This window comes from Excalfactoria chinensis, chromosome Z (genome assembly GCF_039878825.1).
Source record: "Excalfactoria chinensis isolate bCotChi1 chromosome Z, bCotChi1.hap2, whole genome shotgun sequence".
Lineage (NCBI taxonomy): Eukaryota > Metazoa > Chordata > Aves > Galliformes > Phasianidae > Excalfactoria > Excalfactoria chinensis.
The window spans coordinates 65,016,235-65,160,413 of record NC_092857.1 but is presented as its reverse complement, the minus strand read 5'-3'; positions in this window follow the sequence as shown (position 1 = coordinate 65,160,413).

The following is a 144,179-nucleotide window of genomic DNA, read 5'->3' as shown; positions in this document are numbered from 1 at the left end:
TTCTGGTATCCTGGCACAGACACAAAGAGCATCTTATAACAACACAAGCAAAACACACGAAGAGTAGTAAGGTGATGCAGGCTAAGAAAAGCTGTTTTAGTCATCCGAAGTTTGGCAACTAGTAAGTTTATCCCATAGTCCAGAGAAAACTGTTCCCCAATCAGTGTTATCCCTGCCTACCCCATGTTGCAATTCAACTTTGGGTAAACAGGATGCCTCCTCTTGGATTGTCCATCAGGCATCTGCAGCAGCATCCTGAACTGTTTCTAAGGTGACAGAAATTTTCATACAGTGATACCCCCCTTTTCTTGGGAGTTCTGTGAAATCAATTTGCCATTGTTGCCCTGGAAGGCCCCTTTGACCCTGTTCTTGGTACTGGGATTGTACTTTTTAGTGTTGATTTGCCCAATCTATTCTCTTATCTTCCCTTATAACCAATTTCCATAAAACTGGAACGTAACATTGTGTCCATCTGGGTTTGCACCCATCTGTCAGCTTGCTCTCTTCCCTTCTAAATCATTAATTAGACTCCTGTCCTCTTTAGAATATCTTACAGGTTTTGACTTGGGTTCAGAGATTTTAAGTTTACCGTCTGGAATTGAAGCCTTCTTCAACTGCCTGTTCTGCCATCTGATCTATCATCTTATTCTCTGTTTCCTGTGCTGTGTTACATTTCTGATGTCCTTTACAACCTATAGTAGCCATTGGTAGATTTACATCATGCTGTTTTCCTTGTGTGTGAGCAATCCTTGCTCTTTTCAGATGGTACTATGAGCATGTGGCACCCCAAACACATATTTAGCATCTGTCTATATAATTAAGACTCTCGTCAAGGCAGTTATTTCAGCCTTCTGAGGGGAAGTCCCCACAGCTGGTGACTGTGCTTCGATTACCTGGTCAGTAGCAGTTACTGCATGTCCTGCCTTACAGTCTCCTTGTCTCATCAAACTGCAGCTGTTGGTTAACCAGGTGTATTCTGCATCTTCTAAGGGTTCATCCTTCAGGTCCAACCGACCAGCTGGAATGTGCAGCTTCAGTTGTTTCAAAGCGGTCATGCAATCTGGGAGTTCTGCTAAGGAAAGATACTGGGTTGACAATATTAGTTACAATTATCTCTACATCACCCTGCATACCAGGATGGGCCTGGTATTTCAGGGATCTTTGGGGTGAGAGCCAATGTCCCCTTTTGCCTCCAATACAGTAAACACTGTATGAGATATTAAAATTAGTATCCTTTGGCCCAGTGTAGATTTATGGGCTTCCTGAATATTGAGCACCAGTGCACCCTGGCTATCCCTTACTCACTTCATGCTGTTTGAAGTTCACCATCAGTCAGTAGCTGTGTGTCCATGGTTGGCATCCTCCTGTTGTTACTGGGAACGTATGGAGCTCCTTGGCAGTTTGCAGCTCAGGGGTTTAGTAGATGGCTTCTTTCCTGGCAGTCCTTAAGGTTCAAAGCCCAGCTGTAATCTCATATTCCAAGTATGTCACTTGCTGTGGAGTAAGTTGTGCTTTCTGTAAACCAAGAAACTCAGCAAACTCTCAGTCTATTGTACACAGTTCTTTTGTTGCTGTGGCATCCATGTGCTGCAGTAAAGTTCCACCCTAGGATGGAGGATCCCAGGTCTCAAGTTCACGAATTGACCAGTTCTCAAAAACCATTAAGCTGTTCTCACAATCCTGGGTAACACTGTCCAGGTTAACTGACCTGGAAAGCCCTCTGTTAGGGCTTTCTTATTCAAAGGCAAATAACCTTAGGCTTCCTTTGGCCAAACCAGGCAGAGGAGACATCCCTCAAATCCAGAAGGTAAACTCCACCTATTCATTCCTTAATTTGGTTGATAAAGTGCATGGATTTTCCATGACTGAGTGTACCAATTCGATGATTCCCTTACTTGCCCTCATGTCTTCTACCAAACTAAAGCACTTGCTATTCAAAACTTTAGCAAATTGGCAAAATTGGAGTTTTGTACTTGAATTCCCATTCAATTAGTAATTAAAACTCAAAAAAAATATCTATTATTTCTTTTATCCTTCTACAGTCACATAACCTCAAAGGGCATCACTTTATCCTGACTGGGTGAGCCCTTGCTTTTACTTCTATTTAGGGTTTCAACTTTGGCCCCAATGCCCACACCCCTAAGTGTCTTATTTGAGATTGCTGTAACTCCTGGGAGTACAACATTGTTGGTTTTTTTTTGTTGTTTTTTTTTTTGTTTGTTTGTTTGTTTGTTTTTTTCCAGTTTGTGTTAAAACCAGACTTACAATTTTAATTAGCTAATATTGTTTGACCCTTAGCCCCAGTTTTATTAAATTTCTTGCCAGGGTAACCTGACAGGTACAAGAATTCCTGTATTCCTACTTGGTTTATTTTGTTTGTTTTTTGTTTTTTTGTTTTTGTTTTTTGTTTGTTTGTTTGTTTGTTCTAGCTTATATTTAATTAATTCCAAAAGTAAGCCTTTTCTTGTTGGGCAGTAGCTTCTACTACTGTTACAAAACCATCGATGGGTAGTAAGAAGTTCCCATATCCATCAGAAAATGAACTACTTTATCCTGCTTCCCTAGTTGCAGTTTCATCAGTGTATCTGCTAGGGTAAACTTCCCAAGTTCTCATCATTCAGCTTTGCAATCAGAGGCAATTCCTTCTCACTCAGCTTGGTAGGATTTCTCTACCAGTGTCCCATTGCAGTTTGCACACTGCTTTCATTTCAGCCTCCCTGGGCTCTTCCAGCCCCCCTCCCCCTCCTTCCTCGTGGGGGATCTCTGGGTCCTACGGCCCTACTCTAGCACCACAACAGTAACGGCTGTTATTATTCTCAATTCTCTGAACATCTCTTTTTCTCAATCAGGTGGTTTTTTTTGTTTTTGTTTTGTTTTGTTTTTCCCATATTGTGCACTTCTCTTCAGTCCTGACATCCCGGCTACATCTTGCTTATCTTTGCCAGCCTCAACCTGTGTCCTTCCCAAACTTTCGCACTTTCCAAACTGTCATTATTACATTTCACCTCCTCTCCAGAGCCATCCAGTGCTAACACTGGGATTTCACGTTTCCTAGATCTCTGCACATTCTCACTTCCAGTGCCCTGTCCTCTCCACCTCCCCCTTCGCTGTTTACAGCAGCAGTCTCTGATCCTGGCTCTCCCTCTCACTCAGAGTTCTGCTTGCAGGGGAATGGTGCGGGGGGGTTGCTCTCATGCCAGCACAGATAAACTCACTTTCTCTTTAACCCTTTTTCCTCTGTACACTATTCCACTATTTGTACCCTCAGTTACACTTCCACATACCCTCAGTTACACTTCCATATACCCTGTTACACTTCTGTAAGCCATTAACAACTACACTTTCTTATACCAGTTTGTCCCATTCCCTTCAAAACCCACAGATTAAACAACACAGTTCTTCAGTTTCCGTAACCACCCTTAATACCATGTAACTTTCCCTTAGCAATCCGTATCGTTCAGTTATAAACATCTCGCCACAGAATCAGCACTGACTGATCCACCTCCCTTACACCTCTTCGCAGGCAGAACACAATATCACATAAATGGGTTGACACTCATTCCACACAGACATCCCTCTATATGTTCATTGTTCCCATCCTCCAGCTTATACATCAACCACCACTGATTACAATATTTAATCAGGGTTTTCCAGCTCAGGGTTCCTCCTTGTTCCCCAGCAGTATCTCACCAATGTGCCAGAATACACCCTATACACCCCAGGGGTGTACACTTGGGGACCTCCTTTCCCTGTGATCCCCCATCATAACTTAATCTAAACCACTGTACTATTTTACAAGTAGAAACACCTCCTCCCAGCTAGCCCCATATGCGTTTTACGACAGTGTATTTTACAATAACCAGTAATTTATAACACAAAAATAAACACATATTAGAACAAGGACAAACAAGTATTGGGGGGACAACTTTCGCTTCGTCCGTCCCCGGCCGTTTCCCTCGCGGGAGGACGGAACCGCGGGTCGGGACTCCGCACTCGCCCCGCAGCTGTGCTGCGTCTCACTCACACCACACTCACACGACAACAATCATTTGTTAAGCTTAACCAAAGATGTTAAGAACACCGGTGCTAGTTGTTGACTTACGTCACCTATATAGACAGCGCTGTATGATACCAATTATCCCAGGATTACCCAAATCACCCTGTAGGAGAGAGCAGACAAGCTCTGCCCTGTTAGCAATCACCTGAGAGCAATAGCTCTTTTACCATGCGTACGACTTACTGGCCCCTTTGTAGGCACTCCCTAGGGAGTCCTCCTAACCCAGCCGGCAACCTAACCTGTGAGCTCACATCCCTAGGGGGGGAGCACGCCGACTCCTCTATGCCCTGCGTAGGACGTCTCCTCATGACTTACGGGTCCCCCATTTCACATACCTGGTCCGCCGATAGAGGGTCCTTGTCTGCTCCTGCAGTGATCAGATGAGGGAGGGGAGTTCTTCCGAGAAATCTCGGGGCGCGCCAAAGGTGTCCCCTTTCTCAGCTGGTCCTGCAGCTGAACAGAGAGGTCCCATCTGGGGTGCCAAATTGACTTGCGGAATCAAACTCTATAATCCAGAGACTGGTTATAAAGCAGGTATGTTTATTCCAGCGTTGCGCAGCGCCGGGTGCAAGGGGGATAGCTCCTCCAAACTTGCACACCGTAAGGAGAAAAGTGTGTTACAGATATAGGTCAAGCTAATACATAATCAATAGTCCCCTCCCCAGTTTGATTACATATTCATTACATTCCCTATGGCCCCATTCCCTTGCAACCCCATTCCCCCATTCCCCCTGACCCCATTCCCTGCGACCCTTGTTGTTGTTGTGGGATGACATTCTTCTTCTGTTTTCTTCTTGGTGTTATCTGCTGTTATAGTTCTCCCATGTCAGCGTCGTCTTTCCCGGGGTATCTAATCCTTCTTCTTGTCAGAGGTCTCCGGACAATTCCTTCTTATCTTTATTTCCCTCTTCTCCGGTTTTCTTTTGACTAAGTGTCTGTAATTCCTCCTTTCTCTGTCCTCCCTTAACATAAACTACCTATCTGTAACTACCCTTTGCCTTGGTGAGGCCACTTTTCCCTTTCTGTAGCAAAATGTTCCCCATTCAGCTACTATGGAGCCCTTTTTCACTATTCAATACCCGATATGTTTTTTGCTACATTTAAAGTAATTAGATCTACAAGAAAAGCTGAAGGATAGTGAAAATAGATGAAGCTATACACACTGGCAGAATATTGAATTTACCAGTGAAAAAATAAGGACAAGAGATAGATGCTGTGGGGAAAACTGCTACTATTTACAATTGTATGCTCAGTAAAATCAAAAGAAAATGGGGATTCTTAGTTTTCTCCTCCACAAAATATGCTGCGTGATCATTGAAACAAATAACAATAAGGATCATGAGTGATATTGTTTATATAGATATATTTGGAATGCTAAATTCACTGTTCATAATCATGGTATGTTCCCAGCCTTCATCCACAGCGGACTTGTAGATAAATGTGGAAGTAGGAGATGTCGATGCAATAGTCACAATCTGATATACTTCTGTCTAGCTAGATCAGCATTGCCTCCAGATGTTGACCTTCGACACTTGTCATCTCACCTCACAAGGCAGTTGCTGAGGAGACAGAGGTGGCCAGTTTTAGGGTTCTTCTGTGTTTGTAACCCATCAGTGGCAGGTCTGAGTGATACAGCTATTTGATATTTATATTTAAACTTGTGTCTGAGCATACCTAGGTGCTTTTGATAAATCTGTCTAGATATGAATAAATATGACAGTTTCTCTGTTAATTAGGTTCCAGACTCACACTTTTAATGACTGTTTTTTAATGATCTGAATGACTTCCATAAAGAAACTGCATCAAGAAGACTTCACTATTTCAGTAGCAAGATAGATAGAATTGTTTTCTTTAAACATTTTTTACTTTTTTGTGAGATTTTGTTTTTCTTCTTGAAGAACTGAGAAGTAAACTAAAACACAATTGGTCCAACAGTATTGTTCTGCAGGAAAAAAAGGGGTGGTGGAAAGTACACCACCAGCATTCCTGTGAAATGGAAGTCATTTTATCACAGGGAAATATCTGGTGAGAAAATTCCTATCATTTCTAACTCAAATACAAGACCAGCTTCATGCTAGCAGGCGATTAGCAAAGAAAAAAGAAAAAGAAAAAAAGAAAAAAAGGAAGCACAATCCAAGCTCTAAATGTTGCTTTAATGATATATGCTAAATAGATGTAAATTTAAACTTTGTCTGCAGTTACTGTTGGAGACAAAATCTTAATCCTTAAAGAAAATAACCCCATGGGTCAGATGATCTACCTACATGTGGTGATGGAGGAATAATAGACATGAAAAGATTCAAAACTTAAGGAAATGTAGTTTGATCAGCATAGTAACTAGAATCATCCCCTCCCAGGCAGAGATCTGATTTTCTTGTCTTACTATGGGGTAATTAAGGCTGCTTCTCTTGATCTGCTTTGGACAGTTCTCAAGGTTAATACTTTACAATGCACATCATTAAAATCTATACTATCACACTAAAATGAACAAAAACACTGCACTTGGCAAGAGATTAACATACACTATATAGCAGGGAGTGGGACCTCAGAAATGCCTTGCATAGCATTGGATGATAAGCTTGCCAAAAGAAAGTAAGGTGACTCCCCTAGGAGTGCATGGCCAAGATTAAGAGCAACTATTCAATGAGTATTATGCTTTCCTCTTTCTGGGGGAGTACTCCTTCACCTGATACAATCATGGCCTGTTGCAGAGCAGTAGCTTATTTTTACTGCTGGAGATTATTTCTTTGAATCTCAGAGACCTGAGGAGTCCCAGGTTTACAAAAGGGAGTGAGTCACAGCAGAAGCCACAACAGAGACCATAACATGAGAAAGAGCAAAAGAGGAGGAAAAGTAATGTGAAGAGGAAGAAAAAAGGGGAGAGATGGTGAGCTGACACCAAAGACAGATGAAATTAATACTTCTCATGGTTTCTTGGGGGATATGGTTTTATACATTTTGCATCCTATTAATTTTGATGGAGAAATATTAAAACTGCAAGAGTGCTGAAGACAAATTAACTCATCAATTGCATGTATGCAACAGTGGAGACTGAGTTTATCTCACCATTTCCAATGACAATAAAACTAATTACTAATTCATGGAACCTTCATGGAAATCTGCACTCATTGCCACTTAATCAATGTGTAACTCTAACAGTGTGAACAGTTAGATATTCAATTAGAAAATACAGCTATAGAATGACAAAAACAGGAAAACACAAAACAGTTTAGTTTGTGTTTGTTTTAGTTTAAGTATACTCACTCGTGAACTTTCCACCTAAGACTTTCGAGCCGTTTCTCAACCGTGGGATGTGACTGCAATACAATTTTTTCTTTTCATAATTAGGTTCTAGCACCCATCAGGGGAGCTGGACATGTAGCTTTCAGGCATAATGAACTTCAGGAATGCAGAAAATAGGATGTACCTTTACATTATGTTTGAGATATTCAGAACTAAAATGCTAGGAGCTGGAGAATGGTGTTCTCCACCCTACTCAGGCAGAAAAGGAAATTAAGAAGGGATTTTCTCCTTACTTGGAGACTTCATAGAATGCTTTCTCCAGGAGTCCTCTCCTACATTTTCATCAATTCAAGGATTCCTATCATCACATAGGCTAACAATGTTAAACTACCCTTAAAGATCAGAAGTTTTCAGTAATGCTACAATTTTTGGAAATTCTTTTTTATGAAACATTTATCTTATGACCTATATATAGCCATTTATTTTGTAGATAAATGTGATAGAAAGATGCATGTAGGAGTAACAGTTAGGAAATAGTCAGCTGCTGCCTTTGAGCAGAAAGCCAACATGAATTCATGCACACGTGTAGCACATATTCTTTCTCAATTTGTATAGTTCTGGATGGCATATTTCTCTTTAGTATATAAAACACACTTATGAAAACATTTCAAATTGAATAGGGAAATCAAAACACCTTTACCTATAAAGGAAATTGAGTACTACATCCAGCATTTGAATACACATGTAAAATGCCTGATGGAACTGAAAACGATTTGGAATTAAGGCCATAGTGAAGCTTATGGACAGAGAAGATTGTCCACTGGATCTACTTGTGTCTCCAGTAAGCATTCTCTTTTGGACTTGGAGGGCTCACAGAACATAAGGTGCATACTGAACTTAAATGAATGCTTCTCTGCTCAGGACTTTTAGGATTTTCATTTGCTCTTTTGTTTCTGCAAGCATGGCAGCCTTTATAAATTCCCATAAATGCAAGATTAGAAATGTATTTTCAGACTCCTGTAGAAATCTTCTTCCAAAGCCAGAATGTTTTGGCTCTTTGGAAGAGAGATAACAAAGCTTACCTTACAGCTGCAGAATCACATACTCATGCAATTATAGGAGCTGGAAGGGTTTCTGGAGATCATCAAGTCCAATCCCCCTGTTAAAGCAGGTTTCCTACAGTAGGTTGCCCAGGAAAGCGTCCAGTGGGTTATTAATATCTCCAGAGTAGATTCCACAACCTTTCTGGGCAGCCTGTGACAGTGATCTGTCATCCTCAAAATAGAGACACTTTTTTGTCATGTCTGTGTGAAATTTCATGTGTTACGGTTTTTGTCTTTGTCCCTCATCCTATCAGTGCACTCCACTGACAAGAGCCTGGCCCCATACTCTTGACATTTGCCCTTCATATATTTGTGAGCACTGATAAAATTCTCACTCGGTCTTCTCCAGGCTAAACAGTACCAGATGCCTCAGCCTTATCTCCAGAGAAAGATGCTCCTCTAGGCCTCTTATCAATGAAGGCTTTCACTGGACTCTATTCTTCTTTCTTGAACTGTGTTTAGCAGAATATGGTGGCAGTGAAAAAAAGTGGACTGAAATGCAACTGCTATTCTTTGAAATGATTAATTCCCAACTTCAAATGCAGCAAACTTTAGGACTGTTGCCTACACAAATGTCAAAGCCATACAGCAAATCAAAGTAGTTCTGGAGTACGTTGTTAAAAATTCATAAAATGCTTGTAAGGGAAAATGTTTTCGCTGGAAAGGAAAATGTGTCCAAAGTTATTACCTATTACTATTTCTGCCTTTGCTCTATGTTTAGAGATTTTTAAATTAAAATAGGATATAATTGCAATATATCAATTTTCACAAAGTAATAACTGTGTGGGCAAATGTTGCCCTTCTGACAAATAGTTCAATATGTTTACTTTTAGTTTGCAGTCCTTGGTGTCCTTCCACTGTTTTGAAATGCAAATCCCCCAAATAAATAAATGGATGTTTGGCTCTAGCACAGACTCAGAAGTTTTTAATGAAAAAAAAAAAAAAAAAAATTAGAGAAATGGAAACTGTGTTTTCTCAGATGAAATTCTGAGGAAAGAACAGAAAGTGAATGAAAAACAAACTAATTTTAACTAATTTCTAAGCAAATTTCTGTTTTTATTATTTCACTGTCATTATATTCAGGGTAGTTTTTACCTGTGTTCTGGATGGGAAATGAAGTTTTCCTCTGTGGAGGTAGTTGCATAGCGCTAGTAATTCAACCTCAAATAGGAAAATAATCAATATTTTTGAACAACTCTGTTCCACCACCTCTGAGGAGTGATTTTATATATTGTGAAAGAAATGTAGATTTCTCTTTGGATTTGATTTACTTCCTGCAGGATGTCCTGGCTTTGGTTGGGAGAGAATTAATTTTCTTCATAGTAACTGGAATGGCAGCGTGTAATGGATTTAGGGAGAAAGTGATGCTGGTAACAAACCAGTATTTTAGTTAATGCTGAGAAGTGCTTAAACTAATTCAGGAGAATTACAGCTTCATATGCTGCCCCACCAGCAAGGAGACTGGAGTGTAGCAGGAATGAGAGGGGATGGAATTGGAACAGCTGACCCAGTCTGATCAAAATGCTGTCCCACAGCATATAATCCCATACTGAACAATCATTAGTTGTTTGTTCATATTTTGTTTATTCCTTTTTCTCTCTTTATTGTTTTGTTTTGTTTTCCCTCTTGCTTATTAAACTGTCCTTATCTCAGCCAGTGAGTTCTCAGACTTTTACCTTTTGGGAGTCTCTCCTCATCCCATTGCACTGGGGAGAGAGCAAATGTCTACATGCTGTTCGTTGGGTTAAACCAGAGAGATAAAGAACATGAGACATAACGGATGCCATCTAGAAACATTGATATAATCACTGGCTATACATTTAGAAAGGTAAGCTTTCCATCTAGAAGTACAGCCATCTTTCATTAAAGTGGGCTCCAGGGGAGGACAATTTCTGCTATCTAAATGAGAGGTTTTCCTCTTTCCAAGCAAGTGTACAACATTCTGTTGACAGTGAGCATGAGGAAGCCAGTGCTGAGTTAGTCACAGAAAAGCTTCAGCTCTTGTTTTATTGAGGCAAAGCTCTGAGGCTGCTTCAATGCGTTTCTCTCCTATACTTCAGTTCCAGAAGTTCATTTCCCAGCTGGAGACTTGGTTTCTTGGTGAGACTGTTTTCTGGAACTTGGTGATCTTGGTGCTAAGTGCCATTATTACAAAAGGGGAAATTCAATCAGGAAGGCAAAAACTGTAAGGCAAGGCACCATGTAGAGCCTGATCATTGGTTCATAACTAAGAATAAAAATTAAACAGGAGGTTGGTTTATACTGTGCCTTTCCCAGCAGCCTGCCTCTTAGATAGCTGCTGTGGTGCCTTGTGGGATGAATCAAAGCAGGGAGGAGATGTAGCAATAAAGATAATAAAAACAAGCATGGCTCATTCATCTTTTAAGAAAATGACACTTCCTTGTCTCAGGCTGCATCCATTTTTCAATTGCATCCGTTAAAACTATCCAAGTGTTCTACATCTGAGTAGACACATATCCCAGATTTAGTGTTTTAAATCTGAATTCAGACAAAAAAGGAATAAGGGAAAACTATTTGTCTTATGTATAGGCTTAATACAAGCCATTTATTCCTACTTCTTTTTATTCACCAAACACCAATGCTTTGATCTTCAAACTTATATTTAAATATCAGACATGATTCTGAATGCGTATAGGCCTGAAATTAAGGTGTTTTTTCTGTGCATAGTGGAAAGCTACATCTGAATAAAACCTGAGGGAGAAGTGTTCATACATGTTAAATAAATGTATGCATATACATGAACATCTATACCATATCAAGGTGTTCACACCAATCAGTGTACAATGTAAGGAACTGAACTTTCATTTTCTTTTTCTTTTTTTTTTCTGTCTTCTCTTTCTTTTTCTTTTTTTCCTTTCTTTTCTTTTTTTCCTATTTTTTTTTCTTCCCTTTTCTTACTTTTTTCAAGACACATCTAAGATGGACACAAGTGCAGCAATGACATCCCAAGATGTTTATATGTTTACTGATTGAAGGAAGGTTGATTGATTTCCCTCTTCTTTCTCCCCTTTTTATACTGTGCCACAGAAATCAAATCAGAGGAGTATCACCTGTGTACTTGTTGAAGGCTCCAGAGATTGCATTTAAGCTCAAGATAAAACTTATTTCTTTATTATATAATGCAACAGATTCTTTTTGTATGTATGATCTTTATGAGATCTCTAGAGATCTTGATGATCTCTAAGGCCCCTTCCAACTCACACGATACTATGATACTATCTATGATACTATGATATTTCCATTTCAGTGGAGCAGAAAGAGAAGTGAGCCTCTTGAGATAGGCAAGGGCTAATTTTGAAATGAAAAAAAGAAAATAGGTAAAAAGATAAAGAACTACTTTTGGAAATTCCAGACCAAGTCCTTTAGAACAAAGCCTGCTGCATGACCTCTTCTGCTCACTGCTAGGTTTTTAACCTTCAACTCCACTCTAGCCCTTCAAAACAGCCGCACGCTGAGTTATATTTTGCAGTATCTTTCAATATATGAGAATGAGTTTTATATTTCTGTTCCTGGTTTACCATGACTATTTTGTTTGCATTTGAACAGAAACCAACTGTGTTTTGTTGTGTATTTGGTTTTCTCCATTACAGTTTTCTATTTATTTTTTTATTTTTATTTTTTTTTCCCAGAGAAGGATCAGTCAGTTCTCAGTTCTCTCTTCTAGTTTATTCATTTATTTATTAATATTTCAAGGTTAAATGAACTTAATGAACTTTTACACTTTTCCCAGATGTTTTTATATGCTGTTTGTCTCCATAGTTCTTTTGAATTACACTTTTTTTTTTCTTTTTTTCTTTTTTTTTTTTTTTTTTTTTCTTTTTAAAGAAAAACAAACCATAATTGATCTTTTTGGAATGTCAGTTGATTTTTAAAACCTGTCAACCATGCAACACAGAAATGAATTTATCTACCTGTATCTGTTCTTCTCTAGGGACACAAATTCAGCTGATGTCTTATGAGAACACCAAATTATTTAACTTCATCTTTGAATCTTGATCTCCCAGTTTATCGCTTTTCCGACTGAACTAAAGAGAAATAAATCTGTTACTCTTCCTAAGTCTTTGTACTGCAGCTTGTCTTCATCTTCCGTTTCCAGACTTTCTTTCTTGCCTGACTGCATTCTCATCCTTCCCTATATATCCAGTGTTTCCCAGATGTATAATTTGTCTTTTATGTGGCCTTGCATTTTGTATGAAAATAAGTAATTAAACCATTATTAATGCAAGTAAAATTGCTTGTGCAGCAAACAACCTAGGAACTTTATTAGTAACTTGTCTTCAGCCTAGTTGATCCATTTACAGTCAAAATAATTTTAAAGAGGTTTAAAGAGTTATTTTCTCACTGAGTTCAAAACAAAGATTTTTCTTTTATAATCTCCTCTCCTCTCCTCTCCTCTCCTCTCCTCTCCTCTCCTCTCCTCTCCTCTCCTCTCCTCTCCTCTCCTCTCCTCTCCTCTCCTCTCCTCTCCTCTCCTCTCCTCTCCTCTCCTCTCCTCTCCTCTCCTCTCCTCTCCTCTCCTCTCCTCTCCTCTCCTCTCCTCTCCTCTCCTCTCCTCTCCTTTCCTCTCCTCTCCTCTCCTCTCCTCTCCCCTTTTCTCCATTGCTGTAGGAATTGTTTTTTGGGGTCTCAAAGCAGCAGCAGAGTAATTCCAGAGAAGGGAATGAGAAAGCACAGCAAAAGATTTACAAAATCCTGCTTTTTCTAACACTTTGAATGTCACTAAATGAGTCAAGTTGTACATGGTGCTGCTTTTATTTTTAAAGCTTGTGGATTTTTTTTTTTAAATTATTTTTTTTATTTTTTTACACTGTCCATGGTGCATCCACAGTAGAGTTATATATTCACACACTGCAATTCAATGTAAATGTCAATTTGCAGTGTACAGAATGTTTCAGACCTTTGCTTATTTGCTGGCCTTTGGAAAACAGGGAATAAGCCAATAATGACAGGAAGCCAGCAACGTGTCATATGATTGCGCACCTATAGTTGGCTTCATCCCTTTTAATTTGCTCTACAGTTTTGCTATACCTTTTGAGAATTGGCTCGTCAAAGGGAAACATAATTTCTGTTAGTATAAGCAGGGTAATACTTTTACATGTGGGAATTACTAGCTGCTTTGAATCAAATCTACTTAAAGTGCTGCCAGCATATGTGTTATTACTCTGCAGACATCATCTGGTCCCCTCAAAGCTTACCTTGTCTTCTTACAGGAAAGCCATCTCTTATGTATTTCACTGATTCCTCCTTATCACGTGTGTTGATAGCTTTCTGCAAATCTTTAAGGCATTTTTCAGGACACTCTGCTATTTCTTCCTATTAGCTGTTTTGGGCAGATTGTAAAACAACTGTCAGAATTTGCTCACTCTCTCTCACAAGAGTGAGAAAGATCTGAACACTTCTCATTCATTCATTCATTCAATGAGTTTCTGTAAAGAACTTTAACAAATCAATCTTTTACATTTACAAACAAAAATTTTTGGTTTGCCAGTTTTCAGTTTTATTTACCAGCCAAAGGAAAGTATGCAGCATCTAAACTAACTGACTTTCTTAATGCTGCATATGAAAGTTCTTAAACGATTTATCTTTTGGGCTCTTTTGTTTGTTTTTTGAATTACTATTTTTATTATTGTTGTAACCGCCCTTGTATACATTACATTAGGGAGATTCTGTGCCCTTAAATTTAACTAAAGCCCATCTTGCATATTTATGTCCTTTCACACAGATTATTTTTCCCTGAAAGTACTTTAAATGGTAGAAAATCTACTTAATTTCAGCATTTTTGAACATATTACCACACTCATTTTTCACTGCTGAAATTACAAGCCAATTTCTATCAAACAGGATTTTTCATGTTACTCGAAGAATTTGGCCTTAGGATTCTTAGATGTACTTTGCTGTTTGCATTGAACAGCAAAAGGTGTCCCACCCTAAAGGCTGAATTTAGAGCATGCTGTGAGGTTGCAGCACTTTGTTTCTACCACTGCACGGTGCTGCACCAGGTCATGAATGCACAGCAGGCAGACGTACGGTGCTTGGAAAATGTGTTTATAGAAGAAATCTGTTCTCTCTAACCCACAGCACAGGCAGAAGAAGAGGGAGCTGCTTCTCTGAGGTAAAGGATTGCATTTCAGATCTACTTTCTTAGTGCTGGGACAGCAGAGAGAACATCTGCCATATGTGCTGAAGTGCTCCTCTTCTGTCGTGAGAAGTCAGGGCCACTTATCATTATATCACTTATCATTATAAATCATCTCAGTAGGGTTTCATGACCGCATGAAAAAGACACCACTGACCAGATGGGACAATAGGTCCTGTCACAGCAGACTCTAAAACAATACATATCTCCAGACAGGCATTCGGGAGGATGCTTAAAGATGAAACTCCTCCTAAGCAAACTTCACCTTCCCTTTCCCCAGAAGGTCTATCTGTCTTTGAGTGGAGAATTCCAGCACCACTGGGTGAAATCCTGAAAATCCTGAAAAAACAAAGTGTGAGAAGGACGACAGAGCTACATTCTATCAGTGCTAGCAGGTTTTGAGCAGTGAAGACAGGGTGCAGTTAGAGCTGGTTATTTCTCTTGCAGAAATAATGATATTAATTTAGTGTATCTCTTTGTATAATCCATGTTACAATACAAAATCATAGGTTTGCTGCAAACGTGAAGCACTACGTAAGTGCAAACACACCTGACAGCATAATAATAATACATAAAACTGTACCAAGAAAGCCAAGGTTACCAAGAAATCCTGGCATGTTTTCCTATATTTAATGATAAACAACATTGTTTTCATTATTTTCATTTTTTACTCATAAATGTGAACACTTACTGTTGTAATATTTTGCCTGCTTTCTAATCAAATTAAATCTATTTATTTTGTGTAGCTGCAGCGGTTGTTAAAGCTTATAACTTACATTGTCACATTATTTTAATGAGGAAGAAAGTGATATTCTTACAGGTTATTAGGAATCCATACAGCAATTCCAAAATCATTCTATAAGTACTTTATTTCATTCAGCAAAAGTGCTTTTGCAACACAACAAACATCAGTGCCTGTATTCCTAGAGCACATTACAAAATAAAAGTCTCAGCTCCAGCTTGTACTCCATTTTACAGATGGATGACAGGAAATTAGGAGATTTCCAGGTATTCTCAGGTGTAGGTGATGTAAAAATGACAGAAATATTATTGAGGTACTCTATTCAAAATGATCACAGGCAAAAATTACAAAACCACAGCATGCTGTTTCCCAGCAAAATACTGCAATACTGAAAATGTCCTTTCTTTTATATTTTAATGCCAATGAAAATGTGTTAACCTTTTTTGTAAGGGGAGAAATATTTTTGTGTGTGTTCAACAATACATAATCAATCATTAATCATCAGTCATTAATCATACAGGATGAGCACAGCGTGACAACTGCAGAAATAAACAGCATCTAACTAAAATTTTGATATTATCAGGCTACACATTTAAACATCCCTATGAAGTGAGTCTAACAGAATGGAAATTTAGTTAGGGAAAGTAACTGTTTGTTTTTAAAGACTGCATTCTGAGAGTGAGGAGGAGAACTACATTATTAACTAAAGCATTATTTAAGAATCTAAACATGTTCCTGCATTTTCAATATTAAAAGAAGTTATCACTATTTAATATGCTATGTTCTTTTTTCTACTTTCTTTCGACCCAACCCAGTTTTCCAACATAGTTAGCTCTCCAACTGAGAAAGAAGAAATTCTTCAAAGATTAAATGCTGTCTTTATGCACTTCCTGTATTCCTACCTAAGCATGAACACAGAACTCTAAGAAAATCATCCAGGAAAGAAGTGAGTGTCATACTGCAGGAGAATGTAAAACAATTGGAGCCATGCTGAAGAAATTGCAGATTACAGAAGGAAAAGCTTTCCTGTTTCTGTTGTACAACAAAGTGGAACAAGAAAAACTAGATTTATTCTACAGTGTGTGTCTATTTCAGACATGATCTAAATTGATTTTGGCAGTTACAGACTAGATTCTAAAAAAATGATATCCAAATATATAACATACGTCTACGTTACATACTGGGAGTAACTAGGGAATGAGTTACATTTCAACTGAAGTGTACAAGTACCAATATTTAGCTCTGTTGATACTTGTTAGTGGTGTAGGACTAAAGAACTTTGATCAAGGAACTAATGGCTAAGAAAAAGTAAAATTTAGACCCTAGCTTGAAGTCTAAATCATTTAATTCTCTGGAATTTTAAAGGCGTACAGTGGAGTTGACGTGCAGCAGTGCTAAATGCCAAATTGTTAGTTGAAGGCAATGTGGAAGCTGATGATGAGCATATGAAGGGGTTTGACAATTACAGAAGTCTTCTAATTAAGTCTTCTAAGCTCCTTCTTCTAAGGAGCAGAAACTGATCTTGTTCTTGGCCTCGGTGAAGAACTGATTGCCCTCCTCTTGGACTTCTTTAAAGATCAACACTGGGAGATACGGTTACCAGCTTTAGTGGATGGAGAGCAATTAATCCTTTTTGCTGCTGTTTAGTGGCGAGCTTTTTATTTGTTTGTTTGCTTTGCACAGGTATCATGTAGTGTTTTGGAGGTTTTGGAAGCTTTGGAGAACACATAAAATATATTTTTAAAAAATCATTTTTCACTAATCAGTCTATAATTTCTAAGATCTAAAATCTACTGAAACGAGAGTCCCACACATTACCACAGTGAACCACGGGACCGATTGTTGTGTGGTCATAAAAGTCTCATATTTTCTTAAACTTGACATTCTTTCAGCTGCAGTATAATAGTTACTAAAATAAATAAATGAATAAAGTGTTTGAACTACAGTTCTAGGAGAAGCAGGGTAGGATATAACTTTTTGGGACCATCTTCCCTAATGTTCCATAGGTGTGTTGCTTTTTTTCCCCACACAAAATGACAAGCACAAGTAAATGAAATCCATGGGAATATTTCTTGCCAAACAGTTTGTTAGGGCTTTCTTATCCTTTCTCTTTCACCTTTCTTCTGTTTCACTTCTCATTCTTCACATGATGTTTAGGTTTTCAACCATTCGTTGTATTTTTTTTTTTCTTTCCTCAATTCCTAGAGCTTTCCTTCTCTGTCTCAGTTGCTTTCACTGTTTCTCACAGTCATCCCTGCTGTATGTTTTTTCTGCATTTCAGGGGCAGATCCTATTGCTGATTTATTTTTTATAATCTTATTTAATAGTTCAGACAGCCTGACTACCTGTGAGTTTCCTGTTAACTCATAACGCACCTTTCTCTTCATAGTGAGAGCCATATCAGTCCTCAAAAGAACAAGAAGAGCATGTCATGCGGTAAAGCTAGTGTGATCTTGCTTAATATCAGATAGTTCCTTCTTTGTAAAGGTCCCTAAATCTGGCTGACTCATGTAGTCTGGAGGAGGTTCCTACCCTGATTTGTGAACAATCACTGCCATTCCTTCTAGATAGGAATCCACAATTTGTTTTTGAGAATTAATTCCAAAGCCACAGACAATAACAATGAAATCAGACTGACTGCTTAGGGTCCTACCACAATAAGCAAGCAGAAGGATTTTAACACAAATCAATAAAAATGTGAAGACCATATGTGAGAAATTATATTTCTAAACATAGATGCAGATGCATATATTTACATAATCACATTGAAAGCCATGAACTATATACTATACATATTCATTATGAACCTACTTTTCTTTAGTTGATTTCCTCCCCTCCCTCCTGCCTTAGTTCTAGAGAGGCTATTATCTAGATTCCTTATAAGATGATGTTCAGCATAATTATTATTTTTGATCCCTAAACAAAAATCCCTCTGTTCCAAATTTCGTAACAGATGGGGCATCAACCACATCTCTGGGCAACATCTTCCAGTGCCTCACCACCCTCACTGTAAAAGACTTCTTCCCTATATCTAACTTAAATCTACTTTCATTAAGTTTGAATTCATTTCCCCTTGTTCTGTTACAACAGACCCTGCTCAAGAGTCTGTTGTTTCCTTCCTTCCAGTAGTTCCCTTTTAGATACTGATTGTATACCAAGCTGCATATCAACATCAAAAAAATGTTGGACTATTCCTTAGTATTACACTAGGATTTGATGATCATTAACGTCAGTTAGTACCTGTATCTTGTGCCCTGTTTCATGGCTTCATGTGATAAATGCATTAGTTATATATATTAGTTATATATATTAGTTATATAGTTATATATTAGTTATATATCATTTTTGTATTTGTACTGGTGACAGTAGAGGACACTGAATGGCTAACAAACCCCACCTAGTTCAGATCAGTCTGAACCATTTCCAGACATCTGAGAAAGGATTAAATGAAACTCCCTAAGGGCTAATAGCACAATGAAGAGATCCTTATTTTTAAGCACTCAAAACTAGACTTGAATTGAACACAAATGAAAATCAGATATAATTACTATATTTGGTACAAATGCGTTCCTTTTACTGATGTATCATTTCAGTGATACACACGACTTTTGTCTCAATTTTTTTTTTTCTTTATTTAGAGGTCTTATTCTTGTCACTAGAATAAAGGAGACAAGAACAAAACTGGTTTTGCTACAGAGCTTGATTTGATTCTGTCTGGCAGACATATTTCTCATTTCTGAAAACAGGGAATGGCAGCATTAAAGATGAAGGTCTGGTTAATCTGTATTTTGCAGGCTTGTTGAAAATCATGAATTAACTTATTGTAAGAAATGTATTCTCAGAGATGGCCCTTAAAAACTGGAGTGAAATGAAGAAGTAAATAGAACAAAAAAAACAAAGTTTCAATCCAAAAGGAAGTTTGGTCTCTTTATGCTATTCGTACATTTTGTTTTCAGTAGCAGCAGTGATTCAGGCAATTTTTATTCGAAACATTAGCCTGGCCCAGTAGGTGTCAGATTAGATATACATTACTCCATTATCTCCGTATACTACTCTGCATCAAAGGAACTGTTGAGATGGGGCTCATGAGGGAGGAAGAATAAATAAAAGATATCTCCTTTTTTTTTTTTTTTTTTTTTTTTGCTGTTTTGAAGGAACGCTTTTATCATTTAGAAAAATCAATAACTGGATTGACTGCATTCAGTAGGGAGTATTATTGTTTCCCATAATGTATCTAATGCATATCATTACCAAAGTAATCACATTATTATCTGCCTCTGCCTTCCTACTTGTTTCGCTAGACATAAAATCAGTGCTGTTTGTAATGGTGGTGTGTTTTTTTCCCTTTCTTTAAAACTGCTGCAAATTGTATTTCTTCCCAGTTTCTTTATTAACTGTATGAACTGCTCAGTAATTCTGAATTCAAATTCAATGCTTTCCCCATTCTCCACTTCTGTTTTATTTAAATTTGCCTAAAACAAAGCTATCATTACCTTGAAATCTGGCTTTTCTTTTTTGATATTCTGTCATAATGCCATCTTACCTTAAACACATTTTTACATACAACACCATGTAATAGTTGAGAGAGAAAAGCAGAGTATGTCCTCCATTCTAACTGATTAGGATTAAAGGGACAGAGATAGAGAAAGAGAGAGCAGGGAGTGCAGGTAACAAATAGAGCTTTTGAAACCATTGGTGGTAAAATCAAAATCAGGAACATTCACATCAAACGAGAAATGAGGATGCGCTGTTGGTATTAATTCACAGACTTAGCGCATTCTCTCCATCCATCTGAGAAGCCATTTTTTCTAAAACATGGGAAGTACCATTCTTATTTCTTTGCTGAATAAGTTATTATCAGTATGCTTCTTATTGCTGAATAAGGTATTATAGTAGCAAACAAAAAGAATGTTAACAGAAATAGGAATTGTTGCTAATAACACCCTATGGATTATGAACAGCTTAATTTGTAAAGGATGCTACAGTGCAGTTTAAGAGAGACTGAAACTTTGGCAAACAAATCAGCCGGCTCAAAAAGCATTGCTGTTGCAGTTCCTATCATTTGTCAATTAAACCCTGGGAGGAAATTTAAGCTCAAAAGCTACAAATAATTTTCTGCATTTGATTCAGCTGTTTTAAGGGTGATTTGCAAAAGAAAAGTTAAATTCAGTTAAACTCAGAAACATCTTTCTCAGCCTCTTTGCGTGACTTACTGGGTTGTTCAGCACATAGATGGGCATTATTTTTCTTCCAGTGACAAGGTAATTGCAAGCACTCCAAAGATAATCTAAGACATATAAATTTCTGAAAACATAGACATGAATGTAAACTTGCATGAGGTTGAAGTATGGTGATCTGGCATCTCTCAGTTAATACAGAGTATCTTGAATTCAGTGACACCGCTGAGCTAGAGTAATACAAAGCTTCTGATAATCAGAACTGAAATTGTTTCAGCATTCTCAGAAGCAGTCCTGAGAATACTCTTAGTGTTATCTGTTATACCAACTGTAGATATAATAACACAAGCTTATGTAAAGATAGATTTCTTTTACTTACAAAAAACCTTCATTTGTTCAGCAAAGGATGTACTTCCTCGTTATTATTATTTCATTATATTTGATGTGTTAAAATATATTTATGGGTAAGTAATAAAATAAGGCTTTCACAAACAATTTTGTTTGAAAACCATAGAAAGGTAAATAAGTCCCAAACACAGGAACTGGCAAGAATAAATGCTTAGGTAAAGCGGTGTATTATATATAGATATACTGAAGAAAAACCCATTTAACTTCACAATATGAAGAAGAATGAAGGATATTTTATAGAGACACAGGAAACTCAGAGTGAAACTTCAGTGTGACTATAGTTAGAGGGAGTTTCCTTTTAATGAGCAAATGAATAAACACTGAGTCTATACTCAATGCAGCAGTTTTTGGAAATTTGTTTTCCTTTGAATTTAAGGTCACCTAGTTCCAATTTCTCAGCTGTGAGCGGGGTAGAACCTACTGTGCCAATTTTCCCAGGGCACCATACAATGAATACCTCCAGGGATGGGGCATCCATAACTTTCCTACCACTAAGTTTGCCCGACTTGTATTTGTTTGTATGCTATTTACACACACATACAGAAAAACAAAACAAAACAAAACAAAAACAAAAAAACCCACAAAACAAGTTACCCAAATTGATTGTGTGGTCTATTGAAATGGATTAGAAATATAATATTCAGGAAGGCATGTAGGATATAGCTAAATTCCTGGTTGTTTGTATTCTCCGTGTTAATTTAAAGAGTTGTTCTTTGGCTCCATGACACAAAAACATTATATATTAAAAGAAGAATAAAATGTTTGAGAAATAGATATTAACTCTTTGGCTGCCTAGTAAACACCAAATATGTTAAAAAATATAAACTGATTTACATGTTGAAATCTGAAAATATGGTAACTAACAAAGATCTAAAGATTATGACATCTCACTTATTAGTGAAACTGGGCATCATGCTTGAAAATATTTTCCATCTTCCATTCACCTAGACTTCATTGTAGTTCACAGGTTAGAGTATGTTAAGGTTTTGAAATATATGGGAAAATATTTGAAACGTTTACAATGGAATATGTTTAACAAAGACAATGGAAGAAGCTAAACAGCAAACATAATGAGTACATTTCAGCAGAAAAGAGCTGGTGAAAAATTCAGGCTTGTTTAAAATATGATACATAAATTACATAAATCACACAGTCCACTAAATAATAAATTATCATTGTTAGCCTGAAATATTGCTCTCCTTCAATCACCTGGAGAAATGCTGTTTCTTTGCCCTTATGTCCCTCAAAAGTAATAAGAAAAGGATGTGGGAAGAAGTACCTACATACGCTTGAATAAAAGAGATGACTGTAGAAAAATTAACATTTTTTTCACTTTGAAACTGTTTCACGGCTATACTTAATTCAATTTTAAAAGGCAGCTTGGAAGATGTAAGATAAAAAATACTTTTAAAAGACAAATCAATGCCACATTTCACTGACAGGTAATTACGTGAAAGCTATATGATTTCAAGGACTGGGTTAAAATGTGATCAAGGATATTCAGCTGCTGGTTTAGAGCTAGTGCTTCTGCCCTTGCAAGTTTGCTGACTACACAAATGAAAAGATCTAAAGACATCAAAATGATCGTTGATATATACACCATTTGAGCAGTTTGACCAGATTGTTCTGAAGACAGTTCATTTACAGCTAGAAGAGATGCAGCACTCTGCTGCATGTACATCAAAAGTGTAGATTTTTGTATTTATTTCCTTTTATTTTTTTTTTAATCTAACATTATTCTAAATTCATAGAAAGTAGCCTGTATGAAACTTCAAGTACGACACACTCCGTTTGCATACTGATGCCTTATATCAAATGAAAACAAATGCAACATTTTATAGACCATTCCCTATTTATGAGAAACAGTAAATCAGAATGAAAGCTACATGGAAGAAGTTCAAGTTTGACTCGGTGATATTAGAGCAACAAAGCAACATCTTTATTAGCAATACTTCTTGCTATATTCACATTTCCTTTCCCTTTTCTTTCCTTTTCCTTCCTTTTTCTCATTCTCATTCTTTTACTTATTCTTTTTCCTCTTCTTTTACATGTGGGCTGTAAAAAACTAAAACAGAAGACCCAGGTAATATTCTCCCCTACATTAACAAAGAAAGATTATACTGCAAAAGCTTTAAGTCAAAACAACAATTATTACTACCAGTTCATTACAATAAAGGAATCACTGTAGTTCATGAAGAATCATGTCAAAACCCTGGAATATTTGCAATATACCTAATATTATTTATAGGCCTTTTGAAGAAAATCTCTAATTGACATACTGTGCTGTGTTTTATTTTTTCATTTTGAACATTTGAAGTGTTTATATCAACACTCATGCTGTCATTTTTAAATAAAACTTTTGTTACAGTAGAAATTATGAATTTGTTGTTTGTTTTTAGAAAATAAGCTTTTTTTTTTATTTTATTTTTATTATTTTTTCCCCAAGAAGGAATTAATTAACTTGCTATAAGAAAAAAAGTGTGTAGGGAAGAGCAATGTGCCGTTAATTAAGCAGGCACATAAACCAGTGTAGTCAAGATGAAAATAAACATGTCTGGTAAACTCTTCCCACTTTGTACTTCTTGTGTTAACTCACAATTCTGAAAAACATTTAAACTGAACTGCTCAGGACACTGGCTAAACAAGATTAGAAGTTATTAATCATAAATATTAACACACAGCCTGCTTCAGGTTATACAGTCTAAGACAGTACTACAGTGCTTGGTTTAGGCCTAACAAGAGATAAATACTCTGCTTTTTCAGAAGTCTGTTAGTGACATTTGTTTTATGTGTGGTATGAAGGGAGTGGGGATGCACAGCAGTCTTACAAGGGACATCAATTTGGTTCCATTGATGTGGAAAATGTTTTCAAGAACCCTGATTTAAATAATAAGGATGGGAATTGAGTCTGCAGGTGTAATGAGAACCTTTCTGCTACATCCAATAAGCAGGTTAAGTTCGGTCATCTTATGATGGCAAATCTCATTCAGTGTTAGGCATAAATAACAATTAGCTTAAGATAGCTTGGTGATCCTGATTTTTATCCTGTTCTACCATTAAACACACGGATAAGTTTTTGTCCTTGATAACCTCATTGAAAATAAAACCTTTTTGCATAGAACTTGCATTTTTTACTTTGCACAATCAGCACTGCTCCATCAATTGTCCAAATGTGGTGGGATACATATAGGTTTTAGCAGATAAATTCCCAAAACGGAAATTATTATTTTTTGCTTTAGGTGAGCTGATGGCTGCACTCATTTCTACTGAATAAATATGGTTCATAAAGGAATTCTCTTCAGAATCCTTTGAAACTATCTACTCTCTACAATACTGAAATCTAAACTTGACTAGTGACAGTACCAAGGAACCCCTTGGTATTACTCTAACATTTTAAAAATAAATAAATGAATAATAAAGACAAAAGAAAACTTGTGTAGGTATTATTTTTCATAAAATAATGAACACATGTACTTAATTCAGAATGCAGTTCTATAAATTGTGTACATCTATGGACTTGTGTATTGGTCTTTTATTTTTCTGGCTGATTACTTTAAGCTTTGCAATGAGTTCAAATATCTTGAAATTGTTTAAACTTCTGATATGTTCAAAGACAAACAAAGTTGTGATTTCTGCTTTTTTGTCTGGCCAAAAATAAAATAAAATAAAGCAAGTGAGATTTTGTTCTTTCATGGGATAGAAAGGAAGACTCTATACAGCTGTGAATTATGCTCCGTCTACATATAATTCTTCTGAACTTGATCGGAGAACTGTTAGTAAACAACCATGCAAAATTTACTGCTTTGTTCTTCAGTTCCTTGTTATTATAATTAAAATGGGTGATTTCAGAAGAGACCTGCATTTGAAGCGTTCTCTATTATTACTGCCTACTGTATAAACCTATCCACAATCTTAAAGGGATGCACAGTTTTCCTCATCGTATGTTTCAGAAAAATAACCTGTACAAAAAATTAATGCATTTATCTGTTTCCTATTTTTCCCTCTATATTTGTCTGTAATTATAACATATAATTTATTTGTAATCGTAATTATTATTATCTTCATATCATAAAAGTTTAATATTTGATTATGAAAACATTTTCTTAAAATGGGGCATGAAGTAGATAAATCAACATGCTGAAAATCTCAAGCAATCTTTGGAACATAGTTAATACAGGACAATTTTCTGATGCTCTAAATTAATTTGTCAAGTAGATTTTCAAGGCTTTGCTTTAACTTTCCATGTTGGCTTAAGTTTAAATTGGGCAATGAAATAGTAATTACATATAATGTCCACAATTTTAAAATATCAAATTTCCATATGACCTTGCAGATCCCTCCATAGTTTAATAGGATCAAAACTTATCTCTTACAGATTTCGTGTCAAAAGATTTGCAAAAAAAAAATAAATAAAAAAAATAAAATAAAAAAAAATCATGCTTTTTGTTTTACAACAGTTGCAATGTTCTCTTTGATTTGCCATCATAAAATAAACTTTATATAATTGCTGTTTTCAGTTATGTACAGTGATAACAGATTATGGAATGAAATTGAATAGTTCAGTTTGAGCTATTAATGGTCATCTACAAAGGCCATCAAGGTCAACTGCCTGATCTCTTCAGGGCTAATGAGATTACTAAAAGGAATATCCAAATGAATCCTCTTGAATGCTGTCAGTCATGGAGCACTGACCAACTCTCCAGGAAGCCTGCCCAGTCTTTGACCACCCTCACAGTAAATAGCTTATTCCGGTCTGAATCTCCTCTGCACAACTTTGTATTGTTCCGCTTTGTCCATCCAGCATTTTCCTTTTATGGAATCACAGAATCATTAAGATTGAAAAGTTATTGAAGATATGTTAGAAATTTAAAAAAATAATAATTTAACTGTGTTAAAGTAACATACGTAGTTAAGGGAAATCAGAGTGCACACTACCAAAACAATTCTACGTATTAATTTCTGCTAAATCTAATTAATAAATGACACCCTTTCATGCACAAAGAATCTTGCCAATTCATTTCCACAAACCTGCCATCTATTAATCTTCAAAAAGTGTTTATTAACCTTGCTATTACATTCCATCAGGACCAGTTGAACATTTTTAGTGAAAGGAAGTCTCACTCAGTGTCATTATGTTTGGAAAGTATACACAATACTGTATTTCAAAAGAATATTGGAACATAACTGAATATGAATTTTAACTTACAAACTAAGCAGAAAATTACAACACACAATTAATCAAAATGCAAACTCAGTTGACAAAATAAAAACAAAATGGCAAGGACTGCCTTGAAAATGCCAGCAATTTTATATTTTTACTCCATATAATTTTAAAAATTTATTTCTGTCTGAATAAAACACCCCCTGTCCTAAAGCAAAGCAAAAATTTCATGTTAATAAAGCCTGTATTATTAATACAAGCAGAAAATCATGAGTTAAATCTTACTTGTTCCTTGAGCTGTTCTTGAATTAGCCCTGTATTTTTTCAAATCTGAATTTTAAGTGTGTAATAATATTAATGATAACTTCATTCTATGTACATATGTAAAATATGGAAAACTGACAAACTTAGAACCTTTGAAACAATTTAGGAGATTACTGACTAAGGTTTCAAGATAATAAACATTGATTTCAACAGAACGGTACTTGATAAAAAAAATAATGTGTTTGATTTGATAATAGAGTTACTGAAATTGTGTATCAAAAGTATTAGTTTTCCTCCAGGATAACACCATTGCTCCTCACTTCCTAGGTCTACAGGGTTGAATATCTTAAGTTTTAACATCAGTAGCAGAGACTAGCATTCATTTTGACCTTCTTTAATTAGTTATCTCATGTAAATTTGTGATAAGCATAAGTATTATAATATTACTGTTATTACTGAAGCTGAGGTCAGAGTGTTTTGTTTGCTTTAAGTTAAAATTTGAAGCACTTAAAAGTCCTAAAACACTGCACATACTTTCCTTCAAACATAACTTCGGGGAAGTAACTTTCCAAAGGGAACTGCTTTGCTATTTAATTCTTAATTCTCGTGGTTTTATTTTTTTATTATTATTATTATTTTTAATGTTAATTTCTAAATAGCTAATTTAAAATTTAGTGACACTTGTCTAAAACTTTAATAACTTTTTGAGATAATGAAAATACATTTGAATAATTATCCTGCCCAGCATTTCAGTTAAACTGAACAGTTGCAGAATTATTGCTTTTAGATAAAATAGATAAATTAGTAAACATCAGGACACAGACTATGCAAATGATAAAAGTAAGTTTTATGGCAAAATACATTAAATTTCAGCATCACCACCCTGAGTTCCTTTTATGTCAGAATTTCCAGAATAAACTTTGAGAAATAGCCTATGTAGAGGAGGGAGGAAGATTTATTTTTACAGTAGAGATGTAAAACTCCTTAACTGCATTGCCTGAGTACAGAATTGATAGCAGAGATTAATGCAAAAGCAAACTAAAATGGACATTTTGTTTATTTACCTATAAATTTATTGATTTATAAAGAAATGAAGAAAAGAAATGGGAAGTAGGTGGACTAAATTTTAAAATTACACACATAGCATACAGCTCCTGTTTTTATCACCCAAGTATATCAAACACACTGAGTTTTGCAGAAGTGGGATCTTGAGAGGATTGTCATACCTGATTCAAACACTATCTTCTCTTTAAGTATTCTTAGGAGAAATGTCTCTTGGAGGAAGATTGCTCTCAACAGGAGAACTCTTTATAAACACATATGTATGTTGCAAAGAAAGTATCAGGTGCTTTGTCCTCATAAATGCTTTTGGTCTCAGTCTGTGTAAGTCTTAGTATTAAGTTTGACTAATAAATCTGGCCAAAGAGATTCATGCCCCATCCTAGACTAACAGCGTGCAACAATAAAAACGATATTATGATCAAACTTTGCATTTTCCTACCCTCTCTGAACAGGCATGTAGAGAAAGTTTTACTTGTATCAAGGTAAAAAGATAGGAATTAAACGTTTGCAAAGGTGAGAACACTGAATGTTCAACTAGTAAATTTCGAATCTTATTTGCCTTTAATACCATAAGTCTGTTTTCCATATTTACCAGAGTAATAAACACTCAAATTCTTGTAAAAGTTACTTTATACATGTAAAGATCCTCTGTATGCAGTCCTACATGAGATCCTCTATATATCCTTTTCATGTGATTATGTACACCCTAAAGCATAATAAAACTAAGTTAATGAATAAATGTAATAAATGGTATTCACACCGCCTTATTTTTGAGATAGGAATTTCATTGCTTTATGTTACCTACCGTGTAAAATATTTGCCCTACCTAAACCATGTAATAAATATGTACCTGCAAATAATAGTAAATACCATAACATAGAAAATGAACAAAAAAGCTATTTGTTCCATTTTACTTAGTAGTTTTTTAAGGAATGGTTAGAGTACATTATTTTTCCTATGGCATTCATTAAAATATTTTATGTATTTTGTTATTAGAATTATATAGGCAAGTTAATCCATTGCCATCTGGATCCACTTTTCCAAGGCTTGTCTAAGTTCTAGTTATGTGCAAGACTGAAAGCTTTAAATGGATAATATACTTACGTTGTAAGAAATACCACATACTTTACACTCCATTAAGTTGAGATACTGACTTTATATCCAACATACCAATCATTTCTTGCCATGAATGGCGGCACATCTTTTCCATAGAGGAAAGAACATTATTGCAATGTGCTATTACCCCAACATGTTCCATAAAGACATAGGTCACCATAGATCTCAGAGGTGACTGAGTGTTTTTAATAGTGGTATATGATCTGTAACAGTGGGATAAATGGGATCTTTGTCTTCTCACTGCAAAACCTGTGAGGGTTTGCGCAAATGATTCCATGAAGACTTGTTCTGGGTTGTAAATGACAAAAAATGTCATGGAAAATAATTGCAAAATTGATGGGTGCTTTCTATGCGTGGACCACAACTGCACACTAGTAGGCAGGTTTTGTTCCAATCGTGATCTTGCAGACAGGGAAAATTTGCAATGAGGTTAGACTTTGGCTGAGTTGTGATTGCAGCAAATAGCTTTCTAAATGTACAATTACTACTGAAATCAATAGCATAAGGACTAAAGCAGATTAACATCATAAGAATCTAAGTATCTAAATTCACAACATTAAATGCAGAATAGTATCTAGATGATCATAATTTTACCCTTAAATGTACGTGTCAGTAAAGGAGAAAGCCAGCCAAAGTATTAAAATAATACTTCCTTCTAAACATCACTACTACTGCTGCTGCTATTAATAATATATATATATTTTTTTCTTGCAAGGGATGTCATTTTTTTATTTCATCATGATAATTCAATGAATTTGTTACCCAGAATACTTTGAAGATGAGAGCTTGTTCTATTTTAGTGACCAGATTTATAGAAAGAATCAATTTTTAAACACTCATTCAGACATTATTTTTTTTTTAAATTTGTTTGAAGTGCTAATGAGTACAATACATTCTAATAAATTTAAATTCATTGTGAATTTAATTTTAATATTTAAATTGATAATGTCATTTACTAAGTAATTTTTATGGAAAATAGTCAGAAAACATAAGCAGAGGTCTGTAATTGTCATCTAAAATATTAATCAATTCAGAATCTTAGAAACATAGAACCTCCATAGAGGCTGGAAAGGACCACTAAAGATCATCCAGTGCCAATCCTCCCTGAGGACACCTTCCACTAGAAGATGATACCCAGGCCACATACACAGCTTCTCTGGACAACTCTGTCCTTTCTTTACAATCCCTAGTAAAGGAAGTAAAGGATGTGGAAATGGAATGGCAGAATTCAGTTATTTTTGTGGTAGAATAGAAATCTGCCTCATATATTTTGCTTTACTTTTTTTTATTATTTTATTTATTTATTTTTATTTTTTTTATGGACAGTATGCTTATAAATGATATTCAAAATTAGTATTATTTTCTCTACAATTACTTTTCATGAAGTTGCAGAAAAGATGGGAGGTTCAGAATTCAGAAAAAGATTCTTCTTTCTATAAGAAAAGATCTTTTCAAAGATTTATAGAATTGACTGAGTTGGAAGGGTCCTTTAAAAGCCATCTATTCTAACATCGCTGTAATGAACAGGGACATCTACAAGGAAATGAGGTTGCTCAGGGCCCAGTCCAGCCTGATCTTGAATGTTTCCAAGGATGAGATATCTGTTAACACTCTGGACAAACTGCTCCCAGGCCTCACTATCCTCACTGTAAAAAGCACCTTCCTTATATTCAACCTAAATCTGCCATCTTTTAAGTCTGAGGCCATTTTCCTTTGTCCTACCGCAACATACTCAGCTCAACAGTCTGAACCTTTCTTTCTTCCTGACCTGCTTTATATAAAGATTTCCTTAAGTTTTTATATTCTTGTGAACTAGCAAAAATGTAAAGCTCAGGACTGTCAATAAAATTAATTTAAGACCTGTTTGGATGTGGTGCTCAGAGATATGATTTAGCAGAGGGTTGTTAGAGTTAGGGTACTATGGTTAGGCTGTAGTTGGACTTGATGATCTTCGGGGTCTTTTCCAACCTGGGTAATTCTATGATTCTATGATTCTGCACTTCACAGGACTGTGTTCAGCCAATGTATCAAGATCCATAAACAGATTTGCCATACCTTGAGCTGTCCCTGCACTGCACCCTCATGGTTTCAACCCATGCAGTGTTAATAGCGGACCGACACTGGGTCGGTATTGAGGGGCCGGGTAGATACTGAGGGGCCAGGCCAGGCTGGGCTGCACCACCAGGCAGAGAGGAGCCTCTGCCATGATGGCTTGTCGGCTTAACAGCCTGCTCTGCTCTGACAGCTTAACAGCATCTGAGGCAGCAACGTGCAGTACTTTGTGTAAGCAAGTTGTGTCATTCCCATGGAAAAGAGAAACTGCGGCAGAATTCTTATTTAGCTTGAGGAAATCTATCTTGAAGTGACTCTGGGTTACTCGTGGGCTCGTTCAGCTTTTGCTCATGACTTTTCCTGATGTTGTGTCGAAATCTACAGGGTGGGCCTGCTGAAATTCCCAAAGCACAGTTATAATGTGTAGTTACTCTGCAATCTCAGGAAAACCCTGACAGCTCTGGGAATGGTGATCATTAGCCTCCAGGAACTACGAATTTCTTTCAATGGAAGCCCTGCAAGCTGTCACACAGGCCAAGTCTTTGCTTTCCTTCTCAAGCATCAGGAGAAGTACTTAGAACAGAGATTGAAGAGAGAAGAGTGTAGCAGAAAGCAATCCAAATGCCCAGGGGGCTGAGAAGAGATCCTTGTAATCGTGGCAGCTACCAAATAAGAATCAATCAATCAATGAATAACATCTTAAAATGTCCTCCACACAGTGAAGTCTTTCAATTTCCTATGCACAGCAGTCCCAGACTGTCCTCATCTTTCACACAGAAAGCAGATACTGAGATGAGAGGAGGATTTGCTGGTCGCTGGTGGCAAAGATGAGAGTACCTTGAGGCTGCACTGTTGATGCTGATGGGTCAGCTGGTTTCACTGCTGCGCACTTCGACTCCAACCGCAGATTTTCACTCTCTTATTTGTCAGAATGACAAAACAGCCTCATTTCAAAATGTTCTTCCTCTTTTTCTCTCATTATATTCAAACATCTTGGTATGAGCACAGTCTTGTGTGAAGAGGTAAATAATAACAGACTATATTTAGGGTTCCTTTTAGTAGTAAGAAGATACTAGTGTCAGATGGTTCTCTAGTAAAATAATGGAATCGGTGCAGCTGGCACGACAATATGGAGAAAACAGAAGTGCAGTTTTTTGTGGGGCTTTTTTTGCCTTCTGGTCATGCACATAAACAATGTTAATTCACTGTAAAAAACAACAACAACAACAACAACAAAAGACAAAAAATAAAGCCTTGAAAATTGACTGTGATTTAGAAAGCAAACAGGCTGAACATTAATGTTGTGTCAGTGGTAAACTGATCTTTCAGGTCTTTTCCAACCTGAGTAATTCTATGATTCTATGATTTACCTCACTTTTTTTTTTTTTTTTTTTTTTTTTTTTTTTTTTTTTAATTTATATTTTTTCCAAATGATTGCAGTGAAGAGAGTTTTACCTTTCTAGTAATTTTCTCATTTTTCAGGATGGAAGATATTTATATACCGGCACTGCTCTTAAAAAGCATGCTCAGACAAAAGGTACTCATGATCTGAGGCAATTAACTGAGTTGCCCAGTTTTAGGTAGGATTATACTGAAATAGATTGAGAACAGTGTGTTTGGTTCTCCTAACTTTCTATCTAGGAATAAAATGGATACATATCCAGTTTCTTGAAAAGGAATTTCTTTTCCAGCTTACCAATAGTGACTATATAAATTGTGGAACATGGTAATTTTAGAAGTACTACAACAAAAAAGCAAAGACAAAGGAATTATCAGCCTCATTTAGTGAATTAAGAAAAAACTAAGGATGGAAAGAAAGATAATTATTATTTAAACATTAAGTAAGAAAACAGTGGGAAATAGTTCTTTGCTGTCTTATTGCAGAGGAGAACAGACTAATTAAAATTTCATTAGAGATGGTGCTATTAGCTTCCTGCCAACTTGTGTCTACAGAACACTAGAAAAACAGGGTTTCAACCTCTTGAATCACAGTCCAGTGGGATCAGTGCTGTTTCAACCATAGTTCTATCATCTTTATCAATGCTCATAAAAAAGCAGAGTCTGGTTTTCTGTCTGGATGAGAGATACATACGCAAATTAACTATGTCACCCTAAAAGCAATAGCCCTCAGGCTTGCATGAGTGCTTTTTAATCCAGTTCATATTAGACTCTTTGATAATTCTAATATTGACCTTACTGGACTTTTGTGCTGGAACTATGCCAAGGGCTTTCTTCCACATACGAATACAAAATTCCTCTTTTAAGACTGACCTGGTCTGCCATAAACTAGCAAAAGATTTGTGCAGACTGTGAGATAAATGAATGTCCCTTGTAAGAGGTACCTTGTACTGTCCACTGGCAAAGTAGATTTCAATACATGCAAATAAATCTTTGTTGAGACAAGGTACGGGAAAAATAATTCTGCAAACAGTAAAATTACAACTGCCTCCTGTTTTGCAGAATTTTATATATATATATATACACACATATATATTTATATATATATATAAATAAAAAATGCACACAGAGAAAATATTTATTAAGAATGATAATCTGTTATTGGAATTGTCTCAGGAGAAACATGAATGACCAGAATTTTTGTATTTAAAATTAGTAACAACAGATACAGTGGTATAAGACTGTACATTTCTTGGAAGTGAGGATGTTGATTTGAGCCCTAGCAGGTGAATCTGGCATTTGCTTTGTGTTAATTTTGATTGTATTTTCCTTACCTGCGTTGTTTGTGTTCTCTGACAGAGCAAAGTGGAACCCATTTGGTCAGGTTTCTGTTGCAGATATTTTTAATTATAACTTAAGCCATATGTTTTTGTAAATAGTTCTTCAGTGAAATTGCTAAGTTTTGTTCTTTTTCCTGAAGATCTGATATAAAATAAAAAGTACTCAGGTTACTCAAAAAATTGTTTCCTATTTATTTCCATGGAAACTGCGCCATACACAAAGACCACTTTGTTTGTACCACAAACACTACTTTGTAGAGCAAATTCTCAGCTACAAATCACAATTTTCAATTTCTATTTGCTGTGTGTTTTCATCAGCAATGAACAAGAGCCTGTAATGCTATGCTAATATGATAAAAACCTGCACCAGCGGAGGTGACTCACCTTCATGGTCACCACTGCTGAAAGCACCACCCAGAGCCTTACTATGCTCACATCCACTGTTTGGTCTCCATAAATGTTCAGGAAGCACTGATGAGTGTTACCATATGTCATTTTTTCTGCATGGAGGAATTCAATGCCACACTTTTGCTTCATCCACTCTTCCATGTCAGACAACACTTTGTCAGAAGAACAGAAAATATCTGAAAAGCAAAGTAATCCACAATGGTTCTATTTTTCTCTCTGAGCTAATTCTCGTTAATAAATGGTTTAACTGTCCGGTGTTTAGCAGAAAATAATAGAATGTGCTAAACAGGCTTGAGAAGTGCACTTAAGTAGCAGCTTACAAAGGAGAAACTGTTCATGAACTTGGTGCTAGGAAAGGTTACGGAACAGATTACCAGGAGTGAGATCACATGGCATGTGTGGGACAACCAGGGGATCAAACAGGTCCAGCCAGCATGGTTTTATAAAAGTCAGGTCCTACTTGACCAAACTCATCTGTTTACTATCTAGTGACCTACCTGGCGGAAGAGAGCAAAGGCTGTTGACATAGTCTACCTAGGACTTCAGCAAAGCCTTTGACACTTTCTCCCATGGTATTCTTGTGGGGAAGCTGGCAGCCCATGCCTTGGATAAGTACACTCTTTGCTAGGTAAAGAACTAGCTGGAGGGCTGGGCCCAGAGTGGTGGTGAATGAAGATAAATCCAGATGGAGTCCAGTCATGAGTGGTGATCTGCAGGGGTCACTACTGGGGTCTGTCCTGTTTAATATATTTACTGATTACGTGGATGAGTACATCCTGAGTTTAGTTTGCAGATGACACTAAGCTGGGAAGAAGTGTCAATCTGCCTGAGGGTAGGAAGTCCCTTCAGAGGGATCTGGATGCTGGCCTGGATCACTGAGCTGAGGCCAGTGGGATGAAATGATCCGTCCTGCACTTTGACTACAACAACCCCAGGCAATGCCACAGGATAGAAGACTGTGGAAGAAATGGACCTGGCGATATCGATCAACACTCCACTGAGCATGAGCCAGCAGTGTGCACAGATAGTCAAGAAGGCCAATGGTAGCCAACAGTGCAAATGCTGTCCTTGCAACCAGATTTTGCCCTGGTGAGCCACGCATCTCATCGCTCTAACATAAAGCAGAGAGAGAAACATGATGATGCTTGGTGATAGCAAAACTGCATTGCAACATTTCTCTTAGCAGTTACAGGATTCCTCTAACAGCACTGTACTGTGAAAGCCAGTTGGGCAAAGGGTTTCTACCAACATCCCAGATGTAGTACTCAGATAAGATCATTAATTACACTTTGCACAAAGGCAGCGAGGATGGTCAGGACCCTGATTTTCAAGAAAGTGTCAAGAAGAAGGTAACAACAGTTCAGCTTTGTCTGTATATTCCAGAACCGCTCTTGCTGAGATTTTTCTCTTCTAAGGAGCAGACTACATTTAGTGATCTCCTGTGTTGCTTGACTCAAATTATGAGGCAGACATGCGAATGTAAAGTAAAGAGAAGTAAAAACTTCAAAATTTGATCATGCACTGAAATTCTGAGTACTGTGCTCATAAAAGCCATGTTAAAAGAGGTAAGTGGGACAGGATATATGCAAGACCAATCTTGCAATAACCACTTTTATGTTAACAAGAGAAATGCCAGAGAAGGTAGTATAGGTAGTATATACATAGCTTTCATGCTATCAGAATAAAGGTCACTTGTGATTTCTACGGCTACTCATTGGCTGTAATCTGTCTGGCACATATTTCTTTTGTTCCTTAAAGTAAAAGAAAGCATAAAAATTTGCCTAGTATTTCCATTCTGTTTTTAGAGCAACATGGCATGCTTTAATATAAATGCTCTGCATGGATTTAAATGCTCTTTTCATATAGTCATATATATATGTATATATATATATATATATATATATATATATATATATATATATATATAATATTATTATGCAATTAACTATACAGGATTTTATGGTGGTAATTATTGTAATTTAAACAAAGACAAATTGCTTTTCTAACAATAGAATTTTGCTATTGGTTTCCCCATTGCTTTTCAATGAATTATAACATTCTGGTAAGGAGCAAGAGAACTGTGCTGATGATAATAATCCTCACTTAGATATAATTAAAAAAAATAAAATTGCCTTGTTAACTTAAAAAAATGTAGAATTACTACTCTTCATTAAAGAGCAGTATTCTAGGAAAATGACTATTTAATATGTAACCAATTAGTAAAAAAATTAAGTCAATTACTAAACACAAATTCTGTATAAAATGTTAATTAAATTCAGAGGTATTTTTAATAAGATTAATCTGAAGAAAACAAATTAAGAAAAGAAGTCAATTTAGTTTCACTTTATTAATAAAAAACAGTATTTGGTTTTTATAGACATATGTATTGCCATAGTTATCATAATGGTTAATTTAACATTTATAAATTCAATTCATAACCAGCGGGCCTGAAAATTATGTTAAGTCTGCTGTTTATGTAGTTCAGCATAAGCTGAAGATACATTTTAATGCAAACATTAAGAATAAAATATGAGCAATATCCCTTTGATCTCAACAAAAGTGCTGATTAAGCCTGACCCTGTATTGACTTATACTTTATGGAGTTTTTTGAGCATGTATACATCTTTAAACATGTAAGAGATTGTGAATTCATTTTTTATTATACTGAAAACAGGAGAGGCAAAAATGAGCCAGTAGGGAACTTGGACAATTGTTTTCTTTTCCTGCTTATCAGTTATTGTGGGCTCCAGAAGATAAAACTCAAAAGTGAATTTTATTTGAGTCTGTGTCAAATTTCTCACTCAGTCTTCCTACATATTATAGGTACTACTGGTACAGTACAGTGGTACAAGACATTAATTCACACCTGGAAGAGTTTCTAGTTGAGGAAAAAAAAAAAAAAAGTGTGCATTTGGAGTAAGTTGGCTGTTTGGCAAAAGAATTCAAAATCACAACTGTCAACATTTAGTTACCTTGTAAGTTGTCTCTTGCTTTTCCTGAGAAAATTCCTGGCAATTTTTAAAATCATCTTTCAAAGGTATTACTTTGCTTCTTCTAATATTGCCTTGTCCCATTGCTTGCAGGGAGTGCCAGTTTCCACTCAATCCAGAAAAGGCCACACTGTGCAGCACCAGGTAAGTAGATAGGGTTCAGTGAAAGGTGGCAAAACATCTCTCTACCGCTTGTAGTTGCAAGGTTCCTTATGACAGCCAAGGGTTTCCATCTCCTTCAACTGTAACATTCTCACTGAAATTCTTAAAGACCTCATTGAAGAGGTATGACAGTGGGAAAACAGAAGGTCTAATGGTTACAAAGTCCTGTTTTTGTAAATAAGTAGTAAAAACTTGTTCAAACATTAGCATTCATTTGTGGAAAGCAATAGAAATTCATCCAGGATCACTTCAGTAGTCATTTCCAAGGATGACTTTGACAACTTCTCTTGAGCTACAGCCTTGCTACACTGATTGCTTCAGTGTTCCTATGCTAGGTTTTCACTTAAAACACAGAAAACTGAGCAGTGGACAGTACTCAGTTTCAAGAAGAAGTAATCAACCTCTGTTTTTTAAATGAGATTATGTTATTTTTGTGGATAAATTTGCAACGTTGAGTATGACACGCCAGATGTCTTAAAAAAAAAAAAACAGTCACATTAAGTATTATTTGCATAATAAATATTTCATTCCAGTTTGGTAATATTTTCAGCTTATTAATATATTATTTCAGCTCATTTCTTCCAGTACCTGAAGGGGCCCTACAGAAAAGCTGGGGAGGGACTATGATAAGATAGGAGGTACAGGACAAGTAGAAATAGCTTACAGAAGTAGGGTCAGTTTAGACTAGATATTAGAAAGAAATTATTTACTGTGAGGGTGGTGAGACACTGGTACAGGTTGCCCACAGAAGCTGTGGATGCCACCTCCCTGGAAGCACTCAAGGCCAGGCTGGATGGAGCTCTGAGCAACCTGGTCTAGTGGGAGGTGTCCCTGTTCAGAGAATCACAAAAAAATGCATATGGGCTATCCCTCTGTTGTGACTAAATAAGAAACATCACTCTCTAGAGCTGTTGTTCCAGTACATTTGAGAAACATTAAATGCGACGACAGACATGTTGTAATACAGCTTTCTCAGCTGTCTGTGTTTCTGATTCTCTATCACACTGGGGGAGCTCTTACATTAAACATGCTTCCTATTGTTCTCTTTGGTAGTTTATCCATGTCAGAAGTAGTACATGTGATGCATTCAGAAAAGATGACAGCACTCCCCAAAGAATTCTTGCATGTGTATTTCAACAATGCAGACACAACCAGGGATGCTTCACTTGTGAGTACTGAAAAAAAATGGCTACATGTTTCTGGGTGAAATGTAAGACAAGGACAGGTCTGTTTCTTTAAAAATTCATCTGCCAAGTTATAAAACTACACTAGAGTTAAGAGTTTCACTGATAGGTTATAACTTACTGGATATAGACAGATATTTATCTTTGGACATGCTTTCAAAATCAGTTTTTTTTTTTGTTTGCTTTTTGTTTTGTTTTGTTTTTGTTGTTGTTCTTGTTGTTTTGTGAAAGAGAATTTTGTCTGTAGAAGTGTTGGCTTTCCAGGCAAACATGTGCAGTTACACTGGAAAGTAATAAATGAAGAATGGCCTTGGTTTGTCTTGACAATAGAGGATATAGCTAGATATACTTGGTTTTATTTTCCCCTCCATTTTGTTGTATAAAAATGTAGGAAAAGGTCTAAAAACTGTCTTTTAAGTATCATTGGAGATCAGAATTATGGGATGAGATGTAACAATCTGGAACTTAATAGCACAGTCTTAAACAACACCAGTGAGTTTGTAAGGTCCTTCCATTTGAGAAAGCTTGTCAACCACTTACAGTTTCATTCATCTCACTGATATAATTCAACAGAAATGTGCTTACTTTGTTAAGAAAAAAAGATTAAGTATAAATTAAGATTTCTAAAAGAAAGAAAATATGGCTCAGTTTGCAGCTGCCCTCTGCAGCTGTTCGTCACAGCTTGCTCTTTTCCTTTCACCATTACCAGTTCACAGGTCTTTTTGAACTGTCAACATACATAAGAGAGAAGAGGTAAGTTTTGATAAAACTGGAAAACCAGAAAAGCATCTGTAGCAATAGCTGGAGTAAAAGTTTTGTCACCATTTGTGCACTCTTCAATTGTGCACCTCATTTTTTTACTTTTTAAATGCAGACTTACATGGTCTTTATAGAGTCACAATTTATAGTCAGTTGACGAAATTTAATTCCTAGCAGGAATCAAGATTCACAGGTTCTTGTGTGCATCTCCAGTACAGAACTTGCTTCCTTTAACAATTTCAGAAAGGTTAATTTAGAATGTAATGGCATTTATATGGATGCAAAGGGCAGCTGGCTCTGCTTGGTCAGATAAATAAGTAACAAAAACGGAAATCTATTTAGATTCAAAAGGCTTCCTGCTGAATGTGGAGAAACACTCTGAGTCTAGGAGCAGCTATAAAGTGGAAGAGATTGTACTCCTGAGAGGGACTGACAGCTATTTCTGTTGGGTTTGAAGGAGGATAAAGTTGTTTTCTTTTGTTGCTTTTTAAAAAGATACAATAAAAGTATAGCAGCATTCCTTTCTTTAAAGGCAAACACTAAAATGACATGAAATTTAATTCACATCTTTCTGTGGCATTTCGAGTCCTCACTTAGAAACAGCAACCAGTTCACACAGAAAGCAGGCAATGTACAGATATGACAGACTTGTCTGATTGCAGATGCAAACTCAATTACATTTGTCAAAACTGAAGACGTGTGCAGATGTGCAATACAATTAATTTAAGCACTACTGTATTCAGTATAAAAATTACTTGATTAGTCTTTTAAAACATTACTTGAAAAGCATACAGTATAAACATTTACTGAAGAAAAAGGTTAACTGTGCTAACATTTACATTCAGGGATTAAAGTGAGTCAGAATCATTGAGGTGAATGAGTAGACACCATGGACTGAGTGAAAGTTTAGGGCATTTACACCCATAGAACAGAATACAAACTTTCTTCCACAGCTTTAGGAAGCTGGACATCCTAATACTGCTTTGTATTTGGTGTATGATGTGCTTCAGCATCAGAACCAAGACCAGTGTCACATTTGTTTTGTATTCTGGCTGTATTATACTCTTTGGCTTCTCATACTTTCATTTTTTTCTGTCCTCAGGCTCACAAGATAGAGACTATATAATTTAGCACTTTGACCACCATCTTTAATAATCATATCTTCTTTCATACTGTCTTTCACACATGAAAACCTGTATTTTTTCTGGTAGGTAAATCAGCTTCAGCCAGCTCCCTCAAATTATTCTTCACATTGCATGACTTTTGATCCACAGTTCAATTCAAATCTCTGTTTTATACTTGTTTGTTATATGCTAAAAAATAACTAAGAATATGCAGACACCTACAATTTGTATAGGTCTCAGCTCTCTCCTTTTCTCCTGTTTCTATTCCTTTCTTTATTCCTGACTGTGGTGATCTGCTCTGTGCTCATAATTCTGGTGAAGAGCCACATCCCCTGTTTCCATTGAAACTAATGACTTTTAGAATGATTCAGCACTTAGAAGAAAATAATCAAAACCATGAAACTTTTTGCTGCCTTATCTAAAGCTTGCTGATTTCTTTTGCAATGTTTTTATATTTAGTGCCATACAGATTACAATGAAATCATATACTGAAATGGAAAGGTCCAAATCTTACATTCCACTGCATGACAGTATTTCCGAGGAAAGAATTTTATTGCAATTGTATTTTAATATCCACAACACAGATGCAGCAGTGATTAGATTAGAGTAGTATGGTCAGGTTACTGTTGGACCTGCCAATCTTTAAGGTCTTTTCCAACCTGAGATATTCTATGATTTGAAGAATGTGAGCTACGTTTCCACTAAAAAGGCCCAGTATCAAGCTTTTGTTTTAGTTTCCTGTGGAACGTGCCATGCGGCCTGCTGCGACTAAGATGTCATCATGTGCATTCTGATTTCCCTTGCTTTTTCACCTTCACTAATTCTTGAGGCCTCTGTTTGATGGACTATAATTCTGCATGATGCAGTCATGTACCTGTGCTGTACAGACAAAGCTTTTGTGGACTGTTTTGGGGATATCAGAATGGTATGGTAAGGTTTCCTTCTGTCTCATTGAAACACCTAAGGAAATAATAGTAGCAGCTTGCTTTGCCTCTTTTAGTCTATTTGTGTACCCAGGCCAAAAAAAGCAATGAAAACTTTCCAAGGTGATTCATAGTCAGAACTAAGTGGTACGATGGGCAAATAAACACATGTTCAGAATGTTCCTATTTAACAGATCTTTACTGTGATAAGTGATAGGATATACGTATATTTTTCCATTAGAGAGTTAAGTATGCATTTCTTCTTAAGCTGCCTTATCACTTCATACTATGCACATCACAGTAACCAAAACAATACAAAACGCATACTCTTGGCAGAATTCCACAGTGTATTTTCACCAGCCTAATAGAAGTGATGTTTTTTGGATAGAGTCCCATTTACTTTTGTCCTTTATTTCCTCCCTTTCTCTCCCTTAAAAATAAATAAATAAATAAAATAAAATTCAATCTTAATTATCTCTGGGTCCTGATTTTATGAGTGGCATCAGGGAAATGCAAATGAAAATGCATTTAAACATCCACCTCTTCAACAAACCATATACACTACAACTGTATTTCCAGTGGCAAGCTTTAAGTGCTCTTGTTTTGTTCCTACAATATATTTTTTTACAGGACAGATGTCAAGGTGGTTGAAAATTAGAAAGAAATCAATACAACTTGAAGCTACATTACAATGGGGTCTTATATCTGTTTTCCTTAGATTTCTGAGAAGCAGCTTTTTGGTGATCTATACCCATCTGCTTTCTCTGGTTAGGTATTTTTAAATTCCAGTCATTATACGGTTAGAATTTGCAGGTGGTTCTCAGAGAACTTTTTCCCCTCTAGCTATCTGTGGAAAGGACAATGCAATTAATAACAGATGGTACGGAATGACCACGTCCTTGAGAGAATGCCTTATTGGCACCTCCTGCTAATTGTATCACATATAACGCAAGTAAAAGCATAATAAATCTGAACTGAGGGACATTTTATGCAAGAGCTCTTCTCCCTTTCCAGACGGTAAATTGCTCAGCTCTTGAAATATCTATAACCTTGTGACACCCAACTTGCATTAGCTTAATTGCCTTTTTTTCCTTTTCTTCCTTCCTCCCCTTCCTTTCTCTGTCTCTTTTTGTTTCCTGGCTCTATAATAGCAATTCAGTTTTGTTAGTCTACCTGTCTTAGTACTTAGGAAGTAAAAGATCTGTATTTGCTGTCAACATTTTATTGGGTCTGATTTGCAGACTTAATGGTAAACCGCCCTTTATGAAAAGCCTTAAAGCATATGATATAAGAACATAAGGGAAAATACTAAGTGCTGAAGTAGCCTAATAGAAATCTGCAATAATATACTCATTAACTGCGAGATGGCTATATCTGAGATGGATCAAAGGATACGCTCCATTCTATTTTTTAATGAGTGCCATGATAAAACAACAGTGCTGAAACACAAAGAATTTTTCTTTCCCATAGTAATAAACGAATAACCAACAAGCTCTGTGGGAGAAGATGAAGCGCCAAACAGCCCCGTGCCTTGGTCACCACATGGGGATGAAAAAGAGCTGCTGCGGTAGACTTTGCATCTGTTGGCAGTAGTGGCAAGGGAGACTGCATGTATTTTCCTCAAGAAAGTTCTGGTGGATTTCCTTTTTTTGGTTCAGGGAGGATTAACGGAAAAGGTGAACATAGTGTAAGTACAAGAACAATTGCTTAAAGGAGACATAGCTTAAGGAACAGAAAGATTCATTCTACTGCTGCCCACAGTGAACATTATCTACAGTCACTAGAGTGCTATCAACATGTATTTATATTTTGGGCCTGAGACTTCTCCCTAGAAGAACACTGGGAGGGATTGACACTTGGTCAGTGCTTGTCAAAATGTGCCAAGTCATTGTAATCCATTCTCAAAGAACTCTATAGGTACCTCCTGTCTCATGTAAAATGCTGTTTTCTTTGGGCAAAGAAGGTTTTTACTGGGCAAAAGAAGGCATAGCATGTCAGAATAATCTCCAGAGCAAGGTGAGCATTGGACTGGGAGCTAGGATTTCCAGACCTACCTACTTTACTTTCTTGGTACTGAGCTTCTGAATGATTACAATTTACTTCAATTGCCTGTGTTTTTGTTCCTGTTTCTTATTTTTGTCTCACTTATACAACAAGCTCTTGATTAGTGCCTATCTTAAGGGCTCCTGAGTATTAATGGAATACACAGTTGTAATAACAACATGATAAATAATTTTGCATGCACAATTCAAAATTTAACAATAAAAATTATGTGTTAATTCCAACACCACTTTAGGAAAAACATAGAAATGCAAAAGATATTACTGAAAGACCGCTGAAATCTGAGCTAAAATCAATATGGTTTTGATTGTTCATGTACTGTACCCTAAAGAACATCCTGAAATATCTACAAGCTTAGTTTTTGACATACTCACCTGACTCTTGTTTTGCATCCTCTTAAGAGTGCGTAACTGAGTTCTCTCAAATATGCCTGTGATGAAACGGTAGCCCAACTCTATACCTAGCTAACTCTATAAGATCCTATTGGTTAACTGAGAGGAAGAAAGAAGTTTCAGGCTGCATTAATTTTAGAGACTGTTTGCAAATAAAATTAAATAGGAAAGTAGGTAAATAAATACATGAATAAAAAAAAAGAGAAGCAAAAACAGTGTGAGTAAAGTATATTGTCTCACCACTGCTGAAATGAGAAGCATATGCTCTAGCAGAGGTCTTAGCTCCATACTCCAGTATGTCCTTGGTCTGGCCATGGCAGACCCTGGTTTCAAACAGTTTAGTTAACCTGCAGAAAATAAAATCACTGTGAACAGGGCTTTTTAAGACCTTCTTGGAATATGAATTTAGTAATCTGAGAGAAGACTGAATGAAAAAGACAAAGAATAAAGTAACAAAGACAGCATGGGTTAGGAGGGAGCACGTAATACCTCCTCCAGAGTAGAAGGTTCAGTAATAAGCATTTATGGAACGTGTTATGTTGATTGAGTGTGATATGTTTGTTGGACATCTGTATTTATATTTCCATTAATTATTGAATGTAGTCAAGTTCCAGTTAAGTTTAATACACACTCAGAATCACCACTAACTGACCATTTCTATCTGTTCTTCAAATGTTATTTCTACAGCTGAATGTCAATTTGACCTGTGTGAGAAAGTGAAGAATAAGCATCCTTTTAAACTGATGTATAAATTTAGTCACGGGGGAAAGGCAATCAAACCAGTATTTAGACATTAAAGCAGGTGTTCTTATAAATCAAAGACACTGGTTAGCTTGTACTTCAGTATCACTTTAGATATGACATTACCTTCTACAATTCTGTCATTTCTTGTCCCTTATGCTTTTATTTTTTTGACTTGTACTCTTGAATTAAAATTCTAAGGTGCTTTCCTTAAAGGTCACATCACTTCGCTTTGGTAAGAGTGTAGTTTGAGTGGGTGGATCTGACTGAGATATAAGTAGCGTATGTTCAGATTATGATGGAAGAAAGCTGTCATTTTATTTCTTCTAAGAATTTTCGGAGTGGCTTTTTATTTTCTCAACTGTCACAACTTACATTTGGATACAGAGCAGGAAGAACAAAGGCTTACAAGAGACATTCAATGCTCTTCTTCCTAAAGTTTGTTGTATGTCATTACTCATCAACACAGCAGAGCTTGACACTCTCTTTCTGTTGTCTCAATTTTTAACTTTTACTTTCACAACTGTACTCAGAACTTGTGATAAATATCCATCAAAGTTTTGATTTATCTCAGCAGACAGGACTTGTCATCTCTTATTTTTCAAATATTCTGAACCTTCCTTCAGACCTTTTAATTAACTTGTCTTTCAAGGTGAAATCTCTTTATTTTCTAAAAGAGAACAAAGAGAAAATATCACTTAGATTACATTTACTGTGCCTGACATCTTTGGTCCATTGTGGGCAAGATCTAGTTCTTCAGATTCTTTAAAGTGAAATGTAGCAGAAGAGAAATGTAAAAGACAAATGAGGTTAACATGGTGTCCAAACATTAACACCAAAATATACACCAAAATGTACTGCTTTCTCATTCTTTGATATTTTACACCATAGAAGCACATAAGAATGATGTTGCTCTTCTTTTGGATGAAATCTGATGTTGAACATTAAAGACCAAGGCAGGGAGGAGTTTAACACATTGAAAATTATACATCTAGATCTAAAACTGATAACATCAAATGAGTGAAAGTCTGCACATAGGGTAGACCTGAAAAAGTGTCTAGTAGGACTGCAGCTGAAAATAAGTGTATAATAGGTTTCTTGAGAATTATTCCTGGAATGCTTATTCATTTGTGTTCTGCCTTTTGAAATGCTCATCTAGCAAATCAGTAACAGTGCTGCAGCTCTGAGCTATGAAATACCACACGTCTGGCAATCATACTTCTCATTAAGACAACTATGATCACTGTTAACTCTGACAGAAACTGCCTTCATGCTCCTTCAGGCTTGTATTCTTTCACAAAATCACATAGTTCTGCTGTGTTGAAGACCTTGATCAGGTTTAATAGAATATATGTACAGTATTAAACTCTATGTCTTGTACCTTTTTCTAAGAGATTCCTACGCACAGAAAACCTTCTGAAGTCATGAACAGGCTCAATGAAAAGGTGAAATTGAACAGTAGTGTACTGTCTTGTAATTCTTATTTATTTATTTATTTATTTATTTATGGCAACGTACCTCAGTAAAGATATTTGACAGAAGGGGAAGCACTGCTGGTAATGCTGATAAGCAAGAACATACACTTTTAGATATTGTTCTTGGCTGCAGCTCCAAAAGGGCAACTGAAGACACCTTACTTTCAGATCTTGTTGTCAAGTGTAGGAAATAAGCAATGACATTTTGTTTGCAGTGGTGAAAAAGGAAGCATACTGGCATTCCAGAATTCCAGGTTTGTAATATGGTGAATGCAGTACATCTGTGCTGTAGACTGCTAGGACTCTAATCTCTACATCCGGTCCTTTGTATTCAGATCTTCTCTATTCAGGTCCAGTAAAAGCTGGGACTGACTATAAACTGCCAGCTTTATTAAACACATTTTCTTCTCTTTCCTTCTCTCCATTCTTGAAATATTCTTTTAGATTATTTTTACATTGCCTTTTTTTTTTTTTTTTTTTTTTTTTTTTCCTGTCTACACTTGCATTCCTTTATTCTCAGTGGTTTTATGTATTTATGTATGTATGCATTTATTTACTGTTTATTTAGGCAGATTTTTATCACGAGGTTGAATAATACAATATGGAACAACAGTCCTGTGGGACTGAAAACAGAAGGGTACAGCAGCGACAAACACCACGTCACTGTGTTTCAGTGCTTCACTAACCTTACCACTGAAGAGTATTCCTAATGTCATTGAGACTTTCTGAGAGGTATCCTGACTTCACTTTGTCATCATTTCAGTAAGTTTTAGTCTGAAGAGGCTAAAGGATGTTTTCAGTTAGCAGAATCTTTCCTCGGTCTTAATTTCTCTAATCACACTATTTTGAACAAGTACTCTGTGTTATAGCATATAGCTGGAAACACAGTGTTTTATATTAAACAAAAATATTATCATTTATGTGTCATATATTTGCCTGCTTATGATTTAATATCTAAACATAAATTCTCTTTCTCTTTTGAGAAAGCAAGATTTACTTACTTTTTTTCACATATTTAGCTGAATAATTTTGCATACAACATATGAACTCAGTCTTCCACATGGATTTCTTCTAACTCACCTGGAAGAGATACCACCTCCCTTGTGTGTTACACAGAGAATTCATTGCTGCACCTACACTCCAGTACGGTCACAAGCATGCATCAATCCGTTTCCAGTGCTCCATTCATATCCATCTATTGGAGTTCATAAATTATAGAATGGTAGACTGGTTTGAGACGGAAGGGACCTTTATGATTGTATAGTTACAAACCCCCTGCTAGAGGCAGGGACACCTCCCTCTAAAACAGGTTTCTCACATCCCCGTCTAGCCTGGCCTTGAAGGCTTCTATTCAACACAGGCTGAGAAGTGAGAAAAGCTGTCCATGACTCTTCAATTCATTTTTCATTAACTTGCCATTCCTAAGATTTACACCTGCATTTTTATTGTCCTGGTTTTGTCAGTACTTCATATCATGACATGGTGCAGCAAGCTGTTTCATGCCAGAACACCTTGCCAGAGAGCTTCCTTTCTTGGATCTAATTCTTCTAGCAGCATCATCTATTCTCACTATGATTCAAGCTCTCCAAGAGGAAGATACATGGAGAAGAGACAGAATATAGTCCTCAGTATTCCCCACATCATTTCTAATTTCAGGTGACAAGGGAGAGCTCTCTGTCCTTCAGGGAGGCACACATGACCATGTGTGTCTACCAGTAAGGCCTCGGAATCTTTCTCCTGTTTTTTGTTTGTTATATTATTCCTAAGTATTCTGTATTATCTCACATTCCTTTTTAAAACTAAGTTTTCTTACCTCAATCAAGTTATTATGTTTTTCAAGGCTTGCTCTTCTTCTGTAGAAGAACTCTTCAAACCGTGGCATACACTAATGATTTTCTACATGATTCAGGGAGTTGCATGAAATTCTATCTTATTTTCTAACACTAAGAACAGTCATTCTGTGGAACAAATGATAGCTTAGGCTAAAGAATTGAGAACTTGTTTAACAAAAGCCACAGTTTTTATAGTTATGGCTTACAATCTTTAAATTTAATTGACCAACCATATTCAGTTTTATTTCTATTGATAATTAGGGACATGGGAAGGAGATGAAAGAAATAGAAGGAAATATTTTATCTATAAAATAGCATGTGAATTATGTACAGTGACATTTTAAGACTTCTTTATTTTAGGTACTTTAGTATTTGCAACTGAATTTACTTATCAGATTAAGTATCACGAGCTTTCATTTCAACTCATTTGCTTTCATTTTCATTTAGTTAACCTTTATCTGCTAAAAGAAACTGAACTGTATCACAAAGGCTCTGCTAAAGAGATTTATTTTATGTCACTTGAATGATAGAGCTTCCTTACCTTATACATACACAGTTTCCATCAAACAAACAAACAAACAACAACAAAAAACCTATTGTTCTAGCTCAGAAGACACAGAAACTGTAGGCTTTACAGTTTATCTGAATGTTTTCAAATGCCAAGAGAGATGTCTCTTTCCAGATTTACTACTTAATTCAGAAAACATTTTTCAGAAAGGAAGGTGAAAACAAGCAAATTCCTGTTTAACATTACTGGTAGGCAAATCTTGCTATATCCTCAAAGCTCTGTAAACTTTGCCAATATGCCACATGTGGAGCATATCAGATATTGTGCATCAACAGTAGGCCAAAATACACAAAATGATTAAGTTATTTTGTTGGAAAAGTAAAAACAAGCAAACATACGCCTTCCTTCCTTCCTTCCTTCCTTCCTTCCTTCCTTCCTTCCTTCCTTCCTTCCTTCCTTCCTTCCTTCCTTCCTTCCTTCCTTCCTTCCTTCCTTCCTTCCTTCCTTCCTTCCTTCCTTCCTTCCTTCCTTCCTTCCTTCCTTCCTTCCTTCCTTCCTTCCTTCCTTCCTTCCTTCCTTCCTTCCTTCCTTCCTTCCTTCCTTCCTTCCTTCCTTCCTTCCTTCCTTCCTTCCTTCCTTCCTTCCTTCCTTTCCTTCCTTTCCTTCCTTTCCTTCCTTTCCTTCCTTTCCTTCCTTTCCTTATTTTCTTCTCTGAAGAAAGGGAAAGGAAAGAAAGGGAAGGGAAAGGGAAGGAAGAAATCTCATTTCTCTTCATTTATGTGGTCTTTCATTAGTTTGATCACTAAACAGTAGACTGGAAGATGCAATAATTACCACTACTTGAGTATGAGCAAAAATGTATTCCCTTCTTTCCTGTTGCTCCCCTTTAGACAGGCTATTATCAGATCACCTTTGGAGCTTAATCTTCTGCAGGCTGAATAGCCCCAGCTCTCTCAGACTGTTCTCATAGAAGAGGTGTTCCATCCCTTGCATAATTTCTGTGTCCCTCCCCTGTATACACTCCAACAGGTCCACATCTCTCCTGTACTGACGACTCCACATCCGGATGCAGTACTCTGAGGTTTCACCAGTGCAGATTTGCATTTGATGAAGTCATGTTGGCTCTGTATCAGCTCCCTGTCTTCCATGTGCCTTAGCAAATCTTCCAGGAGGATCTGCTTCATGACCCTTCCCAGCACAGAGGTGAGACTGACTTTTCAGTGGTTCCCAGGGTCATTCCTTTTTACCCTTCTTAAAAATGAGTATGTTACCTTTTTTCCAGTTACCAGGGACCTCACCTGATTTCCAAGGCTTTTCAAATATTGTAGAGTGGCTTGGTGGCTACACCCTCAAGACTCAAGCATGTATCTCATCAGGACCTATAGATTTGTGGATGTTCAGGTTCCTCAGGTGGTCATGAACCTGCTTACAGCAGGAGGGACCTTACTTCCCCAACCTCCTCCTTCCAAACCAAACGTTTGAGGGCTGTTTGATGAGAAGTTATCAGAGAAAATCAAGTCAGAATGCTGCTAAATACCTCAACCTTCTCCTTTTCTGTTGTTACCAGCTTGCCTGGGTCAGTCACTGGCTGGGGGTGGGGCAGGGAAAGGAGTGCACCCTCCTAGACTTTTCCTTTCTGGTTCAGGTACCTGTAGAAGCCTTTCTTCTTCATACCCCTTGCCAAGGTAATTCAATCTGGGTCTTGGCTTTCCTGACCCCATCCCTACACAGTCTAACGGCATCACTATACTCCTGCCAAAATACCTGCCCCTGCCTTCCCTGTGCATTTTCTTCTTGCCCTTCAGTTTGACCAGCAGGTCCTGGTTCAGGCATGCCTGTCTTTTTCCTTCCTTTCCTGACTTGCTCCACCTGGGGAAGAAGAGTTCTTGTCTCCTGAGGAAAGCTTCCTTAAAGATCTGCCTGCTCTGCTCTGCACCCTTGCCCATGAGGACAGTTTCCCAGGGTGTTTTGTTGACAAACTCCCTGAAAAGTTGGAAGTTAGTTTTACTAAAATTTACATTCCTAATTTTACTCTTTGCCTGCCTCATATCCCTCAGGAGCATGAACTCAACAACAGCACAGTCACTGCAGCCCTAGGGTAAACATGAAACACAATCCTGAGCACTTTAATCAGAGCAACCTCCAAGGCGTGCATTGTTATTCATTTCCTAGTTCAATCCTTTAATAACCTTTTTCCTTTCTCTGCATGCCTTTTTGAGAACAGACAAAGGGAAAGAGACTGCAGAACTGGTGTAGTTTATAGCCCTGAGCTCTTGGGTGACTGTTCCAGAATTCCAGTTTCTCACAATCTTCTCTCCCTTTGGTAAACATTCTTAGGATTCAGACAAAGCCCCATCTTTCCTTAAATGCAATTTAATACACTGAGAGCTCTCAGACTTAGGACACAATTCACTACATGTAATTCCTAATGAGCTTGATACTTAATATCCATGGACCTAAGTCATTCTATCATTCACTTAACAGCAGAACAAATTAGTTGTAAACTCTAAATTTGGTGCGCATTATGCTGAGACATGCCTATGCTAATATACTTTCTGGTAAAGTAAATGCTTACGCTGTCAGAGTACAAATCTTATTTTGTATTTAGTAATGTCTGGGGAGAGAGAGCTGAGTCTGCAGTAGGATTGCTTACTTGAGGAAAAATTTATATTTATTAGCAGATTTCACTGAATATAGGTAGGAGCCCCAGCATTCAACACTGGAATATGAGTACTCAATAGAGGAGAAACAAAGCAAATCAGGAGATACAAGTAACACAGGGCTACCACACAGACCCCTAAGTGTGAAAAATAAAAATCTGTGTTTTTTTCTAAGGATGCAGTTTTTCTAGAATCCCAACTTCATCCATTTCTCTGCTGTGGTTTCCAGTCTCCCAAAGGCACAAGCAGTTTGACAGTCCAACTGGCAACACAACTGGTAAGTGACAGAATACTCGTGTTGAACTGGATGCGACACAAAGCACTTCCTTTGATTACAACCTGTAACTGCTTATATGAAAGAAATGATAACACTTCACTTTCACTTTTGTACCATCAACTGTCATTTTAAATCTAGCATAGGAGAAATATACAGCTTTCCTTGTCTCAGTTTTTAATCAGACATTGGAGCAGCTGGAATTATTAAATGACCAAAAGGTGGAAAATACCTTTATATATATATGTTTATTTATTTATTTATTTATTTACTAATAGAGTGGAAGCTGTAAAGGCTCTCTGCTTTCTAGATGTTTGCTAAATATTTACTGAATATTTTAATTTAAAAAATCTTCCAATTCTAGATTCATTCTAACAATTATTCTCATGTCCTCAGAAATATTACTTTATTCACTGCTCCTGATCCACATGTTAAAGATACTGGAATGTCAAACAGTTTAAAATTCTGCATCATTATATTCGCTTAATATGTACAGGAAACATTGTGAATGGGTGAGCTTTCAGTTCATGAGATACTACTACTCTTAGTTTACAATAGCAGACAGTGTGTAAACTATGATTAAAGATACTGCTGAACTTTAAGCCACTACAAACAACAGCCAGTAAGTACAGTTGCTGAAGCAATAGTGTTTGTCTTCAGTAAGCCCAGGAAAACAAATAATAAGTTAAGAAATATCACTTAACATAGAAAAATTTACAAAAAAACAAACAAAAAACAAACAAACAAAATTATTGGGTGGACAACTAGATGGATAAGCAATTGGTTGAAAGGCCGCAGACAGAGGGTGGTGGTCAATGGCTCTATGTCCAGGTGGAGGCCGGTAACGAGCGGCGTCCCTCAAGGGTCTGTCTTGGGACTGGTGCTCTTTAACATCTTTATTAATGACATCGATGAGGGAATGGAGTGCACCCTCAGCAAGTTTGCTGATGACACCAAGCTGAGTGGTGCAGTCGATACGGTGGAGGGAACGGATGCCATTCAGAGGGACCTTGACAGGCTGGAAAGCTGGGCTCGGGTGAACCTAATGAGGTTCAACACGGCAAAGTGCAAGGTTTTGCACTTGGGCCGGAAGAACCCCAGGCACTTGTACAGGCTGGGAGGAGTTGTCCTTGAGAGCAGCTCGGCAGAGAAAGACCTAGGGGTCCTAATAGATGAGAAGCTTAACATGAGCCAGCAGTGCGCTCTGGCAGCCCGGAAGGCAAATGGGATCCTGGGCTCCATCAGGAGAGGGGTGGTCAGCAGGGATAGGGAGGTGATTGTCCCTCTCTACTCTGCTCTTGTGAGGCCCCATCTGGAGTACTGTGTCCAGGTGTGGAGCCCTCAGTACAAAAAAGATATGGAGATTTTGGAAAGGGTCCAGAGGAGGGCCACGAAGATGATCAGGGGGCTGGAGCACCTCCCCTATGAGGACAGGCTGAGGGAGTTGGGTTTGTTCAGCCTGGAGAAGAGAAGGTTGCGGGGTGACCTCATTGCAGCCTTTCAATACCTGAAGGGAACTTACTCCCAGGAGGGGAGCAAACTCTTCGAAAGGACTGATAATAGCAGGACTAGGGGAAATGGTTTTAAGTTAAAAGAGGGAAGATTTAGGTTGGATGTTAGGGGGAAGTTCTTTACTAGGAGAGTGGTTAGGTCCTGGAACAGGCTGCCCAGGGAGGTTGTGGATGCCCCGTCCTTGGAGGTGTTCAAGACCAGGTTGGACGGGGCTCTGGGCAACCTGATCTAGTAAAGACGTATGTTTGGTGGCCCTGCTAGGCAGGGGGGTTGGAACTACATGATCCTTGAGGTCCCTTCCAACCCGGGTCATTCTGTGATTCTGTGATTCTGTGATTCTGTGACAGTCACATTTCACAAACTACAAGATTATTTTATCTTAAATCCTAGTGTAAGTTTCTCTGAAGTACAGTAATAATAAATATTTTAGATTCTGTACCACAATAGTAAAATTCAGTGTCTCTTCTTAACATAAGAAACATCAAATAATAAATGACAGGTTGGAGGAACAGCATTCTAGAATCAGTCTCCCCAGCTTTACAGTATATAAGCTCCCATGTGGCTCACAAACAGAACTGGAGAGCACAGGAAACCTGTTTTGGATATTTCATTCTTTCACCTAACAATACTTCAGAAAGCAATCCGGCCTGAATGCATCCTTTCCAGGAAAGGGGTGCACAATTAACCCTGGTTATGACAACTCTTACACTAAACTCCCCCACAAGATGACAAAGCTTACTCTAAGATCATCTGATGAAATTTAAGCCCATTACCATTTGTTCCACACTTCCCAGTCATTAGGCAACAGATGATTCTTCTTGTTTTTGAGGCACACCGTCTGAGTAGAGGAATACAATCACACCTTCCCTTACTCTTCTTATGTCTGAAGTTAAACAGTGATGATTTTTCAGTCTTTTGCCATAAATCTTTCTCGCACTGTATTCTTTGTTCTCATAGAATCATAAAGTAGGTTGTGTTGGAAGGGGCCTTGAAATCCATCTACATGCACCTGCACATATTTTTTCATAGATATGCTGTTATACATACATTCCAAATATAGACATTCCTCAATGAGAACAACAGAACTCCATCAGTCTAGAAATTGCAATGCACTCTGAAAATAATGGACAAAGTAAAAAGATGTATGGACCATTCTAATCACAATGGATTTTATTCAAACCAGCTAATTCCACATTTTATACTAACTCTCTGGTAAACCTGTATATCATATCATACAAAGCTCATTTCCCTGAGGGGGGAAAAATGCCCAAAATCTAAAAGAACAGCAAAGATTCCTAGGATCACCTTTGTCTTGGTCTTTAAGTTTCCCATTCCACCTCTCGGGAAGAGGGACAGAAGTACTGTGCTTATTGCTGGGTGTTTGACAACTTGACAAATGAAAAATAAGAGATCCCACTTACCAGCTCTGAGAGAGGACAATAGTATATTGCTCAGTCATTTGACAGATGACCTGACCATTGCCATAGGAACCAGCAAGAAGCAAAATAGCACATGATAGAAAGCTGCTGCAGAGTAGGAAAGGCTAACAACCTGAAACAAACAATCAAAAGAGATGAAAAGGTTAGAGAAAGTCTGGTAGCTTTCTCACACAGCTTGATTATGAAAATATTTAATTCTTCAACAAACTGTGGTAAAATGAGCATGGAGATTAAGAAACAAAAAATAATAGTATTTAGAACTCTCCACCCTTAAAACTTCTTAGGTTTATCCTTCACGCATTTGCTTAGCATTTAACTGTAGAATGGAGACTTTAGAATTGACATGAAATGCTTTAAAAATGCAATAGAAAAAGCAGACTAAAATCAATAGTGGAGTGAGGAATGTCTTGAAAAGCTTTTGTTTTCACAGTGGTAACCAAAAAGTAATTTTATATCCAATAATTTGTATTGATCATTTGTGAAACTGTAATGTGTTATACCATACACCTAGTTGTCTGGTTATAAATACATGTACCATTCTCTCGGTGCTTTTCTTCTCTTATTGAGTTTCATTTTCCTCAAGACAATTTTTATTCTCTGTCATTAACACATTGGAGCAAAACAGTAAGCCAGGAATATTATTTGAGCTAACAGCTTGCAGCTTGCTCTCTGCTCTCAGCTCATTTCTGCAAGAGAACAAAGAGGTGCATGGCAAAATAGAGCTCTCGAAGTAGCACCTTTTGTGAGTGATTCACCTGGCAGCTATCAGGCATTTTGCTTTTCTCAGCTGTCCATCAGTGCTCAAATAATTGATTTATACAGGATTGCATTTGTTTTGGAATGAAAAAGGAAAAATGCAGGGAATGAATAAATTCTGTTAAATACATAGAACATAGACATCGTAAAGACACCTCTCTTCATCTTAAGTCAGTTTATCTGTCCAAAGAAACCATAATCTGCACGAAGAAACCCTATCCTAAGTGGGTGGGTGTTGGTTATTTATAAAAATAATACAAAAACGTGAATGCTTCAGATAGAAATCCCTTTTTATTTCTCTAAGTATTATTGGAAATTAGTTCCAATATCATTAATTACTCCATCATATTTATTGGTTTTATTTAAAATGCAATTTATTTATTTATTTATTTATTTATTTATTGGGGGGGGGGAGGGCTGAAATATCTAAGAATTTCACTGGATTTTAACAGTATATTTTGTAATTTCTTTAATTTCATTTGCTTCCCCTTGCACGTAAAACACATCTGCTATGAGACAATAAAGTAATGAAGCTGTGTTCTGCTCCAGACTGTTTGTGTGAATGTTTGTCCCCACAGAGATGTCTTTCCATAGAGCCCTCATCACAAAGGACTGAGATGTCACACCACAAGTCTCATTAGGCTCATTAGCAGTTCACCAAAATAGTATATATTATATGTGTAGAGATTTTATTACTATATTTTCACATTTTGAAACTACAAACTGATACTTTTTATTTATGTCTCATTCAGAAATGAATAATCTGGAATTTGGCACTGCAGGGTAAAGCATACAATTCGTGTTGCTATGTACCTAGTCATCTATATGTTTATTGACAATCAGCAATCAACTCAAGGAGTTCTTTATAACTACGTTGTACTCATACATTCTTTGTAGATAATACTTATAAAAATACTTTTAGATGGTTCTTTGTAAATAATCAGAAATATTCACACTTTTTGCTGACAGAAGAAAGACAGAAGGAAGGAGTCTGATGCTCCTAGCTTCCAATCAGGTATAAAACCATGGGAAGATACCAGACATTCTGTTGTTATTTCCTTCCAGCAAATTTCAGCTTTGCTTTGCTTCCTTTTGTCACCAGAAGATTCAGATGAATGCTGAAAATTATTCTGTATGTTCACAGATTTTCTGAATTCTCCAGATTATAACTGGTTCTGCCTTTGTTTTCTGTCAGTGCTTGGTTAATGCTTCTTCTCTACTGGTTCATCTCTAGTATAAAACAGAAAAATAACAAAAATATTAGCAGCTCATCCTGATCATTAAAAGGGAAATGAGTGAGAATGATGAGGTGAGTTATTGGTTCAGTTTCTGGGAGAGCACTTATCCCTCCTGCAAGGAAAGTCAAGTATCCACTTCAGAAACTCTAGTCTTCAAACTGGGGGTTCCAAATTAAGAAATACATTTTTCTCACTTTCCAAATTAACTTTATACAGAAATTTAACACCTTTGAATCTTCACAGCAGGATTAGCCTATGCCTTTGTGATGGTGGTACAGAATGAGTTTCACTTTTACATCACATCCACATTCCTAAATGTATGATATGCACTTTAATATCATCCAAAAGTTTTCAGGTCAGAAGAATCTGTAATGACTGATTTGTTTGAATTCATGCTTAACATAGGTCAAAAGCAACAACAACAGAAACCAAACACCCAACCAGGCAATAAACAAACAAAAAAGCACTAAAAAAGAGGAAAACAACACCACTAAACAATAGATTCCTGGAAAAGTCCCTGAAAAATGCTAGATCTGTTACTTTTCACTTCTTACACAGATGTATTTACCGCTACCCTAATCAGTAATAAGCAGCACCTGAATTAACAGTCTTCCCTCATGCTACTGCAGGATGATTTGCAGAGTACAGAAGGACTGCATGAGCAGAAATAACAGTTCGAGAACCCCTGCCCAAGTTTTACTTCTGCTCAAGAGATAAGGCTGCTGTAAATGCACCTAGATTTCCATTTAGTCCATACCATGTCTTAAGGTCAGACAATGTTTTCTGTTCTAAAAAGTTACATGCCTACAAGGTTGCCCACTGCTGTCAAACAAAATAACTGTTTTGGTTTGATACTGTTTAGTTATTTTGTTATTTTGATTATTTTATTGGAATAAAAATGTATGGAGAGTTTAAGGACTCAGAGCAATGTATAAAAGGGATCTTTGTCAACAAAGAGCATCTGGTATTCTCAGACATGTCAAAGATTGCTTTTAATTGACATTAGTGATGTTTAGCACCAGTAATTTCTCTTTGCAAACATATACTTACTTGACACAATACATTCTCCTATAAGCAGTGCTATCACAAAGACGCACCTCCACAGGATGATATCGGACAATATCAGATATGAGTTTTCTTTCTGTTATTCCTGTAGAAGTCATCTTTACTGACAGAGAACAAGGCTCACCTTATGAGATTATGATTGCCTGAGTTCCTCTCTGATAAAATCTATTCAGGAATTAGGAGTATACATGAATGCAGTGAGATTTCTGCTGTTTTTCTGGAAGATGGATACAGCGCTTTGCTGGTTTTCATGCTGAAACGTGGCACCAGGCATAAAGAGGAACTGAAAGTGAAACCAAATGAGATGCTCAGATTTTTTCTTTGTGTCTTGTTTGCCTTTGTGCTGATATTTTGAACTCATGCATGCCAAAATTCCATACAAGAATGAGATGAGATTTTCTTATAATGTGAAGATTGTCTCACAGAGAGTTGTTTATTATATCCCAGTAATAAAAACAAGCAGAGATATTTTCATGGAGCGGGGGAAGTTTGGCAGCTTGTAATATTGACTCACTCAATGCTATTTTGAGTGGTTCACATTTTTGTGAGTTTAGCTTTCATAAATTCTGGGGCAGAAATGGGCATCCCTGTGTTGCTCTTCACTCTTTTTCTAGCCCTGATTCAGACTGCAAAATTATATTCCAAAAGATAAAACACTAAATAACATTCCCTCCAGAAAACTATGCATGCTCAAATATAATATTTCAGGAAGATGAGTGGTTTCACTTACCAAGTAAAATGCATGGAAAGATTGTCCTTTTCCTGACATTGGCGTATTCAGGCTTCACATTACTTTCATGGCATTCTGAGTCTCCCGTTTCAATAAAAATTTACACAGCTTTCTTAAAAAAACTTCCTTCAAGCAATAACATAAAAATCTGTATTTCCAACATTCTGATATAAAATTAAACATCAGTAAAGCTGAAGACTGAGAAAACAATGCAAACTTCATTTTTTGTTACCCATGAGTGTTCTTTAAAACTTACACCACAAGATGTGTATCCAGATGAGCTATGTGTAAGGTTTGACTCAATCACGTATTTGTAATGCTCTTGACTATACTGAAGAGCTTGGTCTTATTTCAAAGGGGGTCTTTACCAATAAGGTTTCATAAAGCCTTTTGGGAAGGCTAAATTAGTTAAAGGAAAATGTAACGGAAGTATACATCTAAGCCTTGACTACTAGAAATCTTCAGATTTGAAGTTGTGTCTTGATATTTCACTTACCTCTAGAAACAATTGCTACCAGCAACTTACAATGTCTCCTAAGTAGTCAGTACTAATTCACCTATTTATCACCTCATGATTATATCCTGGTTCTAATGTGGTCAATGGGAATTTTGTCATTGATTTCAATAGAGGTAAGATTTCACAAATATCCCCAAATATATGTGATTAATCACATTATATAATCGATATTTTTAATTAAATTTGCTTTATTACTCCTGATTGTTGGAGACTATAGGGAAATCTATTCCACTGCTTCACTCACTGGATTTTTTTTTCCTTCTTCCTTATTTCTAGCCCTTTATCTACAACTTTCAATCGCTGAAGCACTTCTTAAGTATGAGCAACCAAAAATTACAGTCAAGTATTGAAAGCATAGCATAGTTCTAAATTTCTTTATACTGTCTTATATTACAGTAAAGGCTGTGAAATACCTTCATAGATATTGCCTTGATATTATGAACTGAAAGAAACAAAACTTTTTCAGAACTCTTGCTTTATGCTCTTTCACACAGGGACATGGAGTATAAGTGGAAATCTTAACACTGTCTCAGTTGTGTTTTCAAATATCTTGGTGGTGATGGATATGACTGGAAATTGAATTGTAAAACTGGAATTTGTAAGTTCTCATTGACAGTCTGAGATCTATATTGATATGGTACTTCTACCAGGATTTTTACATTCCATTTTTTACAATAGCACTGAAATCTTAGAAGTCTCTCTAAATCAGAGAACTCCTTTCCCTCCTTTTCCTATTCACTTTGTTTATTTAGAGGATCATTTAATAATGTAAGTTGGTTTCTCTGCTCCTTTTAGTTAAAAAAGCTGAAGCAGTACATGTGACTGCAAAATCCAAAACCACAGTTGAACAGACATCCATGTATTCTTTAACAACTGAACAAGAAGTTTATTCTTCATGAGATTTAGGATCTTGTATCATTTTTTTAAAACAACAATAAACAAACTGGCAAAATGAACTCAGAGAACCTCTGAGTATTTGGGGAGATAAAGAAGATATAATAATAATGTATTACCTAGAATGGCAGTGATATCTTCAAAAGGCCTTCTCTAGAAGAAAGAAAGCACACTGCCCCGATCAATACACTGATAGTCTGTAATGTAAAGATTAAAATCAGAATATTTAAAAATTTAATACTTTGCCTCTTCATATAGTACTTTGGAAGTCAATACCTATAGAAACTTGGTCCATTTCCCCACTTCAAAAACATTATATACTTAAGATTTTTAAATAATTCATCCTGTCCATGTGATTAAAAATGTAATAAGTACGTCCATCCATTATCTCCCGCAAATGCTGCCTGCATATTAGGTTGTAGGGTTTTTGTTATAGGTCTGTTGCTGTTGGGGTTTTTTAACTGCTTGATATTCTTCTTGCTGAACTGAGGGTTCAATGTCTACATTAAAGGAAAGGAGTATTAGCCCCACCCAGCTGCTAGAATGTTGTCCACTCTTTCTCAAATAGCGAATGTACAAATGCATGGGTGTTTATGGGTACAAACATCCCTCTCTAGTATTGTCTTTTAATATGTTCCATAACATAAGACTAGTTCAGAATCAGTGAAATTGGTTTGATAAGAAGAGTGGAAGAAAGCATCAAGGTGTACTACATAATCCATCATTGCCACCTTAGGAGCAATGGAGGGACTGCCACATGGGTAAGGATAGGAGCAGGGAGGGGAGAGCAAGGGTGGAATATTTCACTCTAAGAGAGGAATTATGAAAGTCCATCAGAGAGACATGATCAGATTTTTGAGATGAATCTCTGATTCCAGCTCTGAAAATAGTCACAGATATGCAAAATTAAAAAAAAATAATATATTTTTTTTTTTTTCAGTCTTGAAACTTGTTTTCAAATTCCATTATCACAACAGAAAGCAAGGCTGCATTATTTATTTATTTATTTATTTTTTCCAGTTCACAGGACTATGTTTATCCAGTGTACCAAAACAGCTAAATTTTTTTCCCATCACTTGAGCTGCCACTTCTCTGTGCCTTCCCCATGACCCAGTTGCAGCCCACTCAGTGATAATAGTGCACCAATGTTTGGTCACTGCTGAGCAATGGGTATGTGCCATCCCCTGCTGTGGTGGCATGGGGTAGGGGACAGCTGCACTGCAAGCCATGCCATGCTGGGTCTGACATGCCTGCTCTAATTCTGAGTGGGGAGGACTGAAAAGTGCACTTCTTTGTTATTGCATCAGGAAAAAAATTAAAATGGTTGCTTGAATGATCTCTCTTGTAACCTTTAAGAATGATTTCATTTTTACATGGAAAGTATTTTATTGTATTTTTGTTTGGTTGGTTGGTCAGTTTTGTTTTTCTCACATATGGTATTGTGTGTTCCAGAGTAGAGTGAACTACCTTTAAACAAGCCACAAAAGTGTGGAAACACTGAACTGCTTAGGACAGGTTTGTTAAAAAACAAACAAAAATCCCCAAAACAACCAGAATTCGTAATTTAAATCAACAAATTGTGTCAAGGAACTGTTTGGAATGTTTGGTTGAGTAATTCCAGAGTTATAAAATCTATTGAGCAGAGACCATTTGCTGTGAGTGATCTACTGCATTCTAATAAATAATGCAGTAACCACACTTTGGTCTATCTGTAATTCATCTGTTGTTTTCATAGACTTCTATGTTCTCTAAAAGGTGATCTAAAGAGTCTGATTTGCTGCCTTCTGGGAGTTGACTGAGGGCTGCAAAAGCTTAAATGCTTTCCTAAACAGCTTCAAAACTTTACTCTTCCCATCGCTGCTATTACCACCTATCTCTTTTATGCTTTGTGCTAACTAAGTATATTTAAAATTAACATTGAAGTTAATGAGATGAAAATGTGATTTCTAGTGGCAGAAAGAATATTATAAGGAGACATCTGATACGTCCTTCAAAATCAAGATCAAATAGAACCTGACTCATTTTGAAACTACAGCATGTACATATTCTAAATCAATTACTCTGTAAAATGACATCAAAACTCTGAATTATCTCAAGGAAGTTTTACCTTAATGTTCCTGGAGCTGACACATGTAGTCCCTGAATTAAGTCTAACAGCACACGTTCCTTCACATTTTCAGTACTGCCTGGTTGGTGTTTGATATGGAAAAAAAATCAAAAGTCCTTTCAATCTACTGATTGAACACAGTCAACAGCAGTGAACTACCTTACCAAAATCTGCCTTAGCACTCTATAATTTTCCACTAAAAGGTATCAGTCACAATTCTGTTCCACTATGGCATCTTTTATTTTCTGTGCGCACTTGAATGCACAAAGAGCTTTGAAGAGTTTGATTTATAATCCATGCTTCAGATTCCCTGCTTATACATTGATATACCTTGTAGCCAAACAGCTGTTAAGTCGTTCAGTCTGTTCCATTGTATCTTCATGCAACTATTTAATCCCATAACAAAGCCAATAATAAGTTTACCCACATAAGAAGCACATTGCTGCATAGCCTTTTCACTGAATTTTAGGTTATGAGTTGCACAACATTGATATTTTTAGAACATTTTGAATTACAACAAAAATTTAATCCAATAATGGCAATTAAAACAAACAAACAAACAAAACAGCCCAGCAGTTTGTGATTTGGAATAGCATCCAGTGTTAAAATCACACTGAATTATCATTACCTGTCTGTTTTAAAAATTAGCAACATAAAATATTAATTGGCTTTGATTAGATGCAGGAAATGTACTTTTAAAATGTGCATTATCAGAACAGTTAAAGGTACTACTATGTAATGGAATACTACTAGGGAAGGTTCAACCTCTACTGCTGTATCACCAGCACCCACCTCTGAAGATGCTGGATAGTGTAACAAAATAATTTCCAGTGCTACTCTCGTATAGCCCTCTTATGTACTCATACTGTATGAATTATCCAGATTAACCTGGTCTTTAGACATTGTTCAACCTGTGTTTATGGATTCTTCACTCTTTAATATCCTCAGACTTTCAGTAGTAATGGTTATTTTCCAGTGAGGTGGCTCTGCTTAAATTGAAGGGAAAATACATTCAATTCCAAAATTCTTTCCAAACAAGCAGATTTTTTAATCTTCTGAGACATACTGCACTTTCACAAAAACGTGATTCTTCAGAAGTCTGCATCTTGTACTTCAAGTCACATCTTGTACTTCACATTTAACCCGAAAGAAATGCAGTTCATGCCTCTAAAGCAAAGTAATCAGAGCTGAGAACAAAAACCCTTGTTCACAGTTGGGAAATTCACTTGAACGGAACATGAATGAAAGCACTAGCACTGAGAAACCAATGGGCTCATCCCATTATATGATTGTTTATTTTGGTTGGACACAGTAAGAACAGCCATTGAACTATTCCTGTTCTGTGGAAGGAAGAAGAGAGATGTTTAAAGACAGATTTCAAAACAGATAAGAAACATGAGTGAGCAAGTAGGGACTAGAATAAGGAAAAAGAGGACTTCACTTAATGATGGTACTGTTTAAAATAATAATATTAACAATAAAAATATGTAAAGAATTAATTAACTATTCTCTTCCCATTCACTTTTAGGACTTTTTTGGTGAAAAACACCATCTAAAGATTGTGTTCTCTGAGGCCAGGGGAGCGAGCCCAGGGCTGGAGATGGCAGAGCTCCTTCCTCTCATCGTGACTGCCTTTGGCTCCTCTACAGCACTGCTCTCTGTCTTCCTTGGTTAGATGCAAACTGGCTGCACGTGTATGAAAATGAACAGAATTTCTCAGACTTCATCAAGCCATGAGCAGAGAAAGGGCAAGAGTAGCCATCTCCTCACCTGAGAGTCAGGAGTTGGGGTGATGGGGCCTGGGGGCTTCCTGAGGAGATTTCCAGAAGCTTTCCAGATGAGTTACCTGGAGGTCTGTTGGAAAAAGGGGTGGCTGAGCAGGGGACACTTGCTCTCCTGCCCTCCTTCTCCTGTCTACACATCCCTATCTGCGCCCATCACCAACACCTGTCCAGAGTCTGCTGCTGCCATTCCTGTGGTTGCTGCCAGGAAGCAAGGCGTGCATGTGGTGTGAGTCTGGCTGAGAAGCTCCTGCCTCTTTTCAGTCGTGTAAGTCAGTTGCCAGAGGCTGAATTCTGTGGATACATGCTTGGCCTGCTCTCTATGCTCCTCTGTTGGATATCTTCTGGTATCTGCAGCCCAGACAGCCTTGTCCCTGGCAGCTTGCTTGTTGCTGGTGGTGTGAGACCCCTGAGCTGGGGCCCACACTGGCTCCTGTGCAAAACATCTTCTACCAAGGGTTATCTGCAGACTGCTGAGTGCTTCCTTTGCTACCAGTGCCATGCATCTGTCCAGGTACCATAGCAGGGAGATGGAGGCTGAGCAGGCAGTGTGTTTCCCAGGGGCACTGCCAAGGGCCAGCCCTGTCTTATCTGTGGTCCAGTGCCCAGGGAGCTCTGCCCTGACCTGGTGGGGTGGCTGGAGAAGCACTCTGAGGCACAGAAACCCTGTGCTGGAAGCCTGTTGCACTGCTTTGTGCAACTACCTTTTGCAGAATGTGACTCTGATGCAACTCCCTTCTCAGGGGCCTGCTCCCTCTGCTGTTTCAGATGAGTGATGAGACCCCAAGCGTTGCAGAGGTACAAATTTCAGACCTGTCCAGTGTGCAGGCAATGGTGTGCTGACAGCTCGGGTGGTTTGGGAAATGAGGGCAAGTCTGGCAAGCACTTGAACTCTGGGATGTGTGGTGCCATCTCCCTGCATCTGTTGCTCTGCAGGCTTCCAGGGAAACCCTCATAGCTTGTGCAAAGTTCCTCAGGTGGAAGACGCTCAAGTGCCTGGCCCAGAGAAAGAAAAAAATGTAGATCAAGGAGTGTTTGGTAAGAAAAACTACAGAGCCCTCGCCCCTTTGTTGGGGAAGGGGATGCTGGCAGAAGGGGCTGCACCAGCAGCTGGGAAGAGTCTGCAAGCCTCATGCCTTTGTGTTCTTCTCCAGCTGAAGCAGAACAGGAGGAGGGTGGATGAATACCTGTGGCAGAGCATGCCCTATCTGGACAGTTCTTAGGCCTCTTTATGATATGAGGCTGTTGAATTCATTGGTGAGCCCAACCCCTTGGTCCCTCTTTTGGCCCTGCCCTGGCAGCAAGGCACAGCCCTGCAGCCCCCAGATACATCCTGCCCATGCTGATAACCTCGATGGCCTTGCTCAAGTCCCCCCTCTGGCACCATTGCCGCCAGTGGCATGGGAGGGGAAGTGTCTGGGCTGGCTGGGCTGCAATCTGTGCTCCTGGCAGCGTGTTATGGAGTGGGGGTCCAATGAGAGCTCTTTCCCGAGGGCTGGCTGTGCAGCACTCTGTGGACCATTGCCAGGAAAGCTGAGTGAAATCTGCAGTGGTGAGTGCAGTGCTGTGTGTGTTGGGGAAATGCTGCAGGGGCAGAGGAGCATTCCTGGGGCAGGTGGGGCACTCCTGAACAGTGGCTTCCAGCTGATTCTTCAGTCTCACATGCTCCTCCTGGCCTGGAAATACAATGGGTGAGTCTGGCATGGTCTAGATAGGATGCTGGTGGCACTCTGCAGACTGGGGGGCTTCATCTCTGTCCCTTCTGCTGCTGCCCTCCAGCCTCTGGAACACAGAATCCATCTGATAGCTTTTTTACAGGCAACTGCGACAATCCTGAGGCAGAACCACAGCATAGCTGGCTTGCAGCACTGTGCTGCTGGCTCTGCAGTGCCTTCTGTCCTTAGGAACATGACTTTGATTAAAACTTGAATTACGAAGCCATTCCTTGGGTGTCCTCTCGTGTTCAGACTACGAGTAAAGTTTCTGTTGTGGTGGGCTGTAGGTGTGACCAGTGTAAGCAGAGTCTGGGAGCTGTCCTGGAGCAGAAAAGAGCCTGCCCCAGCTGGCTCCAAATGGGACCTGCCCCTGGAGAAGCCCATGTAGAAGCAACTGAATCAGGGCTGATGAAGGCTGCAGCCCACAAGGAGAACTATGGTGGTGCAGACTGCCCCCCCACAGCCCGTGGTGTTGAGAACAGACAGAAATCAGAGGATTGGTCTGGATGCAGGAGTGCATCCTCAGCAAGTCTGCTGATGATACTTAAAGGGGTGGTGCGATCAGTTCCCTGGAGGGACAAGAGGCCTTGTGTGGGGATACAGATCCATTGGAGGACTGGACAATCAGTATGTCGTGGGTTAGCCTAAAATCTACCTGCACCCAAGACAGGGGGGGGCAGTCGGCCCGCAGGCCGCTGGCCCAGAAGGAAAAGAAAACAGGGAAAAGGAAATAAATACAGCGGCAGCGATCTAAGGAGGCACACTATTTTACTAAATACTATATCGGAATACAGAATAACACAATATAATACAATATAATTGGAATTAAAGCTAACGAATCGAGTAAAATAAGAGAGAGTGAGTCCCGAAACCGAGAGGCCTACTGTAACTCTAGGCGAAACGGCTGGAACGCTCCCACACGGCTCTCCCCCTGGCTGGCAGGATCCAAGAGAGCGAGTCCAGCACTGAAGTGAGATTATATAGTCCTGGTCATATGACTGACCGTGGTGCTCCCTGGGACATGTAGTCTTCTTTCTGTGAGCAGCAGATTCGTCAAAATTATCTGTGCTTAACATGATGTTATGATGTGGAATACTGATAGCAAAATTACAACATTGCAAAACCATGACATTCCACCCCTTATTCTACATCATTACATTATGCTTATTATACACACACACACATATATATAGTCGTGAGCAATCAGCAACCTTATTTTCTTAACAATTTATATCTATTTTCATGCAAATCCTTAGGCTGAAAATAAAACTTTATATTTTAACACCCTATTATTTACTTCCAGATGCTGGAAGGACCCAAACCACTTTTCCTAACACGCTCTTTACGTGTACTACAGGAACCTTATCTCCTTCTACGGTACGTATGGAGCTGGATTGGTTGGGACCACCACGATTACCAGATCCTCGAGTGTTGACCAACCAGGTGGCTTCTGCTAAATGGTTTTCCCAATTTTTGTATGTTCCGCCGCCCATTGCTTTCAACATAGTTTTTAACAATCCATTGAATCGTTCAATTTTACCAGACGCCGGTGCATGATAGGGAATATGGTAAATCCACTCGATGCCATGATTTTTGGCCCAAGTATTTACAAGGGAATTTTTGAAATGAGTTCCATTATCTGATTCAATTCTTTCTGGAGTGCCATGCCGCCACAGGACTTGCTTTTCCAATCCTAATATGGTGCTTCGGGCGGTAGCATGGGGTACTGCGTATGTTTCAAGCCACCCAGTGGTCGCCTCGACCATGGTGAGTACATACCGTTTACCATTTCGGGATCGTGGCAAGGTGATATAATCAACCTGCCATGCCTCCCCATATTTATACTTTTGCCATCGCCCTTCCCCCCAAAAAGGTTTCATCCTTTTGGCTTGTTTAATTATAGCGCATGTTTCACAGTCATGAATGACTTGAGCAATAGCATCCATAGTTAAGTCCACCCCTCGGTCTCTGGCCCACTTATATGTTGCATCTCTTCCTTGATGACCCGACGTCTCATGGGCCCACCGAGCTAGGAATAATTCACCTTTGTTCTGCCAGTCCAAGTCTATCTGAGCCACCTCAATCTTGGCAGCTCGATCAACCTGATGGTTGTTTTGATGTTCTTCAGTGGCCTTACTTTTAGGCACATGCGCATCTACATGGCGCACTTTTACAACAATATTCCTTATTCGGGCAGCAATATCTTTCCACAGTTCAGCAGCCCAAACAGGTTTACCCTTTCGTTGCCAGTTGTCTTGTTCCCACTGCTGCAACCACCCCCATAAGGCATTTGCCACCATCCATGAGTCAGTATAAAGATGAAGCATCGGCCACTTCTCTCGTTCAGCCACTTCTAAAGCTAGCTGAACAGCCTTTACCTCTGCAAATTGGCTTGACTCTCCTTTACCTTCAGTGGCCTCTGCAACTTGTCGTGTGGGACTCCATACAGCAGCTTTCCATCTGCGATGTTTCCCTACAATACGACATGATCCGTCTGTGAATAGGGCAAATTTCTTTTCATTTTCTGGTAGCTCGTTGTATGGTGGGGCCTCTTTAGCACGTGACACCTCCTCTGCGGGCGATGTTGCAAACTTTTTACCCTCAGGCCAGTCCATGATCACCTCTAGGATTCCAGGACGGCTGAGTTTCCCCATCCGAGCTCGTTGTGTGATTAATGAAATCCACTTACTCCAAGTGGCATCAGTAGCATGATGGGTGGAGGGAACCTGTCCTTTAAACATCCAATTTATTACTGGCAAGCGAGGTGCTAGAAGGAGCTGTACTTCGGTACCAACTACTTCAGAAGCAGCCCGAACCCCCTCATACACGGCTAAGATCTCCTTCTCAGTTGGAGTGTAGCGCTCTTCAGATCCCTTATAGGCTCGACTCCAAAATCCTAGGGGTCGACCTCGGGTCTCTCCTGAGGCTCTCTGCCACAAACTCCAAGTGGGACCTTTTTCTCCAGCAGCAGTGTAGAGGATGTTCTTTACATCCTGTCCCGTCCGTACTGGCCCCAAGGCCACGGCACGGGCTATCTCTTGCTTTATCTGCTCGAAAGCTTGCTGCTGTTCAGGACCCCATGAGAAATTATTCTTCTTCCGTGTCACCTGATAGAGGGGGCTCACAATATGGCTGTAGTTTGGGACATGCATTCTCCAAAAACCCACTACTCCCAAGAAAGATTGGGTCTCTGTCTTGTTGGTGGGCGGAGACATAGCAATGATTTTGTCAATCACATCTGCCGGGATGTGACGACGCCCATCTTGCCATTTTATACCTAAGAATTGAATTTCTTGGGCAGGCCCCTTCACTTTGCTGCGCTTAATAGCAAAACCAGCTTGCAAAAGAATTTGGATTATTTGTTTTCCTTTCTTGAAAACTTCTGCTGCTGTATCACCCCACATGACAATATCATCAATATACTGCAAGTGCTCGGGAGCATTACCCTGCTCCAAAACAGCTTGGATCAAACCATGGCAAATGGTTGGGCTGTGTTTCCACCCCTGGGGTAGACGGTTCCAGGTGTACTGAACACCTCTCCAGGTAAAAGCAAACTGTGGCCTACATTCTGCAGCCAATGGGATGGAAAAGAAGGCATTAGCAATGTCAATGGTGGCATACCACTTGGCTTCTTTTGACTCCAGTTCATACTGGAGTTCTAGCATGTCTGGTACCGCAGCACTCAATGGTGGTGTGACTTCATTCAGACCGCGGTAATCCACCGTCAGCCTCCATTCTCCACTGGCTTTACGCACTGGCCATATGGGACTGTTAAAAGGTGAGTGAGTTTTGCTAATCACTCCTTGACTTTCTAGTTGACGAATCAACTCATGAATGGGAAGCAATGAGTCCCTATTGGTGCGGTACTGCCGTCTGTGCACCACTTTGGTGGCAATTGGTACCTCTTGGTCTTTTACCTGGAGCAACCCCACAGCAGAAGGATCATCTGACAGATCAGGTAAAACTGACAGCTGCTTAACACCATTTGTGTTAACAGCAGCTATCCCAAAGGCCCATCGATACCCCTTGGGATCCTTAAAATATCCCATCCTGAGGTAATCGATACCCAATATACATGGAGCCTCTGGACCAGTCACTATAGGATGTTTTTGCCAGTCTTTACCAGTGAGGCTTATTTCGGCCTCCAATATAGTCAATTCTTGGGAACCCCCAGTCACTCCATGGATATGTATTGATTGTGTCCCTTGGTGACTGGAGGGCATTAGGGTGCACTGTGCACCAGTGTCCACCAGGGCCTTATATTTCTGTGGTTGAGATGTGCCAGGCCACCTAATCCACACAGTCCAGTATACTCTATTATCCCTTTCCCCCCCCTGGCTGGGGGCAGGGCCCCTCTATTGGTTACCTCGGCGGCTTGCGGCAACTGGAGCCTTCCCCCTTCTGGAAGGGTCCGCCTTGATGACTGACTTGCGTTGTAATTCTTTCACTCGTGCCTGGAGTGCAGAAGTGGATGAATTACTCCACTTCTTTATATCCTCCCCTTGACTACGCAGGAAAAACAACAAGGCAAAACGTACGACCTTACTGTTGTCATTTGCTCCAACATGAAGACGTCTCTTTTTTATGGTTGAGATCTTCAATGGTACAGGATGGGAGGATCTTGCTTTGTTTAGTTTTCCCGATAGGCCATAGTGGGAATCCTGGTCCCCATCATCTGGTACCACCATGGATCCATCAACATCGGGCACGGTAGTCAATATATCTATAATATCATTCTGTGTGTCTTCCATTTTATCTAACCTTTTAATTACGGTTGAGATGCAAACTCCTATAGTGTTTATAAATAACTCAATTCCATGAATTTTATCAATCAGTTCACTCACAGGGGGTTCCCTTGCCCCTGTGCCATATATTATTGCTAGTGCACTAGCATGCTCTTTTGGTGCAGTCCTTGTAAATGCACGCCACATAAGGCGTGAAACACGGACTGTCTCAGGATCATGTAATTGGTTGGGATCATCATGTCTGAAATTAGGGCTGTATAGCATTTCCACCACAGCACGTTCTCTCAAATATCGAATACCGGTCTCTATATCAGTCCATTTCTTTTCCTCAGGTGTCAGATCCTGTTTAAGGGGAAATCTTTCTTTTACCGCTAACAGCATCCTCGTCCAGAGGGTGTAGGACTCATCTTGGCATGTGCCAATACCTCTATCCACACGTGAGTCCCTGGAAACGCTACCCAGTTGGCGAGCTTCATTGCCATCGAGCCACACACTGTTGGCCCCATTGTCCCAACATCGAAGTAACCAAGCAGCTATAGATTCTTTTGGCTGGCGTGCATAGTCCTTTCTTAGATCCCGAATTTCACTCAGTTTTAAAGATCGATCAGTAAGAGTTGTGATTTTTTCCTCACCTTTTGCTCTTCCAGGAGTCCTTGGTGTTGATGGCGGCAACTGCATTGATGAGGACCCCCCATTTGAAGTTCTGGGGGCAAGAAATTCTGGCATAGAAAATCTAATTCTTGGCTCCTCCTCTCCTATTTCCTCTATTTCCTCCAGTTCACCCTCCCTTTCTTTTCTCTTTTCTTCTGCCTCCTCCTGCTCTTCTATCACCCTCTGCTCTTCTACCTCCTCTGGTTGTTCTAACTGAGTTGAAACTCGTTTCGTTTTTCGTCCTCTTACAGGGGCAACCAACATTGTATCTGGTGCCCCCTGTGGTTGATCAGGTTGGCTGATTTTAATGCCCTCCAATTTAACTTGGAGTCCATCTCTGAGGGCGTTCAGTTCAGATTCGAGGATGTCCCTCTTGGACTGGAGGGTATCATACATGGACTGGAGGGCACTTATGTCCTTCCGGAGGGAGTTACGATCGAACAGGATGGTACCGTACTCAGTCCGGAGGTTGTCGCGCTCGAACCGGAGGGTGATGTGCTCAGACTGGAGGGCATCTCGCTCGGATTGAAGAGCGTTATACTTTGAAAAGAGGGCGTTGTGCTCAGACTGGAGGGCGTCATACTCGGACCGGAGGGCGTCTCGCTCGGATCGGAGAGTATTACGCTCGGACTGGAGGGCGTTGTGCTCGAAATGGAGGGCATTGTGCTCGAACCGGAGGGCATTGTGCTCGGACTGGAAAGTGTCACATTCGGACTGGAGGGCGTCACGCTCAGACTGGAGAATGTTGAGTTTGGACTGGAGAGTGTCACGCTCGAACTGGAGAGTGTCGAGTTTGGACTGGGGAGTGTTACGCTCGGACTGGAGGGTGTCTCGCTCAGACCGGAGGGCGTCACGTTCGGACTGGAGGGCGTCACGCTCAGACTGGAGAGTGTCACGCTCGGACTGGAGGGCGTCACGCTCAGACTGGAGAGTGTCACGCTCGGACTGGAGAGTGTCTCGCTCGGACCGGAGGGCGTCACGTTCGGACTGGAGGGTGTCACGCTCGGACTGGAGGGTGTCACGCTCGGACTGGAGGGTGTCACGCTCGGACCGGAGGGCGTCACGTTCGGACTGGAGAGTATTGAGTTTGGATTGCAGGGAGCCTTTCTCATTTCGGAGAGCCTCTCCCTCATACCAATATGTGTCTCTTTGATGTAAGAGATTTCTTCCCTTGACTCTGAGACTCTCATTCTCACACCAGAGTGCCTCTCGTTGTCGTAGGAGGTTATTTCTCTCAGCTAGGAGACTCTCCTTCTCAGTCCAGAGGCTCTTCTGCTTGGCCTGGAAACTCTCTCGCTCCTTTCGTACTGTCTCCCTGAGACTCCTTCTCTCAGCCCTTAGACTCTCTTTCTCAGCTTCCCAAACTTTTTCCCTCTCTGCCTTTTCAGCTCTGAGACTCTCTCTCTCAGTTTCCAAAACTTCTTCCCTCTCTGGAATGGTATTGAATAAGGCCCGATAAGCATTAGCCAGGCCAAAAATCATTTGTGCCTCCTGAGATCTGCCTGAGCCACAACATTCCTGTCTCAAATATGCAATCAAACTTTCGGGATTCTTCAAGTGTTCAGGAGTAAAGCTCCATGACACTGAAGATGTCTTTCCCTTAAAAATCTCTCCAAAACCTCTCCACACTCCCTGCCATTCAGTATTCTCTGGTTTTGGGGAAGATTTCCTCAGAATGTAATAAATCCAGATACTGATAAGTAAAAGAATCAACAGCAGGTTCAGGGAGATTGACACGAGAAACTCAATTGACAATGTGGTCAACTGGGCTTTCAAAAACTGCATAAAAGATTCAAAAAAGGAACGAGGAGCATGCTCGAAAACCACAATTTCTGTAATATTAGTTGCTCCTTCTGGAGCTTCTGGAGCTGTATGCAGGTACCAAGTAAGCATTTCTAAAAATGTTTTCAATCGATTGTATATGCCTATAGCCCCATAGATAAAAGTGGCGAGCTTAATTATGGCCCAATAGGTTTGGATCATTACAAAGGAAGAACCAATAGCATGCAATCCTTTGTAAAATAATTTAATTAGAGGCCACATTTTAATTTATTTATTTATTTATTTTCTTCAAGAGTGGGGAAAAAAAAAGTAGAGCTCAAGTTTACAAAATAGAGCTTAAGGTTTACAAAATATACCAGGCTGTTGGCAGTCTGCCTGGATTTCAAGACCTCAAAGTATGTAAACTATTCCGGGGTATTGGCGGTCCGCCCGGACTTTCAAGGTCAAGCTCCCAGGTGCAGAAACGTAAACTTAGATAACTCCTTAACGAGAAAAAAACTGTAAAAACTCTGCAGCTCTGTAAGAAGCTAAAAGAACAGCAGAAAAAAAAAACGGCAACTTGCCACAGCAGAAAAACAAACGGCAACTTGCCCGCATTCTCCACCAAAATCCTGTCGTGGGTTAGCCTAAAATCTACCTGCACCCAAGACAGGGGGGGGCAGTCGGCCCGCAGGCCGCTGGCCCAGAAGGAAAAGAAAACAGGGAAAAGGAAATAAATACAGCGGCAGCGATCTAAGGAGGCACACTATTTTACTAAATACTATATCGGAATACAGAATAACACAATATAATACAATATAATTGGAATTAAAGCTAACGAATCGAGTAAAATAAGAGAGAGTGAGTCCCGAAACCGAGAGGCCTACTGTAACTCTAGGCGAAACGGCTGGAACGCTCCCACACGGCTCTCCCCCTGGCTGGCAGGATCCAAGAGAGCGAGTCCAGCACTGAAGTGAGATTATATAGTCCTGGTCATATGACTGACCGTGGTGCTCCCTGGGACATGTAGTCTTCTTTCTGTGAGCAGCAGATTCGTCAAAATTATCTGTGCTTAACATGATGTTATGATGTGGAATACTGATAGCAAAATTACAACATTGCAAAACCATGACACAGTAACAGCATACAATTCCACTGAAGGATGTAGAAGAAAGTAATTGCTCTCCTAAAGTCCTGCAAAGCTGAAGTGCTGGTAAGTAAAGCTCCTGCTTGCACAGTAGTGCTGTGGAAATCCAAACAGGTCTTGAATATGTCCATAGAAGGAGACTCCACAACTCCTCAGGGTAACCTTTCCCAATGTGCTGTCACCCTCACTATATAGAAGTCTTTCTGCTCGTTACTATGGAACTTTCTGTGTACATGCTCCAGTACTTCTTGTCCTATTGCTGCACATCACTGAGAAGAGCCTGGCCTCCTCCATTTCCCTCTTACCTTCCTTTAGATATTTAAAAACATTTCTCAGCTCCCTCGCAGTCATATTTTCCCCAGGCTTTACAGACCCAGGTTACTCAGTCTTTCCTCATACAGGAGATGCTCCGTGCCATTTAACATCTTTGTGGCCCTCTGCTGGACTCCTAAGAGATCCCTGTCTTATTCGAACTGAGGAGCCCAGAGCTGTTAGCCTAAACATGGTACAGTAGAAGGCAAAGATCTCTCCCTGTGTTTTTCTGGCCATGTTCTCTCTAATGCACCCCAAGATACCACTGGCCTTCTTGGCCACCAGAGGACACTGCTGGCTCATGGCCATCCTGTTGCCCACCAGGACACCCAGGTCCTTCTCCACAGAGCTCCTCTCCAGCAGGTCATCCCTTAACCTGTACTGGTGCATGTGGTTATCCCTCCTCAGGTACAAGACCCTACACTCACACTTGCGAAGAAGAGAGTCACCTGAGGAAATTTCTCATATCGACTGAATTGGTTCTCTGATGGGAAGGTCCCTGTGCACAGAAACAGAGGAAGGAGAGACTGAGTTAGAACGCTACCAGACATTTACAACAATTTTCTTATTTATTTATTTATTTATTTATTTTATACCAAATCCAGGGAAATTTAACTGGGAGCAATCACAGGAGGATTGCTTTAAGACAATGACATATTTTGTTTTTCTTTTTTTCTTTCCTTTTTTCTTTTCCACATGAAAATGCATCTTCAGATTCCAATACTGTACAATAAAAAACATGAGTGGTGGCAGAATTAGAAGACATTTATTACTGTAATTGCAGTGTTTCCTGAAGGTTTCAGTAAGCTGTTCCAGCCTTAGCTTAGTTACAGTACCTCTGTCAATATGTAATCTGTATTGACTCACCTGGGTTACACTGCATAATGCTGACCACATCAGTCTTCCATAAAGCCTCTATTGATACATTTGATTTTTGCTGACAACACAAAGATCAAAAACTGCTGATTTTTTCACTCTCTATAAATGTATAAATATTATTATCCAGGAAGGACAAATGGCAGTGTCCTGTTAGGTTAACTGCTGCTTCTGTTTGCTGTTCTTTTTGTTTCAAATCCAAAAATGAAACTGAACAACAGCAAATATACAAATCCACATGAGGCTCTAGAAATTGCCTTTTAATTCTATCCCTGCTTGTGAACAAGTTCTCCTTCCTCACAGAAATCAATGAAACCCAAAACTTTTTATTACTTGTCTTCTTTCTCAGCAAATATCTTGAATTATGCTTAAATTTGTAACAGTACCAAGTGCTTTGCTGAAGAAATATGTGCTTAAGGACAAAAAGATCTTGGTGAACTACTTCTGAGATTACGTTTTACAAACTGGGCCATCATAAATTAACCTGTTATTCTACTGTCTTGATTTTAAGTGGAAAAAAAATGCAAATTCCTGATTCAATTGTCATTTCTAACTATAAGCTATTTTTCCTTTGATGACCTGATTTCTAAATCCAGCTAATTTGTAGGAAAAATGGCACACACACATAAATATTCAGACCCTCAATTCTTGTGTTCTAGTCTTTGGATCAAATAGATAGTAGATGGGAAAACAGATGTGAGAGTATGAAAAATGCTAAAATTTATTTCATGTAGTTATTAATACATGTATAAGTGATTCAGTGGTAGATAAAAGCACCCAAAAGAGATAAACAGATTTAATTGATTTACTACCACAAGATGCATTTGAGACAAACAGACTTAAAATGAGAGATACAGATGAGCATGAGATAAAAAATAATTTCTGATATTTTGAAAACACCAGACATATAGGGTACAGCTGTCAGTGTTGAACTGTACACTGAATTGCCAGCACTATTCTGAGTGCTTTGAAAAGTTTTCTCTGTGCTATTTTGTTTAGTTCTCAAAAACTGCCAAAGTTTTTTGTTTTAAGAAACAGTCATTAGAATCAGCTATGCTCATATGGCATCTTTCAGAACACATTAACCACACAGAGATCAGAATACACAACAATGACAAGCTTTAGTCCTGGACATTTGATAAACCTAAAGCACTAAATAAAATATTCCATCCAAATCAAGATGTTGAGTATAGAATAATTAGTCTGATGACATTAGATGAATCTGATGTGCTAAAACTCAACTTTTTTATCTGCTATGATCAGTAAAATACCTTTTTAATTTTCTTATTCATCATTTTTAGGACGCCTTTTTCTAGAAGTCATTACTATGTTTACTTACAACCTGTATAACTTTTTGATTCAGACATGGTTACATAAATATCAGCTGACAGTTAAGGACAGTATTCTGTCTGTCCGTGATGTCTATGAGTCAGGTCATCAGCTAGTAGAGATCAGCCTAGACTGAATAGCTTTGACTTGTAACAGCTCAGAGATTTGAATCTAATCTCTTTTTCAACTTATCTGAGAGTGGTGATTGCACTTGACTCAGCAGATTTCTAGTCAATGCTGCAAATCTGACATAGTCTCTGAAATGACCAGTCTAAAACAACGACTTTTCATTGTTTCATTGTCTGTAATATTTCTGTCTCCAGAAAGCAAAGACGTCATTCAAAATTCATGCTTGTAGAGTCAGTCTTAAGATTATAATGCTGTTGTAATATCTACTGGTTTGATTTCTAGTTTAAGCATCAATAGACCCCACATTGTAATGTCATCAAGAACAATGACTGTAAGACTACTCCGATGCATCACCTTTTTTCCCAGTTCTTTGTATATTCTAAAGGAAGGTTCAGTGACCCTGTCAATATAAAAATTTAAGGTGCAGCCAGCTTATATAGGATTAATTTCTCAAATTGGTTAGAAAAAGGAATATCTTTCTTTACTTTTTTTTTGTAGTTTTCTGCTGCTAGGCTTGCGACTGTGTTGTACCTGACTCTTAACGTAACTCTGAAGGGACATGGATCCTTATAAGCTTTCTCTGCATAAACACGTTAGTACAAATCGAAGCAAAACAACAGTAAGTTAATCTACAGCTATACCAACAAAAGGCTAAGATATAAAGAGTAACTGTTGTTGTGAATTGTGTCTGTCACTTCTCAAGTCTTCCACTGAGCAGTTCTGTTAGCTTAGCTCCTGGTTATGACTAAATCCTGTAGGCCTCAGAGTGAACTGCCTGGTTATTCATATGTTGGGTATTACAGCTGTACTTTGCTAGCTCCCTTGTTTTTAGTCTTGTGCAGAAAGACTGACGGATGTTAGAAAATCTCTCCTGTAGATGTTAGATGGTTAGTGATTTGTTGTAAGAATTTCCCTGAAAGCACACTTTGGGGTCTGATAAACAATACAATGTCCCTCTCCAGAAACACCGTAAAGTGTGGGCTTCGTTTGTAATTCTGTATATCTCCACTTCTCTTTTTGGTTTTCTTCACTACATCAACAAATGATACTGTGCTGTGTCGGAAGCTCGTGGATGACAAAATGTTACCCAGCATGGTGGGATCCTCCGATTCATGATTAACGTGCCCTAACAATGGACCAGGGACCCTAGAGACATATCATGCCCTGTACAAAGATCCTAGATATCTTGTGGGATGTTTATGTTATCCTTCTTAGACTATATCAAGCAAAAATTGTAATCAGAAACCTAGTTTGTTCTAAAAAGAACTCTGAGACAAGTGAAGGATAATCAAATTGACAGACCTTACACATAACAGCTATTAGAGTAAGCAGATATTTATTTCCATATTATGACGTGAAACAAGTGGATAAACATAAATAATTTATGCAGGGTATGTGCAAGTGCCAGATCTGGGCTGCTTTTAGCAGTGGTCAATTAGTGGTTAAATTAAAATGCCCTACAAGTGTGTGCTTTCAAAACGAGTCAGACAAAGGGTAGACTACACCAGTATAGGTGTAAGATTTTTCATTATGAAAACTAACATTAGAATTTCTGTATTCATGTGAGTGAAAGTATATTTTCTTTGTTAATGAAATGTATTAATCTTAGCCTTGAGTGGCTCAAGTCTTTGTGAGAAGCAAGAAGCATGGTTTGAAAGAAAGTGAAGGAATACAAGAATTTATAAGTAGAATTCCTGTATTAATTGAACTTGTAATACAGGACTTTAGAGCAGCCAAAGTTTGATATGGTGCATAAAGGGAGCAAAGTCCTATTCCGACTCAAGTTTATGGCAAAGGTACAGCCATATATTTTACTATAATTTGTCTTGTGTTCCTGAAATGTGATGTGAAGTGTGCTGTAGAGAAAAGATTTATCCTGGTGAAAATTAATTCTTTACGATTATAATGTAGAAGTCCCAAATAGGAGTCAGTTAACTACCCCTTTTAAAGTTACTTAATGACACAAAGGCTGGAAATTCACTGCATTACAGACACAAAAATTCATGGTATGTGTAGATTTTATCTGGAACTTAATCTTGTATTTTCAAAAAATATAATGACATGCACCCTAAAATGGAGAAGGGACTTTATGAAGCATATTGTACCTTCTTTTTATAATGTTGGCTGTTCTTTGAGCCTCAAGAGTACAGCTGTTTGGCATTGCTTCTTGATGAAGTAATAAAACTCACATTCCATATGGGAGAGCGACATTTTAAAGTACAAACTACTTGGATAGTTATTTAGCAAAATATTTAGGAGAAACATGATTTATTTTAGGTTAATTCTTTATTAACAAACAAAGAAAATTACAGAAATAAACTTTCCAGTAAAATCAGTGAATGTACACAATTGTGAAACACTTTTTTTTCTTTTTTCTTTTTTTTTTTTCTTTTTTAATAGTAATAAAGCATAATCTCAACACTAAGAGTTTCTACTTATTAGTATACTGCAGTGTCCAATTTACATATAAAGAGCCATGTAACCTTGGCAATGTCGTTTTGATTGCTGACAGTTTACATTTTCCTGGTCGATTATCAAGTTAAACTCTTTGAATACACATCAGTTCACTCTAATACTGTTAACTTTCAATGTGATGAACTCACTCAGCAAATTCTTCTCTTCAAGGAATGTTTTCATCCAGAAGGAACACCTGCCTACACAGGCTCAATTTGTAGGACATTAACTACCTAAGAAAGTCCAGTGTTTGGGAAGATGGAATAAGATTTATGCATCATTTTTTATTATTTTTAGTGGCCAATTCCCACATATACTTACATTAATGATCATGTATGGCTATACTGGCCTGTAGCTTCTATTATTTCCAAATCTAACATCAGGAATAGATTTGTTTGAACTACCAAATATCGCAGTGCTTTTCTCTGTTTGCTCATGTCTTTGGAAAGTACAGTTAAGTTGAAGGGTGACAAAACTTTGCTTTTGCAGAAAGAAAAGGGAGATCTGGAGAAGTTTTAGTTGTTCAGAAAAGAATCTGTGAAGCACTTTCTAGAACTCACTCTGTAGTTCTACAAAGCATACCAAAAGTGGAAGCTATAGTTCTACTTAGAATTTGCATTATACTACAGCAAATGGATTTCAGCCTCTTCAACCTTGACATACAAAATACTATTTTTTCAACCTAGTCAGCAACATTAGCTCTGCATTTTTGCCAGCAATGAGTAAGAGCCTGCATGCCACGCTCACATAAATCTGCATGGCTCTTCAGAATTATTGTATTTTCACAAGGCTGCTGCCACTTCTGAAACACACCACCTCCCACCGCCTCATTGTGCTTTCTGTCTCCATAGATATCCAGCAAATGTCAATGAGTGTCAATGGGTGCCTTTTTTTTCCACGTGGAGCAATTCAGTTCCACACCTTTGCTTCATCTGCACATCCACATCAGACACCATTCTGTCAGAGTGCCCCTCTGCTGCCCTCTGTCTGATAGCAACAAAATGTAATAGGATATTGGAAGATTCAACTTCTATTGTCATAGCACCAACATCCATCTCTGACACTGTGGGCCAACACTTATGGAGTAGCCAAATATGTATTTTATATATATATTTTACCCTTGAAAAAACACGAGTGTTTTTGTACATTGTCTATAGCCATAAAATAAAGCTGGGATTACGTCTTCATGTGCTAATTATGTGCATGCACAAGCCTTCCTAGGTGTGAGAGATGCAAAATGAGTGCTTACACATCAGTTTTGTTTATGAAAATGGACCAAGAGCCAGACAACAGTGTCAGAATCACCAGAAAGCAAATATGACTGATATTGGGGTACATTTGCAAAGGTAGAGGTGGTAGAAATTAAAGATTAGGCTGAAAGAGGTTCCTGTCTCTGAGAGCTGGCCTTGGCAGGATCCTCATAGCCATGGCTGACATTAGGAACAGATTTTGCTGCCAGAGGAAGATAATTTGACTAAGCATACCCCATTAATTTTGGTGATTCCTGTCTTAATACAACCGGGATTTCAAACTCCAGGAATCTGCTTTGTTGATTTCTTAGACACAGTACAGATTTTTTCAATTCACTCTTGTTTTTTGTTTGCTTGCATGTTTCATTCCTGTCTTAATTGCTCACATTTTCTTATAGCTCCTATGTCATAGTATAACTCATAATAGCAGTTATGCTAAATCATAGAAATCCTATTTATAAGCAGATGAAGTATACCTGTGGCTATACTTAAAGTTTACTCCTCTTTAGTGCATATTTGAAACCATACACTATAGTCCTTGTGGTACCTATTTGCTGATATTTTGCTTCAGATGTTTCATGCTCATTATTGCTTAGAACCAGATATAAAATGTTGTCACTTCTAAAGCTTCTCAATTGTCATAGTTTCCAGCTAACTTTAACCATAAAGAGAACCATTCACATGTTGAAAATAGACGTGATCCAATCCGTGGAAAAAAAGCTACAACTGAGGCTTCTTGAACTTAATGAAAGGATGAGAATAAGATACTTGAGATTCTTTGGCAGCTTGTGCAACGGTATGATTTATTTACTATTATTATTATTATTATTATTTTAAATGAAGGGAAAAATTAAGGGAAAAAAGCATTAGATTCAGTCACCCATCCTCATGCTCCATTCCGGAGCATGTTAGTAGTATAACATCCCCCAGGTGGGCATGACAGTAAAATATAATTAGCTCTTGTCGTTTAGCATACTTTATCTCATATCTGAGGCTAGATTGAACAAATAGAGCAGCTGTTCCTGCTGCTATTAGAAATAAAAGCACAGTGTTGAAATTAAAGGGGAATGCAATAAGGTAAAGGGATTATACTTCCAGTTTCCCATGCATATAACAAATATATGGAATTAGCCTAGTTCTGGTATTTGCATCTTCTCAGTGGAAACAAACATTCAGTATTAATTCAGAAGTCTAAGGTCAATTCAAACTTCACCGCCTAGGCAAGAAAATACACCCTAAAGATCAAGAAAACATTTCCAGGAGATTCATATTCTCATAATTCATACTTCTGATTCCAAAAATAAAAAGAAAAATAAGGAAAAAAATAAAAAAATAGAAGACATTTAAGCACTCAGAAAGCCTCCCTTTGCTTCCAATCACAAAAAAGCGATACATGAACAGGAACAAGGAAGGATGGGGAAAGACGAAGGAAGCTCCTCTAATCATGCAGTAATCATAGGTTTGTTTTTTTCTTTAAAAAAAGCAATGTACTCATAATTCTGAAATCTGTTCCTGCGGGCAATTCTCTGTATGTGTCAGCATGTGTATAAAACCTGTCTGTTGAGTCATGGAAAGAAAATGAATTGCTTGTGCAATGTGTGGTTCCATTAGTCAGTGCTGATGTGGAATTATCCCTCAAGAAGCAGTGTCACCCTAAAAGAGAAAGTTTGATACGGTGAAACTTTTGTCAGCTCTAATTTCTGTGAATTGTAAAGAGAAACATGCAAAGATTTTGTCACTATGCCTACAGTAAAGCACAGAAACACATTCCAGAATTGTCTGTTTATAATTTCTGTTCAAATGAATTTAAACCTATTGTAGCTTCTGGCAGAATTGCTTCAGTTTATGTTTTGCACTATTAGTCCTCCACTAGATCTGTATGCACACATTGGCAGTCAAAGAAAGGTACCATAACCTACTGAAAAAAAAAAAAAAAAAAAAAAAAAAAAAAAAAAAGAAGAAGGAAGAAAACAAGAAAGTACTACAGAGGTAGCAATATGTACACAGTTAATCTCTAATATAAATCTCACTGATGCAGAACTCTAAAATGGAATTCCGTTCATTTGAAAGATAATTAGCAGATAGTTCGAGGTTCTGTCAAGGCTCCTCTATTCTCCTCTCTCGAAGTGTGTAACTACAGAATGTGCGTGAAAAAAGATCACACCAGAACAAATGAAGTAAAAATGCTGTATTAAATTAGTAACATATCATGGTCTTCAGTTGGTTTATCAGTTACTGGATATGTTGACAGCTACCATAATATAACATGAAGGCAAATATTACAGTGGTTATTGTGGGCTGCAGTGAACTGGAACTCTGTGACTGTATTTTGCACCAGCAACAGCAAACCTGACTGCCAGATGATAACATTTACTGGTGCAAATATCCTTGCCTGCTGTGTTGATAACTTACTGGTGCATTTAGAATAGACGTTTACTATTATAGATCAGACCACAGTTTTGCCAACATATATTTGCCTTGATCTCCAGACTACAATTTAGTGAATTCTTGCTGTTTTAGTAAAAATACTGTTCAATTAAGGGAAATCTTAAAATAAGTTAAAGATTTCCTAACTTTGCCTCATCTGCCATCTACAAGCTGATGTTATACAATTTTATATATACGAATTTAGATTCTGTGTTTGCCAGGACGAGTTTCACCTAGAATATGACTGCGTATCTTTGTAGCTTAACAAGGTCATGTTTACACGCGCTTACTGTGAGAATGTGAGAAGAAAAAATTATCTTCATTCACAACACCTTCATTTACAACACTGTTTACAACACCTCAGCCTAAGGAAAGACCTTTGTAGGCTTGAAAGAAAAGTATTAAAGACTCTTTGGTATACTCTAATTCTGCTCAACTGTTTCCCTTTTTCTATGATGACCGGCTTTTTTCTTTTTCAGCTCCAGAGATTATCAAGCAGGTGTTCCTAAGATTTTTGATTTTTTCCTAACTCTTCAAAAGACAAAAAAAAAAAAAAAAATTGTATATCAGTGCAGGAAAATATTGTGCTTATGAAATAAGCAGTATTAAATAGTTGCTGAAATGTTGCAAGCACTGTTTGTCATTAGAACTGTCATTAGAAAGCTATGTGAATCCACAGAATGAAAATGTCTTGAAATCTCAGTCTCCATAGACTTTATGAAAATGAAAGTATTTAGTTTCAAGGATTATATTACTGGGAATTATTTATTCTAAACATTTGCAGCATATTCCCTTTGCATAGGCATTTAGTTATATTACATTTCTGATACTATTTAATTGTGGAAAGAAACTGGTGAAAGGAATGACAACCAGTTCAATTTCTTGCTCAAGGTAAAACTTTTGCTAATGTTACTGTTTTTTGAGTCTCATCAAGAAAATTCTTTATAAACACTGTGATGGAAGAGAAAATAATGAGTTATCGCTTAAAATGTGCATAAAATACTTATTTGATCCTCAAAACTAAGTATGACTTAGAGAAGACAAGTTGATGAAACAACTGCTGCTATGCACCTTTGTTTAGCACAGATTTTTCTGCGGAAATAATGCATTGGGACACTTCTGTTCTCAGAAAATATAGCTTCTGTTTGTGCTTCCACTTGCTCAAACTGACATAGTGAAATGCCAGTATGATACAGGGAGATGTTACATAAGACCTCTAGGTCTACTTAATGTTTTCAAAGTTAAAATTCCCCTGGCAATCAGTGCAATACTATGTGAATAAAGGCAGAGATTTGAATTTTTTTTTCCCTTGTTTTATGCTCTCCTTTGATAACTGTCATATTTTCCTTCAGCATAAATTACAACAAAATATGTATATGTGCATTTTGCCAAATAAACACCAGTTTATGTGTTAAATCCCAGCTGTACTCAAGGCAATAGATGCTTTCAAACGCAATTTTTCTCATACAATCCATACGACTTGTGAGTCTGAAAGCATCCACCAGCTATGCATGAATAGCCCAGGGTTTCTTGGCATTTTTATTATCATGTGAATTAGTGAATTATTAATTCCCTATGAATCACACAAAGGAAGAAGTTTGATGTTGACAAGAGAAATCAGAAACAATATTCTAAAGTGGGAACTTTTTTCCCTTTCAATGGAAAAGCATCTTTAGCTGCGCAATACTTCATCATATCACATTGTATTAGCACAATGTGGTCCAGATCATGATACCAAATGTTTGTGTCTGCTTATTTTTCTGGACAAAATGCAGATACATAGAAAAAATCCCAAGCTGATTTTCTAATAGGACTTTCTATTGATTTTTCCAGGCATAGCCATATAAAAAAAATTGAAGATGTTGTATGAAATAAGACATACAAAATAACAGTTCTGTAAGTAGTCAATCTGCCAGCAGTTTGTGAAAAAGCAACTTTCTGAGCCCAAATTTGAGATAACTTTTCACTTGATCAGCTTCACTTTAAAATATCTTGCATTCTTTGTTTAAAGTAATTACAGAACTTTCTGCTTGCCTTCACAGTCATCATGTGTACTTTATTGGCTTCGTAACAGTAGTTAGGAAAAGCTAATTATGTATATCTAATTTTTCATTGTTATTTTTACACAAAACCTTTTTGTTGCTTAACAGTTTGTATCACAATAAGCTTTCCATCTGATTTGTTGATCACATGTTGTCAAGTTTTCCATAAAGTTCTGTTATCTCACATGGTAACAGGAAAATAATTTGAGCGGTGTTACCATTTCTTTAATGAGAGTTACATTTATTCCATCTGTTTGTTTTTGATGCTGATAACTAAAAGTACCTTCACAGTGTAAGACAATTTTACTTTTCCGCCTTTCTCTCAACCAGCTCGGGACCTGAAAGATTGTGTCTCAGGCTGCAGGTTCCACAGGCATTTCACTGAACATCTGAAATCTTTTTTACAGGTTTACTTTATGCCTCATGTGTCAGTGTGAGTCCCTAGGATGAATTAAGTTTATCACATCTGGCCATTATTGCTCTGAAGTGGTTCACCTTGAAAGGCTGTTTTAAAAGGTGTTACTGTCACATGTATGTAGACAGAAGCAGCTTTCTGGTGGGAAAGACTTAGTTTAGAAAAACTGGTTTGTGTTTATTTTTTTGGTTTTTGAAAATTCAATTTTTTCTTCTTTCTACATAAAGAAAGGACTGGGGTTTCTTTGTTTTTGTTTCTGTTTTTGTTTGAACATAAAAGAAAGCTGAGATGGAAGTTGAAGCTAGAATTAGAAAGTAAAAAGTGGAGGACAAAAGGTCCTGAAATAACAAGAGAATAAGAAGGTAATAAATAAACAAAAGGAAATGAAAATAATTAAAAAACAAACAAACAAAACAAAACCAACAAAAACCCACAACTACAACATCTGAAAGTGAAGTTTGAAATGCATCTGAAGGAATGTAATTTCAGCACTTTGAGTAGAATGAGTATGTATTTTATCATAATTTAGAAATAATCTTGTGTCATGTCCTACACCTTCTAAGTAACAGTCGATATTTTACAACAAAAAGACTTAGATGTTGGCATCAAAGTCGTTTTGGTTAAATATGATGAGTATATTATGACATTTCTTTTGTCCAATATAACTTTGGATCACAAGGAATGTCACAGAGCTGTGCAAGGAGAGGATCAGGTTGCAGATTAGGAAAAGGCTTTTCACTAGAAGGTGGTTGGGTACTGGACGGACTCCTCAGGGCAGTGGTCACAACTCCAAGCTGCTGCAGCTCCAGGAGTGTTTGGACAATACCTTCAGACACAGAATTTGATTTTGAGTGCTCATGTGTGGAGCCCAGGGTTGTATTTGATGACCCTGTTGGGTCCTTTCCACCTTGGGACATTTTGTTATTATATGCGTACTACATGATTTTATAACTACCAGAACTTCGTAAGAACTTGTAAATTTCCCCACAATTTAAACTAAGTAAATTTCTTCTCAGTTGGGACTTGCATTTCTATTCTGCTTTACTTTAGTGAGGGTTCCAAGTACTGCTCCATACATTTGGCAAATAAGACTGTTTTTTGTCTTAAGCTTTTTCTTCTGATCAGCTTTTCTTGACCATGAAAATACTGACTTGTTAAATCCAGAGCTCTTTTTGGTACCTATGCAACACTGCATTTACCTAATTTATTCAAATGGCTAAGAAGAAAGAACTGCTTTAACACTGAGGTCATGCAAAACTTACTTCAAGGACAAGAGCTTTCCTTGTGACTATGGAAAAAGAAGTCATACATTCCTTATTTTATTTAGCTATGCAAAGGCTATCTCTCCCAGGTGACCTGACACAGACCCAGTCAACACCATCCATAATGAAAATCAATCACACCAAGTCACTAAACAATGACTCCATCTTCTTTAAAAATGCACAAGTTTTCAAAAAACAAGGATTCAGAGACTGATTAATTTGCCATTTGTCTTGGACGTTGCACACGTTGCATTAAGAAGTTGCCCTGACTTTTTGTCCTTGAAGGATGGACAAAGATCAAAGCTTCAAAGATTGTCATGCTCTCCCTCCCCACCCCTTCACCTTTGCCTCCCCACCCTTACCCCCTCCCCCCCCCCAAAAAAAGAAAAGGTATCTAAAATCCAAACCGAACAATGACTTCACTATTTGATCACAATCTTCCAAATGGGAATGCTGCACATTATTTTTCATTGCACAGGAGATCATTTGAGGTATCTGCAATGGTGCACAACAAATATTCAGAGGAAACTTCACATGAAAGATAGAGTACTGATTGCAGTACTGTGGCAGTTTATTGTTCCTAGATATGAAACTAATTCTGAAATCTATTCTTCAGAGTTAGTGTACTATATTCAGAAAAGCCTTACTGAGGGATGACAACCCCCACAATAAACAAAAGCAGTGTGAGTCCCTTGCTAAATAGGCAGTAGATATAGTTACTGTGAGTCCAAGTAAGGGTGCGATAATCTGCGTTTTCACTTTCTGAGTCTTCTCAAAAGTCTCACAGATCTCCGTTCCTAAGATGTTTTTTAGAAGGAAAGAAATTACTGAGAGTAGGAAAGGACTCAATTGAGGGTATCTTGAAGAATCTTGACCCCTCTAGTTCACGAGCCTGACAAGTTGCAGTCTGGTAGCTGAAAGAGCTTGTTGAAAGGCACCTCTGGAGAAGTGACTGAAGTATAATATAATCTTCAAGAATGTCAAGATAAACAACTGAAAAACTCTACAAGAGTTATCTTTCAGTTCCTAATAAAAATCAGGGCACACTGAAGCCTCTTTGAAGCATTTCTAGATGCTTGAAGAAGAGTGTGTTTGGGAATGGCAATATGATCATCCTGATTTCCTTTACTTCTGTTGTGATTAAATGATTAGATCTATGGATATGCATAAAATAATGACTGTCACTTACCTTGACTATGGCAAGATTCTTGACGTGATCTCCCTCAGCATTCCTGAAAACATTACTGGATGGGTGTAAAACTTCCTGAATTGTCAGGCTCAAGGAATGTAGTTAACTATTCATATGGTGCTTGACAGCTGGTTAGAAGTTCTCATCATCATGGGATGCTGCCCATTTAATACAATTGACTTGGAGGAAGAGGTACTTTCACCAACCTCAGAAATGATACAAAGTGTGTGTGGAGGGACTAGACAATGCCTGTGTGAACAGGGCTGCAATATGGAGAGAGTGGAAGAGACAGGAGGAAGAGACTGATGGAATCCCCTGTGCAGCTGAGGCAGGAGCAGCTCTTCCCTTGGCAAGCAGAGCTCAGCAGGGTTGTCAACATGGCTAGGAGGAACTTTGGAGAAAATACGTCGGGCTCTGTCAAACGATGAGTCAATTACTCAGGAAGACCACATTGAGAATAATGTACTCAGTCTAACAGAAGCATTGATCAGCCAGATTACACTCAGTGGTAGTCATCAAGATTGCTGAGCGCACAAACCCTGTAAAGAAAGAATGAAGAACTGGAATTTGATCATCCAGGAGCAGAGAGGGCTTTGGAGCATGGTGATGGTAGTAGAAAAACTTGCTAGCAATCTTCCTATACATGTGAAGACATTTCCAAGAGGATGCTTTATTGGCATGCATGATGGGAACACAACGAAGACTGTTAAAATGCTCAAGTGAAAGATGTTTCTAATGAATAGAAATCAAAACAAGGATAATTAAGCAACAGAACTAGTTGCCCAGAATCTCTGTCTTTGGTTGTCCGTGAGACCTAGCTAGAGAGGTCCTAAGCTCCCGAATCTGAATGCAGTGCTGATTTTTCATTGACCAAGATGTTTCACAGGAATTCTGTGGAGATGCCTTCCAGTCTGAACAGTTCTGTGATTTGAACGCTATGATTTCTAGTTATACATTTCCCAGAAAGTACTGATACTGTCAACTCCCTGTGGATGAACATAAGGCTTTAGTGGACCCTGCCATCATTCAAATTGGAAGAAATTTTCTTTAGCAAAACATATAGAAATATTCTATATCAAAATATAGAAGGCAACCACTGAAACAATGAACTATAATGGTATCTCTAATGTACGTTATATAAAGGTAGAGCTATTGAGTTTTTCAGATGGAGGATCATTACCCGAATAGCTTCTCCAGTGCAACAAAATAAAAAATAATGATCATACTTGAAAAATTATTATTAGATGAAATTACTTGGTTACTCTAAGAGTAACAAAATGTCAAAAACAATTAGCTTGTAATGTCAACATTACAGATTAATCGTTCACTATGTTTTTTCTTAGGATGTTATTCCTGTAATTATTGTGAAAAAAAAGTCTTAAGCACTTAATGTTGTAACTAGAATATTTATATATTGCCATTAAAACTGTGCACATGAATCAAAATTCCTCCTGAGGTTCTGACAACCATCATCCCATTTCATCTTCAAATACTTTTCTGTCCTCTTTCAATTTGCTATCAAATACTTGAATTTCTGCTTTACCATGATAGAGGGAAATGTCCAAGAAAGCCATTCATCTAGTTGAAATGAACACGATGAAATCCTTCAGAATTGAACACATTTCATGAGTTTACTGTAAGAAGAAAATTTTGTGGAGGTGACAGTTTCTCTTCATCACATTACTTTGAAAAGTTCACTGAAATAATGAAAGAGGGCGGAATAAAAGTGATGGTGTCACTCTCTTATATTCTGTTACTAGCAAACTCTGCATTTCTGTGAATGTTGTGTCTCATGTCCATAAGCTGTGTGGTCCTTGTTGATACCAAGACAGAGCATCTCCACAAGCAACCTGAGCTGTAAATATCATAAAGGAGATTCATTTAAAATGAAAAAAAAAAAAAAAAAGCTATTCCTCTTTTAACCATTATTTTTCAAACAAGAAAAATATGGAAGGCCAAAATATTGCTGTAATGAAAATAAAATTGCAAGGCACAGAATTCTAGGTCTACTTCAGATTACACCAGGAATGCTTGTATGATGCCAACAGAACAAAAGATTTCTCAGATCTGATTATAAAGCACTCTAACAATGTTAAAGAATAAAATAACTGCATGCTAGGACATTCCGAACTCTAATTTTTCTGCAAAGTACCTTTTATACCATTGTGAGAGCTTCTACTGCCTTTCATTTTTATTGAAGTACTCAACTCAAAATGATAGCAATGAAAGAATAGTTGCCTTAATTTCTGTAAAAATCTTTTAATTTTATTATTTTTCAGTAAATTTAGGTTTAGTTTCCAGTACTTTATGCAGATGGAAGGGCAGAATTTTCCTTGCATTTCTCTGCTTTCTTGCAAGATGAATTTTTCTTTCATTGTGTATAAATAAAATTGCAATTAGGACCTACAGGCATTCATAGTCTATGAGGGTTGTCTTCTTTTCTGCTCCTCAAGCCTGGAATGGACTCTAGCCTCAAAGTATATCATTTGTCAATCTTGTGTCATTCAGGCATTTAAATACTGATACGTTTCTATGCCATGTACTTGCATAGGTTGAAGATGCTTGTGAAGTTTTTGTGAGGCAGGGCTGTCATACTTGGTCATGCTTTGAGGAGTAATTTTCCTGCCTGATGGAAGGATTTAGTTTATTAGATACATTTTTGCCCTACTGAGTGGAAGCTCTAGTCAGGAGAATGGCAACTACAAAGTGATGTCAAATTTCCTGTCTTCAGGAGGACTACACCTTGTTTATGACTTAGTTACTGATTAACTTTGATATTTTGGGCACACAATTATAAACTCTTCTAAATTAATTCAGCTATGCACACTTAATTTCGAGTTTTGAGTGTCAGAATTGAAACTCAGTAGGATTACATTTTCAGAGAGATCAAGAACACATCAGTACCAAGTTTAAGGTGAATTAACAAAGCTAAAAAAGCAATCATTGGCAAGAACAGAGTTTTGCCTGACTTCCTAAGCAGTTCATTTCTATTGAGCTATCCTATGCTGGAAAGGACTTAAATAAAAAGACATTCTGCAGCATTAAAATATATTTAAGATCTTCTGAATAAGAGTAAAAAAAAAAAAAATAAACAGTAAGCACACAAAGTTTGGTGACCTGTTTGGATGAGTAAGAAATTTACTGTGAAGAGCTGAAAGTTGTTAATGAGAGATGGAGTAGCAAAATAATAATATTCAATACAGATAAAAGTCATGCAAGTTTACATCCAAGCAAAACACAGCTTTATTTTTTAAATTTTATTTATTTATTTATTTTTGGGGTGGGGGGTTGGAGGTGACAATCAATTCAAAATTGACTATAATATGAAAATCTTTAGTAGCATTTAATGAAAATAGAATGCTAATACCATCATGTGATCATATGCAGTGCCTTCAGTTCTAAGATCAGGTCGATTCTGGTATGGATTTCAAATTGTGCAGTGACTGTGAAAAGAGGAAAAGAAAGTCAAAGAATGATTAGATATGTGGAATAAATTTCAAAGGTGGAATGGTGAAACTTCATATTCACAGTTGTGTTTTCATGTGCCTCTTTGTGTGCTGGAAGGAGAATGTAGAGGTTTTTAAGTCATATTTATTATGGAAAAACAGAAAAGCATTAGCTATCTTTGCCTGTTCCAAAGAGAAAAGAGAGTGATGGAGAATGAAGAAGATCAGAAGTAGAAACAAAGGAACTGGGGAAAATTCTTGCTATTTGTACAGCTAGAAATACAGAAATGGGAATGTACATTCAGAGTGATAATCCACCGTAATAACCTCTGGGTTAAGGGATAACCTTAGTGACATACAATTTTTGCTATGAGTTACTCACAGGCATAAGACTCAGCAAAACCAGGCTGACTATATTATGTTAAACTGCTGGTTGCTATTAGTGTGCTCTTTTGTGTTGCTAGTGAGAAATACAATGAGTTAACAATGAAATCATAACTGAACTGCACAATGTAAGGAAATAATAGCTGAGGACATAAAGTAGATTTTTCATAATAGATTATGGAGAAAACTGCCTCGTGGCCCATCAAATTAACTTGTAAAACCTTTGGGAGCATATGCATAGTATTTCCAGTCCACTAAGTTGCTATAATCACTGAAACTAAAAGTTTTGGGAATAGCTATGGGGAACTTCTGCACCAACACACTTTCTCCATTTCACTATTGTCACAAATGGAACAATGCACTTCACTTGTATGAGAGAAACAGCAATATATTTATTGATATAAAAACTGAATTTACTCCTAGTCCCAGATTTGGTCAAAAAAAGGGATTATACGTACAGTCAACCTGAGGTATAACCTTAGAAAAACTAGCAAAGCCTAACAAGCTATTATTCACTTGCCAAGGATCTGTATCAGCAAGGAGTCTCTTGACATAAAGGCATAAGGGATCTTTGCAGCAGGTGTTGACCGTGGCAAGAGGCAGCCTACTCAAGGGGAGATCCTATTGTATAGGCCACTGTAATACAAAATAGCTCAAAGGGCTCCTGGCTTCAATATGGTTGACATTTAGTCATACTGGATACCAACTGCAGTTTTCAGCTAGATGTTAGTTTCTCCAAAATCTAGGTTAAGCCTGACAGCATTCATCACTGTGATTAAGCTGGTGCTAATGTAGTAGTGTTTAGATGCAGAACAAGGTAACAGTTTCTTCACCAGTTTGCCTGGGCCAGAAATCAACCAGTACTGTGGTCACTGACAACAAGGCTAATGGTGAAATGTTCAGTCTGAAGAGAGGAGGGTAAGGAAGGGGGCAAACTGTCTCAACCACCTACAGAACATTATGTATTATGCAGTGCTCTGGAGACACGAAAATGATGAAACAATCACAGACTTCAAAATACAAGTCTCCCTTAGTCTTAGAATTACTTGGCATCATATTGTTTAAGGTACACCAAAGAGACTGTATACTTGAGTCAGAAACAAGATCACATTATTGATATTCAGATTCATGGCTGTGATACTCCATATTTTTTTCTCTCTTCTGCCGCAATTCTACCTTGATTGTTTTTCTCTTCTTATAGGCTATCACACTAAGGCCTCTGCCGTGCAAAACTTGGTATTGCTTACACACGACTGTTGACAGAACCTTTTCTGTCAATCCTGTTGAAAATCATCTCACAGACTTCTAGGCACAAAAAAATTTGCATCACTTGACAATCAAGTTTGCTGCTTTTCAGTAAGATCAATGAAAGAAGTCGTCAAGTGCATCTTACATTATGCAAATCTCAGAGTACCATCCAGTGTGCACAGTTTCCAGGTGTACCAGGAACAGTTTAAGAAGAATATAAATAATTCAAGGAGGGTGATGGTTCACAGAGTTTCACAGGATTGTTCCCCAGAAAGCAAGACAACGGAATACACAGTCTGTGCATTTGAAAACCAGGGCAAGATTCAATAATAAGTTTTGTTTAGAAGTTCCCTTCAGTGCTGCACAAAGAAAAATGACTCTGATAATAACTGATACTATGAATTCTACAATTAAAATTGCAGACTTCTGAAATCTATAATAAATAAAAATGTGAATGTTATTTTGTGGAGTTGGATTATTTTATTTTCTGTACAAATTCCCAAAACTGAATTTCACTTACAATGGCAACTTTAATTAAATTCTATACAGGATGGAAAAAGACACTGCAATAACAGCAATCCTATGCTGTGCTATGAGATAAAAATTTCTCTTTTTTTCCACTGATTAACGACATTTTTTACTTTTTTTCTGACTGTTGACATTGCTTTTCCTCATCTGCTGCATAACCTTGATATTTAGGAGTTTTGATAGTTCAAATGGGAAAAAAACACAATTTAATTTCTTGCCAATACCACCGCCTTTTATCTAGGACTGCCAATTACTTTTTGAAATTTTAGAAAGGTAAAAAAGAGCCTCCGTGCAAAACTGCTCTATTTTTACCCTTGAGTGAAGGATTTATAATTAGTACTAGAGATTTTAAATATCACCAAGCTGCTTGAATTTTATCTAAAGTGTAAAATTCTTCTCATTTAGATCAACAAGTTCTACTTGTACTTCTAGAACATAACAGTATGTGACATTCATTGATTTGACCTTGAAGCATCTCTGTCATCTGCCAGCTAGAGGAACCTCAACAGGCTAAAGAAATTGAATGGGCTGACAGAAACGTTATGCAGTTCAGCAAATAGAAGTACCAGTCTGAACCTGTGGAGAAACAATTGCATGTATCAGTAGAAGGTTGTTAGATTTAGGGTACTATGGTTAGGCTGTGGCTGGACTTGATGATCTTCGAGGTCTTTTCCAACCTGGGTAATTCTATGATTCTATGCTGGGAAACAGCAGGATAGAAAAGAGTTTCTCAGAAATAGTCCTGGGACTCTGAGCAAACATCATGTTGAACATGAGCCAGAACTGTGTCCTTACCAGAAAAAAACAGAAGTGGTTTACTGGACTGCAATATGAGTGTTGCCATGGATAGACTTAATTCTTGCCCGTCACTCAGCATCTCTGAGGGCACTTAGTTCTATGTCCAGATCTGGTCTCCCCTGCACAAGAGATACATAGGCATACTGGAGAGATATGTCCCACCCAGTGATGGCCACAAAGATGATGTGACTAGAGCATCTCTACTAAGAAAGAGATGAGAATGCTGGGATTGTTCAGATTTGACGTGGGAAAACTCAGGAGGAATCTTATCACAACTCAAAAGGACAGTGAAAACGGAACCAGTGTTGACCAGTGATGGGCCAACAGAAAACAAAATATTCTGTCTGAACAGTGGAAACCACTATCTCACTACAGGGGTGACCAAGCCATGGCACAGGTTGCTCAGAGAGGCTGTGGAATCTTCCTCCTTAGGGACATTCAAAAACTGCCTTGACAAGTGGAGAGGTGGCTGTGGGTGTCCCTGCTTGAGTTGGAGCGCTACTCCAGACTTCCTCCAGAGGTGTCCTCCAGCTTCCACCATTATTTAAATTCCGTGATTTAAATAAGAAACTGAGCTAAGAATAAGGTCAGATTATTGAATTTGAAATTATCCAATTTTCCATGATAATTAACCCATAAAACTGATTGGTATGCAAAACCCTGTAAGACTTGTTTCATGTTGTGCTTTCATTATAATTTTTAAGAAGTCATGCTGTGTAGTATTTTATCACACTTTTTTAGGAAGGAGTTGCAAAGATTTTGCAAGTATGTTCAAAGCTGTTCATAAAAAAAGACTCTTCAAGCATGTCTTAAAAACTCCATAGAAAGTTCACCTTCATTTGCAAGTAATTTTTTACCTGCCCTCACATCCATTCTTTTCATATCTTTGCAAAAGTGCATACTTGAAGAAGAGAGGGAAGGAAGAATAATATTGGTGATATGGATTTTGAGAATAATTATCTTTTCAGTTTTTCCTAATGAGAAACAGAAACAGCCAGTCTCAAACCATCTCCTCGGCTGCTGATACGATTAATGTACTGATTAACACCTTTTCCAAGTTGGATTGAAGGTGAAAGCAATTCCATTTTGCAAAACCTCATGCCAGCCATTTGCTGACATCTTCATTAACCTCACTGATAAGAAAGCCATTTCACAATAAGAAATTTCAAGGCTAGAGATTTTATCTTCACAGCTTCACCTAACAATGCTAATTCTTTGTGTGGAACATGCAGGTTCAATTACCTTGATTATTTCACTGTGCCCTATACCTTTTTTTTTATTATTTTTTTTCTTTTTTTCTTTTTTTCTTTTTTTCTTTTTTTTTTTTTTTGTTAGAAGGTTGACACAAAAGGAACCAATTACTTCACACTCCCTACAGAAGACTGATTTTCAAAAGGACTTTTCACCTTTTAACAAAAAGAGAGATCAAGAATGTAGATAAAAGTGAATAAAAGGGTCATCAAACACAGAAAGTTGGCTGAAAGTGCATACTGGAAGCAAAAATGCCATGTAATTGCATTTGAAGCTGTGCCTCAAAATTCAAAATTCTGCAATTTTTCAGCAATTTCACTGGTTGACAAACAACAACAAGCACCCTGGCTTCCCTCCAGCATACAGCTGTATTGTTAGAGTGTGTCCCTTGTTCAGACATGATAAGTTGCTATTATGGAGTCAGCATTTGGCAACAGAGACTTTCCAGTTACTTTAAAAGGCGTATTCATTACTGGAAATTATTTTATTATTTTATTACGATGATGAGGATGATTATTTTGGTATAGACTCTACTTCAGGATGTAAATATCTCACAGAAGAAAACGTAATATCGTGTCAGAAAAGTTATTCTCCCCTAAATCTCAGATATGCAGGTAAGTCAGTATCAGTAGGTATCTGTTGAGCAGGATTCGAGCTTTTGTAATGACAGGATTCCTTCTTATCTCTTTCCTTTCAAGCATTCAGTAACTATTTTAGACCAGAGGACCCACACAGCCTCTGTTCATGTAAACGCAAATATGTCTGTGTTCTTGTTGCTTGAAATTTGATAGTCTAATCTTAACAAAATGCAAATTCCAGAACAATTTTTTTGCCTTTTCAAAATATACTCAAAATATTGTGACAGACTGACTCTTGTCCTCAAGCTGTGTTTGTTCTCATAGAGATTAGTTTTAGACCACTTAGTCTCATGCATAAAACACACGACAGATAACATGAAACTCTCCATCTGCCTTACAAAAATGTGGTTATTCTCTAACTCTGCAAAGTTAAAGAAAAATCATCACTATTCCTGCATAATTCCACAGAAGTAACTGATCTCATATGATATCTGATCTCATGATGAATTTTCTAAAATTTGGAATCCAGTATTTTGTAATGTATTAATGCTAAAAGTAAAAGCCCTTTGTAGCAGTTTGGCAAGTTATCCATGATGCAGCATAGGTAGCATCTAACATTTATGTTTGCCAACTTATTTCACAGGTCTCCACATCACAAGATGAGCTATCCAGTAAGCAAGGAACAGAAACTTCATCATACAGGGAAGATATGACACATACTTTCTGTTGCACAACTGAAGTAACTTCTCCATCAAATGTGACTCACAGGTGATTCACTGCGGTCTCCTACAGTCTGACAGAGATTTCCTCTATTCTGAGAACGTGTTCTTCACATTTTTTGTTGTCTTCTTAGTAATTAACATCCAGGCTTTTCCTTTTGTAACATTTCTTTATGCACATTCGATATTCTGGCCCAGTTTTCAAAAAGCAGAAGAGTAGTTTCTGGTACGAAAACAACAGCAACAAACAAACAAAAAAAAAAACAACTCTTACGGTCGTTTACCAGCACAATTTCAGTCCTAAACAAAATTGGTTGTTCTGTTAAATAGTTACTGTCAGCTACAGCTCTCCCTGTGTTACGCTGGCCTAAGCTAGTCCAAGTTACAGCCTGAACTAGCAAAGCTTCCTGATACCAAAGTCATATCTCCACAAAACTATATCCCCAAAAACACAAGGCTGGCAAAGCCTTAGGTTCTACTGAGCAGCTGCTAATTGCTCTGAGACTTACGAAAAAAGCTGATTAACAAAGCTGCCTAACTGAAAAAAAAAGTGCTACTGGTACTGATGCTTATGGTAGTTTTACACATTGGCTAATAGGAAGAACTGGAGAGATACAGGGGCTCCGAACCTTTTCAGCTCAGCACTGTATGTTTAGACTCATTATTAAGAGGAGATGATGTTGAAGCGTTACTTTGAAATGTTTTATTTATGTATTAACACAGGCAGTGGTTGCTTGTTTAGCACAGCAAGCCTCTAACTGTACATTTATTTTGTTTTGTAGGCCTCATCCTACTTGTTTACATCATGCCAGGCAGGTACCATACATCCTCTGAAGATACACGGCTGCCTTTGCATCTGACAAAATTTCCCTTTGCAGTGACAGCTACTGCTTAGCCCCATTACACCAGAAGAAATGCAGATACACTAAGACAGATTTATCCACAACCTTAATTCTAACCCTCTTGCCTTTTTAATTAATTTTCCAATTAATTGGATGCTGATCACCTTGCCTGATTCATCATAAAGGGCATTCTACACCTTTCAGGAGGCTAATTCAGAGTGCAGGCCAGTCACTACTGGAAACAGAAGCTTCTGTACAGTGTTAACGGGCAGAAGGATGCATTCAACTTCTCTGCAGTTATTATGGGACCTTCTATGTCATGTTCTCACAATTTCAGCAATATTTCAACAAGGAAATGTAAATGCCCACTCAAAGGTAGATATTAATATATACAAAGAAAACAGAAAAGCTTCAGGAGGATAGAAAACACAGGAAAATCAGAAATACACAATAAAAAATACAGTATATACTGTATATAAAAATATATATGGTATTATATGATACAGCATGCTTTGCTGTGCTTCACTGTCTGTCACATACTATTGTCTATATATGGTACCTTATATTCATAACAATTAGTGCAAAGATATATTGTATATATGTACATATGTGTTATTTATTTAATGTATTTGTGTAACACCAACACAGAGCACATGGAACATACAATCAATGGGAGGAGTCTGCAGTTGAACAAGGAGCCAGGAACAGGATTCAAAAACATGTGCAGACTTCTTAGGGCTTATTTGAATTTAAAATGAGTGAATATCTGCACCTGATACTAAACTCAGACTGCCTATCGAAGTTTGTTTTAAGGCAGAGCTTGAAGGTAATTTCTCCTATTTTCCTTTGTGAGTCACTGTATAAAATGTATGGAGTAATTAGCTAAAAGGTGCCATAAACAAAACGTTTCTAAAGAAAAGAAACAAACACAGAAAACAGATGCCAGGCAACGGTTTAGCTATGCAACATGTTACAAATGAGAGCAAATCCTGAATCCTAAAATAAAAAGCCTTACTGAGTAATGCAAGGCTAAGTGGGATGAGGTGATAATTAGCAGCATGACTTTCAGCTGTTCAGAATATAAGATTAGAAAAAGTATATTTTTCAAAGTGACAGCAATGTGAATATTTGCCAGTGAATAATTCACTTTCTAAACATTAGAAAAGAAAGTCATTCATTATTTTCAATGAAAAACTTCACAGATATTTCCACTATACCGTAATGCATGTATTTAATAGCAGAGCTATTGTACTAAGCTATTGTAGAAAAAACTCCTGCCAACCTGAGCTAATGGCCTGGAACGATATGCACAATGGAACACAGTGTAATGTTCTTTATCTGTTCTTGTGTATTTCAGGCAAAACAAATATTTTAGCTTTTAGTACTTATTTATTTATTTATTTATTTTTGTCTGGTACAATTTTTGCCTATTTTTTGCAGATAACTAGTTTTATGAAGAAAGCAAACCCAGTGCTTTCACAGCAAAAATGTCCTGACTTTGAAGCCCAGATTTGAACATTGTTAGCCTTAAGATATCATGGCCTGAGAATAAGCTCAATACCTAAGACAGGAGCCAGAATGATGGGTACAAGTATGCTAGTCAGAACAAACTTTACAAGACGGGTAGGGAACTAAATCTTTCCATAATATGCACTTCTCTGTACTATTTATGCATACTTCTGATTCACAAAGTTATGAACTACAAGTTTACAGAAATGAACGTTGCATATTAATATCAGCTGAATTTGGTGACTAAGAGTGACTATTAAAAAGAGAGAAGAAAAACATGCTAGATTGAACTAGATTGAATTACCTCTAAGGAGAAGACTTTCAGATTGGGATTTGTAAAATGAAATAAGGAAGAGAGCCATCTGATGAATGGACAAAGATGAATTTCTGAAGTCAGACAGAAACTGTCTCACTCCAACTTATAGGAGGGAGGCAAGGTTTTCTGATATATTATACCAGGCATGAGATTAAGAAACAATGGTTCAAATGTTGGTCCGACCAGTTTATTACAAATCCTAGCTGTTTAGGGAGATGGGGAAGGGAAGGTGGGCAATAGGAAAGGTAGGAAATATAAGCAAAGAATGTCTGTAGAGAGCAAAAGAGATATTCACCACCATGGGTCCAGCAAGGTACACAGTAGGTCCGCTGATCTCAGCAATGGGAGAAAGCCAGGAAGCTCTGCAGCAAGCCGGCCTCAGGGGTTCTTCCAAAGAGGTTTTCCCCTCAGGGAATTCTCCATCAAAGGTGTCCTTGGGAGTTTGTCTCCAAAGTCCCTAGTTTAGTGAGGGCCTTTTATCCCCCACTTCTATGTTGTTTCTTCTTCTTTTCTCTCTCTTTAGTGCGACATACCTGGCCCAACAGATAAGCCAGGGAGTGGTGCCTTCGTTGCCATGCACAAGCATTATCACCTTTCACAGTGGTCTGCTCCTTCAAGCAGCACCCCTGGAAAAAGACTGCTTGTCCTGCTTCTGCTTATCTTTACAATCATAAGCAGAGGTACTGTGGCATGGTGACACCCACCATTCACCCTCCTAGATAATGAACAGTTGTCAGTCAGAGTCTTATCATCAGAAAGGCCTCATGAAGCAAGCTTTGAGACAAATAAGAAACAGTTTTGTCTTTCATGCTTAAGAGTGAGAACAGTGCAAAGGTTTTGCCTCCTCAGACACTTCTGCAAACAGATGAGGGTGCAACAACATGCACAACACTGCAGGAAGTCTGGAAACACAGAAGGACGAAAAATGTATTAGGATATTAAACTGACAGGCTCAGATATTAAATATATAAATATATCAAATATAAATAAATTATATACATAAATAAATTAAGTATAAATGAATGAACACAAACAAAGCTCTGCATTTTACTGGGCTCTGATGGAGTACCCCCTAAGGAAGTGAGTTGCTGCTTTCTGGGAGACCCATCTTCCTGAGTCCACAGAAGATGCCTGCAGCTTTCAGTCTGTAATTAAAACTCCAAATTGGACCCATCATCTGCAGAAGGAACTCAAGCTTCAGAGAGCAGAAGAAGAGCTACATCCACCTAGTAGGAGGTGTCCCTGACTATAGTGGGGGGTTGGAAATAAATGATCTACGAGGTCCCTTCCAACCCAAACCATTCTGTGATTCTACGATTCAAGGATGTTTACTATTTTGTTCCTGATACAAAAGAATAATTTCATAGAATCACAGAATCACCAAGTAATTAAAACCGGAGAAGACTTCCAAGATCATGTAGCACAGTTGTTTATCAACACTTTATCTAGGCTGTGATTAGAATAAGTCTGATTACAGCAAGAAGTAGAGGAAGAATAATGCAGGTACATTCCTGGGCAGCAAATATATGCAGAGATTAGAGTGTAAATCTTCTGTCTATTAAATAAGTAAGTAAATAGGTAAATAAAAGGTTTACCAAAAATTGTTTGTTTGTTTGTTTCCTGCTTAGGAAGGTGAAGCCATCAAAGAAAACGGAAAAAAAATAAGAAACAAAATGAGATCCAACAATTCTAAGTAATATTTCCAGCCAGCTGCTGACACACCTAGACTAGAAATGAAACCCTTATCTTTGAAATAAGATTTCTGTTCTTGATCAACACACCTAATTTGCAGTCCCTGCACTATTTAATTTTTGGCACACCTAGGATGTCTACCACAGCCTTTCAAACACTGTCCTCACATTAGTATTATTGGGAGGAGGGAGTAAAGCAGTCATTGTGATATCCATCTGAGGTCTTTCATGAAGAGGTTAGCTGTATAAACACGCTATGCCATGACATAAAGCCAAAGCTAGCAATTATTAAAGTTAGGAAGGGGTTGCCTAATACGATATAAGGAGAAGAAAAGCTCTGAACTTAATACCAGAAATAAACAAAATTTCTACTTGATTTTACACTTTCCTGCACACCTCTAAGATCCTGCCTACATAGCTGCAGTGACTCTGGTAATGACACAAGAAAACGCAAGTACCACCTCCTGAGAGCCAACAAACTGTCAATGATTTAGGGCTGGAAAAGCTGCTTGTTCTCTGGGGCACTGGTTAGGTGCACAGTGCTCTGAGGAGAGGCACTCAGAGCACTCAGGATAGAAGTTAATGGCCTTCAGTTGTGCCAGGGGAGGTTTCTGTTGGATATCAGGAGAAATTTCTTCTCAGAAAGAGAGATCAAACATTGGGACAGGCTGCCCAGGTCACCATCCCTGGAGATGTTCTAGAAAAGTACAGCTATGGCACCAAAGGACATCACTGGCATGGGGCATGAATGATGGTTGGACTAGGTGGCCTCAGAGGTCTTTTCCAGCTTTAATAATTCTAGGAAATCATGTGGGCAAAATTTTTCCTACTGTGATAATTATGTGATCTGCTCATGCCATCTCTTGAAAGCTTTGCTGGCCTTTCAATTTACTAAGACAATATCCAAGTTTTATTTATTGCAGCTTCTGCATTTGACATATCATTTAGGTGCTGGTAGGCTTCATGAGAAGAAACTCATTTTCAGTTGTTTTAAGTGATACCCAAGAACTGACTGTTCTCAAGACTTGCTCTCATCTGATGATGAGGAAAAGAACCATATACATTTCCTAAACCAATTCTGTTGGTGGTCACTCAAAGTTGAGGATTTTAAGGCCAGAGGACCAAAAATTAGTATAGGCATTGAACCCAGCATCTCAGGCATACTGAGTGTGCTGCCCATTGCATCCTGTTTTCTTTTAGTTTCTAAGAACCAAAATACAAATCTAGTCCATGTTCAGTTACCATGAATATTATGATACTAAACTGATATTAAACAAATTGTAGGCCTTTGTTAAACAGGAGCCTTACTTCTTTCCTCTTCTTTCCTAAACAAACAGTTAAGAGACAAATCTCTGCCTGTTACATGCAATGTAAGATGGAAATTCTTCTATGTTCACAGACAAGAGAGAATCAGGTAGATTAGTAACACATTTCTAATAAAGATGTCCAGGATTTGTCATGTTTCTGAATTGAACATGGTAAAGGCTATATACATACTTATCTTGATACTGAAACCAAAAGAATCCTGTCTTCAGCAAAGCACAGAGAGCTTCTGGCTTTACGATCTTTACAAGAAAGAAAAGGGAAGAGCTTCTGTTAAAAGGAGAAAATAAATCATGTCTGAGACTGACCGCAGAACAGTACCTCTCTGTTCTTCTCTTGCGTCTCATGGTAAATAGCACTTTTGTTTAATCAAAAAACGTGATCTCCATTTTACAGGTGGAACAACACAAACGCAGAGATGGATCCCCAAATCCTCAGTGATGTTCTAGCCACCCAACTCTGTTTGGTACCTACTGACCCCCAGCACCTGACGATGCTCAACATCCGGAGTAAAATTCACTGTTGAAGATCTCCAGTAGATCAACATCAGAAGCAGAGGCAGGAGTGCAGACCATTCTACCCTGAGGTTCAGCCTGGACGTGCCGTGTTCCCACAAGTAACCAAGATGCTCAAGCAAAGCACGTGCTGTTGTCTCCTGGTGGTCTGTATGGACCGAACGCCTACCAAGCACCACCTCATGGAATAGCCTGACTTTTGCATCACATCCTTATAAAGCTGTGCCCAGCCCTAAACGCACACCCTGATGTTGTCACACAGGTCATCGCTTTGTTACGGGCATCAGGTGGCAAATATCTATGCAGTTCTGTGTCAGGGTTTTCACCTGGAGGAGTAATTAAAATCAGTATGTAAAGTTTTAGCTGTCCTCAGTTTGGAGCAGAAACAGCTGCTGCAGCCACAGGCTGCTTGCTGACTGGGCTGAGCTCAGCAGCAGGAGGGACTCCTGTGTTCTTTTCCTTTCCTTCTGAGCAGTCAGTGACAGCAGTTACTAGGGGCATGGAGAAACAAGAACAGAATGATACAATAAAGCAGAATAAACCAAACATGAGAATAAATCTGTATGGAGAATAGTAACCCTGTAAGAATATGTAACTACGAATATATAATCTTCTCCTTTTTCCTAGACGCTGCATTCCAGAGGGTTTTTCTGCTTGTGCTCATACCAAGATGTGTGTTTGAATACAATGAGAGAAAAAGAGGAAGAACATTTTGAAATGAGGTTGCTTTGTCATTCTGACGAAGAAGAGAGTGAAAATCTGCAGTTAGAGTCAAAATCTGCAGCAGTGAAACCAGCTGACCCATCAGCATCAACAGTGCAGCCTCAAGGTACGCTCATCTTTGCCACCAGCAACCAACAAATTCTCCTCTCACCTCGGTATCTGCTTTCTGTGTGAAAGATGAGGAGTTTGGGACTGCTGTGCATAGGAAATCGAAAGACTTCACTGTGTGGAGGACATTTTAAGATGTTATTCATTGATTGATTGATTCTTATTTGGTAGCTGCCACGATTACAAGGATCTCTTCTCAGCCCCCTGGGCATTTGGATTGCTTTCTGCTACACTCTCTTCGTTCTCTGTTCTAAGTACTTCTCCTGATGCTTCAGCAGAAAGCAAAGCCTTGGCCTGTGTGACAGCTTGCAAGGCTTCCATTGAAAGAAATTCGTAGTTCCTGGAGGCTAACGATCACCATTCCCAGAGCTGTCAGGGTTTTCCTGAGATTGCAGAGAAACTACACTCCATAACTGTGCTTTGGGAATTTCAGCAGGCCCACCTTGTAGCTTTGGACACAACATCAGGAAAAGTCATGAGCAAAAGCTGAACGAGCCCACAAGTAACCCAGAGTCACTTCAATATAGATTTCCTCAAGCTAAATAAGAATTCTGCCGCAGTTTCTCTTTTCCGTGGGAGTGGCACAACTTGCTTACACAAAGTACTGCACACTGCTGCCTCAGATGCCGTTAAGCCGACAGAGCAGAGCACGCCGTTAAGCCATTATGGTGGTAGATCCTCTCCACCTGCTGGCACGGCCCGACCTGGCCCAGCCCGGCCCCTCAGTACTGACCTGGCATCAGTCTGCTATTAACTCTGCATGGGCTGAAAGCTTTTTTAGCTTGGAGAAGGCTCCTCAGAGACTTTATGGTGGCCTTTCAATATTTGAAGGGTGCATATAAATAGGAGGGGGAATGAATAAATGAATAAATAGGAGGGGTGGATAGTGGTAGGAAAAAAGGTAATGTTCTTAAACCGAGACAGGGGAGCTTTATGTTAGATATTAGAATGAAGTTTTTTGCTCTGAGGGAGGTGATGCACTTGAACAGGTTGCCCAAGGAGGTTGTGGATGCCTCATCCTTGGAGGCAATCAAAGCCAGGCTGGGTTTGGCTCTGAGCAGCCTGGCAATCCTGCACATAGCAGAGGGTGGGGGGTGGGGGGGAATTTGAAACTCCGTGATCATTATAGTCTTTTTCAACCCAGCCTATTTTCTGATTTTATGATCCTGTCATTCTGTAATGCTATGATTCCGTCGATGTAAATACATTACTTGCAACTTTTGAACTGAGATGTCTAGAGTTGTAATGAAGAGACTGACTGTGTCTGTTTACCAGACTTTTACAGAAGTCCTGCCTTACCAGAGAAATATCCCTCACTTTGCAGCCACCCCTTGCTCATGTCTGCCATCTTTTTGGCAGTACATTTGTGAACTACTGTTTTCAAGGGTGAAGCACCGGAAGAGTAAAATCCCATCACAAACCCATGAGAACTGCAATCTCTTAGTTTCCCCAGTCACGTATCCCACTGCTTTTGTGGTTTTGTTTCTCTCTTTTTGATTTAAGAAACCACATTAAAAATCAAAGTGAGATTTGTTACTTCAAACACATACTGTTATTATATATTTAATGAGGGCTGCTCTGAAAGTAATGCCTTCTATATTATGCTGTTGGCCCGCAACACTGAAGGTGTCACTTTTGGAGCAGTGGAGTGTGACTACTTTGCACCTGTAAGACGTAGCTATGAAATCAGCGCAGTCTCAAGGTATGCCCATATTTGCCACCAGCAACCAACAAATCCCCCTCTCATCCCAGTAGCTGCTTTGTGTGAAAGACGAAGACAGTCTGGGACTGTAACATACAGGAAATCGAAAGACTTCACTGTGGGGAGGATATTTTAAAATTTTATTGATCGATCGATTGATTGATTCTTATTTGGTAGATGTTACTATTATAAGGATCTTTTCTCAGCCCCCTGGGCATTTGGATTGCTTTCTGCTACACTCTCTTCATTCTCTGGTTGAAAGTACTTCTCCTGATGCTTCAGCAGGAAAGCAAAGACTTGGCCTGTGTGACATCTTGCAAGGCTTTGTGATCCAAGTTTTAATCTAAGTCACCTTCCTAAGGATGGACGGCTTTGCAGGGGCAGAAACAAAGGGCTGCAAATTAGTTCCCTGCAGACTATACTGGCCCCACCCACTGTTCTTCCTTGTCTTATCTTGTACATCAATGGGGTAGTGGCCTCAAAAGACCTTAAAGAAAAGACGATGGGGTCCTTAGGAACATTGTACACCAGTTAAAAGATCTGGTATGTCCTTCAGTGGAACTGCATGCTGTTGCTGACTGTCCAGTCCACCAATGGATCTGTATCCCCATGCAAGGGGACAGCTGTGTAATTGGAAGTTTAATCAGAATAATCTTGTCAAAGGCTGAAAGCAGCAGCACAGTGCTGCGAGCCAGTTCTGTGGTGGTTCTGCCTGCTGCCTTTGACATCTCTGGATTATTCCAGATGTCACAGAACGGACTGCTGGGTGGGCATCATCTCTCAAAGGCTGGAGGGCTGCAACAGAAACAGAGCAGAGATTAAAACCCCCAATCTGCAGAGAGCCACCATCTTCCGCTCCGGACCATGCCAGCCCCACCTATTGCTTTTCCTGGCCAGGAATAACAGGTGGGACTGAGGGGTCAGCTGGAAGCCACTGTTCAGGAGTGCCCCACCTGCCCCAGGAATGCTCCTCTGCCCCTGCAGCATTTCCTTGCAGCAGGGCAAGGCACAGCTGCACACTGCCCAGGCTCTGCTCCCTGCCCCTTGCCCCAGCACACACAGCACTGCCCTCACTCACCTTTGCAGATTACATTCAGCTTTTCTGGACTTTGTCTCCTGGAGTGCTGCACAGCCAGCCCTAGGGAAAAAACTCTCATCAGACCCCCACTCCTCAACACAATCCCATGAGCACAGACCCTGGCCTCACCAGCCCAGCCACTTCCCCTCGCGTGCTGCAGGCAGGGACAGTGCCCAAGGGAAAACCTAAGGAAGGCGACCATCCAGGCATGGGCAGGATGTATCTGGGGGCTGCAGGGCTGTGCCGTGCTGCCAGGGCAGGGCCGAAAGAGGGACCAAGGGGTTGGGCTCACCAATGAATTCAACAGCCTCATATCGCAAAGAGGCCTGAGAACTGTCCAGATAGGGCATGCTCTGCCACAGGTATTCATCCACCCTCCTCCTGTTCTTCTTCAGCTGGAGAAGAACACAAAGGCATGAGGTTTGCAGACTCTTCCCAGCTGCTGGTTCAGCCCCTTCTGCCAGCATCTCCTTCCCCAGCAAGGGGCGAGGGCTCTGTAGTTCTTCTTACCAAACACTCCTTGATCTCCATTTTTTTCTTTCTCTGGGCCAGGCGCTTGAGTGTCTTCCACCTGAGGAACTTTGCACAAGCTATGAGGGTTTCCCTGGAAGCCTGCAGAGCAACAGATGCAGGGAGATGGCACCACAGACTCACATCTCAAGAGTTCAAGTGCTTGCCAAACTTGCCCTTAATTCCCAAACCACCCGAGCTGTCAGCACACCGTTGCCTGCACACTGGACAGGTCTGAAATTTGTACCTCTGCAACGCTTGGGGTCTCATCACTCATTTGAAACAGCAGAGGGAGCAGGCCCCTGTGCACGGTGTTCTTCATGTCTCCCTTTTCACAGAACATCACTGCTTGAAGCATGTCTTTGAAGAGGCGGATGGAACCTTCTCGCACTTCACTTGACGCCTGAGGGAGGACAACAGGTGGAACTCACCAACACACTCTCACTGCTCATGGTGAGCGCAGGTGTGGCTGATGTGAAGGAGGTGCTTGAGACACATTCTGCACACAAGCGACATGCAGTTGTGCAAAGCAGTGCAACAGGTTTCCAGCATGGGGTTGCCTGTGCCTCAGAGTGCTTCTCCAGCCACCCCACCAGGTCAGGGCAGAGCTCCCTGGGCACCAGGACCAGGAAGAGATGGGGCTGGCCCTTGGCAATGCCCCCGAGGCACACAGTGCCTGCTCATCCTCCATCTCCCTGCTATGGCACCTGGGCAGATGCATGGCACTGGTAGCAAAGGAAGCACTTGGCAGTCTGCAGGTAAGCTTTGTCAGAAGATGCTTTGCACAGGTGCCAGGCTGGGCCCCAGTGCAGGGGCTTACACCACTAAATACTAAGCTGTGAGGGACAATGCTGGCTGGGCTGCAGAGCCCAGAGGATATCCAACAAATGCCCAGAGGAGCAAAGAGAGGAGACCAAGCATACATTTGCAGAATTTATCCTTCTGCAGCTGACTTACATGATTGAAAAGAGGCAGGAGCTTCTTAGCCAGATTCACAGCAATGGAAGAGGCCTTTCTCTTCCCCAGATGACTCATCACATTTGTGAAGATCTTCATTGCCTTCAGAACAATGGATGTGTTCGCAAGCGGCAGGGTCTCCATGATATCTGGCAGCAGGTCTCCTATTCTTCTTGCCTGTACAAAACATATAGTTTCTTTTCCATCAAGAGGGCAATGGCCATCCTGGCACAAAAGCTCTGATTACAGAGCACCACATGCTCGCCTTGCTTCCTGGCAGCTACCACAGGAATGGCAGCAGCAAATTCTGGACAGGTGGTGCACTGTTAGGGATGGGGGAGACAGGAGAAGGAGGGCAGGTGAATAAGAACTCTGTGTCCCCTGCTCAGCCTTCCCCTTTTCCAACAGGTCCCCAGGTGACCCATCTGGAAGGGTCCTGGAAATCTGCTCAAACAGCCACTAGGCCACACCATGGCCATCACCCTAACTCCTGACTCTCAGGGAAGGCCAAGGCACAGTGTTGCCCACCGCCCCAGTGCCAGGATGCCAACAGGAGTGTTTCATTTGACAAGGTCCGGCTCACCATCTCAGGTCTCTCTGACATCAGCAAAAGGCCTTTGAGCACCAGCCAGAGTATTGGCAAGCTTTTAACCTTCAGAAGTGTCTGAAGCAGTTCTGGCTTACACAGCTCCTGCAGGTTCTCTTCAGTGGGATGCATCACCTGAAACGAACACAGCAGTGAGAGGCAGGCAGAGGCAGCAGGTCTCTCTGCACCCTGCAGCTCCTGGCTCCTCCTGCAGCTCAGGCAGGGCACCAGAGATGCACGACCTGGCCTAGGGCAGCTCTGCCTTTGGAGGGCCCCATGGTCCCTCTGTGCCCCAAGCCCAGCTCAATATGGGATGGTTTTTTGACTTCCTCTTGCCCTCTGACCCCCTATCCCTCTTGCTGTCACACCTTCGAGGAGCGATTGACCAGCAGGAGCTGGCACAAAAATGCCACCAGATGTTGGTGGCCATGAGCTCTTCCTCTCCCTGGCCCTACTGCCTGCTCAGCCTGTGCGACACCCTCCCTCTCCCTGGCCCCAAGCATGGCCCCAGTTCTGCTCTGCCCTGCCCTGGTTTTCCAGTCTTGGGAGTAAGGCAGGGGGAAGGCAGGGAGCTAGGCAGAGAGAGCCCTGAAGAAGAGCATGATGCCTTGTCTGGTAACTCACAGCCAGGAGAAGGAAACTCAGACTCGTTTTGGTGACATTCAAGATCCCACACAGCTTTCGGCTCTGGACAACACTGAACAGTTCAGCCAAGAAGCACTCTGAAGTCACTGCCAGCGAAAGCAATCTCTTCCAGATGTCCAGGGTGGTACTACAAAGAGCAATGCTGTGTCAGCAGGGCTGCCTCAGACTAGCAGAAACACTAAGTCATGGCCTGAAATGGCAACTAAGCAGCTGGTGGAAGGCAGGGCAAACCCAGAGGAGCTCAGGTGTAAGAAATGCACCTGAGTCACCGGAAGGGGGGGAGTCAGGATCCATCCTTTCCCAGACCTCATTTAAGGGGTAGCAGTGGAAGCAAGGTAGCAGTGGAAGCAAGGGTATCTCTGAAGATCCCTGTGAACCTCAGGTCTTCCAAAGTTAAGCAGTTATTTTTTTTTTCTTTTGTTTCTGCATCCATGGCTACTGCACATGAGCTTATCCTTGCTTGCTGCAGTATGAGAACCTGCTAACCCACTGTCATTGCTGTGTTTGCCATCACATTACAATCTTACACTCAGTCACAGCACCATGGCTCAGGCAGGCCCAGCAGGACCCAGGCTGTGCTGCAGCCCTTGCTCTGCCACCCTCTGTGCTTGGAAGGCCTGGAGGCCCAGTCTGGGCAAGAAGTAGGGGCGGGCTGAGATGGCCTTCCCCAAGGGGCAGGGCAGGAGCCTGATGGGGGTTCTGGGCTGCCATGGTTGATATTGGCTGCTGCAGCCCTGAGCATCCCACCATCACTGGAAAGCACAGTGGGATGAAGGGCCTGCTCCTCGGGATGTCCTGCAGCTTTCCTTGGCTCTGGCAGCAGGAACATCTCTGAGCCCTGCTCTTGTCATGGAACAAACATGCTGGCTGTCAGGGCTGGTACCTGTCACGCTGGGGAAGGTCAGTCAGCACGCTCATCAGCACATCCCTGGGAAACTCGAGGGCCAGTACATCCAGCACCGAGAAGAGGGTCTGCTGTACTGATGCGGCGTTGTTTCGCAGGTTTCTCTGGATGAACCCCAGAATCTCTGGCACCTGGAGGGAGGACAGAAGGAGAATACTGCTGCTGTACTGCAGCCATTTGCCACACTACCACTATTATTACTGCCCTTCCCACAGCTCTTTGCTGCCTATAAATGACTTTGGATGCCCAAGAGATGTGAAGAGTAGGTCAGGACACAGCAATCCAGCCTGAGACTACTTACATCTGTCAGCCAGGTGGCAGGATCTCTCAGAATCCCATCCAGCTTCATGTTGGCCCACTCCTTATTTTCTGTGCTGGACTCTTCCATGATCTGGAGGATCATGCAGGTGATGTCTCTCCACTGACTAGGCTGGACAAATTTTGCAAACGGCTATGGCAAGAAGGAAGGAATGGAGGGAAGACACGTCAAACTGAGTGAGAGAGCAGGACATGGAATGGGAGGACCAGAGGAAAAGGAAAGATGAAGACCGTTGCTTCAGGGTAAATGCACGTCAAAGTCTTGTCTCCCATCTGTGCCCAAGCTTGTCTCACAGGTACTCCTGAGCCATAGGCTGCTCTAGGAAACAGGGAAGTGGAGACAGCCTGGTGAAAGCTCCTGACTCCTTACCTCCTGACAGGAATTGCTGGCAATGAAACTGCTGAGATTCCAGAGCCGTTCCATGGCCCTTTCTTGTACAATTTTGTTCTGGGTGTTGGTGAAGTGTAACAGCACCTGTGAGGAGAGAAGCTGCTGATGCCCACTCCAGCAGAAGCAGTACTGCTGAGACCCTGGCTGGAATCATTGCATCCATCCAGGCTTTCCCTGAGCTGGAGCCAAGCCCTTCATGGGGCTACTGTCACTGATATCACTTGTAGGCTCCTGCTGCTGCTTATGTTGTTCCTATGCAGAAGGCTCTAATTCTGTCAAAGAGAACTCTGGGGACAGAACTGTGCAATAGACAGACCTCCAAGATATTCCACAGCTTCTCAGTGCTGGAGGTAAGCTGGTTGACCACCAACATCTGCAGCATGTTGTCCATGGCGTGCAGGGTCTGTAAAGAGAATGACAAATTGCGGAAGTCCTTCAGAAAGCCCTCTCATCCCAAGAAAATTGCTGTGAATCCCTTTGAAGACCAAGGAAGGACACCTGCAGATGCATGCACAGCATGGGAGAGGTCCTATGGCTGCAAAGCTGCTGTGAGCAGACCAGGCTGTGAGCACTGGGTGTTGCCAGGCCTGTGGCAAGAGTGAGAGGGAAGGGAAAGGGAAAGATGTGTGGGGGGAAGTGAGGCCATGACCCTGCCTGCAAGGATTGTTAGTAGTATCTGCACATGAATAATTCAGAGGCATGGGATCTCCAATAGTTTGCCCAGTACATACGTGATTGTAGAGGCAAATGTTCAAGTCCTCTCTTGGTGGAAGGTAGAAGACGGTTTTGAAGCAGGCATTTAAAAGATCTCTTATTTCATCCTGCTCAATTGCCTTCGCTCTGCTGCAAACAGAGAGACCTTGTGTTGGAGCAGTGCCTGGATTCTGGGGCAGGGGTGGAACAGGTCCTCCCCTGGGCAGGGCTCCCTGGGAGGGATGGGGAGCCCAGCTGGGAGGCACTTCCTCCACAGGGCTGGCCCAGGAGGGAGGACAGTCCTGGTGCCTCCTGCTTTGGGTGAAGAGCCGAGACCCTGCAGGGAGCTTCAGGGCTTCCTCCAGCATCTGGAGAAGCCCAGAGAAGGGGAGAGCTGAGGGCCTCCCTGCCTACATGGAGGATACCTCCTGGCTACGGTCATGGCTGCCAGAATTATACCCTAGGGATGTGGTGGCAAAACCAGGGGCTGGGCTGGTACCTCAAGTTGGTGATTGCAAGCATGGCCTGGTACCGCACTGCTGTACGAAGCTGGTCCACAGGCTCATTCTCCAGCAGCTCCTGCAGTGCAGAAATGGGACCTCATGCTGGTCAGCAGGGCCACAGGAGCCCCAGTGCCTCCCACCCAGGACCAGAACGCAGAGGTACCCTGCATCCCACTGCAGAGATCTCAGTGGTACCCACAGTCCCCCTGCCCACCCAGCCTATAAGGGTGCCAGTCACTGGGTGTCTCTGCCCCCTCCCACAACCCCTTATATTGTCCCCTCACCTTGATTTCCTCTGCCAAGTTATTTTCATGGCAGAAAACAGACAGGCTCTCACATGAGTCCTTGTTATTGCGGACTCTGCAGATGGTGCAGATGCTCTCCAGGAACACCATCTTCAGCATCTCGTCCTGGTGACCACAGAGAGACAAGGAGGGAGCATGAGCTGGGGGAGCTGTGTCCAGCAGGCCCAGAGCATTGCTGGGTTTGGAGTAGTGCGGGACGCTTGGAGGGCTGCAGTGTCCAGCCAGCATCCCTCCCACAGCCTGAAGACAGAGCCAGAGGGATCATCTGGGGTTGCCAGCACCTCTGAGTTTACCTTTTCTGTACTCCTGAGGTACTGCTCTATGTTATCCATGGCCTCCTCCTTTTCAGAGACAGCCATGGAATCACCACCTAATCAAGGAAGAGAGAGAGCAGTGCTGTAGAGGGGCCAAAGGCAGGTGCGAGCAGAGGAAGGAGCTCTGGCCTCTCCAGCCCTGGGCTCACTCCCCTGGCACAGTCTGCCTGTGCCTGTCAGGACAAGGGGCCCTGGTGTCGAGCAGGGGGCACTCACAGCCCCAGCCCTGCCCACCCTGCTGGGGACCCTCACTCACCTCTATGCAGAGGCTGCACCTCAGTCAACTCGCAGGGCTCCGGTGGAGATCTTTTCTCCTGGGGAGCCCCACGCTCCTCCCAAGCCACCTTGGGGTGTTTAGGAGGTTTCCTCTCCATCCCATGGGATGAAGGCTTGAGGGTGGGGATGGGGCAGCCGCGGGGCTGCCAAGGGAAATGCAAAAGGACTTGGGCTGCGCTCGGGGGCTCTTCGCCAGACCCGCACACTCCTGCCCTGTCTCCTCGCTGTCCTGACGGACACTGCAGGCCGCCTGCTGTTGGTGTCAGCTATGCCTGGGTGTCACAGAGATGGGTCACGAAGGGCCCCACTGTGACCCACTGCCCCACCTGGGCAGGGCTGGTTCCAGAACCCGGTTGGAATGGCTGTAAGAGTCCATGCTTTCGCACTATTGCCTCAAAGTTTGCTGAGAATGGACAAGTCCAAGTAAGTCCCGGGCAAGGGTTGACAAATCCTTTGTTGGAGGGACACAGATGGACAAGGCCAGGGGCAACGAGAGAGAGAGATAAGCTGCAGATGAGTGGCCATGGTCTTTTGTGTGGGCTTATTTCCAGGAAGATGGCCATCTCTGGGGGTGCTGCACCTGACTCACCCAAGCAGCCAGGAATGTTAGGTAGGTAGGAGAAAGGAGAATAAAAGAGAGATCAGCAATCATGAAGTTAGGTTTTCTGACATCAGATTCCTCACTACCTGACACCTGCATGCTGAAGAAGATGCCTGCATGCTGAAGCACATGATAGGTATCTGGATTCAGATCCCTTGCTGCTGCCATACTACTGCCAACGGACTTTCCTGGGCCCGCTCCGTGAGACCGTGCTGCTTCCTCCACCACCTGCTCTGTGCTGACTGGCTTGCTGCTTGTGTCCAGTCACTCTGTCGCAGCTCCCTTCTGCTGCTGCTCTCCCCTTTGCTTTTGCCTTGGACCAACAGAACACCATGTGCCGGGATGCTGCTGCATCCAGGTGGTGACTATCCCCACTTTATGCAATTCTTGCTTTCTTCCTACCTTTCTTATTGCCCACTTTCCCCTCTCCATCACCCTAATTCTTAGTAGTCGCTACTCTCCCTTCCCCATTTTCTTGGCTGGTTATTATTTGTAATAAACTGGTCAGACCAACATTTGAACTGTTGTTTCTTAATCGCATGCCGGGCATAATATATCAAAGAGCCTTGCTTCCCTCCTATAAATTGGAGTGAGACAGTGGCGCAGACCAAACTTCTCAGCCCCATATGGAGCTGTTGAAAGGTGAGTGGGTTTTACTAATAACTCCCTGACTTTCTAGCTGCTGAATTAGCCTATGGATGGGGAGCAAGGAATCCCTATTAGTACGGTACTGTCATCTGTGTACCATTTTCGTGGCAATGGGTACCCGTTGTTCTTCCACCTGTAGTAACCTCACAGCAGATGGTTCCTCTGATAGGCCAGGCAAAACAGACAGCTGCTTAATGTTGTCTGTACCTACAGCAGCTATTCCAAAAGCCCGTCAGTATCCTTTGGGGTCCTTGAAATATCCCCTTTTTAGGTAGTCTATCCCAAGTATGCAGGGAGCCCCCTGGCCAGTCACTATACGATGTTTCTGCCATTCTCTACTGGTGAGCCTTACCTTGGCCTCCAACACAGATAACTCCTGAGAACCCCCAGTCACTCCATGTGTATGGATCAGTTCTGTCCCTTTATAACTTGAGGGTATCAGAGTGCACGGTGCACCAGTATCCACCAGTGCCTTATATCTCTGTGGTTCTGATGTGCCAGGCCATTGAATCCACACAGTCCAATACATTCTATTATCCCTCTCCCCCCCTGGCTGATGGCAGGGCCCCTCAATTGGTTACCTGCAGCGGCAGAGGGAATTTCAGTAGCGGTTGACCTCTCTTGTAATTCTCTCACTCGTGCTCATAGTGCATAAGTGGGTTCGTCGTGCCACCTCCTCATATCCTCCCCATGCTCACGTAGGTAGTTCCACAGGGCACCACACGACATAGGCTCACTGTGGTCATTCACTCGAGCAGGCGGGCGTTTGCGTCTGATGGCTGAGACTGCCACAGATTCACTGTGATTCCTTGCCGCGGACCAGTTCTTCAGCATGCTGTCTTGTTTCCTCTCCATTTGGTCCAGTCTCTCTGCCATTCGGCAGATGGCTGCAATGGAGGCACAGGATGGCGCTAGTGTGCCTTCTGTATTTTGAAGTGCAAGGATCAGCTAGAAAATTGGAGGTCTTCAATCCAGCTCTTCATACCTGCTGACGGTCGTTAATAGTATACTGGAATATCTCTCTGGTGCTGATCGTATGAGCTTCTTCCATATTTCAGGAGTGCTGCTCACCTTCTCTGGGTCATGGCCATTGTGTGAGTCCTTAGGGACAAAAACACAGTGGAGCAGAACAAGGAAGCCACAGGTTTCAGTAACACAGAGTGATCTTCAGATCCTGCTGATGTGAGTTGGCCAGTTTTTTTCTGAGGAAAACCAGTCCTAAGGGATCGGTCCAGTTCCCAGCAGCTGTCACGTAGACTTTTGAAGACATTTACTTTCACAACCACATCAGGTGTTCCACACCCATCATATCTCTCCATATTTGATTTTTCCATTCTTTTTCCTTGATTTTCCAATGAGACGGAAAGAGAAGTAATCCATTATACACCTTGGTGGAAACTCACAGTAACTGACAACGCCACAGAGTGGGTAAGCAGCGTCTCCTTCCTTAGCTTTGAGTTCAACTACAAGCAGTTGAATGGAACAGCAATTTAACACAGGCCTGCACATAAAGGTATAACCAGGTGACATCGATCATCAAAATTTCTTATTAGAGGCATCACTTTTTAAAACATCTTCTTGTGTGACAGTGTCTTTGCGTGGCAGGCTTTGACTTTTTGTGGATGGAGATTTTACACGTCAGTAAGCTCAAATTTGGTGGATAAAAAAAGATTCTGGCACTCAGGAAATAAAGAACTGAGAAAAGCTTGCTATGGCATCCTCTCTCATGAAAAAAAGCAAATAATGGTCATCTAGTTTTCAAACAGACTGCCCAAAAATATGAAAACTTGTCCCAACCTAGGCATGTTCCAATCCCAAGAACCAGAGTTTATGTATGTTCTGCAAAGCTACCAGCTCTTCACTTGAAATCTTTTATTATTCTCTTGTACTCATTTGGTGGCTTTATAAGGCTTCTTATGGGTATCAGTATTGATAGTTCAGTTTGACTTATTTCTGTCTCTGTATGAAGGACGGTGAAGACAGATATAAAAGCTGACTTAACTGCATTGTGGAAGTCTTGCCCAGGTGGCACCAAGAAAAAGCCAAATCTCTAAAAGAATTCCCCAGATGGATACTGTCTAGAGATTGTAAAACAAAAGAGGAAAAAGAAAATTATCTTTACCGGAACATTTATACAGTAGGCTCAGAGCTTTAGTTGTCTTGTCAGCTTTTTTAAACCATTCCTGACCAAAAGGAAATAAATAAATAAATAAATAAATAGTAACTGACATGCTGCATTAATGGCTGAGTTAAAACTTTTAACTTGTTGATGTTAGAAAACTACCAGAAAGGTAAATGTGGGGGAAGATGTAACTGTGAGCTTACCAGACTCTTTGATAAACCTTATCACTGTGAAACCACGGAAGACCAGAGTGTGAGACAAGAGCAAGCAGTGTCTGTTTGCATCTATGGGTAGACAGGAGGTTCCACTGATATGCATCGTTAATCCTGTTACTCTTAAGAAACCTTTCATCCTTTATCACTGTAGTTTGGGAGAAGCTGGGACCAATTAACTGATTAGAGGAACTGTTAGAGGAACGGGAATGTCTTGCTTGTAAGTGAATGGTATATAAGATGTGTGAAACAAGTAAAGACACACTGTTCTGATGCTACAAGGAGCTAAGAGAGCTTTCTAACTCGACTGAGCACCAACATGCTCCCTCTACTCCTCTTCCATGATTTGAGAATCCGCTGTCTGCTTCTCTTCCACGATTTGGTTATCTGCCGTCTGCTCCTCTGTGTTCACAGAATCACAGAGGTCATATGGATTGTATGAGAAAAATGATGTTTGCAAGCATTTGTTGCCTTAAGTATCACAGAATCACAGAATCACAGAATTGTAGGGGTTGGAAGGGACCTCTAGAGATCATCCAGTCCAACCCCCCTGCCATAGCAGGCTCTCTACACCACATCGCAGAGGTAGGCATCCAGGCGGGTCTTGAATATCTCCAGAGAAGGAGACTCCACCACCTCCCTGGGCAGCCTGTTCCAGTGCTCTGTCACCCTCACCGTAAAGAAGTTCTTGTGCACATTCGTGCGGAACTTCCTATGCTGAAGTTTCAGCCCATTTCCCCTAGTCCTGTCCCCACGCACTACTGAAAAGAGACCAGCCTCGCCACTATGGCTCCCACACTTCAGGTATTTATAAACATGGATCAAGTCCCCTCTCAGCCTTCTTTTGTCAAGGCTAAACAGATCCAGTTCACTTAGTCTCACCTCACAGGGGAGATGCTCCAGGCCCTTCTCCATCCTTGTGGCCCTCCGCTGGACTCTTTCCAAGAGATCCCTGTCTCTTTTGTAGTGGGGAGCCCAGAACTGGACACAGTATTCCAGATGAGGCCTCACCAGGGCAGAGTAGAGGGGGAGGATCACCTCCCTCGACCTGCTGGCCACTCTCTTTTTTATGCACCCCAGGATGCCATTGGCCTTTTTGGCTACAAGGGCACGCTGCTGGCTCATGGCCAACCTGTCGTCCACCAGGACGCCCAGGTCGCTCTCAGCAGAGCTCCTCTCCATCAGGTCTTCCCCCAGCCTGTACTGGTGCATGCAATTATTTCTTCCTAGATGCAAGACTCTACACTTGCTTTTGTTAAACCTCATCTGGTTTCTTACTGCCCAGCTCTCCAGCCTGTCCAGGTCTCGCTGAATGGCAGCACAGCCTTCAGGCATGTCAGCCAATCCTCCCAACTTCGTGTCATCAGCAAACTTGCTGAGGGTGGTCACTATCCCCTCATCAAGGTCGTTGATGAAGATGTTGAACAAGACCAGACCCAGCAGAGACCCCTGGGGGACGCCGCTAGTCAAACGCCTCCAGCCAGACACCGCACTGCCAACGACAACCCTCTGCACTCTGCCAGTCAGCCAATTCTCAATCCACTTCACTGTCCACTCATCTATCCCATACTTCCTCAGCTTTGTTATAAGGATGCCATGGGGGACAGTATCAAAAGCCTTACTGAAATCAAGGTAGGCTATATCTACCGCTCTCCTCCCATCCACCCAGCTAGTGACATCTTCATAAAAGGCCACCAGGTTGGTCGAGCACGACCTCCCCTTGGTGAACCCATGCTGAGTACTCCTGATAACCTCCTTTTCTCCCAGCTGTCTGGAGATGGCATCCAGCACAGTTCCACCACCTTCCCTGGGACACTTGCTCCTTGGTCATACATGAGCCCATGGTTTCTTGCCACTCACTCCAAGCCACCTCAGGTTTGTCGGGGCTTGCCAATGGTCTTTATAGTATCTGCTCACACCCATACTAGGTGTACAAGCTAGACGTCTTGTGATCATGCCAAGAGGGTCTGTCTGGCAGGAATAATTACAATCTTTCAGTTTTCTCCCTCTGTGTCTGCTGAACTGTTTTCACCTCTGAAGGTCTTTTGCTAGTCTGAGCAAGAATGTCTTTATTTTCTCCCAGTAATATACACATTAAAGGAACTGAAGTAAGGGACCTGGAGAAATTAATTGAGGGAGCTTGGAAATTATATAGAAAGAGGTGTCATAGTTTTGTGGTGTTGCTGTCAACTGTAATGAAAGAATTAGGAAGAACGATAGCAGCAGTGCTAGAGCAGGACCTGAAGATCCCAGGATGAGTTTTGCCCCCAGTGGACTGAATGCAACGTGTACACAGCAGGGTAAAGATGTTTTCTGTAGATACTGGTACGTCTCCCTCTGTACTGCATCAAGAATTACTACCCATCGATGATTTTTGTAACAATAGTAGGAGTGTTCAACAAGAAAAAGCTTACCAATTTAATAAAAAAGGGGGCTAAGGGTAAAGCAAGTAACAATGGGAATAAGTGACTATAGCTGTATATAACATTCTGTGAGTGGTTTGTATTGTAGAGAGATCTAATTTAGTGGTTTGTTCTGTTTTGTGAGCAGGTGTTCCACCTGGGCTCTGTATCATGCACTGGCCATGCAGATGTGGAGTACAAGTGGAAAAAACCTTGCAGTCTCTAGCAAGAATAAAAACAGGAGAGAATCTGTGATGGGTGAGAAAGGCAGAGTGCACTTTGAAGCAGGGGACGCCCTGCCGGAACTGCCTATCACATTCACCACTGTCATGTTCCTTCTCTCTCCTTTCTGTGGTTTAGCCATCTCTTAGTTGTCAATAACTAATAATGCATTAGCTTATAAATTTCCATTGCCCACTTACGGAGTTGTCTAACCTGTATGAGTGCGTATACATTGACTGAATAATTTCGGACCTTTACATGTAACTCTTATGTTTAGTGCATCATCAATCAAGGATTTGATTGAATGTTGATGATTATGCTATTAATATAATTAGTGCTATTGTTTTATAGTGTGATAATTGCTTGCTCATAAACAAAAGAAGGGGAAAGTTGTAAGGGAGGATGAAAAGCTAAAAAAAAGGAAACTTGTGCATGTATGTCAGTTTGTAAGAAACTATTTGGATCATTCATACCTGAGTCCAAACAAGGACCCAGCTGGACTAAGAGTGCTGGATCTCACACTGCATAGAAGCCAAAAGAAAGATCACTCTGGAAGAAGTGCTACACTGAAAAAAGTAATCCTGTGTGCAGACATGCTTTTCTCTGGATGAAAGTACGGGTCCAACATGGGTGGAATATATTTGGAGGTCTCTGTAGAGGTTTTGTGGGATGGATACAAAATCTGCTAAAATTAAGGTTAGTTTGTCTTATTACTTTTCTCTGTGTTTTAGTTTGTGTTCCATGTTCGTTGCAGTGTATACAAAAAAATGATACAGTATGCTTTGAACCGTGCATTTACTATCAATAAAGAAGGAGGAGATGTGACTGAGCACTGACAGGTAACAGCTTCTGTCTTTGTTAATTTCAGATTCTTCTGACGAAGTGTAGGGAAATGCCTTATTGGACTGCAGTGTTCCCAGTTATTTGACAGTGTATTGTCAGCTAATCAGAAATAAGGGCACAGAACTGTATCTTCTGTGTGAAAGTTGCCATTTATTCACATCTTTACAATTCAGAAATAAAAGCCTTGGAGCTCACAAGCCTGTGAGCAAATCAGCTGCTGAGCTGACAGCAAGTCTTCGTCTGCCTCTGTCCTGCTGCGGCCATCTCCAGCCTCACAGCAGAAGCACGGGAGGCTGAGCGGTCCAGCTGCTCTCAGGCCCACTTCCAAAGCTATCTGGGTAAGCAGGCACACACATCCCTCCTGCTGAGGAGTTTGGTCTGCGCCATTTCAAACAGGTTCTGGAACCAGCCCCGCCCGGGCAGGGCAGCAGGTCACAGTGGGGCCCTTTGTGACCCATCTCTGTGACACCCAGGCATAGCTGGCACCGACAGCAGGTGGCCTGCAGTGTCCGTCAGGACAGCGAGGAGACAGGGCAGGAGTGTGCGGGTCTGGCGAAGAGCCCCCGAGCGCAGCCCCAGTCGTTTCGCATTTCCCTTGGCAGCCCCGCGGCTGCCCCATCCCCACCCTCAAGCCTTCATCCCACGGGATGGAGAGGAAACCTCCTAAACACCCCAAGGTGGCCTGGGAGGAGCGTGGGGCTCCCCAGGAGAAAAAATCTCCACCGGAGCCCAAAAAAGTGATTGAGTTGAACCCACTACATAGAGGTGAGTGAGGGTCCCCAGCAGGGTGGGCAGGGCTGGGGCAGTGAGTGCCCCCTGCTTGACACCAGGGCCCCTTGTCCTGACAGGCACAGGCAGACTGTGCCAGGGCTGGAGAGGCCAGAGCTCCTTTTTCTGCTCGCACCTGCCTTTGGCCCCTCTATAGCACTGCTCTGTCTCCTTGGTCAGATGCTGACTGGCTGCCTCTGTATGTATTGGAAACGGAGACCATAGACTACATCGAAGCCTACGTCATCAGCAATGAAATGGTAAGAGCAGCCATCTCCATCTTGGCTGTGCCTGCATCTCCAGATGGTCCCTCTGGCTCTGCTTTCAGGCTGCTGGCTGGGCAGACCTGCTGCTGTCCTGCGCTGCTCCACACCCTGCAACGCCTGGACCCCCTGGCCACGGCTCTCCCCACTCACACTCCTCGGTCTCTGTGTGTTTGCCAGGATCTGTTGCAGAAGATGCAGTTCCTGAACTGCATTTGCTCAGTGTGCAGCACTGCTGGAAACAAGGGCTGGACAAAGAGCTTGCGTATCTTCTGTCTCATAAAAGATCTGTCCAAGAAGATTGAGGTGAGGGGACATGGTACCCAGGTACCTGCACCCTGCGAGAAGGACAGGGCAGGGGGAGAGGAAGGCAGGGAAATCATGCAGAGACACCAGACTGCCCCAGATGGGACTCTGGGTGCTGCTGAGACCTCAGCAGTGGAGGTGGACAGCAGCACCAGTGTGCCAGTGCTTGTCGAGGGCCACTGGGGCGACTCAGGCCCTACCGGTGGGTGGCAGGTTTGCTGTTGCTGGGTGCTGGCAGCTGCCAGGTGCCATCCTGAATGTGCTTTGCAGGTTCTGCTGTGTGAGGAGCCCAGGGACCAGCTGAGCACTGCACTGAGATACCACTGCATGAACGCTATTGCTGCCTTGAGGTACCTGCTCAGACCCTGGTTTTGCCAGCACATCCCCCGGGCACCATCCTGGTGACCCTGACGCAGCTCCCCGCTAAGTCTTGGCCCTCGCCCCAAAGCTGGTGGCATCAGGACTGTCCTCTGACCCAGAGCAGCCCTGTGGGGGAGGAGGTGCCTCCTGGCAGGGCTCCCCATCCCTCTCAGGGAGCCCTGCCCAGGGGAGGACCTGTTCCACCCCTGCCTCAGCACCAAGGCACTGCTCCTAGCATCAATGTCTCTCTATTTACAGCGAAGTGAATGCAATTTCGGAGGAAGAAATACTGCATCTCTTCAACGTGTGCTGCAGCGTCATCTTCTACCTTCCTCCAGCAAGGGCCTTGAACATTTGCCTCTACAACAACGTATGTACTGGGCAATCTACTGTTGACACCATGTCTCTGGGCTGCCGCTTGAATTACTTGTGTCCAGAGATCAATACAGGTGTTTGTGGGACAAGGTAGAAGCCTTGCATGCCCTCACCCCTCTCACTCTTGCCTTGGGCTTGGCAAACACCCTGTGCTTGTAGCCTGGTCTGCACGCAGCAGCTCTGCAGGGTGTCCCTGTGCACAGACCTGTGGGTATCCTTCCTTGGCAGCTAGAGGGGTTCACAGCAGTCTCCTGGGTATGAAAGGGAACACTGAAAGGCTTCCACAACACACTGTTCTCTTTACAGACACTAGATGCTATGGATGACATGCTGCAGATTGTGCTGGACAGCTGTCCCACCGACAGGGTCAACAGTCGGCTGCAGAGAATCTTGGAGGTCTGTCTATTGTGCAGTTCTGCCCCCAGAGTCCCTTGTAGTTGAATTTTATCCCGCTCCATGGAAATGGCACTGGCAGCAGTTGGAGCCAGCAATGGACCCCAGCAGCAGTAGCCCCACGATGGGCTTGGCTTAAGCTCAGGGGAAGCCTGGATGGATGCTGTGATTCCAGCTAGGAGCTCAGCAGAACTGCTTCTCCTGGAGTGGGCATCAGCAGGTCCCAGGCTAACCAGCAGCTCCTCTCCTCACAGGTGCTGCTGCCTTTCAGCATCTCTAAGACAAAAACTGTGTGTGAGAGGGCTTTGGGGCGCATATGGGAGCTTAGTGATTTCATGACCAGCAGCTTCTGGCAGCAGGTAAGGAGACATGAAAATTCCAGCCAGGCACTCTCATTCTCTGCATCCCAGAGCTGCCTCTGCGGCTCAGGAGTACCTGTGAGACAAGCTGGGGCTCAGGCGGGAACCCTCAGAATGCTTTTGACCTGATCCTTCCTTTTGCCTGTAGTCATCCCACTCCGGACGCTATTCTCTCACTCCATTTAACATGCCTTCCCTCCTTTTTTCCTTCTTAATGCAGCCACTTGGAAGAAACCTTCCCCCTTCTCAGAGGACAGACATTGCCCTTGGGACCCTGGAGAAGATCATTGGAGACTACAGTTTGGATGAGAAGGACTGGGCTGAGACTATGCTGGAAGTAGTTTGGAGAGACCCTGGAACCTGGCTGATGGATGTAAGCAGTGTGAGGCTAGATTGTCATGTCATACCCTGCCTGCCACAGCTCTTGGGAATCTGAAGCCATTTTAAGGCAGCAGAGAGCTGTGGGAAGGGCAGAAATAACACAGCCAGGGAGGCAAATGGGTGCAGTCCAGTGGCAGCAGCAGTCTCCCTGTGTTCTCACATCAGGTGCCAGAGATCCTGGGATGCATCCGCACAAACCTGAAAGTCAAGAGCACATCAGTTCAGCAGATCCTGTTCTCAATGCTGAATGTGCTGACCAGCCAGTTTCCCACGGATGTGCTGAGGAGTGTGTTGAATGACCTTCCACAGACTGACAGGTATCAGCCCAGACAGCCCCACGTGTTTGTTCCATGTGAAGAACAGGGCTCAGAAACGGTCTGGTTGCCAGAGCCAAGGAAAGCTGCAGCACATCCTGAGGAGCAGGCCCTCCATCCCACTGTGCTTTCCAGTGATGGTGGGCCGCTCAGGGCTGCAGCAGCCAATATCAACCATGGCAGCCCAGAGCCCCCCATCAGGCTCCTGCCCTGCCACTCGGGGAAGGCCATCTCAGCCCCTACTTCTTGCCCAGGCCAGGCCTCCAGGTCCCCCTAAGCATGTGGGGCAGCAGGGCCAGGGCTGCAGCACAGCCTGGGGCCTAGTGGACCAGCCTGAGCCATAGTGCTGTGGCTAAGGCAGCCCTGCTGACACAGCATTGCTCTCCATTTATAGCACTACCCTGGACATACTGAAGAGTGTGCTGCCCCTGCTGGAAACTTCAGAGGGGATCTGGGATGAACTGAGCCACGTTCTCCAGGACCAACAGCTGTGTGAGAGACTTAATGTCACCACAGCGGAGCTGGGCCTCCTTCGCTTTCCTGTGAGTTACTGGACAAGGCACCGTGCTCTCCTTCAGGGCACTCTCTCCCAGAGGCTCCCTGCCTCCCCCTGCCTTGCTCCCCAGACCGAAAACCTGAGTCAGGGCTGTTGCAGAGTCAGAGCCATGGCTGGGGCCTGGGAGAGCCGCAGCCTCCATGCAGGCGAAGCAGGCTTGACTGCCCGTGGCCACCCATGGCTGGTGTCTATTTTGTGCCAGCTCCTGCTGGTCAAGCACTCCTCAGAGGCTCCAGAAGCTCAGAGGGCAGGAGGAGCAGGCTAGAAAGCCATCCTGAATAATGCTAGGCCTGGGCGCAGAGGGACGGTAGGGCCCCCCAAAGGCACTGCTACCTCAGGCCAGGCTATGTCTCCCCAGTGCCCTGCCTTGAGCTGCCAGAGCATCCAGGAGCTGCAGGGTGCAGGAAATGCTGCTGCCTCTGCCTGCCTCTCACTGCTGTGTTCCTTTCAGGTGATGCCTCCAACTGAAGAGAACCTGCAGGAGCTGTGTAAGCCAGCACTGCTCCAGAGGCTTCTGAATGTTGAAAGCCTGCCAATACTCTGGCTGGTGCTCAGACGCCTCGTGCTGCTGTCTGATAGACCTGAGATGGTGAGCAGGACCTTGTCAAATGAAGCCCTTCTGTTGGCAGCCTGGCACTGGGGCGGTGGGCAACACTGTGCCTTGGCCTTGCCTGACACTCGGGAGTTGGGGTGATGGTCGTGGTGGGGCCTGGTAGCTGAGATTTCTAGAAGCTTTCCAGATGGGTTACCTGGAAGCCTGTAGGAAAAGGGGAAGGCTGAGCAGGGGGCACAGAGTCCTTGTTCACTTGCCCTCCTTCTCCTGCCTTCCCCATCGCTATAAGTGCACCCTTGGCCACCACCAGCCTGGAATCTACAGCTTCCATTCCTGTGGCAGCTGCCAGCAATCGAGGCGTGTGGCTGCTGCTCTGTAATTTGAGCTTTTAGTCCAGGGTGGCCACTGTCCTCCTGATGGAAATCGTGTGTTTTGTACAGGCAAGAGAAATACAGGCCCTGCTTCCAGGCGTCATGGAGACCCTGCGGTTTGCCAACACAGCCATTACTCTGAAGGTGCTGAATGTCTTCAGAAACGCAGTGCGCCATCTGAGGAAGAGGCACGTCAGTTGCTTTGCTATGGAGCTGGCTGAGAAGATCCTGCCTCTTTTTAATCATGTAAGTCTGATGTGGGAGGCTGAGCTCTGCAGATCGTTGGTGACAGCAGTGCCTTCTCCTTTCTTTCCATCTCTGGGCTCTCAGGAATGAGATGTCTTGTGGGCTCTGCAGCCCAGCAGGCCGTGTCCCTGGCAGTGCAGCTTGGTTGTTCTTGGTGATGTCACGCCCTGGTGCTGGGTCTCAGCTTGGCACCTGAGCAAAACACCTTCTGCCAAAGGTTACTTTCAGAACCTCCAGCATTCCCTTTTCTACCAGTGCCAAGCATTCTCTCCAGGGACGAGCAGGGATGTGGAGGCAGAGCAGACAGCTTGTGCCCCAAAGACACTGCCAAAGGCCAGCTCTGTCTTCTCCTTGTCCAACACTCCCAAGATGCCAGGGCAGCTGTGCTTTGACCTGGTGGGCTGGCTGGGGGAGCACTCTGAGGCACAGGCACACCATGCTGAAAACCTGTTACATTGCTTTGCACAACTGCACGGCACCTTTGTGCAGAATGTGACTCCAGAGCACCTCCTTTCACATCAGCCATGCCTACACTCATGCTCACCATGGGCAGTGTGAGTGTGTTGCTGAGGTCTGAGGTCTTCCTGTTTTCCCTCAGGCATCATGTGAAGTGCAAGAAGGGTCCATCTGCCTCTTCAAGGATGTGATAGACGCTGTGGTGTGGCATAAGAAGGGAAGCATGAAGAAGACCGTGTGCAGGGTCCTGATCCCTCTGCTCTTTCAGATGAGTGATGAGACCCCGAGCGTTGCACAGGTATGAACTTCAGACCTGACCAGTGTGCAGGCAGTGGTGTGCTGACAGCTCAGCAGTGATCTGCAATTGAGAGCAAGTTCAGCAAGCATCCAGACACTGGGATGTGTGTCTGTGTGTGTGGTGCCATGTCCCTGCATCTGTTGTTCTGTAGGCATCTGGGGAAGCCCTTGTGTCTTGTGCAAAGTTCCTGAAGTGGAAGGAGCTCAAGCATCAGGCCCGTGAGAAGAACACAGAAGGGATCATGAAGTGTTTGGTGAGGACAATCACACAGCCCCCACCTTTTTGCTAGGGAAAGGAGATGCTGGAGGAGGGGTTGCATCAGCATCTGTGGACACTCTGCAAGCCCCATGCTCTTCTGCTCTTATTCAGCAGCACAAGGACAGAAAGAGAGTGGAAGGCTACCTGCAGCAGAGCCTGCCATACCTGGAGGATTCTCAGGCCTCCTTGCGATGCGAGGCTGTCAGATTCATTGGTGAGCCCAACCCCTGCGTCCCTCTTTGGGCCCTGCCCTGGCAGGAAGGCACAGCCCTGAAGCCCCCAGGTACACCCTGCCCATGCTGGTAGCTCCAATGGGTGCCTTGCTCAGGTCCCCCTCGGGCGCCGTCCCTGCCTGCAGCACGGAAGGGGAAGCAGCTGGGCTGCTGGGGTCGGGGTCTGCGCTCCTGGCAGAGTGTTGGGGAGTGGGTGTCTGATGGAGCTCTTTCCCTAGGGCTGACTGTGCAGAGCTCCAGGGAACAGAGTGAGGAGATGCTGAATAAACTCTGCAGTGGTGAGTGAGGGCAGTGCTGTGTGTGTTGGGGCTGGGGGCAGAGCCTGGGCAGCATGCAGCTGTGCTTTGCCCTGCTGCAAGGAAATGCTGCAGGGGCAGAGGAGCATTCCTGGCAACCCTGGGCAGTGTCTTCCAGCTGACCCCTCAGTCTCACGTGCTCCTCCTGGCCAGGAAAAGCAATGAGTGGGGCTGGCATGGGCCGGAGGGGAAGCTGGTGGCTCTCTGCAGACTGGGGGGTTCAATCACTGCTCTGTTTCCTTCTGTTGCAGCTCTTCAGCCTTTGGAAGGTGACACCCATCTGGCAGTCCGTTCTGTGGCATCTGAGACAATCCAGAAGCTGAGACACCAAAGGCAGAAGGCAGCATCAGCAGAGACCAGCCTCACAGCACTTCGCCGCTGGTCCTTCAAAGCCATCTGAGGGATAATTCTTGTACAGTAACGTTGCTAGGACACCTGTACAGTAACGTTGCTAGGACACACATTCCTGTCACGCAAGACAGACCCCCTGAACAATGGAAGGAGTCTAGAAGCATGGATATCTTGAAACAAAGAACAAGCTGGATAGTACTGGGTCTGTAGTTAGTGACTGATTAAGGCAAAAAGCACACCAGAAAGCCTTTGCAAGGAAGACTTCAAGAAGACGTCTGCTCGTGACCATCAGAGAGCAGCACGCATGCACGCAGATTCAGAACATATAACGATTTCCCTGACATAATTGGAACTCATCAGATAAGTTCTTGGAACTGTTTGAGCAGAAAAGTTATGGGTTTCCTAGCTTTTGCCAAGCTGGAATGCTGGGCAGCAAAGCTCCTGCTTGCTTATGGTGCTGTGTGCCTGGCCATAAGTGTCACGTGGGAAAAGAGAAAAAAAAAAAACATATGTTCTCTTCCTATGTCTCGGAGACCCAGGAATCCAGACTTCAAGATCTTTGCTTTCGAGTTTGCATTTCAAAACCGGATTAGAAATGATTCTGCAAACTTTCTTTGATGACATTTGACTCTTACAATAACAACAATACTACTGTTTCTATTACCACTAATAACAGCAACGCAACAACAAAATAATGGAAGATGAAGGAAGGCACAGGGAGAAGAGTCACCTGAGGAAATTTCTCCTATGAACTGAATTGGTGTTAGGGTCCCTGTGCACAAGAACCAAGGATGGAGCAAGCAAGTTTTGTCCTCTTCAGAATGCAATATGGTTCATCTTATTGTCATCCAAATGAGACTGAGATTTCACTGGATTATTGGAAATGGGAAAACAGTGCCAAAGTTGCACTTTTTGAAATGGAAAAAGAGTAATTTTAAAAACCCACAGCAACAGAGTGGAGAAGATCACCAGCAAAGCCAGTAGCATTGGAGTAAAAGCAACAGCAACAGCCAAAAAAAGAAGCAGATGCTCATCCATTTTGTGTTCTATTGTAAGGACGTGAAAGCAAGCAGACTTACCTGTAGTTACCAAGCTTCCTCCAAAAGTGGACTGGACCTTTTGTCTCTGCAACCATCTATGTACAGAGGGAGCTACTGGAGACCTCTGCTCTGATCCTTAAGTTTTCACGTCTATTACCATCTCTCTTCCTGAAGATCTTGTGAAGAAAGGCTTTTCCTGTGAGGATGAAGCACTGATAGGAAATGTTACAGCTAGTTTTGCTGTGGGGAGTTTACCTCTGTGTGTGACACATGCATTCTTCTGACAACTATCGCTCAGTTTATTAATAAAAATCATACTTTTATTACTTTGTGCCTCACAGATTAATCTGATTTTAAGAAAACCGGGCTGACTTTGCTTACTTTGCTCAACACAGGCTACATCAAGATAACAAAAGACATTGTTTTCAAGAATAATCACAGTAGCTGAAGATGCGAGGTGCTGATAGAGGGCAACTTGGCTTTGGCTAAGCTAGATTGCTCCTATAGGCCTTAGCTCTGAAACAAATGTGACCAACCATTCAAGGAGACTCTATGCACTGTATGCACATGAGATACTCTTTCAACATTTTTTTTAATCAACAGATAGATTGAAATAGAAAATAGCTATTTCTAGGTAATTTGAAATTCCAGATTTTTTCCTGCTGTGCCAGAATCAGAGTGAACTAGTTTTGTAGGCACTGTCATTAAGTTTCATGTGAATTTCCTTTTAACAACAATCTGTTTTATAACCAATTGAAAAGAAGCTCTTTTTCAAAAGCAGACATTACAGTGATGAAGATGAGCATGCAAGAATGGGGTACTTTGGGGTGTTTGTCCTCCAGCTTTCAAGCAGGAAGAGCTGGAGGTGCTCTTACCAAAACATGGTGGGACCACGTTGGGAATATAATACAGTGCAGAGGAAGCAACCCAAGAGGTTTCTACAGCGTGTGGAAGATAGCTTCCTTTCACAGCTGGTTGGTCCGAGAGCCCAACAGGGGTGGTGCCCTGCTAGACCTGCCCTTCACTAACAGTGAAGGACTGGTGGGAGATGTGAAGGTTGGGGACTGTCTTGGGTAGAGCAACTGTGAAATGGTAGAATTCTTTGTTCTTGGAAATGTCAGAAGGGTGACTAGCAAAACTGCTCTCTTGAACTTCTAGGGGGTGGACTTTAACCTGTTCAGGACACCTGTTGCAGGGATCTCTTGGGAGTTGCTCCTTAAGGGTAGAGGGGTCCACAAAGCCTGGATGCTCCTCAAGATGGAAATCTTAAAGGCACAAGAACAGGCTGTCCCTGAATTCCACAAGGCGAGCCGTAGGGGAAGAAGACCGATGTGGATGAACTGGACAAACAGCAACAGCATGCAGTTCACTGAAGAAAATAATAAGTTCCCAAGCCAGCATTCATCATTCCTAAGAACCTCGTGGCCTTCCCTTAAGGTCTGTTAAGGCCACTACCTCTGTGTACAAAATAAGACTAACTTCACGGAAGACACATATGTTGCTTTGAGCAGCATGTATATATATCATATATATCATATCATATCATATCATATGATACCTGCTCATTTTGCTGGGCCTGTGACAGATACAAAGCAGGAAAGTAATGTTTCTCCCAGCTTCTTGCAAAGCTAAAGTGCTGGGAAGCAAAGCTCCTGCTTGCTCAGTAGTGCTGTGTGCCTGGGTATGAGTGTCATGAGGAACAGGACAAATGGGTTTGTATTTCAAGGGGAGAAAAACACATATTTTCTTGTCCTATATCTTGGAGACCCAGAAATCCAGACTCAGATCTTCAGTTTTGAGTTTGTGTTTCAAAATATATTCCAAATAAATATGATATAGGAATACAAGGTGACATAATGTAATAAAACAGACTTGGAATTGAGGCCAGGAATTTGAACACAAATGAGAGAGTGTCCAAAATTGAAGGCCTTACTCTAATGCTGAAGGCGAGAGGTAGGGAGCACACACCACAGGGATGAGCAGTAGAAGAAGGGGCAATCGCTTGACTCACAAGCAGTTTTCTCTCTCCATCTAAACGAAAAATGCAAATGGAACTGTGAAGTCTTCTGGGAGATGTATTTCTTCTCTTAAGAGAACCAGCTAGCTGTAAAAATTGCCAATCCATGGAACTGGGTCATTAACTCTTTAACTCCCAGTTTCCTGCATGATGTTACGATGTGGAATGCTGACAACAAAAATCATAACACTGTGACATTCCACCCCTTAGTCCACCTCACTGCATCATTCTTTAATATATATACAATCAAACAATAATTAAAATGCATTAAACACACACACACACATCTATATATACATGGAATTGATATTGACTGCACTCCCTCTGTATCAAATAAACACTGAACATTCCCATTTTTCTGCATTCAGTGTAGTTCAGAACATTTCTGTCTGAGTTACTGCGTTCCTTTTTTCAGCAGCTCTCTGCTGTATGGACATGGTGGCAGCTCCTATGTGCTTCAGAAGCACAACGACCTGCTAAGTGATCTGCCTTTCTTCATTGTAGCAAGGTGCTGGGATAGCTATCTATCTTGTTCCTCATCATGAGCCAAAGCTGATCTGCTCGAGGTCTGCCTTGAAGTGGCAGCTGACCACACTTTGCTGGCACTACAGCTTTTTGCCAGGAACCCTACCTTGCTGAACCTGTGGACCTAAGTGTTCTTGGGTCTGCTTGATTCCTTTAAAGTGTTATAGAGTGGAAAAGCCCTTCCCAGAATTTTGAATGTTTGCTCACCTCTGCTTGCAGCCTAAAATGGAAAGAAGTAGCCACATAATAACAGCCTCATGATTAATTAAATGAGGAACATTTTAGGGTGAAAGGGACAGAAAGAGTCTTTAATTCAACAATACCTTTTTCATATATACTTTTACGTAAGGCTGGTTATTTTACTATAGCAATACAGAAATCTTGGTTACCACCCGTGTTTTTGTTGTTACTGTTCTTATTAGTTAGCTGGTCAAGATTTTTTTTATTACTATTTAGTTTGCTTTATGTTGCTTTGTTTTGTTTTGCTTCCTTTGAAGGGAGTCATCTTCTATGGACTTGAGCTTCATATAGATAAATTCAGTATAGCCTTGCTAGGACTAAATAGAAATGTGTTTAAATTAGAGCAACTACAGAATTTATTGTAGAAAGTAGTGTTGTTATTTTGTTGTTCAATTAAGTTTAAAAAACAGCAACAACAAAAAACACAACATGAACTACTCTAGTGTAGTACTTTTCCCCCATTGGAGGTTGGAGTCGAACTTGACTCAGTTCTTGGCCCTTTGGAGTAAAATGCTTAGCTCTAATCAATTGAAAGATGGTCTATTAAGTCCCTGAACACATTTATCTGGGGAACATGTGATTTAAGAAAAGAAGAAATAGGAGGATGTTGAAAAGCTGTTCAGCTGAGTCTGACATTTTACTTTTTCAGTATTAATTGTGCTTTGGGCTTCTTCCTATTCACATACCTACAGGCTTGCTTGGGACATAAATGGTGCTATATTGCCCAGAGAAACAGAGCAGCTCAGTAAGATAGAACTCCTTGCAGTGGGTAATTTTTGGCAATTAATATTATGAATTCTTGTCACAGGGGTCTTGGGGAAAGCATTTCCAGTTTTATACTTATCCCTATAAAATGAAGGAAAATGTCAGAAATGGTGGGCCCATTGTGAGAATCATTTCTGGGGGGAAGAGTTGCCAAATGTTAAAATTACCATATTTATGGACACTGGAGAAAATAAGGCCAGAATCCACTTCTCAGTGTATCCTGAGCATTAAAGATTTTCTTTACATCTTCTTGAACAGCCCATCATGATAAGAAGCTTTAAGTATTCCTCTCACGTATAGCTTCAGTAAGAATCTTGATGCTTAATATAGTTTTGCTTACAAGTACTTCTGATTATGACTAGTGATACAGAGGGAGGAGTTGTTTTGTATGAAAAATTGATTCCTTATCATTCATAAATTTCCTCTATTGGCTTGAGGGGTTGAAGAGAGAGAAATGACTAAGTAAAAAATTTCACATGGTTTTGCAGAAGTTTGCCTTATCTATCCTGTTCCAGAGCAAGAAATTTGTACACATCCTAAGTGGAGGGCTGACTCCAACCAGCAACTCAGCAACACACGTACCCACTTCTTCTGAACCAGTAGGACAGGGGAGAAAACAGAAAGAACGAAAGAGAGACGATTTGTAGGTCAAGATACAATGTGAAGAAAACAGAATAAATTAAAACAAACAGGAAAATAAGTAGCATGATGTGAAGTCAGTCACTCAGCACTTCCCACAGTTAGATTGATACCCTACCTGTTTCTTAGCAGTGCCCACCTGCCTGCCTCCTCTGTGCTCGATCACAATGCCAGATGATATGAGGTATCCCTTGGGTTAGTTTGGGTCCCTGTCCTGGCTGAGTCTCTTCCTACCCCCTTCTTTACCTTGTCTTACCCTCTAGAGTGTCACAGTGCCTGGATGTTATGCAAGAACTACACCATTAACTAATTTTTGTTGTTATTGATACTGCTGTGGTTACAAATCCAAATCAGAATCATACGTACTGTCATGGGTCCAACCCAGCCAGGCCCTTGTGACAAGTCTCCAGTAGTATATCAAGTTTTAGGTAACTTTTTTTTTTTTTTTTAAATCCAGTTCTGCTTTATTCAGGAGCACTGCAGTAATGCACTTTGGCAATGCTGTCTTGCAAAGGGAGAACAGAAAGGAAGAGAAAATAGCAACCATTCACACTCATGTTTTTAACACCACAGGTACAATCACAGGGTCCCAAGACTGGTCATGTGTAATTGTAACACGTATCCTTCAGGTGAAGCAGGCAGCAACTACCTCTGCATCCTGCTATGGCTGTGTGGTTTTAGAGGCAGAGCTCCAATGTAATTATCCTTTCCTTGGTCATATGGATACGCACATCATTTCTAATAGGTTTTACCTTTGTGATTAACAACCAGACTATGGCAGTCCCACAGCATGCCATCTTATTTAGTGAATAAGATAGTGTCCTTGCTGGCAGCCAAAAATGAGGCAGCTGTTGCTACATTTAGGGACACAGCAGTAACCTAAGGTAAGGGGGATGAGTGAACAAAAAATAATAAAATTAATTACTTGACCCAATTCCTGTAAAAATTCTTGAAATTGTCAGAACATTGTATTTTCTCTACATTGATTCAGTTTCATTGAAAGTTTTTGAAGGAATGATGATGGAGGAGGTAGTACTAGCTCACCTCCACTACGCACTTTTCTCTATTACTATCATAGAAATCTAAAAGGAAGCTTTCTCAGGACTGCTGGCATGGAGTGCACTGTAAGAAATACAGTAGGCCTGAGAAACAATGTGATCACTGTCATCCTGGTTGACCCAGTGGGAACTGACCCAAAGACCTGCAGAGCTATAAGTGTATGTTAGAGAGCCGTGGCACTCTGCCTCAGGCTCTCTTCATTCCTATGGAGCTCAGCCCTTGGTGAAGATCTGGAGCCTACATCCACGCTGAGTGTGTTATGAATAAGGATGCCAGTAGCAATAGCAATACAGAGAAGACTGAGAGCTCTCTTAGTTTCTTCAGTTCTGAAATTTCTTTTTTGTTTTTCTAAACTTCTGTGCAAAACTGTAGTAGATTAGATGTGCATGATTAAAGGCCTACAGATCCAGTCAGAAGCTCAATTTTAAAGCTTTGAAAAATAACAGAATGGAATCTTAACTGAGCTTTCTGTACATCTGACATAGTGCATCAAAGCACTACATGGCAGAGAATTTAAATGGCTCATAAAGCAGGTGAAGCATGCTTTCTTCTTCGCTGATTGATATTTGGGCTGCTTTAAGAAAAATAAAAGGCTAAAAGGTTACTTTTCCACACACGTTACCTTGTTTGCCTACTTTGGTTTTGCCTGTCAATATAATTTTGTGCTGAGGGATTTCCAAAGCACACTGAGCAAAAGAATTTCTTATTGTTAGGCAGCCTACGTGCTTGTGCAGAGTCACCAGTTTAGCTCCCTGCATGTTAATAACTGTGACATCCAAACTTTATTAAATAATTCTGCACTACCTCTACGTAGCATAGACTATTTTCACTGATCACATCCTAGGCGTAAATATTTGGTAAAGGCCTAACAACAACTAGATTTATTGTATAACCACTGCAGTGCTGTGCTGTTCTTTCCATGCTAAATTGAATTACACCAAATATCTGCCGAAGGGCAACAAATGCATAAATATCTCAGGATGGGCCTATTTATTTATTTATTTTTTCACCCTATTACCATTCTTATATGATAAATGACCTTAAAAATAAAATAAAATAAAAATAATAATAATAATAATAATAATAATAATAATAAAGCTTTATTACCCCACCTCTTTAATAGTATCATGCAGTCTCAACCATCTTTATTACCCCTGCTTCCTCCGAGGACACTTCAACTTCCATTTGAAACCTGCAAGATTCCCTGTGGCCTTATGATGTTTCTACCATCTGGAATACTGGAATGATTTTCAGATTAGATGACCTTGAAGATTTCATCCACAGATGCAAAAATCAATATCTTTAGATATGTATCTGGCTCTGAAATAAAGTATCTCAACACTGAGCACCTAAGACCCTGCACTGGAGGACCAGGGACCCAGTTTTGAGGGACCTGCCTGTATTTTGTATTGCTTGCTTTGTTGGCAGCCAAACTCAGTGAGCCTACAGCAATTTATAGATTTGGAAGAAATTCATTTTTTAAACTTTCACTAAAATTCCTGTGCAAATTTTGTCCAGATTACAAACAGACAAGTGGAGAGGAATGGTGATTAATATGTTTAAAAACCCAGTAAACAAGTTAAGGGCAACTTTAGAATTTGTCAGTCAAGCAAACGTTGGAATAAGAAATGGTGGCTGGATGACTGCTTTGGCAGGTGATTTATAAAGAATCCTAGCACTGAGTGAACAGTGAACAGAAGTAAAAATGAGGTATTGAAATTCAGTGTCCCACATCTCAGCTAGGAAGTAACTGATAGCAACTAAGTTGGACTCAGTTACGTAAAATATATGTAGTGTTACTCCTGGAATAGGAGTACATGGAAGTGCAGATGAATCAAAGACGTGTCATTGAATTCCTCCACGCAGAAGAAATGGCACCTATTGACATTCATCAATGCTTGATGAACATTATGGACACCAACCAGTGGGGCAGTGGGTGGTGCATTTCAGCAGTGGTGACAATGACAGTGGTCACCTCTGCAGGTGCAGAGTTTTATGAGCACAGCATGCAGGCTCTTGTTCATAGCCGGCAAAAAAGTGCAAACTGATGATGGTAACTGTTGAAAAATAGTGTTCTGTGGCTGAGAATTTGCTCTGTCAAATAGTGTCATTGTGCCCTGTATATCTGCTGAAGTTTCTATGGGAATGTAAATAAATAGGAGGCATTATTTTCAGTGTGACCGTCTAATAAGGGGAGAACATGGGCCTCCAGTTGATTACTCCAACTTGGTATCTTACACTATCTTTTTCAGACTATGAGGTTACCAATAAAATAATAAGCCCTCAGTTACCTGGATACTTTCAGTTGCAAGTTGAGCTCAATGAAAATATTTCTCTTTTCATCAGACACCTGTTTAAGAGAATGCATGTGATAGTAACGTAAGTCAAGCATAAGAAGAGTAGGGTAAATAGTACATTGGGCATCAAATGGCAAAATCCTGTGTCCTCTAATGCTGATAGAAATATACTTGTGAATGAGAAATGGCAACATAAGTTTTGCTTGGAAATATTTTTCCCACAGGTAGAATCCTGCAAAAAATAACAATTTAATGGATAGGTGCCATACATAAATCATAATCCTGGAATCAGAGCACAAACGCCAAATATGACCAGGGTCCACTGTACAAGAATCCACTTTGCTTAACCATGGCAAATTCATGTCACAGCACCTTTTAGTGGCGCAACAGCTCATCTTACAGCTCAGGATCAACATTTCTTCCAAAGAGGTTTTTCTTTGCTCTTCTTTCTCTCTCTCTCTCTCTTCCTCTCATTATATCCCAATAGTTTCATTAAATTATTTAAAGGTACATGCCTTTTGTTTGTGAGTTACTGGTGTATGTTTTGTAGCTGAAATTGCCATAATAGCCTGGTTTGGGGGTAGATTAATTGGTGATCACCAGAAATGTCTAGAAGGGTAATTAACAGACTTCTTCCTGGTTGAGTTCAAGATTGATTAAATGTTATTTTTCTAAGTTAGTCTCCAACCAAGAAAAGCCAATGACAAGAATATTTTCCAACAGTACTTAAAGGGGGGCGAGGAGGGTGGCTACTCTATGTAGAAATTGCAGTACTTATGAAGAAAATAAACATAGTGGAGACTGTTGCCTGTGGCTCTCCATTATACTTCAAAAGACTGCTTGGTGTTGAGTGTATAGCCTATATGAAGCATATATTGGCAAGGAATCTTCGTCTGGTCTTTCTGCAGTCAATAACAGAATGTATTTTTGTTGTTTGATCATGAGGCAAGCACAAATTTCTACATCCCGTACTACAGGAATACTTCTCCTAATTATACAATTATACAGTAAATCCATTGGTTTCTATAAAAATATATATAGTATATATAGTATATATTTATATAGATATACTATATAGTATATATACTATATATAGTATATAGTATAAATATAGTATATATATAGTATATATTTTATATATATACGATATAGTATATATATATATATACTATATATACACGATAGATAGACAGATAGGTAGGTAGATAGATAGATAGATAGATAGATAGATAGATAGATAGATAGATAGATAGATAGATAGATGGTATAAAAATAGTATACCTATGGCACCCATTATCAGGAAACCAATACTAGGGGAAACAGTCTCAGAAGAAAAGTTCTTGCCTAAGAATGAGTGCAGTTTTTATTTGTCCTTTCTCTTGCTATAGATTAATGTGTCAGATTCAGTTACTGGCGAGAACATTCACTAGTCAGATACAAAATTATCATCACATGGTTCACACTGATCATTTTGGAGCACCGTGCAAATGTAGCACCACAAATATACGCTACTTTGGTATGTTTGGTGGAGATTACTGTCACTTGATGGGGATTATTGCTGTGCAGGACTATGACCAGATTATTATCTAGTCCAACTGTGTCCAGATTATTAATTGTATGGTTGTAGAAAATGTACAGAAATGAAACATTTGGGATTTCACTTTCTGTGGGTTAAACACATTTCATTCAGCAGTGGTCAGCACTGTGTAGAAGCAAGAACATGTGAGTCACTGTTATGTGTAGAGAAAAGGACTGAGAATTTACTAGCTTTGGTGTGTGGGATATGTTCAAAACAAAGCTAGTAGGTATTTGATTTCACCATTTACATTGCTTTGCATTCAGCCACCACCTCGTGAAGAAATCAAGTCTGAGGTGATGGGCAGTGTTAACGGACAGGTTAAAGTCCTGTTGCTTTCTGCAGTGTCTAAGTGTTGTTTAAATATACCAAACCTGGTGTTGGAAACTGCCTGCTTTTTATTATTCTGAGTTTTATTGAGTGTGTAGATTCCATGATAAAATCTATACTTAGATTTGCCAGTTCTCTGAACTTTTAAAACTTCAGTACACAGCGAGAGTGTGAAAGTGCTGTATACATCCAACTGCATTCAGGATGTAAGGGGTCACCAGAAACAGGGACTCAAACTATTTTTAATCCAGCAACCACAGGCAATGGAGGTAACCCATCAAAATAATACAGTTCATGAAATACAGTGATAATGATCATAGAATCGTAGACTCATAGAATTATTAAGGTTGGAAAAGACTTAACAGACCACCAAGTCTAGTCATCCTAATCTCCACCATGTCCTCTGAACCACATCTCCAGCTGCCACATCTATGGGTTTCTTGAACACCTCCAGCAATGGTCACTCCACAAGTTCCCTGGGCAGCAGTTTTGGTTCTCCATGAAAAGCTTGTGATGGCTTCTTGGGTTGAATGATAAATCTTTACTAAAAGTACCTTTCTCAATCCCTATTGAGTTAAATTTGAGCAGTGCTTTTTACACTTGGGTACCTATGTTTTATAACACAAATAATACCATGTCTTCCATTAATGAACTGAGCAAATCTGACTTTCCTAGGATAACTAAGCTGTGAGCTGCAGCAACTACCAGGAACCAGTGAATTGTCACAGACAGCAGAAGGTCCAGTTAGAATAAGAGTAGAGAAAACACAAAGTTAGCTAAAACTGTTTATTAGAAATAGATTTTTTTCTTTCCCCACACATACTTTATTCTCATTCAGGATGGATGGAATTCTTATTTTCTGCAGCAAACAAGAGACTAAATAAAGAAGCTTGCCCAGCTTGTTGTTCTGTTGCACAAAATTACATGAGGCAGATTTCATTCTACTTTGAAACAGTTGCTCTTTCTTCAGCAATGCTGAGCATCAGAGAAACCTGCATTAAAAAGCAAGTACAGCATCCATCGTGCCTGAAATTTCTTTCATTTTGTGACATCTATTTGTCATTTTCTACAATCCTAGTTTCTAACAGTAAAGTTTGTTGAAGAAATGCATGCAGACCTTGTCTGCACCCCTTCTTAACTGCTTACATGCAATGGGAAACTGATATTGATAAATCTGGCTCCAGTTATCACATGGATTTCAACTGGTCAGTGATTCATGTTTAAGCTGATTTAAGTTCAATCAGCCATGATTTCTACTTCTTCCTCCTTCCTTCTCTAACCCAGATATTCAAAGGATGATAACCTATCACTGTCAACTTACCACAAATGAATACTGCAGGATTTAACTCTCCGAATAAATAAAATAAAATAAAATAATAATAATTAACCATTATATTATATTAACCATTGAAGTTTCATCATGAATAGTGAATTGAATTGTCATTTGAAGTCTTTATTCTATAGGCTAAAAAATACTTTTGGAAAGTATTACAAGTTGTGCATGAATTCAATGAAGAATTACACAATTTACTGTAGGAAATGAACAAGGGGGAAAAGACTTCACAATATCGACAGCTAAATTTTAGGAAGTAGCCCAAGAAAAGCATGTGAGTGGAAAGCCTTTCCAAGAAAAATTCCCTTTGAGAGAGGTTATGAAGAATCCAGAAGTCATTATCCATGTGTCATATGGCATGGTAGAAAAATGAGAACAAAGTGCCCAGAATTAAATGGGCTGTTTCGGGCAATGCAAATCCACTGATTTCAGGAGTCATGTCAGTTTGTATTGGCTTGTACTTGTTAAAAAATGGCGTCATATAAATGCAGACAAAATGCAAATACAAAAGTGGAACTCAAGTAGAGGTAAACACTGCTTAGGATATCTGAGGGTGTTATTTCACTTAATGCCTTTTCAATTAAATAGGGGAGAAATTAATAACTGGAATGCTATAAACTGAGCTGACTCTTGTATCCATAAATACGTTTTTAGAGAATGCTTTCTCATGGAGCATGTGGTATTGCCTCTGGTTATTCAGATAAAACACCCAGTTCAGTTGAAAAGTTTTTGAATGCAATCTAAAATTACTACAGACATCTACTCAGTCGTTAGAACAGGTTAGATACATGAAGACATGTGATAGTTTTGGTTCTACTTTAACTACCAAAATTACTGAGGGACCTTTTCTCTCCTTTCTTCCTACCCTCCATGAAACCTTGTTATGAAAATTCCTGATGAAGACATCTGGGCACCTTCTAATCTAATAAAAAAGATATAACACAAAGCTAGTAAATGCCTGCTTTTTTGCCTGATACATGTCATGACACTGAAGTAAATAGATTTAAAGCTCTAGCATTCCAGACAATAAGATTAGAAAGCCATTAGTATCCACTCAGCATTACAGCACTGGGCACAAAAAAAAAAGCTGTTATGGAGAAATTTCTTGAGCAGATAAAACTATATTGATATCATCCTTCTTCCATATTCAGTAAAACATTTTATTTTGAGCCCTGTTGTTTCCATGCTATACCTTTGTATGACAAAAGCAGTAATGCAAAATAATGTTTTTGTACAACAAATGCAATAATGGAAAACTTTCAAGATTTCTGATTTATTCAAGGAACAAGAGGGATAAGGAAACTCCTCTGCTTCAGTGACACTGTGTAATACAGTACTGCAATGCAGTTCAGTTTTAAACAAATGAGTACCACTACCAACCAGGGCTCTTCTTAAACTAATGGTCATTCGCCCCTCCTCCCAAACCATTCACATCTTTTCCTGTCTTTCAAAGATGTGGTGCCCGATGGTCCTATTTCGTTAAAGAGAAGATGCAGGTATAATTCTAAGCTGGTGTCAAGTAATCTTTGTTTGCTGAGTTGAGATATCTGATTGTGCTGTAGGAGGAGATCAGTCAACTGTGAGAGGACAAAAAAATGTAGAAAGACATGATGCTGTATAATTGCTCAAGTTAATAACGCTTTATAATGACACCTTTGTGTCAGTATTGCCAGAAGACATAAGAAGAGTTCAGGGAATGGTTTCCTGGGAGCACAGTACTAAGAGCAAACTATTTTGCTTCTAATATTAACAGGTCAAATGTTTTTTCAGCTATCTCTGATAGAGTTATTATCCAGACTAAGAAGCAGTGTCCACTTGCACTACTGAAAACGTTTGCCTTTCACCCAGCAAGAACACAAGCATCCCATACTGTGCGTGGCTATAACAAGGAATACAATCTGATTTTAGCCAAGATAGAGTAGTAGGAATGTGCGTGTCTCAGTGGTATCTGCAATCACCTTCTATATAAGTGAATTATTAGAAAGGTACAAAAGTGCAATTACTTTTTCTTCCCATACAGAAGGAATAAGCATTAAAGTAATCCAGGAGATCTCTGCAGAATAGTGTGATGCTATGGAGAAGAGTACTGGCTTCTTAGCTGTACTTACCTCATATCTATGGTAGTACAGGGCTTTCATCAGGTATAAACAGCCCCAACATTCTCACACATATTTGAAAACTATCAAAACATTTATTTCACATTATTTTCCAGCATTTCCATGCTATTAACCTTGCAAAAATTGCAATATTGGATATATTGCACTTTGTGTAAGCACCTTATGTAACAGAAGGTGCACTGAAAAGCTTTAAAATTATGAATTTATAAAGCAATACATTTTATTTCGTGTGGCTTCGCAAAATTGTGAACAAAGCAGAGGTATAAAATGTTAAATATTATGTACACACCGTGAAGAACTCGCATTTGAATAAAAGAATTTACTCCATTGATGAATCTTAATTGAATTGAATATTTTTGGAAGGTTCTTCATAGATGTCTTCTGGGACTCTATAATAACAAATTACTCACTTTTAGTACTGATAGAGGGCTGCAATCTAAACAAACTATCTGTTCCATAATATGTACAAGTTGTGAGGAGCAGCTAAATATTATTTACAATAATTAAAATAGATAGTACGCTTTCAAAGTGTATTTATGTTCACAGAACATTTTTAGGCTTTATGTATATAACTGATGCAAATCAGAGGGCATTCATTGGATTAAGACAATTCACTCTACATTTATATTTGTGTGTTTGTGTACAAGAGAATGGACTCAATCCAAGCAAGAAAGTTGCATCATTTAAAAGAAATATTTGTCTGTGTCACTGACAAATTGTCCTACTTTACAAGACCATTTATTTCTTTGTATTATCAAGACAAGTTGAGGTTTTGCAAATAATTTTGTAGAGTCCTGTTCTATGTGAATGGTAAAAATGAGAACTTTCTTTATGCTTGCAGTGATGTCTGAGATGTTTGATTTTAAATACATTTGGCTTTATTATTCCATCTGTTTTCCTTCAGTTCAAACTCTTTGCTTTGCATCAAAAAGGCTGATGGATTCCTTTTTTTTCTTTTTCTTTGAGCCCTCCGGTGTCCCTGCAGCCTTGTGAGCTGTGCTGCCTCAGTGCATGGGGAGGTATTGAACTTGGCAACTCTTGGCTGTGAATTTAAAAGGAGATGGGTATGTTCTTAGCTTTTGCAAGCAATGATAGCATCTTCATGACTCATAACATGCTTTTACTGCACCCTACTGACTTTCTCTTCTCAAACTGTCCATGACCTTATTCGTTTAAAAATAAAACAAATAAAACATTGAGGTTGAAGTACTTATTAGTGAACTCAGTTGACAAGTCAGCTTGAGTTCAGGCATCAGAGGTGATCACTTGAGGCTGAAGATTCTGAGAAAAATTCTTGTGATGCTTGGTCACAATTATATAAGATGGCAGAGTAGTTGATAAAGGTATCTACCAATCCTGCAGATGTAATCATACCTCAGAGAGAAGTCGTTCAATCATAGAATCATATAATGGCTTGGGATGGAAGGCACCTTTAAGACCATCCGGTTCCAACCCCCTGCTATAGGCAGGGACACTTCCCTCTAGACCAGGTTCCTCACATCCTCATCCAGCTTGGCCTTATATGCTTCCAGGGAGGGGACATCCTCAACCTCACTGGGCAACCTGTTCCAGTGTCTCACTGTCCTCACAGTAAAGAATTTCTTCCTGATATCTAGTCTAAATCTACCCTCTTCTGGTTTAAAACAATTTCCCCTCATCTTGTCACTACAAGCCCTTCTAGAAAGTCCCTCCCCAGCTTTCCTGTAGGCCCCCTTCAGGTACTGGAAGGCTGCTACAAGGTCTCCTTGGAGCCTTTTCTTCTCCTGGTGGAAGAGCCCCAGCTCCCTCAGCCTGTCCTTATAGGGAGCTGCTCCAGCCCTCTGATCATCTTCATGGCCCTTCCCTGCAGCCACTCCAACAGCTCCATGTCCTTCCAGTGTTGAAGCCCCAGAACTGGACGCAGTACTGCAGGTGAGGAGAGCAGAGCAAAGGGGCAGAATCACCTCCCTCGACCTGATGGTCATGCTTCTCTTGATGCAACCCTGGATATGGTTGGCATTCTGGGCTGCAAGCACACATTGCCAGCTGGTGCTGAGTCTTTCATAAGCTGAAATCTGTGTGGCTTCTGTTTAGCCTTTTTTGTGTTGTGATTGGGATTAGGCTCTCTTGGCAGAAGGGGAGTGGAGTTTTTGGTTGGTTGGTGGGTTCTGGTTTGTTGGTAGATTTGTATTGCAGTTTTTTACACTTCATAAGAAGAAGAAATCCTTAAATATTTAAATTCCTTTCTCTCTTTCTCCTTTCTTCCTTCCCCCCCCCCCCCATCCATCCATCCATCCATCCATGCATCCATCCATCCATTTTTTTCTTTTCCCATTGCTAAGTTATGGATAGAAGCCTGGATTCTAAAGATTCCCAAATCCTAGAAATTCAGATAGTTAAACAAGTTTTACAACATTACTGGTCTGTCAGATTCTTAATGCTTTCAGATTAGGATTTTATTAAATTTACCACAAATCTAATTTATTTTGGAAACCTTTCACACCTGCTTTTATTCTTCACTTCCGATACAGTTTATGGTTGAAAAGACTTTTGAATTAACACCTGTTCTGTACTTACTGATGAAGTCCCACCTGTACTTAGTTTCATAGGCACAAGAAAACCCTAAAATGACATACAGAGCAAAGATTTTACTGAAATTGAGAAAATCAGTGGCAGCTCTGTCTATATGTGCATATTCTATATCATGCACAAATCTGTTTTCATGCTTCTAGAAAATACTACAGGCATCTGCAGATCGACAGTTACCGACAGCTGCCTTGTATCACCAGGTACATATTGGGAGATAAACACCTTCTTAACAACAGATTGAGAAAGATCAGAAGAACAGTAAAAAGTAGAAAGAAAAAGGAAAAGGAAAAGGAAAAGATGGGAGAAATAGGGAGGTGGGTCAATTCACCCTGAGTGAAAAGGCAATGAGTATGAAATGATTTCAATTGCAAAAGTAGGAGTAGATGTAAATGTTTCCAGAGCTTCAATAAATCCTTTTACATAAACAGCTGTGAGGATCTTATTTTTCTAAAATGGGATAGTGTTTGACTCATCCCCATTAAGCTGAGTAACAGGCAGGATAAGTAAGGTAATTTACTTGCATATACTCTGCGAGATTGACACACATCTCTTATTTCATAACCCACTTCTTCCTGCAGTTCAAATGAGTCATTATAAAATAACCTAGGACTGTTATATAAGCAGTGTAGCACTGGTTTACTGAGTTTAATGTTTTATTTCACCAAGGCTATGATCCAGAGTCCACAAATACCAGCTGACATTTCCCCATTGATCTCAGTGGGTAGCTGATGAGCCTGAGTAAGTCTAAAAGGAGCAAAAAAATGCATTTAGTCCTCCAGTTCTCATAAAATGTTTCAACTTTCTTATTAGATGTATTTATGTTCAAATTTTGCTCCAGTAGGTCCATTATGGGAAAATTAGTTCCAAAGGACCAACAGCACAGATATCATTTCATTGCTGTCCTTTCCGCAACAACCTCTCTTTTTCCATTTCTAATTTTCAGCCTTTGCTCCTCATTGCCCTGGTAAAAATGAAAGATGTTTAAGTTACTTTGCATAATAGTTTTGCTAGGTCTTTTTCTAGACCTCCTTTTGCCTGATATCCATCTGCTTTGCATTTGTTTCCACTTCCTATTTTACTTACAACTCTTCAGCACAAGTTTTAAATGATTTTATTTTCATATTATTTTAAAACATCTGATTGAAACTTCTCAATTTCTTTGTTTCCTTACTTTACATCTTTGAACACTGAATTTAGAAGGAACTGCTTTCTTCCTCTCATGGACTATCACCAGCAATTTTCCTTTTTTCTTAATGGAGATGTAGCAAAACTGCAGACCTGTTGTCTCAGTTTAAAATGGAAATCTGATATACGCTGTGAATCAGTGTGCCTACAAAAGTTAAACCTGTATTTTGATGGTCCTGGACTTTTCCATATACCCAACAGTAAAAAAACAAGCAAACAAACAAAACATATAGGGCAAAGATGCTTGTCTGACAAAAGGGATGTCACATAAGATTAGTGCAGGACAAACCACCTTCCTGTCTGAAAAGTATCTTACATTCAGTACAGGTACTAAGGAAAAATTTGCTGTTTCAACAGGGAAGCAGACAGTCTTCAGAGTGCACAGTGCTAAAAAGACATTTCTTTGTACTACAGCAGAGGAAACCTACACATCTGCTGCTGAGCATGGAGGTTTGACTCACTGCGCACCAAACCACTGGAGTATTTTGTTTCTTTTAGAATGAAGACCATGTTATGTACTCATAAAATTAACACCTTGTGGGCTGGTAAATGGCTTGAAGAGAAGCAGGATTATTACAACAAACTGTTATAGTGTCCTCACTGTAAGAACCAGCATGTTTTCTA